Raw genomic sequence first — 144,179 nt, forward strand, 5'->3', positions numbered from 1 at the left:
CCAGAACATGGTGATAATATACACAGGCAGTGTGGCATCACCGATGTACCAGCAAATACCAAATAACTCATCTGTCAGAGGAACCATCTCTGCAATCTACTGGGTGATGGACTGAGGGTGGGAGAATCCTCACAACCTCACCTCTCAGGCTTGCAGGAGACGGGATTACACAAATCCGTAACTTTGGCACGTTAAGTAAATCACACACAGAACAAGCATTTGTAGTTTTTTTGTTTGTTTGTTTTTTTAAGGCCATTTTAATTTAGGCTTTGGAATTAGAAAAAAAATACCATCTCTGCTGCATCTTTTCACATGCAGAAAGTGATGTGTGCACACCAGGATGTCAGGATAACTTATAGGCATTAATAATCCAGCCATAAAGAGATCTCTTAGTCAGGGCAACGGACACCAGAAGCAGACGTGACGGGATCTTCCCCCCATGTCACAGAAACATTATATTAGGGGTCTTGTCTGAAACAAGCATTTTATGTACAATCCCTTCTGTATCTTCTGCCATTCATCAGACACAGACCCTAACCACACTGCAGGACACTCCGAGCGTCCACGCTATAGCATAAGGCAGCAGTTATATCCGGTCATAGTCAATATCTTTAGTATCAGACCACAGATGATAATCTGACCCATTTGTGGGACGTAAACATGAATCGCAGTATCTCACAAACCAGCAAATCTACCAGCTAACCTGCAGATCAGACACAGAAGAGCTGGCAGCTGAAGATCAGGAGCTAGTTTCCTGCTGTCCTGTGTTATCACTGTGGCTTCCCATCTCCAAAAAACGGAGATGATATTCCCTTGTTGCGTGGCTTCCTGATCACTACTAACAGGTACTGCACAGCTATAGGACTCCCCTCTGTTCTTCATGGGAGCGGTGGTGAAATGTAAACGTAACGGCAGCATCCCATGCCGCCATCAGCACCTGGTCCTGTAGGCCGCGCTTATCGGCACAGTGGTTCCACTGAGACAGATCAGAGGTGCAGTCAGTGCCATCCGGCGGGAGGCGGACCTGGCGCCCATTCACACAGCGACGACATCTGAACCTAAATGGAAGAGAACGAAGAGTGATCAGATTCCAGAAATCATACCGCCACGTGAACGTGCTGCCCATAGCAAATTCTAGCCTTCATTTATCTAGTACATTTCAGAAGATATCGCTAAAATCTGACAGGGTGCTATGGGCATTACCTCCACTCTGGACTTGGCAAGAGTCCAAAAATATAGCAACCACCCTAATTTTGGTAGTGATGCCTGTGAAACGCAGTCATATAGTGATATTCTAAAATGAGTTATTTTACTGACAAAGTATGAGACATTCGCTACTGTATAATGCAAGTTTTGGAGCCCTGACTGGTTAACCAATCTGCTAGGGGGCATTTAAAGAATAGTGATAACAACATGGTAACATTCCCCTAAATGGTTGCATGAATGGTAGACGGGGCAGTTTGATAATCTCAGAGATCATTGTATCTTATAGAATAAGAAACAGTCATCTTAGTAAAATGACAAAATTAAGTAAAATCCTAATGTAGTCTGGAATCCTGGGTGTAAAGGTGGCTGTGGGAACAATTAATCGGAGCTCCTTAAGAAGGAAAGGTGGGAATGTTGTTTGCCTATCAGTCTGGGAAGGTGAGGAGTCGTCTAAGGTGTAAAGAGTGTCTGGGGGGATTTATCTTGATGACCATTGCTGGAAAAGCTGGCTGGTAACTAGGAAGAAGGTTTCAGTTACTGATAGGGTTGTTTGGGAGCTTCTGTGAGGACCTGGGACCTTTGTCAGTGCCTTGTATGAACATTAACTATATGATGGAAACTGGTCTGTGGTCAATCTGACAAAATAACCCGTAGTGCATAAGTCCAGAGTCAGTGTGTGCTTCCACTACAAAGCTTCGTTGTCACACCAAATAGTACCGTATTGTTGGCAAGAATTGCCTGAAATACCTTCCCTTTTTTTCTATTTAAAAAAAATCTTGCCAGCTGCTACAGGAGGGAATGCGTAAACCAGTTGTAAATTCCAAAGGAGGGTGCATACCAACACTGTGGCACTACTGAATCTTCATCAGCTTTCCTGTTAGAAAAGACTTAATTTTTTACAAAAAAGTTTTAACTGTTTTTAAATCCAGAACATGGATTGTGTCTTTGATTCTGTCTTGAACTATGACCTCTAAAGTGAACAGACTACTTCCACTGAGGTTGTTGACCATCAGCCAACAAAGGACCGACAATTACATTTTTGGAGATAACCAGATGAACTAGTCTGGATAAGCTATATTGTGATTTGTTTCATTTCCATAGGAGTTCTATCTGGAACTTTCTTGAGTGGCAATGAAAACAACTGTGAAGTCGGATGCCATCTTTCCTAGACCTGTCATGCCTAGACGAGCAGAGGTCTATCTGCAAGACATCAAAGACATTTTTAGTCTCTGTAATTGAAGAATGTTGTCTTCCGGTAAGAAAACACTAAGCTAAATGGTGTCAGAAGACTACCTGCACAGGAATAAGACTCCATTTTTTGTAATTATAACTGATAAGGCAACTGTGGAACTGTAAAATCTGGGACATCAACTACATATGGACCCAGGGAACAGTTGGAGATAAGGGACCACTAACACCTCTGGCTCTCAGAGCCACAATTATCTTTCTTAAAGGCTCTTGATGCCATTGCTAGCCTAAAACGAAGTGCCACAAAAATAAGAATTTACTTACCGATAATTCTATTTCTCGGAGTCCGTAGTGGATGCTGGGGTTCCTGAAAGGACCATGGGGAATAGCGGCTCCGCAGGAGACAGGGCACAAAAAGTAAAGCTTTAGGATCAGGTGGTGTGCACTGGCTCCTCCCCCCATGACCCTCCTCCAAGCCTCAGTTAGGATACTGTGCCCGGACGAGCGTACACAATAAGGAAGGATTTTGAATCCCGGGTAAGACTCATACCAGCCACACCAATCACACTGTACAACCTGTGATCTGAACCCAGTTAACAGTATGATAACAGCGGAGCCTCTGAAAAGATGGCTCACAACAATAATAACCCGATTTTTGTAACTATGTACAAGTAATGCAGATAATCCGCACTTGGGACGGGCGCCCAGCATCCACTACGGACTCCGAGAAATAGAATTATCGGTAAGTAAATTCTTATTTTCTCTATCGTCCTAGTGGATGCTGGGGTTCCTGAAAGGACCATGGGGATTATACCAAAGCTCCCAAACGGGCGGGAGAGTGCGGATGACTCTGCAGCACCGAATGAGAGAACTCCAGGTCCTCCTTAGCCAGGGTATCAAATTTGTAGGATTTTACAAACGTGTTTGCCCCTGACTAAATAGCCGCTCGGCAAAGTTGTAAAGCCGAGACCCCTCGGGCAGCCGCCCAAGATGAGCCCACCTTCCTTGTGGAATGGGCATTTACATATTTTGGCTGTGGCAGGCCTGCCACAGAATGTGCAAGCTGAATTGTATTACACATCCAACTAGCAATAGTCTGCTTAGAAGCAAGAGCACCCAGTTTGTTGGGTGCATACAGGATAACAGCAAGTCAGTTTTCCTGACTCCAGCCGTCCTGGAACCTATACTTTCAGGGCCCTGACAACATCCAGCAACTTGGAGTCCTCCAAGTCCCCAGTAGGCGCAAGGCACCACAATAAGCTGGTTCAGGTGAAACACTGACACCACCTTAGGGAGAGAACTGGGGACGAGTCCGCAGCTCTGCCCTGTCCGAATGGACAAACAGATATGGGCTTTTTTGAGAAAAAAACCCACCAATTTGACACTCGCCTGGCCCAGGCCAGGGCCAAGAGCATGGTCACTTTTCATGTGAGATGCTTCAAATCCACAGATTTGACTGGTTTTAAACCAATGTGATTTGAGGAATCCCAGAACTACGTTGAGATCCCACAGTGCCACTGGAGGCACAAAAGGGGGTTGTATATGCAATACTCCCTTGACAAACTTCTGGACTTCAGGAACTGAAGCCAATTCTTTCTGGAAGAAAATCGACAGGGCCGAAATTTGAACCTTAATGGGTCCCAATTTGAGGCCCATAGACACTCCTGTTTGCAGGAAATGCAGGAATCGACCGAGTTGAAATTTCTTCGTGGGGCCTTCCTGGCCTCGCACCACGCAACATATTTTCGCCACATGTGGTGATAATGTTGTGCGGTCACCTCCTTCCTGGCTTTGACCAGGGTAGGAATGACCTCTTCCGGAATGCCTTTTTCCCTTAGGATCCGGCGTTCCACCGCCATGCCGTCAAACGCAGCTGCGGTAAGTCTTGGAACAGACATGGTACTTGCTGAAGCAAGTCCCTTCTTAGCGGCAGAGGCCATAAGTCCTCTGTGAGCATCTCTTGAAGTTCCGGGTACCAAGTCCTTCTTGGCCAATCCGGAGCCATGAGTATAGTTCTTACTCCTCTACGTCTTATAATTCTCAGTACCTTAGGTATGAGAAGCAGAGGAGGGAACACATACACCGACTGGTACACCCACGGTGTTACCAGAACGTCCACAGCTATTGCCTGAGGGTCTCTTGACCTGGCGCAATACCTGTCCCGTTTTTTGTTCAGACGGGACGCCATCATGTCCACCTTTGGTATTTCCCAACGGTTCACAATCATGTGGAAAAACTTCCCGATGAAGTTTCCACTCTCCCGGGTGGAGGTCGTGCCTGCTGAGGAAGTCTGCTTCCCAGTTTCCACTCCCGGAATGAAACACTGCTGACAGTGCTATCACATGATTTTCCGCCCAGCGAAAAGTCCTTGCAGTTTTTGCCATTGCCCTCCTGCTTCTTGTGCCGCCCTGTCTGTTTACGTGGGCGACTGCCGTGATGTTTTTCCCACTGGATCAATACCGGCTGACCTTGAAGCAGAGGTCTTGCTAAGCTTAGAGCATTATAAATTTACCCTTAGCTCCAGTATATTTATGTGGAGAAAAGTCTCCAGACTTGATCACACTCCCTGGAAATTTTTTCCTTGTGTGACTGCTCCCCAGCCTCTCGGGCTGGCCTCCGTGGTCACCAGCATCCAATCCTGAATGCCGAATCTGCGGCCCTCTAGAAGATGAGCACTCTGTAACCACCACAGGAGAGACACCCTTGTCCTTGGATATAGGGTTATCCGCTGATGCATCTGAAGATGCGATCCGGACCATTTGTCCAGCAGATCCCACTGAAAAGTTCTTGCGTGAAATCTGCCGAATGGAATTGCTTCGTAGGAAGCCACCATTTTTACCAGGACCCTTGTGCAATGATGCACTGACACTTTTCCTGGTTTTAGGAGGTTCTTGACTAGCTCGGATAACTCCCTGGCTTTCTCTTCCGGGAGAAACACCTTTTTCTGGACTGTGTCCAGAATCATCCCTAGGCACAGCAGACGTGTCGTCAGGATCAGCTGCGATTTTGGAATATTTAGAATCCATCCGTGCTGTTGTAGCAGTATCCGAGATAGTGCTACTCCGACCTCCAACTGTTCCCTGGACTTTGCCCTTATCAGGAGATCGTCCAAGTAAGGGGTAATTAAGATGCCTTTTCTTCGAAGAAGAATCATCATTTCGGCCATTACCTTGGTAAAGACCCGGGGTGCCGTGGACAATCCAAACGGCAGCGTCTGAAACTGACAGTGACAGTTCTATACCACGAACCTGAGGTACCCTTAGTGAGAAGGGCAAATTTGGGACATGGAGGTAAGCATCCCTGATGTCCCGGGACACTATATAGTCCCCTTCTTCCTGGTTCGTTATCACTGCTCTGAGTGACTCCATCTTGATTTGAACCTTTGTAAGTGTTCAAATTTTTTTAGATTTAGAATAGGTCTCACCTAGCCTTCTGGCTTCAGTACCACAATATAGTGTGGAATAATACCCCTTTCCTTGTTGTAGGAGGGGTAATTTGATTATCACCTGCTGGGAATACAGCTTGTGAATTTTTTCCCATACTGCCTCCTTGTCGGAGGGATACCTTGGTAAAGCAGACTTCAGGAGCCTGCGAGGGGGAAACGTTTCGACATTCCAATCTGTACCCCTGGGATACTACTTGTAGGATCCAGGGGTCCTGTACGGTCCCAGCGTCATGCTGAGAGCTTGGCAGAAGCGGTGGAAGGCTTCTGTTCCTGGGAATGGGCTGCCTGCTGCAGTTTTCTTCCCTTTCCTCTATCCCTGGGCAAATATGACTCTTATAGGGACGAAAGGACTGAGGCTGAAAAGACGGTGTCTTTTTCTGCAGAGATGTGACTTAGGGTAAAAACGGTGGATTTTCCAGCAGTTGCCGTGGCCACCAGGTCCGATGGACCGACCCCAAATAACTCCTCTTCCTTTATACGGCAATACACCTTTGTGCCGTTTGGAATCTGCATCACCTGACCACTGTCGGGTCCATAAACATCTTCTGGCAGATATGGACATCGCACTTACTCTTGATGCCAGAGTGCAAATATCCCTCTGTGCATCTCGCATATATAGAAATGCATCCTTTAAATGCTCTATAGTCAATAAAATACTGTCCCTGTCAAGGGTATCAATATTTTTAGTCAGGGAATCCGACCAAGCCACCCCAGCTCTGCACATCCAGGCTGAGGCGATCGCTGGTCGCAGTATAACACCAGTATGTGTGTATATACTTTTATATGATATTTTCCAGCCTCCTGTCAGCTGGCTCCTTGAGGACGGCCCTATCTATAGACGGTACCGCCACTTGTTTTGATAAGCGTGTGAGCGCCTTATCCACCCTAAGGGGTGTTTCCCAACGCATCATCACACACTTCATTTAATTTATCTGATTCAGGAAAAACTACAGGTAGTTTTTTCACATCCCACATAATACCCTTTTGTGGTACTTGTAGTATCAGAAATATGTAACACCTCCTTCATTGCCCTTAACGTGTGGCCCTAATAAGGAATACGTTTGTTTATTCACCGTCGACACTGGATTCAGTGTCCGTGTCTGTGTCGACCGACTAAGGTAAACGGGCGTTTTAAAACCCCTGACGGTGTTTTTGAGACGTCTGGACCGGTACTAATTGTTTGTCGGCCGTCTCATGTCGTCAACCGACCTTGCAGCGTGTTGACATTATCACGTAATTCCCTAAATAAGCCATCCATTCCGGTGTCGACTCCCTAGAGAGTGACATCACCATTACAGGCAATTGCTCCGCCTCCTCACCAACATCGTCCTCATACATGTCGACACACACGTACCGACACACAGCACACACACAGGGAATGCTCTGATAGAGGACAGGACCCACTAGCCCTTTGGAGAGACAGAGGGAGAGTTTGCCAGCACACACCAAAAACGCTATAATTATATAGGGACAACCTTATATAAGTGTTTTCCCTTATAGCATCTTTTTATATATTTCTAACGCCAAATTAGTGCCCCCCCTCTCTGTTTTAACCCTGTTTCTGTAGTGCAGTGCAGGGGAGAGCCTGGGAGCCTTCCCTCCAGCCTTTCTGTGAGGGAAAATGGCGCTGTGTGCTGAGGAGATAGGCCCCGCCACTTTTTCGGCGGGCTCGTCTCCCGCTCTTCAACGGATTCTGGCAGGAGTTAAATATCTCCATATAGCCCCCGGAGGCTATATGTGAGGTATTTTTTGCCAAAAAATAGGTTTACATTGCCTCCCAGGGCGCCCCCCTCCCAGCGCCCTGCACCCTCAGTGACTGCCGTGTGAAGTGTGCTGAGAGCAATGGCGCACAGCTGCAGTGCTGTGCGCTACCTTTAGAAGACTGAGGAGTCTTCTGCCGCCGATTCTGGACCTTCTTCTCTTTTCAGCATCTGCAAGGGGGCCGGCGGCGAGGCTCCGGTGACCATCCAGGCTGTACCTGTGATCGTCCCTCTGGAGCTAATGTCCAGTAGCCAAAGAAGCCAATCCATCCTGCACGCAGGTGAGTTAACTTCTTCTCCCCTAAGTCCCTCGTTGCAGTGATCCTGTTGCCAGCAGGACTCACTGTAAAATAAAAAACCTAAGCTAAACTTTTCTAAGCAGCTCTTTAGGAGAGCCACCTAGATTGCACCCTTCTCGGCCGGGCACAAAAATCTAACTGAGGCTTGGAGGAGGGTCATGGGGGGAGGAGCCAGTGCACACCACCTGATCCTAAAGCTTTACTTTTTGTGCCCTGTCTCCTGCGGAGCCGCTATTCCCCATGGTCCTTTCAGGAACCCCAGCATCCACTAGGACGATAGAGAAATAGATAATGCAGAGATTGGACAACAAATCTGAGAAAGCCCTATTAGTCTATGTGAATATACATCCCTGATGTCCATGAACACCAGAAATACATTCACCTCCATAATGTTTATTAATAACCTCAGGGACTCAATCTTCAAATGTCTCGAAGATGAAGGTTCAGGACTTCCAGGTTAAAAACTGTCCAGAAAAAAATGTCTTCAGAAATAAGAAATGGTTCAAATAGATGCCGGTCAGGTCAAGTGTTTTTCTAAAGATTTGGCCAGTCTCTTATCTGAACAAACCTGTCATCCCTTTTGAGGTCCTCTTCAGAAGTGGAGAATTGGTTAAGGATGGCACCAGACAGAAAATGTGAAGCCATCTTGAAATCTATTTTTTTGGTGGCTGCGGAGTCTTCCTAATACCAATTCTGTCTTCGCCCTGGGCTAATAAAGTTGTTACTAAAAGGTCAGAACAGCTTTCTGAATGCTTTCTCTCAGACCCAATCTGGGTCCACTGGAAGTATGAAAATATAAAAACTTAGGGTCTTTCAATTTAGGATCATAGCATACTCAGGGTTATAGCATTCTTTAGGTTAGGATACCTCTTTATTGAGAGCAGCTGAGGTTGCACGTTGTCAAACTCTTGAGTGCTGTACTATTTATAATACCCTCTTAGGGGCGGATTGAGCCACCGGGGCAGCGGGCTAGTCCTCGTTGGGCCAGTCCCACGCCATCTCTCTGCTGGGTCAATTCACAATATGTGCCAGGCCGGGGATGGTCGCAGCTCTCCGATCAGGCAGTAGCCACTGGTTAGACTGTCACTAGAAACGGATTCTGCTCCTTTAATTACAGACTAAAGGAGCAAAAGCAGATACCAGCTTATGTTAAAATCAGTGGGGTGGGGTTTACATTTAAGATAGTGGACTCCAGCGGTGCAACTACCCGCCCGGCCCAGTCGAGAGTGGGATATGCGAGAGGACAAACAAAGTCGCAGCAATTGGAGGTGTAATGGGGGTGGAGCAGGAGCTCTGGACTACCTCCAATGCTAGATGCGGGCCGTTCTCAAATCTGTGGGCCACCAGAACTTGTGCTGCACGCTGCCTTTTGAAATAGTGAGGCAGCGCACAGCCTTTGCTTACACAGCAGCCAGCATCTGTCGTGCACTCGTGTGGCTCCACCCCTGCCTCTAAACTTGCCTCTCTCGTCCCTGGTTTCGCCTGCTTCAAGGATTGAAGCTGCAGCACGACCATGGACTCTGCTAGCACCACCCTGCAAATGTGTTATGTGAAGTCTTGTGGACTGCACTGGAAATAGCCAGTGGCAGTAGAAGAGGGGGTAAGTGATCAGAGACCAGTCTGTCTGCCCTATTTCTCCAGCTCAGCCCTCACTTCTTCCTTTGCCCCATGTTTGTTTATGTCTGTCTCTCGGACACCTCCTTTCCCTCACCATGGGCCTAATTCAGACCTGATTGATGTTGTGCGAAATCGCACAGCGTTCGATTATCGAATGACTGCGCATGCACCCCAATGCACAGGCGCGACACCAAACAGCGATAGGATGGTACAAAAATTTCAATCGCAAGGCGCTCGCAAGGTGATTGACAAGAAGAGGACAGGGTGATAACTGCCCGTTTTCTGGGAGTGTCAGGAAAAACGCAGGCGTTCCCAAGCGTTTTCTGGGAGGGTGTGTGACGTCAGCTCTGGCTCGATCAGCCTGTTTGTATCGCACTGGAGGAGTAGGTCCTGGGCTACGCACAGGTTGCACAGACTGGAAAAAACATTCAATGGTGAGTTGCGAACGGATTTGCAGATGTCCGATGCCTGGCGAAGTTTTTGCATGGCGTACACATGCATTCGCACACTTGCACTGGGCGGGTTTTCACTCTCTATGGGCGGCGACTATCTGATCGCAGACATCTGCAAATTTGCAGCGCAGCGATCAGGTCTGAATCAGGCTCCATGTCTCTATGCATATGCAGCACGTGGCCAAACTGCCGGAAACTGCATTTTCTGAGGTTAGGCCGCATTTTTCCATTTGCTGCATCACGCCCCTAGTAATGCGTTTCTGCTGGCTATATGTAGGTATTGGAGGTTTCAGGGTACTCTGTCTGCGGGGGTACATGCATTTATGTACCATATTGTGTTTCTGATGGATATATGTATGTATTGGAGGTTATAGTACGATCTGGGAAGGTTGCAGTGGGGTTGGCTAATCAGATGAAGATGTAATGTAGTATGGGAATGTTTCTGGGAGTGAAACAGACCGATAGTGGTTGTGTACCGCTGAATTGCTCATAATGGAGGCCATACAGATGATCTGCACCTTGCATAGGGCTGGTGCTAGTTTCAATGGTGCAACTAATGGTCGCGTCCTACTACGCACAAAGCACGACTGCTGCAGCATCTGTAGACATTGAGAGTGGGCGTCTCAGTCCTTGCATATTCAGATGCACAGATGTACACCAGGGAAAGGTATTGTTGCAGCGCAGCATTATAATAAAATCGCTGATGCAACTGTAGCAAAAGGCGCAAGAAAGGGTGCAAATCGGTCCAACTCAGAATCAGGCCCCCCCTTCAGCAGACCTTACATAAGTGCACATAGCGAGGGTACTGGTAAAACAGCCCATCACCTGGCCATTACCACCGGAGCTGAAGGCTCTTCCCTGCCAGCCCTGAAGCCAGTATAGAGCGCAGGACAAGACTTCTCTCAGGCTACACTGAAGGTGGAGAGGAGTCTGTCCAAACATAGCCGCAGGTCTAGATGTAAATTCTAGATGTTTATATTTTATATGGGAAATGCTGCTTTTATCAATGACAAACATGCTGCAAATGTTCTGTGTACCCTGTACAGCCTTACTGCCAGGATGTATGGCGCTGCGGACCACTAGTGGTGCCCTATAAATAAAGTGTAATCATAAACCATATATCCACTCAAAGTGCTACATCTGCCCTTAGTGTGATGCCACTGGGGAAACGGAGGTGTGAAGGAGAAGGCACATCAGATCCTGGATGCACTTAGTAGTGCCAGTGCAGGCATAGGATTACCACTGTGTAAGTTACTAGTTATAGCTATGGAGTACAGCTTACGAGAACTTGAGAAGAAGCTACACGAATAAAGGTAATGGAAGGAATACAGTATAAAAGAGGGTAGAAAACTAGAATTGCTGACTTAGGAGGTGACCTAATGATTACTTAGAATTATTTATGGAGATCAATACAAAGATTTGTACGAGTAACTTTATCTGCCAAGACGCAGACAGAGAATAACTATAAGCAGAAGACAGGCAGTGTCACCATCACCATAGGAAGGGTTCCTTGTGCTAAAGGTGTCCCAGGTGTGGAATTCCTGACCATGAGTGGGTGAGCGGCTGCATGGACTTAAACATAAATCGGTACAGAACGTTATAGTGTAATTGATTAGGGGAACTGATCAGATTTGTGTGGCCAGGAAAGAACTGGTTCTCCCTGTGAGGTGAAACTGACAGCAGTGTTACTATGAACATTTCTTTTCCATCCCCTGGATCAATGGAACAAGAATTTATGAACGTGATGCACTGGCAAAGAGCTGTCTATATCCTAATGGCCTGCGCACTCACTTGTCGTGCGTGTCACTCGTTGTGTCCTCGTTGAGCGTGAAGAGTTCCTTGAGTTCCCCAACAGAGAAATGTCTCTCCACGTCCTGCTCCTCATCCACCACACAGCTGCTTAGTGCCTTCTTGTGTGTCTGACGCTGGAAGATCTTTTCCTCAATGGTCCCAGTCTGGAAAAGGAAAACAACGAATGTACAAACAAAACCCCATGTACACTACAACTCACCCCCCACTCACTAGTACTTGCCACCACCACCATGTTATACCCCTTTCAGACCACCTCAGGTGGGTCACACACGGGAGCTGCCAGTGTGCGACCCGCCTCAGGCGCCCCGCTACTGCTGACTGCAACCAGGCATATTGCCGGGTTGGTGACGTCGCTTAGAGATCACATGATCTCCAAGCGCCGCCCGTACAGAGAGTGTGAGCGAGAAAAACGGGTCGCATCGACCCGGCTCCCGTTCACACCGCACAGTGAGCCGGGTTGAACAAGTGTTCAACCCTGCTCACGACCAGGGTTGAAATACCGTGTCACTTGACTCGAAATTTCAACCCTTGCACCTTTCAGACCGCACATGAACACGGGTTATGCACGTTCATGTGCCAATAACCAGTGTTCGGAGGTGGCGGTCTGAAAAGGGTATATCAGCGATTGTAGATGGGCCTGCCCTACAGGATGGGCTCCCCTTACACACTGGCTGCGTATGACCATCTCTGACGTTATCCAGGGACTGCGCAATTTATAGTCTAAACTCCGTTATATATTCACATCAGTCAGTCATCGACCACATATTTTCTCAGCCATTGTTCTATAACCAGTAATATCTCCGAAAGGAAGATGATGCCAAAACATGCCGACTGTCTAACACCATTGCGTCAAGTTTTATTATACAGATGCTGTGCTACCACTGTCTTATTCATCCATGATGTCTCATTTGCACAGATATATATATTGCACAGCCACCATCTATGATGAACCCCTTCCATCTTCCAGATCTGCGTCCCAGAATGCAGTGCAAATAGCATTCTGGAGCGCATGCGTCAGGGACTAAAAAGTGCGAGGAGGGGAAGATCTCTGCAAGTGGAGAGATCATCTGCAGCAGGGGGGATGGATCATCAGTCCACGCTGACACACACACTCTGATGCGTTCTGCATGTGGGAGAGGGAGGATAAGTGCGCCAGGTGGGTGGGGACTCTATCTGTACCGTAGGTAGGAGTGTAATGCCACAATTTTTTTAAAAATAGGATTTTAAATACCTACCGCCAAATCCTTTTCAAGTAGTCCATAAGGGATATTGGGGACAGAATTATAGGTATAGACGGGTCCAAGGAGCCAGTGCACTTTAAATTTCTTCAATTGGGTGTGCTGGCTCCTTCCCTCTATGCCTCCCCCTACATGTCAATTATAGGTAAACAGTGCCCGAAGGAGAATGACATACTTGAGAGAAAGAACATAACAATAATGGTGGTGAGATTTACACACCAGCACACAAAAACATAACCGGGCCAGCAACGTCTGGCAACAGTAACAGCAACAGCTGAACAGGCAACACAAAACAGAGAATCTGCAGAAAGTCTCCACACAGAGGTGGGCACCCAATATCCCTTATGGACTACGAGAAAAGGATTTACCGGTAGGCATTTAAAATCATATTTTCCCTAGCATCCATAAGGGATATTGGGGACAGAATTAGTACAATGGGGAAGTCCCAAACGGGCGGGAACGGGCGCAGACCGCTGCAACACCGCAGGCCCAAACTGGGTATCCTCTTTGGCCAGCGTATGAAATTTGTAGAATTTCACAAAAGTGTTCTTCCCCGACCAGGTAGCAGCTCAGCACAGTTGCAAGGCCGAGACTCCACGGGCATGCGCCCAAGGAAGACCCCACTGATCTTGTAGAGTGCGCCTTCAGAGACTTAGGAACAGGTAAGGCTGCCGACACATAGGCCTGTTGAACAGTAAGCCTAATCCAACGAGCAATGGACTGCTTTGAAGCAGGACAACCCTTCTTCTGCACATCATAGAGCACGAACAAGGAATCCGTCTTCCTGACCCGAGCTGTGCGGTTGACACAGATCTTCAAAGCGCGCACCACTTCCAAAGACTCCGTTGGAGCCGAAGCGTCAGAACAAGACCGAACCACAATAGGTTGATTCAGATGGAAAGCGGAGACAACCTTCGGCAGGAACTGCTGTCTAGTTCGAAGCTCGTAAAAGACCAAGTAGGGACTTTTACATGAGAAGGCCCCCCAATTCTGAGACGCGTCTAGCAGAAGACAGGGCCAACAACATCACTGTCTTCCATGTGAAGTACTTGTCTTCTACTGTCATCAGAGGCTCAAACCAGGAGGACTGTAGAAATTGCATCACTACATCCAAAGCCCAGGGTGCCGTAGGTGGCACAAAGGGAGGTTGTATGTGGAGCACCCCTTGAAAAAAGGTCTGAACTTCTGGCAACACAGCCAATTTCTTCTGAAAGAAAATTGAAAGAGCTGAAATCTGGACCTTAACGGAACCCAGACGTTAGCCTTTATCCACACCAGCCTGCAGGAAACGTCCCAAGTGAAACTCCGCAGGCGGATACGTGCGTTCCTCACACCAAGATACGCATCTCCTCTGATGTTTTGACGTCACAGGTTTTCTGGCTTGCACCATAGTGGCAATGACCTTTTTGGAAAACCCTTTGTGAGCTAGGATATTCCGCTCAACTTCCATGCCGTCAAACGAAGCCTGCCGTAAGTCCAGGTAGACAAATGGTCCTTGCTGAAGAAGATCCTTTCTTAGCGGCAGAGGCCAAGGGTCTTCCATGGACATGTCCAGAAGAGTTGCATACCACGCCCTTTAGGGCCAATCCGGCGCAATCAGGTTTGCTTGGACTCTGATGTCTGATCCGTTGGAGCACCCTTGGGATCAACGGGATCGAAGGAAATACGTAGACCAGTCGGTAAGGCCAAGGTGACGTCAGTGCATCCACTGCACTCGCCTGAGGGTCCCTGGTTCACGAGCAGTAGCAGCGAAGCTTCTTGTTGAGGTGAAACGCCATCATGTCGTTCTGCGGGTATCCCCACCTGTCGACATTCTGTTGAAACACCTGAGGGTGTAATCCCCACTCCCCCGGGTGGAGGTTGTGGCGACTCAGGAAGTCCGCTTCACAGTTGTCCACTCCTGGAATGAAGATTGCAGACAGTGCTCTTGCATTTCTTTCCGCCCAGAGAAGTATTTTTGACACTTCTCGCATGCATGCCTTGCTTTTTGTCCCTCCTTGTCGATTGATGTACGCCACTGACGTGGCGTTGTCCGACTGAACCTGGATCACCCGATCCCTGAGCAGAGGGGAGGCCTGAAGCAGAGCACTGTATACCGCCCGAAGTTCCAGAATGTTGATCGGAAGTAGGGCCTCTTGGGCAGACCACCTGCCCTGGAACTGCGCCCCTTGGGTGACAGCTCCCCATCCTCTCAGACTCGCATCAGTTGTGAGGAGGGTCCAATCCTGAATCCCGAAACGTCGACCTTCCAGCAGGTTGGAAGACTGTAACCAGCACAGAAGCAAAATCCTGGCCTGGGGTGACAGATGAATCATTCAGTGCACCTGGAGATGTGAACCGGACCACTTGTTCAGGATGTCCAATTGGAAAGGTCTGGTATGGAACCTGCCAAACTGTATCGCCTCGTACAAGGCCACTATTTTTCCCAACAACTTTATGCAAAGATGAATGGAAACTCGAGCAGGACGGAGAACCATGCGAACCATCTCTTAAAGTGTTCTCACCTTGTTCTCTGGGAGAAACACTCTTTGAGCCACAGTATCCAGTATCATACCCAGAAACAGGAGCCGTTGAGATGGTTCCAGTTGAGATTTCTGCAGATTGAGGATCCACCAGTGGTGAGACAAAAGTTGGATAGTGCGACCTATATGAAGCAATAGAAGCTTCCTGGAACTTGCTTTTATCAGGAGATCGTCCAGGTAAGGGACAATGTTAACCCCCTGGACTTGGAGCTGGAACATAATTTCCGCCATCACCTTCGTGAACATCCTCGAAGCTGTAGACAGGCCGTAGGGCAACGCCTGAAACTGGTAGTGATCGTTCAGTAAGGGAGAACCGTAGATAGGCCTGATGAGGAGGCCAAATCGGATATACAGGTAGGAGTCCTTCATATCCAAGGAAACAAGGAATTCTTGATGTTCCAGGCCCATGATCACCGCTCTCAAACATACCATCTTTAATTTGAAAACCTTCAGGTAAGGATTCAAGGACTTCAGATTCAAAGTGGGTCTCACAGACCCGTCTGGTTTTGGCACTACAAACAGACTGGAGTAGTAACCTTGTCCTTGTTGTAGCAGAGGTACTGGAACAATGACCTGGGATTGGACCAACTTGTCAATGGCCAGTAGTAGCGTAACACGCATATTTTCCAAAGCTGGTAAGCCTGATTTAAAAAATCGTTGGGGAGGAGCACCGTCGAACTCCAGCTTGTAACCCTGAGAGATAAGGTCCCTTACCCAGGCATCTTGGTAGGAACCGTCCCAGATGTGGCTGTAGTGACGTAATCGAGCTCCCACCACAACATCCCCTCGGGGTGGGTGGGCACCGTCATGCTGCAGTCTTAATGGAAGGTGAACTGGTGCTTTGGTCCTGAGAGCTGGCAACGGCTGGTTTCTTAGGCTTACCTCTGGAGCCTCTAGCTGCATTGGAGGCACCCCGAGCCCTGGAGGACCGAAAGGACTGAGTAGACGGTCCCGGGTATGTACATCTAGCAGGCGGAGCCCCTGAAGGTAGAAAAGTGGATTTTCCAGCAGTAGCTTTGGAGATCCATGCGTCCAATTCCCCTCCGAAGAGCCATTCGTCTGTGAAGGGAAGAGATTCCACATTACGTTTGGAGTCAGCAATCCACTGACGCAACCATATGACTCTGCGTGCGGACACAGCCATAGCAGAGGTCCTAGCATTAATATTGCCAATCTCTTTAAGGGAGTCACAGAGGACTCTTGCCATGTCCTGAATGTGTTTTAGAAAAGTTACAGTACGAACGGAGGTCATATCACCCGAAAGACCTTCCTGAATTTGAGTAGCCCAGGAATAAGTTGCATGCGACATCCAGCAACCTGCAATGACCGGTCTTTGAGCTACACCTGCAGCAGTGTAGATAGATTTCAGAGTGGCCTCAATTTTCCTATCTGCCGAGTCCTTACCGTAAAGGAGCCCGGAGCAGGAAGTACCGCCTTTTTAGAAAGGCGAGAGACTGAGACATTCACTGCTGGAGATTCTTCCCAGAATTTTCTGCCTTCGGGGGCAAAGGGGAATGTATGCAGAAACCGTTTGGACACCTGATATTTTTTTAGCATCCTCCAGGAGGAGCTTTAACAGCATCCGGAATAGCCAATATGAGGGGTTCAATACCCTAAGTAGGATGGAATCCCCCACTTATGGGGTCCACATCATCCCCATCATCATCAGTAACGGATAGGTTGAGCACTTTTTTGTGCCCCTGTAGCAGGCAGGGGAGAATGATTAGCAGTTAGACTTGCCACTGTTTGTTGCAGTTCCTGAGCCTTATTGGCATTTGCAGTGAGTTGAGATGACATATCAGACATCATAGTTTTGATAGCCCCCAACCATGAGGGCTCTGGACTATCCCCCACATTGTTATCAGCATTCTGAGATGACTGACTACACTGCTCATATGACATTGAGCCAGGTGAACTAGGAGAGAATCTAGCATTACAAACACTGCATAAGAAAAACAGGTACAATACACATACAACACAGCCTGAAATACAACACACGCTTGTCCTATTGCATGTGAGAGGAGACACAGGAGAGAGAATACCAGCGCACCCAACGCTGCACAGCCCCAGTTAGGCTTTCAACGTTTTATATATGTAAACAACAGTGAGACTGTATTATGAAAAATCCCTCAGAGGGATGTTACTTGTGCACACTATAGTGGTTCTCCCCCTCTACACCCGGTACCAGTGATACAGGGACTGTTATGGAGGAGATCTTGAGGCTACTGCTGCTATGCAGAGGAAGGTGCCAAAATGCAGCTGAGCCCGCTCACATGTAGCTCCGCCCCCCATGTCGCCAGAGCTACTGTTTTATATTTATACTGGCCATGTCTCCCTATGTTTGTAGCCTCACATAAATGCTTGGTACGCAGGAGCTACAGCGGTTCCCCCCCAGGAGGGACCTATAACACCTCACCTGCACAGTGAATCGAGGGACCCCCCTAGTATGGGTCCCCGGCGTGTACTCACCACCAATGATCACCTTCAGGCAGCGTTAGGGGTGTGCGGCTGCGACAGCCAAGGCGCCAAGCCCCGCTGAACAAACAGCCCCTCAGGACGGTGGTCTTGCAGCAAGGAAGCAGCTCTGCACCTCAAGAGGCCGGTGACCATCCCCCCTTAACTCCCATGGTGCAGGTATGCGGTTTTCCTAACAGCATACCGAAAGAAATAAAACTTTAAAAGAAACTGAAGAAAACTCTCTGGAGCTTGCAGAGTGTGCATCCGCTCCTGAGGGCACTTTTTTCTAATCTGACCTGTAGGAGGAGGAGGCATAGAGGGGAGGAGACAGCACACCCAGGTGAAGAAATTTCTTCAAATGCACTGACTCCTTTGGACCCATTTATACCCATCGTACTAATTCTGTCCCCAATATCCCTTATGGATGCTGCAGAAATATGGGAAATTGAGGAAGGACACCGATTGGGGTCTATTGCCAATGGTGGCGAGAGGTAATTTTACAATGGGGGGATATGGACATTGGGTGATGTGGGACACCCGCTAGACATATTTTGTATCAATAAAATATTTGAAATTATTTTTAAGCATAGGTTTTTAACTTCCTTAAATAACTTAAAAGCAAACACAATTTGAGGCCCATTTGGAAAAACAAAAATTGTCAGTTTAGTGGTTAAATCAGATATAGGAGACTGTGTGATGTTACCGAGAGCAGCCGGTAGATGTAACAGGTTTTCTTCTGCCCATCTCGCCACACCCGCGCCATTGCCTGCTCATCATTAGCCGGGTTCCAGTCAGGGTCAAACATCACCAGTCTGTTGGCTCCAATCAGATTGAGACCGCAGCCCCCGGCCTTACTGCTCAGCATGAAGACAAACTCCGGACTCTGGGAAACAACAATTATATAAAGTTATAGGATCAGTCCGTGACTCATTCTCATTTACAGGGTACATGCACCCTGGCAGGACCAGCTGGATTACAATAAATGCCAGTGTGTAAACAGGCTACAGTATAGGACGTATTCACCCCACTGGTTTATTTTCTTCTATTCAGGAATTCTCACCACTGATCAACATAATATTCTGTCATGTCAAAAATAAAAACCGACAACTGTATACAGGTTGAGTATCCCATATCCAAATATTCCGAAATACGGAATATTCCGAAATACGGACTTTGTTGAGTGAGAGTGAGATAGTGAAACCTTTGTTTTCTGATGGCTCAATGTACACAAACTTTGTTTAATACACAAAGTTATTAAAAATATTGTATTAATTGTCCTTCAGGCTGTGTGTATAAGGTGTACATGAAACATAAATGAATTGTGTGAATGTACACACACTTTGTTTAATGCACAAAGTTATAAAAAATATTAGCTAAAATTACCATCAGGCTGTGTGTATAAAGTGTATATGAAACATAAATGCATTCTGTGCTCAGACTTAGGTCCCATCGCCATGATATCTCATTATGGTATGCAATTATTCCAAAATACGGAAAAATCCCATATCCAAAATACCTCTGGTCCCAAGCATTTTGGATAAGGGATACTCAACCTGTATATAAAAAATAAGATTTTAAACCTACCGGTAAATCTTTTTCTCCTAGTCCGTAGAGGATGCTGGGGACTCCGTAAGGACCATGGGGTATAGATGGGCTCCGCAGGAGACATGGGCACTCTAAGACTTTAGATGGATGTGAACTGGCTCCTCCCTCTATGCCCCTATTCCAGACCTCAGTTATAGAACTGTGCCCAGAGGAGACGGACAGTATGAGGAAAGGATTTTTGTTAATCTAAGGGCGAGATACACACCAGCCCACACCAAACACAGCGTACAACATGGTATATACTAAACCAGTTAACAGTATGAACAAAACAGCATCAGCCAGAGACTGATCTCAACTGTAACATAACCCTTATGTAAGCAACAACTATATACAAGCCTTGCAGAATTTGTCCGCCCAGCATCCTCTACGGACTAGGAGAAAAAGATTTACCGGTAGGTTTAAAATCTTATTTTCTCTTACGTCCTAGAGGATGCTGGGGACTCCGTAAGGACCATGGGGTTTATACCAAAGCTCCAGACCGGACGGGAGAGTGCGGATGACTCTGCAGCACCGATTGAGCAAACATGAGGTCCTCATCAGCCAGGGTATCAAACTTGTAGAATTTTGCAAAAGTGTTTGAACCCGACCAAGTAGCTGCTCGGCAAAGCTGTAATGCCGAGACGCCTCGGGCAGCCGCCCAAGAAGAGCCCACCTTCCTAGTGGAATGGGCCTTTACCGAATTTGGTAACGGCAATCCAGTTGTGGAATGAGCCTGCTGAATCGTGTTACAGATCCAGCGAGCAATAGTTTGCTTAGAAGCAGGAGCGCCAACCCTGTTGGATGCATACAGGACAAATAGTGCCTCAGTTTTCCTAACCCGAGCCGTCCTGGCTACATAATTTTTTAAGGCCCCGACTACATCAAGGGATTTGGAATCCTCCAAGTCACCCGTAGCCACAGGCACCACAATAGGCTGGTTCATATGAAACGACGAAACCACTTTAGGCAGAAATTGAGGACGAGTCCTCAAATCTGCTCGATCCACATGGAAAATCAGATAGGGGCTCTTGTGAGACAAAGCCGCCAATTCGGACACCCGCCTCGCAGATGCCAAGGCCAACAACATGACCACTTTCCACGTGAGAAATTTTAATTCAACTGTTTGAAGAGGCTCAAACCAGTGTGATTTAAGGAACTGTAACACCACGTTAAGGTCCCATGGTGCCACTGGGGGCACAAAAGGAGGTTGGATGTGCAGCACTCCCTTTACAAAAGTCTGGACTTCTGGGAGAGAAGCCAATTCCTTCTGAAAGAATATAGATAAGGCCGAAATCTGCACCTTAATGGAGCCTAACTTTAGGCCCATATCCACTCCTGTCTGTAGAAAGTGGAGAAAACGACCCAGCTGAAAATCTTCCGTAGGAGCATTCTAGGCTTCACACCAAGATACATATTTCCTCCAGATACGGTGATAGTGTTTCGCCGTTACCTCCTTCCTAGCTTTGATTAGAGTAGAGATGACTTCCCCCGGAATACCTTTCCTAGCTAGGATTTGGTGTTCAACCGCATGCCATCAAACGTAACCGCGGTAAGTCTTGGAACACACAGGGCCCCTGTTGCAACAGGTCCTACCTGGGAGGAAGAGGCCACGGATCTTCTGTGATCAATTCCTGAAGATCTGAATACCAGGCCCTTCGAGGCCAATCTGGAACAATGAGTATTGTCTGCACTCTTGTTCGTCTTATGATTCTCAATATTTTTGAGATAAGTGGAAGCGGAGGGAACACATAGACCGACTGAATCACCCACGGTGTCACCAGGGTGTCCACCGCCACTGCCTGAGGGTCCCTCGGCCTGGAACAATACGTCCGAAGCTTTCTGTTGAGGCGTGACGCCATCATGTCTATTTGAGGAAGACCCCAACGATTTGTTACCTCTGCAAAGACCTTTTGATGAAGTCCCCACTCTCCTGGATGGAGATCGTGCCTGCTGAGGAAGTCTGCCTCCCAGTTGTCTACCCCCGGAATGAAGACCGCTGACAGAGCGCTTACATGATTTTCCGCCCATCGAAGAATCCTGGTGGCTTCTGCCATTGCAGCTCTGCTCCTTGTCCCGCCCTGGCTGTTTACATGCGCCACGGCTGTGACGTTGTCAGACTGGATCAGAACGGGTAAGTTGCGAAGAAGATCCTCCGCCTGTTGCAGGCCGTTTTATATGGCCCTTAATTCCAGCACATTGATGTGTAGACAAGCCTCCTGGCTTGACCATATTACCTGAAAAAAAAATTCTTGTGTGACTGCTCCTGATCCTCGGAGGCTCGCGTCCGTGGTCACAAGAACCCAATCTTGAATGCCGAACCTGCGACCCTCTAGAACAGAGGTTCTCAAACTCGGTCCTCGTGGGCCCACACAGTGCATGTTTTGCAGGTAACCCAGCAGGTGCACAGGTGTATTAATTACTCACTGACACATTTTAAAAGGTCCACAGGTGGAGCTAATTATTTCACTTGCGATTCTGTGAGGAGACCTGCAAAACATGCACTGTGTGGGCCCACGAGGACCAAGTTTGAGAACCTCTGCTCTAGAAGGTGAGCACTCTGGAGCCACCACAGGAGAGAGACCCTGGCCCTGGGGGACAGGCTTATCCTCCGATGCATCTGTAGATGGGACCCTGACCACTTGTCCAGAAGGTCCCACTGAAAAGTTCTCGCATAGAACCTGCCGAACGGAATGGCCTCGTAGGCCGCCACCATCTTTCCCAATACTCGAGTGCATTGATGAACTGACACTCTTTTTGGTTTCAGCAGGTCCTTGACAATGTTCTGGAGTTCCTGGGCTTTTTCCATCGGGAGAAAAACCCTCTTTTTTTTTTTTGTGTCCAGAATCATACCCAAAAATGACAGCCGAGTTGTCGGAACCAACTGCGACTTTGGTAGATTTAGAATCCAGCCGTGTTGTTGTAGTACTCTCAGGGAGAGAGACACGCTTTTTAGTAACTGATCTCTTGATCTTGCCTTTATCAGGAGATCGTCCAAGTATGGGATAATTGTGACACCCCTGCTTGCGCAGGAGCACCATGATTTCCGCCATTACCTTGGTGAAAATTCTCGGGGCCGTGGAAAGCCCAAACGGCAACTTCTGAAACTGGTAATGACAATCCTGTACAGCGAATCTCAGGTACGCCTGATGCGGAGGATATATGGGGACAAGAAGGTATGGATCCTTTATGTCTAGAGACACCATAAAATCCTCCCCTTCCAGGCTGGAGATCACTGCCCGGAGAGATTCCATCTTGAATTTGAACCTTTTCAAATATAGGTTTAGGGATTTTAGATTCAGAATTGGTCTGACCAAGCCATCCGGCTTCGGGACCACAAATAGGGTTGAATAAAACCCTTTCCCCTGTTGCACTAGGGGAACCCTGATAATCACTTGCTGTTGACACAGCTTTTGTATGGCCGCTGAAACTATTTCCCTCTCTGGGGGAGAAGCTGGCAAGGCCGATTTGAAAAATCAGTGTGGAGGCACATCTTCGAACTCCAGCTTGTAGCCTTGGGATACAATTTCGACCACCCAAGGATCCAAATCAGACTGAACCCAGACCTGGCTGAAGAGTCGAAGACGTGCCCCCACCGGTACGGACTCCCGCAGCGGAGCCCCAGCGTCATGCAGTGGATTTTGTAGAGGCCGGGGAGGATTTTTGTTCCTGGGAACTAGCCATAGCTGGTGTTCTTTTCCATCTACCTCTGATGAGGAAGGAAGAGCCACGCCCCTTTCTGAACTTATAGACCGAAAGGACTGCATCTGGTATTGAGGTGTTTTCTTCTGCTGTGGGGGAACGCAAGGCAAAAAAGAAGACTTACCTGCGTTAGCTGTGGAAACCAGGTCCGCGAGGCCCTCCCCAAATAAAACTTCACTCTTGTAAGGCAAAGCCTTCATATGTCTCTTTGAGTGAGCATCACCTGTCCATTGACGGGTCCACAGGGCCCTTCTAGCAGAAACTGCCCTGGCATTGGCTCTTGAACCCAAAAATAAGAATTTACTTACCGATAATTCTATTTCTCGTAGTCCGTAGTGGATGCTGGGGACTCCGTAAGGACCATGGGGATTAGCGGCTCCGCAGGAGACAGGGCACAAAAGTAAAAGCTTTAGGATCAGGTGGTGTGCACTGGCTCCTCCCCCTATGACCCTCCTCCAAGCCTCAGTTAGGATACTGTGCCTGGACGAGCGTACACAATAAGGAAGGATTTTGAATCCCGGGTAAGACTCATACCAGCCACACCAATCACACTGTACAACCTGTGATCTGAACCCAGTTAACAGCATGATAACAGCGGAGCCTCTGAAAAGATGGCTCACAACAATAATAACCCGTTTTAGTTAACAATAACTATGTACAAGTATTGCAGACAATCCGCACTTGGGATGGGCGCCCAGCATCCACTACGGACTACGAGAAATAGAATTATCGGTAAGTAAATTCTTATTTTCTCTGACGTCCTAAGTGGATGCTGGGGACTCCGTAAGGACCATGGGGATTATACCAAAGCTCCCAAACGGGCGGGAGAGTGCGGATGACTCTGCAGCACCGAATAAGAGAACTCCAGGTCCTCCTCAGCCAGGGTATCAAATTTGTAGAATTTTGCAAACGTGTTTGCCCCTGACCAAGTAGCAGCTCGGCAAAGTTGTAAAGCCGAGACCCCTCGGGCAGCCGCCCAAGATGAGCCCACCTTCCTTGTGGAATGGGCATTTACATATTTTGGCTGTGGCAGGCCTGCCACAGAATGTGCAAGCTGAATTGTACTATACATCCAACTAGCAATCGTCTGCTTAGAAGCAAGAGCACCCAGTTTGTTGGGTGCATACAGGATAACAGCAAGTCAGTTTTCCTGACTCCAGCCGTCCTGGAAACATATATTTTCAGGGCCCTGACAACATCTAGCAACTTGGAGTCCTCCAAGTCCCTAGTAGCCGCAGGTACCACAATAAGCTGGTTCAGGTGAAACGCTGACACCACCTTAGGGAGAAACTGGGGACGAGTCCGCAGCTCTGCCCTGTCCGAATGGACAATCAGATATGGGCTTTTGTGAGACAAAGCCGCCAATTCTGACACTCGCCTGGCCGAGGCCAGGGCCAACAGCATGGTCACTTTCCATGTGAGATATTTCAAATCCACAGATTTGAGCGGTTTAAACCAATGTGATTTGAGGAATCCCAGAACTACGTTGAGATCCCACAGTGCCACTGGAGGCACAAAAGGGGGTTGTATATGCAGTACTCCCTTGACAAACTTCTGGACTTCAGGAACTGAAGCCAATTTTTTCTGGAAGAAAATCGACAGGGCCGAAATTTGAACCTTAATGGACCCCAATTTGAGGCCCATAGACACTCCTGTTTGCAGGAAATGCAGGAATCGACCGAGTTGAAATTCCTCCGTGGGGCCTTCCTGGCCTCACACCATGCAACATATTTTCGCCAAATGTGGTGATAATGTTGTGCGGTCACCTCCTTCCTGGCTCTGACCAGGGTAGGGATGACCTCTTCCGGAATGCCTTTTTCCCTTAGGATCCGGCGTTCAACCGCCATGCCGTCAAACGCAGCCGCGGTAAGACTTGGAACAGACATGATCCTTGCTGAAGCAAGTCCCTTCTTAGTATCTCTTGAAGTTCCGGGTACCAAGTCCTTCTTGGCCAATCCGGAGCCACGAGTATAGTTCTTACTCCTCTCCGTCTTATAATTCTCAGTACCTTGGGTATGAGAGGCAGAGGAGGGAACACATACACCGACTGGTACACCCACGGTGTTACCAGAGCGTCCCTGCTATTGCCTGAGGGTCTCTTGACCTGGCGCAATACCTGTCCAGTTTTTTGTTCAGACGGGACGCCATCATGTCCACCTTTGGTCTTTCCCAACGGTTCACAATCATGTGGAAGACTTCCAGATGAAGTCCCCACTCTCCCGGGTGGAGGTCGTGCCTGCTGAGGAAGTCTGCTTCCCAGTTGTCCACTCCCGGAATGAACACCGCTGACAGTGTTATCACATGATTTTTCGCCCAGCGAAGAATCCTTGCTGCCATTGCCCTCCTGCTTCTTGTGCCGCCCTGTCTGTTTACGTGGGCGACTGCCGTGATGTTGTCCGACTGGATCAGCACCGGTTGACTTTGAAGCAGAGGTCTTCCTAGGCTCAGAGCATTGTAAATTGCCCTTAGCTCCAGTATATTTATGTGGAGAGAAGTCTCCAGACTTGACCACACTCCTTGGAAATTTCTTCCCTGTGTGACTGCTCCCCAGCCTCTCAGGCTGGCATCCGTGGTCACCAGGACCCAGTCCTGAATGCCGAATCTGCTGCCCTCTAGTAGATGAGCACTCTGCAGCCACCACAGAAGAGACACCCTTGTCCTTGGAGACAGGATTATCCGCTGATGCATCTGAAGATGCGATCCGGACCATTCGTCCAGCAGATCCCACTGAAAAATTCTTGCGTGAAATCTGCCGAATGGAATCGCTTCGTAAGAAGCCACCATTTTTCCCAGGACTCTTGTGCATTGATGCACTGACACTTGGCCTGGTTCTAGGAGGTTCCTAACTAGCTCGGATAACTCCCTGGCTTTCTCCTGCGGGAGAAACACCTTTTTCTGGACTGTGTCCAGAATCATCCCTAGGAACAGCAGACGTGTCGTCGGAATCAGCTGCGATTTTGGAATATTTAGAATCCACCCGTGCTGTCGTAGAACTACTTGAGATAGTGCTACTCCGACCTCCAACTGTTCTCTGGACCTTGCCCTTATCAGGAGATCGTCCAAGTAAGGGATAATTAAGACGCCTTTTCTTTGAAGAAGAATCATCATTTCGGCCATTACCTTGGTAAAGACCCGGGGTGCCGTGGACAATCCAAACGGCAGCGTCTGAAACTGATAGTGACAGTTCTGTACCACGAACCTGAGGTACCCTTGGTGAGAAGGGCAAATTGTGACATGGAGGTAAGCATCCTTGATGTCCAGGGACACCATATAGTCCCCTTCTTCCTGGTACGCTATCACTGCTCTGAGTGACTCCATCTTGATTTGAACCTTTGTATGTAAGTGTTCAAAGATTTCAGATTTAGAATAGGTCTCACCGAGCCGTCTGGCTTCAGTACCACAAATAGTGTGGAATAATACCCCTTTCCTTGTTGTAGGAGGGGTACTTTGATTATCACCTGCTGGGAATACAGCTTGTGAATTGTTTCCAATACTGCCTCCCTGTCGGAGGGAGACGTTGGTAAAGCAGACTTCAGGAACCTGCGAGGGGGAGACGTCTCGAACTTCCAATCTGTACCCCTGGGATACTACTTGTAGGATCCAGGGGTCCACTTGCGAGTGAGCCCACTGCGCGCTGAAACTCTTGAGACGACCCCCCACCGCACCTGAGTCTGTTCCTGGGAAGGAGCTGCCTGCTGCAGTCTTCTTCCCTTTCCTCTACCCCTGGGCAGATATGACTGGCCTTTTGCCCGCTTGCCCTTATGGGGACGAAAGGACTGAGGCTGAAAAGACGGTGTCTTTTTCTGCTGAGATGTGACTTGGGGTAAAAAAGGTGGATTTTCCAGCTGTTGCCGTGGCCACCAGGTCCGATGGACCGACCCCAAATAACTCCTCCCCTTTATACGGCAATACTTCCATGTGCCGTTTGGAATCTGCATCACCTGACCACTGTCGTGTCCATAAACATCTTCTGGCAGACATGGACATCGCACTTACTCTTGATGCCAGAGTGCAAATATCCCTCTGTGCATCTCGCATATATAGAAATGCATCTTTTAAATGCTCTATAGTCCATAAAATACTGTCCCTGTCAAGGGTATCAATATTTTCAGTCAGGGAATCCGACCAAGCCACCCCAGCGCTGCACATCCAGGCTGAGGCGATCGCTGGTCGCAGTATAACACCAGTATGTGTGTATATACTTTTTAGGATATTTTCCAGCCTCCTATCAGCTGGCTCCTTGAGGGCGGCCGTATCTGGAGACGGTAACGCCACTTGTTTTGATAAGCGTGTGAGCGCCTTATCCACCCTAGGGGGTGTTTCCCAACGCGCCCTAACTTCTGGCGGGAAAGGGTATAACGCCAATAATTTTCTATCGGGGGAAACCCACGCATCATCACACACTTCATTTAATTTATCTGATTCAGGAAAAACTACAGGTAGTTTTTTCACACCCCACATAATACCCTTTTTTGTGGTACTTGTAGTATCAGAAATATGTAACACCTCCTTCATTGCCCTTAACATGTAACGTGTGGCCCTAATGGAAAATACGTTTGTTTCTTCACCGTCGACACTGGAGTCAGTGTCCGTGTCTGTGTCGACCGACTGAGGTAATGGGCGTTTTAAAGCCCCTGACGGTGTTTGAGACGCCTGGACAGGTACTAATTGGTTTGCCGGCCGTCTCATGTCGTCAACCGACCTTGCAGCGTGTTGACATTATCACGTAATTCCCTAAATAAGCCATCCATTCCGGTGTCGACTCCCTAGAGAGTGACATCACCATTACAGGCAATTGCTCCGCCTCCTCACCAACATCGTCCTCATACATGTCGACACACACGTACCGACACACAGCACACACACAGGGAATGCTCTGATAGAGGACAGGACCCCACTAGCCCTTTGGGGAGACAGAGGGAGAGTTTGCCAGCACACACCAAAACGCTATAATTATACAGGGACAACCTTATATAAGTGTTTTCCCTTATAGCATCTTAATATATTATAATATCGCCACACAAAATGCCCCCCCTCTCTGTTTTAACCCTGTTTCTGTAGTGCAGTGCAGGGGAGAGCCTGGGAGCCTTCCTAGCAGCGGAGCTGTGTAGGAAAATGGCGCTGTGTGCTGAGGAGAATAGGCCCCGCCCCCTTTTCGGCGGGCTTCTTCTCCCGTTTTTCTGACAACCTGGCAGGGGTTAAATACATCCATATAGCCCCAGAGGCTATATGTGATGTATTTTTAGCCAGCATAGGTACTTTCATTGCTGCCCAGGGCGCCCCCCCCCAGCGCCCTGCACCCTCAGTGACCGTTGGTGTGAAGTGTGCTGAGAGCAATGGCGCACAGCTGCCGTGCTGTGCGCTACCTTAAGAAGACTGGGAAGTCTTCAGCCGCCGATTTCTGGACCTCTTCTCTCTTCAGCATCTGCAAGGGGGTCGGCGGCGCGGCTCCGGTGACCCATCCAGGCTGTACCTGTGATCGTCCCTCTGGAGCTAGTGTCCAGTAGCCTAAGAAGCCAATCCATCCTGCACGCAGGTGAGTTCACTTCTTCTCCCCTAAGTCCCTCGTTGCAGTGAGCCTGTTGCCAGCAGGACTCACTGAAAATAAAAAACCTAACAAAACTTTTACTCTAAGCAGCTCTTTAGGAGAGCCACCTAGATTGCACCCTTCTCGGCCGGGCACAAAAACCTAACTGAGGCTTGGAGGAGGGTCATAGGGGGAGGAGCCAGTGCACACCACCTGATCCTAAAGCTTTTACTTTTGTGCCCTGTCTCCTGCGGAGCCGCTAATCCCCATGGTCCTTACGGAGTCCCCAGCATCCACTTAGGACGTCAGAGAAAGCCCAATATCTCTCGCAGCCTCTCTCATATATAACGCTGCGTCCTTGATGTGACCTAAGGTCAACAAAATACTATCTTTATCTATGGTGTCAATGTCAGATGACAAGTTATCAGCCCAAGCTGCAATTGCGCTACCCACCCATGCCGACGCTACTGCAGGTCTGAGTAGGGCTCCCGTAGTCGCATAAATTGATTTTAAGGTAGTTTCCTGCCTGCGATCCGCAGGATCCTTTAGGGCCGCCGTGTCCGGGCACGGTAGTGCCACCTTTTTGGACAATCGCGTTAAGGCCTTGTCCACCGTGGGTGAGGATTCCCACCGTAACCTGTCCTTTGAGGGGAAAGGATACGCCATAACAATTCTCTTGGGAACCTGCAGTCTCTTGTCTGGAGTTTCCCAAGCCTTTTCAAATAAAGCGTTCAGCTCATGAGATGGGGGAAACGTTACCTTAAGCTTCTTTTCCTTAAACATGCAGACCCTCGTGTCAGGGACAGAGGGGTCCTCTGTGATATGCAAAACATCTTTTATTGCAATAATCATATATTGAATACTCTTGGCCACTCTTGGGTGCAACCTTGCATCATCACAGTCGACACTGGAGTCGGAATCCGTGTCGGTATCAGTGTCTGCTATCTGGGAAAAGGGACGTTTATGGGACCCTGAAGGGTCTTGTGACACAGTAACAGCCATGGATTGCCTCCCTGCTTTGTCCTTGGACTCTGCTTTGTCCAATATCTTATGTAATAAAGCCACATTAGCATTTAAAACATTCCACATGTCCAACCAATCAGGTGTCGGCTGTGCTGCTCTGCTTCCTCCCTAGACGAGCCTTCCGCTTCAGACATGTCGACACACATGTACTAAAACCCCCACACACACTGGGATATATGAAAATGGGGACAGACCCACAATAAGGCCCTTTGGAGAGACAGAGAGAGAGAGAGAGTATGCCAGCAAACACCCAGCGCCAGTAGATACTGAAACCAAGTCCCAGCCTGTACAGCGCTTTATATATAGAATTAGCACCAAATAAATGTGCACCCCCCTCGTTTTTGCCCCGTTACTTGTCCAGCAGGGGAGAGTCTGGGAGCAGCTTCTCTGCAGCATGCTGTGGAGAAAATGGCGCTGGTTAGTGCTGGAAGATCAAGCTCCGCCCCCTCAACGGCAGGCTTCGGTCCCGCTATTTTTATTATGCTGGCAGGGGATTTATTATATACTGCCTCCGCAGTATCTATATACGTGTGCCAGTCTTATGCGAGGTAAAAATTGCTGCCCAGGGCGCCCACCCTGCGCCCTGCACCCTTGCTGTGCCTGTGTATGTTGTGTGAACAATGGCGCGCAGCGCGACTGCTGCGCGGTACTTCATGAAGATCTGAAGTCTTCTGCCGCCTCTGAAGTCTTCTTGCTTCCTATACTTACCCGGCTTCAATCTTCCGGCTCTGTGACGAACAGCAAGGACGACACCTGTGTTCCGACCCTCTGGAGCTAATGGTGTCCAGTAGCCTAAGAAGCAGAGCCCATCAGTCCAGGAAAGTGGGTCTGCTTCTCTCCCTCAGTCACATGACGCAGGGAGCCTGTAGCCAGCAGTGCTCCCTGAAAATAAAAAACCTAACAAAAGTCTTTTCAGAGAAACTCAGTAGAGCTCCCCGGTAGTGCATCCAGTCTCCTCTGGGCACAGGATCTAACTGAGGTCTGGAGGAGGGGCATAGAGGTAGGAGCCAGTTCACACCCATCTAAAGTGCCCATGTCTCCTGCGGAGCCCATCTATACCCCATGGTCCTTACGGAGTCCCCAGCATCCTCTAGGACGTAAGAGAAATACAGAAGTAATCAACATGCAACTGCAAGCCGCATAACGCCCTTCCAAACAAAGAGGTGGTGAATGGAGTACATTGCTGGGCTTCTGCACGGCACTATAGACAAGTTCCTCTCATGCCTTCCTCTTACTGACTGGTTAAGTTCCCCCTCCATTCTTTTTCTCACCTTGCCCTGGTCCTCTTATCCCTCCCTCCTCTACTACTACTCCACTCCCTTCTCACTGTCCTTTGTCCCTCCCACTCTGTAGCATGCCTGTCGTTAACGAGGACCTCCCTCGTCTGTACTTGGTCAGACGAGGGAGGGGGCCGTTAACGATGCACAAGAGCGCGCATCGCTAACGACATGGAGTGTACACACTGGACGAGATTTTCGCTGAGATCGGCCCTTCTGAGCGAGATCTTTCACTTTCTCGTCTGGTGTGTATGGGGCTTTACTCTCATTCTAAACACCTTAAGATTCTCACAACACAACTTCTAACAAAGGAGACGGGCCACTGCTGACCAATAACTCACAGAACGTAGTCAGTGCCAAATCCATTCTACAGTAATCGATACAAATCAGACAAAGACCTGGAGTTCTCTCTAGAGGTGAAGCAATGATATTAAGACGCAAGACATACCGAGGGGTTGTTAAATTTCTCCACTATTTTTGCTCGCTTCTTAATGGACATTGTTCCATCCAGACGTACATACAAATACCTGGAACAGAAAAGACAAAGGTTTGTTCGCTGAAGGATAACGACAAATATCCTAAAACCGGTTTCTGGTATTCACCTATTCAACAAGAATCTTCAGACATCTTGACCGTGCCCACTATTCCAAGTGATCCCACTACTACAGGCAACACACAGTGGACAACATGCTGCCTTCAATGACAAATGAACTGAGGGTCCGGCAAAGTCACCGGCACTCTCTGTACATCTGCCCAACCAGTAGACAAGCATCCTGTTCTCCACCACCTATGTGCTGCCTTTGGGAGTGGGCTAAGCAGCCAGATCAAGTAGAACATTAAGGGATTAGATGTGAAGAAAACCTTTGAGCACCAGGATGTACATTTAGGAGATTTCACATACAAGTGACTTTCCATTAAATCTGTATAACTGTTCCTTGCTGTCACCCACCCCACCGCAGTTTTGGGTCAAAGCTGTGAGATGAACCAGAGGATTCACATGCGACAGACTGCAGGGACCTAACCAGGGAGAGGTGCTCACTGACGACGATTTTCAGATGGTAGCGCAGCTTTAAGTACTTCTCATGGGGCAGTACGGATGGTGTAATGATTAGCATTACTGCCTCACAGCACTGAGGTCATGGGTTCGATTCCCACCATGGCTCTACCTGTGCAGAGATTGTATATTCTCCCCGTACTTGCGTGGGTTTCCTCCGGGTACTCCGGTTTTCTCCCACAATCCAAAAATATACTGGTAGGTTAATTGGATCCCCCCAAAAAATTAACCCTACTGTGAATGCGTGCGCGTGTACATGTGGTAGGGAATATAGATTGGAAGCTCCACACGGGCAGGGACCGATGTGAATGGCCAAATATTCTCTGTAAAGCGCTGCGGAATATGTGTGCGCGCTATATAAATAACTGGTAATAAATAAATAATATGTACTTTACTCTTATTAGGAAAAAATAAGAATTTACTTACCGATAATTCTATTTCTCGTAGTCCGTAGTGGATGCTGGGGACTCCGTAAGGACCATGGGGATTAGCGGCTCCGCAGGAGACTGGGCACAAAAGTAAAAGCTTTAAGACTACCTGGTGTGCACTGGCTCCTCCCCCCATGACCCTCCTCCAAGCCACAGTTAGGATACTGTGCCCGGACGAGCGTACACAATAAGGAAGGATTTTGAGTAAGACTCATACCAGCCACACCAATCACACCATATAACTTGTGATCTAAACCCAGTTAACAGCATGATAACAGAGGAGCCTCTAGAAAAGATGGCTCACTACAGCAATAACCCGATTTTTTGGTAACAATAACTATGTACCAGACAATCCGCACTTGGGATGGGCGCCCAGCATCCACTACGGACTACGAGAAATAGAATTATCGGTAAGTAAATTCTTATTTTCTCTGACGTCCTAGTGGATGCTGGGGACTCCGTAAGGACCATGGGGATTATACCAAAGCTCCCAAACGGGCGGGAGAGTGCGGATGACTCTGCAGCACCAAATGAGAGAACTCCAGGTCCTCCTCAGCCAGGGTATCAAATTTGTAGAATTTTACAAACGTATTTGCTCCTGACCAAGTAGCTGCTCGGCAAAGTTGTAAAGCCGAGACCCCTCGGGCAGCCGCCCAAGATGAGCCCACCTTCCTTGTGGAATGGGCTTTTACAGATTTTGGCTGTGGCAGGCCTGCCACAGAATGAGCAAGCTGAATTGTACTACAAATCCAACGAGCAATAGTCTGCTTAGAAGCAGGAGCACCCAGCTTGTTGGGTGCATACAGAATAAACAACGAGTCAGATTTTCTGACTCCAGCCGTCCTGGAAACCTATATTTCCAGGGCCCTGACAACGTCTAGCAACTTGGAGTCCTCCAAGTCCCTAGTAGCCGCAGGCACCACAATAGGTTGATTCAGGTGAAACGCTGAAAACCACCTTAGGGAGAAACTGAGGACGAGTCCTCAATTCCGCCCTGTCCGAATGGAAAATCAGATGAGGGCTTTTACAGGATAAAGCCGCCAATTCTGACACGCACCTGGCCCAGGCCAGGGCCAACAGCATGACCACTTTCCATGTGAGATATTTTAACTCCACATATTTAAGTGGTTCAAACCTTGACAGGGCCGAAATTTGAACCTTAATGGACCCCAATTTCAGGCCCATAGACACTCCTGTTTGCAGGAAATGTAGGAATCGACCTAGTTGAAAATTCCTCCGTCGGGGCCTTACTGGCCTCGCACCACGCAACATATTTTCACCAAATGCGGTGATAATGTTTTGCGGTTATATCCTTCCTGGCTTTGATCAGGATAGGAATGACTTCATCCGGAATGCCTTTCTCCTTCAGGATCCGGCGTTCAACCACCATGCCGTCAAACGCAGCCGCGGTAAGTCTTGGAACAGACAGGGTCCTTGCTGGAGCAGGTCCCTTCTTAGAGGTAGAAGCCACGGATCCTCCGTGAGCATCTCTTGAAGTTCCGGTTACCAAGTCCTTCTTGGCCAATCCGGAGCCACGAATATAGTGCTTACTCCTCTCCATCTTATGATTCTCAGTACCTTGGGTATGAGAGGCAGAGGAGGGAACACATACACTGACTGGTACACCCACTGTGTTACCAGAGCGTCTACAGCTATTGCCTGAGGGTCTCTTGACCTGGCGCAATGCTTGTCGAATTTTATAAACATGTGGAAGACTTCTGGGTGAAGTCCCCACTCTCCCGGGTGGAGGTCGTGTCTGCTGAGGAAGTCTGCTTCCCAGTTGTCCACTCCCGGAATGAATACTGCTGACAGTGCTATCACATGATTTTCCGCTCAGCGAAGAATCCTTCGGGCTTCTGCCATTGCCCTCCTGCTTCTTGTGTCACCCTGTCTGTTTACGTGGGTGACTGCCGTGATGTTGTCCGACTGGATCAACTCCGGGTGACCTTGAAGCAGAGGTCTTGCTGAGCTTAGAGCATTGTAAATGGCCCTTAGCTTCAGGATATTTATGTGAAGTGATGTCTCCAGGCTTGACCATAAGCTCTGGAAATCCCTACCCTGTGTGACTGCTCCCCAGCCTCGCAGGCTGGCATCCGTGGTCACCAGGACCCAGTCCTGAATGTCGAATCTGCGGCCCTCTAGAAGATGAGCACTCTGCAACCACCACAGGAGAGACACCCTTGTGCTTGGTGACAGGGTTATCCGCTGATGCATCTGAAGATGCGACCCGGACCATTTGTCCAGCAGGTCCCACTGGAAAGTTCTTGCGTGGAATCTGCCGAATGGGATTGCTTCGTAGGAAGCCACCATTTTTCCCAGAACCCTTTCATTGATGTACTGAGACTTGGCTCGGTTATAGGAGGTTCCCGACTAGCTCGGATAACTCCCTGACTTTCTCCTCCGGGAGAAACACCTTTTTCTGGACTGTGTCCAGGATCATCCCTAGGAACATAAGACGAGTCGTCGGAATCAGCTGCGATTTTGGAATATTGAGAATCCAATCGTGCTGCCGCAACACTACCTGAGATAGTGCTACACCAACCTCCAACTGTTCCCTGGATCTTACCCTTATCAGGGAATCGTCCAAGTAAGGGATAACTAAAATTCCCTTCCTTCGAAGGAGTATCATCATTTCGGCCATTACCTTGGTAAAGACCCGGGGTGCCGTGGACCATCCATACGGCAGCGTCTGAAACTGATAGTGACAGTTCTGTACCACAAACCTGAGGTACCCTTGGTGAGAAGGGTAAATTGGGACATGAAGGTAAGCATCCTTGATGTCCCGAGACATCATGTAGTCCCCTTCTTCCAGGTTCGCAATCACTGCTCTGAGTGACTCAATCTTGAATTTGAACCTCCGTATGTAAGTGTTCAAGATTTTAGATTTAGAATCGGTCTCACCGAGCCGTCCGGCTTCGGTACCACAACAGTGTGGAATAATACCCCGTTCCCTGTTGCAGGAGGGGTACCTTGATTATCACCTGCTGGGAATACAGCTTGTGAATGGCTTCCAAAACTGCCTCCCTGTCAGAGGGAGACATCGGTAAAGCCGACTTTAGGAAACGGCGAGGGGGAGACGTCTCGAATTCCAATTTCTACCCCTGAGATATCACCTGAAGGATCCAGGGGTCTACTTGCGAGTGAGCCCACTGCGCGCTGAAATTCATTGAGACGGGCCCCCACCGTGCCTGATTCTGCTTGTAAAGCCCCAGCGTCATACTGAGGGCTTGACAGAGGCGGGAGAGGGCTTCTGTTCCTGGGAACTGGCTGATTTCTGCAGCCTTTTTCCTCTCCCTCTGTCACAGGGCAGAAATGAGGAACCTTTTGTCCGCTTGCCCACGAAAGGACTGCGCCTGATAATACGGCGTCTTCTCATGTTGAGAGGCGACCTGGGGTACAAACGTGGATTTCCCAGCTGTTGCCGTGGCCACCAGGTCTGAAAGACCGACCCCAAATAACTCCTCCCCTTAATAAGGCAATACTTCCAAATGCCGTTTGGAATCCGCATCACCTGACCACTGTCGTGTCCATAACCCTCTACTGGCAGAAAAGGACAACGCACTTAGACTTGATGCCAGTCGGCAAATATTCCGCTGTGCATCACGCATATATAGAAATGCATCTTTTAAATGCTCTATAGGCAATAATATACTGTCCCTATCTAGGGTATCAATATTTTCAGTCAGGGAATCCGACCACGCCAACCCAGCACTGCACATCCAGGCTGAGGCGATTGCTGGTCGCAGTAGAACACCAGTATGTGTGTAAATACATTTTAGGATACCCTCCTGCTTTCTATCAGCAGGATCCTTAAGGGCGGCCATCTCAGGAGAGGGTAGAGCCCTTGTTCTTACAAGCGTGTGAGCGCTTTATCCACCCTAGGGGGTGTTTCCCAACGCACCCTAACCTCTGGCGGGAAAGGATATAATGCCAATAACATTTTAGAAATTATCAGTTGTTATCGGGGGAAACCCACGCATCATCACACACCTCATTTAATTTCTCAGATTCAGGAAAACTACAGGTAGTTTTTCCTCACCGAACATAATACCCCTTTTTGGTGGTACTCGTATTATCAGAAATGTGTAAAACATTTTTCATTGCCTCAAACATGTAACGTGTGGCCCTACTGGAAGTCACATTTGTCTCTTCACCGTCGACACTGGAGTCAGTATCCGTGTCGGCGTCTATATCTGCCATCTGAGGTAACGGGCGCTTTAGAGCCCCTGACGGCCTATGAGACGTCTGGACAGGCACAAGCTGAGTAGCCGGCTGTCTCATGTCAACCACTGTCTTTTATACAGAGCTGACACTGTCACGTAATTCCTTCCAACAGTTCATCCACTCAGGTGTCGACCCCCTAGGGGGTGACATCACTATTACAGGCAATCTGCTCCGTCTCCACATCATTTTTCTCCTCATACATGTCGACACAAACGTACCGACACACAGCACACACACAGGGAATGCTCTGATAGAGGACAGGACCCCACTAGCCCTTTGGGGAGACAGAGGGAGAGTTTGCCAGCACACACCAGAGCGCTATATATATACAGGGATAACCTTATATAAGTGTTTTTCCCCTTATAGCTGCTGTATTATTTAATACTAGGTGCTTCATCGCGCCCTACGGGCGCTCTTCACACTGTCGCAAGGGACTACGCCCCTTTAACCCTTGCATGCTTATATGGGGTTCAATATTTGTATTATATGGAGTATTACCTGCATTCCTTTGTTAGTGGTTAAATATTGCACAATGAAAGGGCGTGCGATGGTGAAGGAGGCGCAGCCCCTTGCGACGGCATGAACAGCACCTGCAGGGCATGATGTACAGAATGACCGGGTGCGGGGGGGACTGCGGATAGGGGAGGGTGTCTGTAGATGCTGCAGGTGGAGGGGGGGGGGGGGCAGATGCAAGGGGGCCCGGATGGGGAAGGGTTGGGAGGTGCTGCGGGTGGGGGAGAGACAGAAGAGTGGGGGCTGTAGATGGGGGAGGGGTCCGGAGGCACTGCAGGTGGGGGAGGGGCAGGGGTGCCACGGGGGAGGGGCAGGTGCAGGGATGTTGCGGATGGGTGAAGGGTTCCGGAGGTGCTGTGGGATGGGAAGAGGCGGGGGTGCCAGGGGTGGGGTAGGGGGTCCGGAGGCACCGCGGTGGGGGAGAGGCAGGTGCGGCGGACGGGGAAGGGGGTCCGGAGGCTCTGCAGGTGGTGGAGGGGCAAGTGCGGTGGGTGGGTGAGGGGGGGACCGCGAATGGAGGAGGGTGTCTGCAGATGCTGTGGGTGGAGGGGGGCAGGTGTGGGGGCACTGGGGGGAGACATATATGGGGGGTGGATGGTGGAGGGGGTCTGGAGGTGCTGTGTGTGGTGGAGGGGTGGGGGAGTGGGAGCCGCTGATGGTGTAGGGGGTCTGGAGGCACAGCGTGTGGGGGAGGGGTGGAGTGTCGCATGTGGTGGAGGAGAAGGTGCGGAGGTGTGGTGCATTGGGGAGGGGTCTGGAGGCGCTGCGGGTACTGTACCTGCCAAAAAGGTAGTTGGAGGGTATGCAGTAACAGGGCCAGGACAGGGGTGACAGGGTCAGAACAGGGGTGACGGGGCCAGGACAGGGGTGACGGGGCCAGGACAGGGGTGACAGGGCAAGGACAGGGGTGACGGGGCAAGGACAGAAATGACAGGGACAGGATAGGGGTGACAGGGCAAGGGTAGGGGCGGCAGGACCAGGATTTGGTTGACAGGGCCAGGATAGGGGTGACAGGGCCAGGATAAGGGTGACAGGGCCAGGATAAGGGTGAAAGGGCCAGGATAAGGGTGACAGGGCAAGGCCAGGGGTGACAGGGACATGACAGAACACAGGGCACGGGAGAGATTGGTATTAGGGACAAAACAGTGGTGACAGACAGATGTGTCTTACCGGAGTCACTGCTGCTGGCTGCTGCTGTTCCACTCCAACCTGTTTGGATCTGCTGCTGGTAGAGACTTGGCATGGTTGACTCTCTCAGGCTGGAGTCCTGCTTCCTCTGCCCGTCCGCATCCCCCCCCCCCCCCCCCCACTCCTCAGTCACACACCGCGGACCTCGCGCGGCTTCCGGGCACCGTGGTAAGGGGAGACTTGGAGTGACTGGTTAGCCCCCAGGAGACGCTGCGGCTGGAGGGAGGAGTTGGTCATAGCATGCACGCGGCGCGGACCTCGCAGCTGCCGGGCACTGTGGTAAGGGGAGACTGGGAGTGACTGGTTAGCCCCCAGGAGACGCTGCGGCTGGAGGGAGGAGGGGGTCGGAGCCTGCAAGCAGCGCGGACTTCTGCAGCGCTGCCCGCCGGCTAAAGTGTGTGAAGGAGCTGGGCGCACCTCACTGCGGGCGGAAGCGCTGCAGCTAGCGGTGGGGTTGCCGGGGCTGGAGATAACAGAGGCAGTACGTAACCTGCACAGCGGCAGGTGCCCCACAAAACTGCAGCTAAGAAGTGTGGAATGTGCCAGAAAGTGACCCTGCTGAGTATGCTGATGTGGGTGGTCAAGTACACAGTGAGCCGGTGCCCGTCTGTTTGTATGGCATAGCCCCTCACACACCTCCATACCTCCCAACTGTCCAGATTTTCGCGGGACAGTCCCATTTTTTGGGGTCTGCCCCACTGTCCCACCCGCGGGCCGCAGTGTCCCGCGGTTGGGGGGGGGGCAGTTGGGAAGCTCCTGTACTCGCTGTTCTGCTTAGCATGCACACAGCGTCTATTTAGTGGAGACAGAGGGAGAGGGGGCATCAGGGGGTACGGATTAAGGGTGGGCCCAGGGGGTACGTACCCCGGGCCTCACAGTTTTAAGGGGGCCCCCAGCTGGAGTAGCTCTGTCCCAGCTCTGAAGCTCCCCCGTCCTGCCAGTAACAGCAGCAGCATTGTCCTACAGTCAGCACATGCTGCTGCGTGTTTGCAGGTCTGTGGTGTAGCAGGGAGGCAGCAGCCTCCCTGCTTTCTTCTGCCTGTGCGGGTGTGTAGGGGGGAGCAACCACCCCCTCTGGATTTACCCCTAGCTGAGGGGCTAAAATCCCATAAAAAAAAAAATCCCGGAATTTGCATAAGGGGGCGTGGCCACGAGGGCCGCAATTATGCCATGCCCCTAAACCCACAGCAGGCACAGCAATGAGATAGGGTTCCGGTCTAAAGTGCCCTGGGCCCCCCGGACTCATAATCCGCCGCTGGGGGCATGCCAGCAGCTCACAGAGCGCTGGGCATGCCCCCTCACTGACGAAAACAGGGCGTGGCTCGCGATCGCGAGTCCACCCGTGAAGCCACGCCCCCTTTCCCGTTGGCCATGCCCCCTTTTTGCTGTGCGTGTGTCCCTCCTGCCTGAAGAAAGTTGGGAGGTATGCACCCCTGCTTGTGCCATGCCCATACCATCTGCTCCTGCTCCAAGTCTCCTATAGATTTGCCCAGATCTGTGACTCATTTGACTAACTCCGCCCAGTGTTTTGACTCCGCCCAGCGTTAGCAAATGAAGCACAAAGTCACAGATCTGGGCTATTATATAGGAGACTGCGCCTAATTAGTGCCCCCCTCTCTTTTTTAACCCTTTCTGTAGTGTAGTGACTGCAGCGGAGAGCCAGGGAGCTTCCCTCCAACGGAGCTGTGAGGGAAAATGGCGCCAGTGTGCTGAGGAGATAAGGCCGCCGAGAAGGGGGCGGAGCCTATCTCCCGTTTTTCTGTGTATTCTGGCAGGGGTTAAATTCATCCATATAGTCCAGGAGCTATATGTGATGCATTTTTTGCCATCCAAGGTGTTTTTATTGCGTCTCAGGGCGCCCCCCCCCCCAGCGCCCTGCACCCTCAGTGACCAGAGTGTGAAGTGTGCTGAGAGCAATGGCGCACAGCTGCAGTGCTGTGCGCTACCTTGTTGAAGACAGGACGTCTTCTGCCGCCGATTTTCCGGACCTCTTCTGTCTTCTGGCTCTGTAAGGGGGCCGGCGGCGCGGCTCTGGGACCTATCCATGGCTGGGCCTGTGATCGGTCCCTCTGGAGCTAATGTCCAGTAGCCTAAGAAGCCCAATTCACTCTGCACGCAGTTGAGTTCGCTTCTTCTCCCCTTAGTCCCTCGATGCAGTGAGCCTGTTGCCAGCAGGACTCACTGAAAATAAAAAACCTAAACTTAAACTTTTCACTAAGCAGCTCAGGAGAGCCACCTAGTGTGCACCCTTCTCGTTCGGGCACAAAAATCTAACTGAGGCTTGGCGGAAGGTCATGGGGGGAGGAGCCAGTGCACACCAGGTAGTCTTAAAGCTTTTACTTTTGTGCCCAGTCTCCTGCAGAGCCGCTAATCCCCATGGTCCTTACGGAGTCCCCAGCATCCACTAGGACGTCAGAGAAAGTAGGAAATATTTCCAAAACAGAAAAAAATAAGATTTTAAACCTACCGGTAAATCTTTTTCTCCTAGTCCGTAGAGGATGCTGGGGACTCCATAAGGACCATGGGGATAGACGGGCTCCGCAGGAGACATGGGCACTAAAAAGAACTTTAGATATGTGCACTGGCTCCTCCCTCTATGCCCCTCCTCCAGACCTCAGTTAGAGAAACTGTGCCCAGAGGAGACGGACAGTACGAGGAAAGGATTTTGGTAATCCAAGAGCAAGATTCATACCAGCCCACACCATCCACACCGTATAACCTGGAATATACGAACCAGTCAACAGTATGAAATAACCAGCATCAGTCAAAGACTGATCAAAACTGTAACATAACCCTTTATGCAAGCAATAACTATATACAAGTCTTGCAGAATGTTGTCCGCACTGGGACGGGCGCCCAGCATCCTCTACGGACTAGGAGAAAAAGATTTACCGGTAGGTGTAAAATCTTATTTTCTCTTACGTCCTAGAGGATGCTGGGGACTCCGTAAGGACCATGGGGATTATACCAAAGCTCCAAAACGGGCGAGAGAGTGCGGATGACTCTGCAGCACCGATTGAGCAAACATGAGGTCCTCATCAGCCAGGGTATCAAACTTGTAGAATTTAGCAAAAGTGTTTGAACCCGACCAAGTCGCCTCTCGGCAAAGCTGTAATGCCGAGATGCCCCGGTCAGCCGCCCAAGAAGAGCCCACCTTCCTAGTGGAATGGGCCTTTACCGAATTTGGTAACGGCAATCCATCCGTAGAATGAGCTGCTGAATCATGTTACAGATCCAGCGAGCAATAGTCTGCTTAGAAGCAGGAGCGCCAACCTTGTTAGCTGCATACAGGACAAACAGTGCCTCTGTTTTCCTAACCCGAGCCGTTCTGGCTACATATATTTTCAATGCCCTGACCACATCAAGGGACTCAGAATCCTCCAAGTCCCACGTAGCCACAGGCACCACAATAGGTTGGTTCATATGAAAAGAGGAAACCACCTTAGGCAAAAATTGAGGACGAGTCCGCAACTCAGCTCTATCCACATGGAAAATCAGATAGGGGCTTTTGTGAGACAAAGCCGCCAATTCGGACACCCGCCTTGCAGATGCCAAGGCCAACAACATGACCACCTTCCAAGTGAGATACTTTAATTCCACCGTTTGAAGCGGCTCAAACCAGTGAGACTTAAGGAACCGTAACACCACATTAAGGTCCCAGGGTGCGACTGGAGGCACAAAAGGAGGCTGGATATGCAGCACTCCCTTCACAAAAGTCTGGATTTCTGGGAGAGAAGCCAATTCCTTCTGAAAGAAAATGGATAGGGCCGAAAGCTGGACTTTAATGGAGCCTAATTTTAGGCCCAAATTCACTCCAGTCTGGAGGAAGTGAAGAAAACGGCCCAGATGGAATTCTTCCGGAGGAGCATTCTTGGACTCATACCAAGACACATACTTCCTCCATATACGGTGATGATGTTTCGCCGTCACCTCCTTCCTAGCCTTTATCAGGGTAGGAATGACCTCATCCGGAATGCCCTTTTCAGCTAGGATCCGGCGTTCAACCGCCAAGCCGTCAAACGCAGCCGCGGTAAGTCTTGGAATAGACAGGGCCCCTGTGGCAACAGGTCCTCTCTGAGAGGAAGAGGCCACGGATCTTCTGTGAGCATTTGCTGCAGATCCGGATACCAGGCCCTTTGAGGACAATCTGGAACAATGAGAATTGTCTGTACTCCTCTTCGTCTTATGATTCTCAATATCTTTGAGATGAGAGGAAGAGGAGGGAACACATAGACCGACTGGAACACCCACGGTGTCACCAGGGCGTCCACTGCTACCACCTGAGGGTCCCTTGACCTGGCGCAATACCTTGGAAGCTTCTTGTTGAGGTGTGACGCCATCATGTCTATTTGAGGCAGTCCCCACTGACTTGTAATCTCTGCAGAGACTTCCTGATGAAGTCCCCACTCTCTGGGATGTAGATCGTGTCTGCTGAGGAAGTCTGCTTCCCAGTTGTCCACTCCCGGAATGAAGACTGCTGTCAGAGCGCTTACATGATTTTCCGCCCAGCGAAGAATCCTGGTGGCTTCTGCCATTGCCACACTGCTCTTTGTTCCGCCTTGGCGGTTTACATGAGCCACTGCGGTGATGTTGTCTGACTGAAACAGAACCGGTAGGTTGCGAAGCAAATTCTCCGCTTGACGAAGGCCGTTGTATACGGCCCTTAATTCCAGTACGTTGATGTGTAGACAAGCCTCCTGGCTTGACCACAGACCTTGGAAGTTTCTTTCCAGTGTGACTGCTCCCCATCCTCGGAGGCTCGCGTCTGTGGTTACCAGAACCCAGTCCTGAATGGCGAACCTGCGATCCTCTAGAAGGTGAGCACTCTGCAGCCACCACAGGAGAGATATCCTGGCCCTGGGGGACAGGCTGATCATCTGATGAATATGTAGATGTGACCCGGACCACTTGTCCAGAAGGTCCCACTGAAAAGTCCTCGCATGGAACCTGCCGAATGGAATGGCCTCGTTAGACGCCACCATCTTTCCCAGAACTCGAGTGCATTGATGCACTGACACCCTTTTCGACTTCAACAGGTCCCTGACCAAGTTCTGGAGTTCCTGGGCCTTTTCCATCGGGAGAAAAACCCTTTTCTGTTCTGTATCCAGAATCATGCCTAAGAAAGGGAAACGGGTCGTTGGAACCAACTGTGACATTGGGAGATCGAGAATCCAGCCGTGCTGCTGCAACACCCTCAGGGAGAGTGATACGCTGTTCAGCAACTGCTCTCTCGATCTCGCTTTTCTTAGGAGATCGTCCAAGTACGGGATAATTGTGACTCCCTGCATGCGCAGGAGCACCATACTTTCCGCCATTACCTTGGTGAAAACCCTTGGGGCCGTGGAAAGCCCAAACGGCAACGTCTGAAATTGGTAATGACAATCCTGTACAGCAAATCTCAGGAACGCCTGATGAGGAGGATATATGGGGACATGAAGGTATGCATCCTTTATGTCCAGGGACACCATATAATCCCCCCCCCCCCTCCAGGCTGGCGATGACCGCTCTGAGCGATTCCATCTTGAACTTGAACCTTTTTAAGTATAGGTTTAAGGATTTTAAATTCAGAATGGGTCTGACCGAACCGTCCAGTTTCGGGACCACAAACAGGGTTGAGTAATACCCCATCCCCTGCTGAAGCAGGGGAACTTTGACCACCACTTGTTGAAGACACAATTTTTGAATTGCACTTAAAACTACCTCCCTCTCTGGGGAAGAAGCCGGAAGGGCCGATTAGAAAAACCGGCAAGAAGGCACCTCTTCGAATTCCAGCTTGTAACCCTGGGAAACAATGTCAATTGCCCAGGGATCCACCTGTGATTGAACCCAGACATGGCTGAAAAGTCGAAGACGTGCCCCCACTGGGGCGGACTCCCTCAGCGGAGCCCCAGCGTCATGCGGTGGATTTTGTAGAAGCCGGGGAGGACTTCTGCTCCTGCGAACTAGCTGTAGTTGGCAGCTTTTTCCCATTGCCCTTACCTCTGGCTAAAAAAAGGAAGATCCCCGTACTCTCTTGGATTTATGCGACCGAAAGGACTGCATCTGATAATGTGGCGTTTTCTTAGGCTGTGAAGAAACATAAGGCAAAAAAGTTGATTTACCTGCAGTAGCTGTGGAAACCAGGTCCGTGAGACCTTCCCCAAATAAGTCCTCACCCTTGTAAGGCAAAACCTCCATATGCCTCTTCGAGTCGGCATCACCCGTACATTGTCAGGTCCATAGGGCTCGCCTAGCAGAAATCGCCATAGCGTTGGCTCTGGAACCCAGTAGGCCAACGTCTCTCTGAGCATCTCTTATATAGGACAGCATCCTTAATATGACCCAGGGTCAATAAAATGGTTTCCTTATCCAGCGTATCAATAGCAGCAGATAAGGTATCTGTCCACGCTGCTACAGCGCTACAAACCCAAGCCAACGCTATCGCCGGTCTGAGTAATGTACCAGTATGTGCGTAAATTGACTTCAAGGTAGTCTCCTACCTGCGATCAGCAGGATCCTTGAGGGTTGCGGTATCTTGAGATGGCAGCGCTACCTTTTTGGATAAGCGCGTCAACGCTTTGTCCACCCTTGGGGAGGATTCCCACCGTATCCTGTCCTTAGCCGGGAAAGGATACGCCATAAGAATCCTTTTGGGAATCTGCAGTTTCTTGTCTGGAGTTTCCCAAGCCCTTTCAAACAACTCATTTAGCTCATGTGAAGGGGGAAAAGTAACCTCAGGCTTCTTTTCTTTAACCATGTGGACCCTCGTGTCAGGTACAGAAAGGTCATCTGTTATATGCAACACATCTTTTATTGCAATAATCATATAATGAATACTTTTAGCCAATTTTGGCTGCAACTTAGCATCATCGTAGTCGACACTGGAGTCAGAATCCGTGTCGGTATCAGTGTCTACTACTTGGGATAGTGGGCGCTTTTGAGACCCAGAAGGTCCCTGCGACATAGTGAAAGGCAGGGCTTGACTCCCTGTACATTCCCTGGACTCTGCTTTGTCCAACCTTTTGTGTAATAAATTCACATTTGCATTTAAAACATTCCACATATCCAACCAGTCAGGTGTCGGCGTTGCCGACGGAGACACCACACTCATTTGCTCCACCTCCTCCCTAGAAGAGCCTTCCGCTTCAGACATGCCGACACACACGTACCGACACCCCACATACTCAGGGAAATCTCTAATCTGGAGACAGTTCCCCAACAAGGCCCTTTGGAGAGACAGAGAGAGAGTATGCCAGCACACACCCAGCGCCAATGACCCTGGAAAAAATTCCCAGATATATATAGCGCTTTTATATATATATATATATATATATATATATATATATATATATATATATATATATTTACCGCGCCAAAGTATGTGCCCCCCCCCCCCCCCCCCCCCTTCTTTAGAAACCCTCTGTCACCGTGTTCAGCAGGGGAGAGTCCGGGGAGCCAGCTTCTCAGCGGTGTGCTGTGGAGAAAATGGCGCTGGTTAGTGCTGAGGGATCAAGCTCCGCCCCCTCTGAGGCGGGCTTCGGTCCCGCTCGATTTCTTTAAAAACTGGCGGGGGATTTCCTATATACAGCCCTCAGAGCCTATATATATTGTTTGGCCAGTCCTAGAGGTTTAAAATTGCTGCCCAGGGCGCCCACCCTGCGCCCTGCACCCACCAGTGCCTGCCGTGTGTGTTGTGTGTGGGAGCAATGGCGCACAACGGTAACGCTGCGCGTTACCTCAGAGAAGATCTGAAGTCTTCTGCCGCCTCTGAAGTCTTCTATCTTCTTATACTCACCCGGCTTCTATCTTCCGGTTCTGTGAGGACGGCGGTGCGGCTCCGGGACGAACGGCAAGGGAAGACCTGCGTTCCGACTCCCTCTGGAGCTAATGGTGTCCAGTAGCCTAAGAAGCAGAGCCTAGCATTTAAGTAGGTCTGCTTCTCTCTCATCAGTCCCACGATGCAGGGAGCCTGTTGCCAGCAGGGTTCCCTGAAAATAAAAAACCTAACAAAATTCTTTCTTCCAGAGAAACTCAGGAGAGCTCTCTGTAGTGCACCCAGTCTCCTCTGGGCACAGTATCAAACTGAGGTCTGGAGGAGGGGCATAGAGGGAGGAGCCAGTGCACACCCATATCTAAAGTTCTTTTTAGTGTCCATGTCTCCAGCGGAGCCCGTCTATCCCCATGGTCCTTACGGAGTCCCCAGCATCCTCTAGGACGTAAGAGAAAATAAGAATTTACTTACCGATAATTCTATTTCTCGGAGTCCGTAGTGGATGCTGGGGTTCCTGAAAGGACCATGGGGAATAGCGGCTCCGCAGGAGACAGGGCACAAAAAAGTAAAGCTTTACTAGGTCAGGTGGTGTGCACTGGCTCCTCCCCCTATGACCCTCCTCCAGACTCCAGTTAGGTACTGTGCCCGGACGAGCATACACAATAAGGGAGGCATTTTGAATCCCGGGTAAGACTCATACCAGCCACACCAATCACACCGTACAACTTGTGATCTAAACCCAGTTAACAGTATGACAACAGAAAGGGCCTCTTAAAGATGGCTCCTTAACAATAACCCGAATTAGTTAACAATAACTATGTACAAGTATTGCAGATAATCCGCACTTGGGATGGGCGCCCAGCATCCACTACGGACTCCGAGAAATAGAATTATCGGTAAGTAAATTCTTATTTTCTCTATCGTCCTAAGTGGATGCTGGGGTTCCTGAAAGGACCATGGGGATTATACCAAAGCTCCCAAACGGGCGGGAGAGTGCGGATGACTCTGCAGCACCGAATGAGAGAACTCCAGGTCCTCCTTTGCCAGGGTATCAAATTTGTAAAATTTTACAAACGTGTTCTCCCCCGACCACGTAGCTGCTCGGCAGAGTTGTAATGCCGAGACCCCTCGGGCAGCCGCCCAAGATGAGCCCACCTTCCTTGTGGAGTGGGCTTTTACAGTTTTAGGCTGTGGCAGGCCTGCCACAGAATGTGCAAGTTGAATTGTGTTACAAATCCAACGAGCAATCGACTGCTTAGAAGCAGGTGCGCCCAACTTGTTGGGTGCATACAATATAAACAGCGAGTCAGATTTTCTGACTCCAGCCGTCCTTGCAATGTATATTTTTAAGGCTCTGACAACGTCCAACAACTTGGAGTCCTCCAAGTCGCTAGTGGCCGCAGGCACCACAATAGGTTGGTTCAGATGAAATGCTGATACCACTTTAGGGAGAAAATGCGGACGAGTCCGCAGTTCTGCCCTATCCGAATGGAAGATTAGATAAGGACTTTTATAAGATAAAGCCGCCAATTCAGATACTCTCCTGGCAGAGGCCAGGGCTAGTAACATAGTCACTTTCAATGTGAGATATTTCAAATCCACCTTTTTCAATGGTTCAAACCAATGGGATTTGAGGAAATCTAAAACTACATTTAGATCCCATGGTGCCACCGGAGGCACCACAGGAGGCTGTATATGCAGTACTCCCTTGACAAAAGTCTGGACCTCAGGGACAGAGGCCAATTCTTTTTGGAAGAATATTGACAGGGCCGAAATTTGAACCTTAATGGATCCCAATTTGAGACCCATAGATAATCCTGATTGCAGGAAATGTAGGAAACGACCCAGTTGGAATTCCTCCGTCGGAACCCTCCGATCCTCGCACCACGCTACATATTTTCGCCAAATGCGGTGATAATGTTTCACGGTGACTTCCTTCCGTGCCTTAATCAAGGTAGGAATGACTTCTTCTGGAATGCCTTTCCCTTTTAGGATCTGGCGTTCAACCGCCATGCCGTCAAACGCAGCCGCGGTAAGTCTTGAAAAAGACAGGGACCCTGCTGTAGCAGGTCCCTTCTCAGAGGTAGAGGCCACGGTTCGTCCGTGAGCATCTCTTGAAGTTCCGGATACCAAGTCCTTCTCGGCCAATCCGGAACCACTAGTATTGTTCTTACTCTTCTTTGCCGTATGATCTTCAATACCTTTGGTATGAGCGGCAGAGGAGGAAACACATACACTGACTGGTACACCCAAGGAGTTACCAGTGCGTCCACAGCTATTGCCTGTGGATCTCTTGACCTGGCGCAATATTTGTCCAGTTTCTTGTTGAGGCGAGACGCCATCATGTCTACAATTGGTCTTTCCCAACGGTCTATTAACATGTTGAAGACTTCTGGATGTAGACCCCACTCTCCCGGATGAAGATCGTGTCTGCTGAGGAAGTCTGCTTCCCAGTTGTCCACGCCCGGGATGAACACTGCTGACAGTGCTATCACGTGATTCTCCGCCCAGCGAAGAATCTTGGCAGCTTCTGCCATTGCACTCCTGCTTCTTGTGCCGCCCTGCCTGTTTACATGGGCGACCGCCGTGATGTTGTCCGACTGAATCAACACCGGCTTTCCTTGCAGGAGAAGTTCCGCCTGGCTTAGAGCATTGTAGATTGCTCTTAGTTCCAGAATGTTTATGTGAAGAGACTTTTCCAGACTCGTCCATACTCCCTGGAAGTTTCTTCCTTGTGTGACTGCTCCCCAGCCTCTCAGGCTGGCGTCCGTGGTCACCAGGATCCAATCCTGAATGCCGAATCTGCGGCCTTCTAATAGGTGAGCCTTCTGCAACCACCACAGAAGTGACACCCTTGTCTTTGGTGACAGGGTTATTCGCAGGTGCATCTGCAGATGCGACCCTGACCATTTGTCCAACAGATCCCTTTGGAATATTCTTGCATGGAATCTGCCGAATGGAATTGCTTCGTAAGAAGCCACCATTTTTCCCAGGACTCTTGTGCATTGATGTACTGACACTTTTCCTGGTTTTAGGAGGTTCCTGACCAGATCGGATAACTCCTTGGCTTTTTCCTCTGGAAGGAAAACCTTTTTCTGAACCGTGTCCAGAATCATTCCTAGGAACAGCAGACGAGTTGTCGGGATTAAATGGGATTTTGGAATATTCAGAATCCACCCGTGTTGTCTTAGCACCTCTTGAGATAGTGCTAAAGCTGTCTCCAGCTGTTCTCTGGACCTTGCCCTTATTAGGAGATCGTCCAAGTATGGGATAACTAATACGCCTTTTCTTCGAAGAAGAATCATCATCTCGGCCATTACCTTGGTAAAGACCCGAGGCGCCGTGGACAATCCGAACGGCAGCGTCTGAAACGGATAGTGACAGTTTTGAACAATGAACCTGAGGTACCCCTGGTGTGCGGGGTAAATCGGAACGTGTAGATACGCATCCTTGATGTCCAAGGATACCATAAAGTCCCCTTCTTCCAGGTTCGCTATCACTGCTCTGAGTGACTCCATCTTGAACTTGAACTTTTTTATGTAGAGGTTCAAGGACTTCAGATTTAGAATAGGCCTTACCGAGCCATCCGGCTTCGGTACCACAAATAGAGTGGAATAATACCCCTTTCCTTGTTGTAATAGGGGTACTTTGACTATCACCTGCTGAGCGTACAGCTTGTGAATGGCTTCCAACACCCTCTCCCTTTCGGAAGAGACGGTTGGTAAGGCAGACTTCAGGAAACGATGAGGAGGATCCGTCTCTAATTCCAACCTGTACCCCTGAGATATTATCTGCAGGATCCAGGGGTCTACCTGCGAGTGAGCCCACTGCGCGCTGTAATTTTTGAGACGGCCCCCCACTGTCCCCGAGTCCGCTTGAGAGGCCCCAGCGTCATGCTGAGGTTTTTGCAGGAGCCGGGGAGGGCTTCTGTTCCTGGGAAGGAGCTGCCTGTTGGTGTCTCTTCCCTCTTCCTCTGCCTCGTGGCAGGTACGACAAGCCCTTTGCTCTCTTATTTTTGTAGGAGCGAAAAGGCTGCGGTTGAAAGGTCGGTGCCTTTCTCTGTTGGGGAGTGACTTGAGGTAAAAAAGTGGATTTCCCGGCAGTAGCCGTGGCCACCAAGTCTGATAGACCAACTCCAAATAACTCCTCCCCTTTATACGGCAAAACCTCCATGTGACGTTTTGAATCCGCATCGCCTGTCCACTGTCGTGTCCATAAGGCTCTTCTGGCTGAAATGGACATAGCACTCACCCGAGATGCCAGTGTGCAAATATCCCTCTGTGCATCACGCATATAGATAAATGCATCCTTTATTTGTTCTAACGACAGTAAAACATTGTCCCTATCTAGGGTATCAATATTTTCAATCAGGGATTCTGACCAAACTACTCCAGTACTGCACATCCAGGCAGTTGCTATAGCTGGTCGTAGTATAACACCTGCATGTGTGTATATATTCTTTTGAATAACTTCCATCTTTCTATCTGATGGATCCTTAAGTGCGGCCGTCTCAGGAGAGGGTAACGCCACTTGTTTGGATAAGCGTGTGAGCGCCTTGTCCACCTTAGGGGGTGTTTCCCAGCGCGCCCTAACCTCTGGCGGGAAAGGGTATAATGCCAATAACTTTTTTGAAATTATCAACTTTTTATCAGGAGCAACCCACGCTTCATCACACACGTCATTTAATTCTTCTGATTCAGGAAAAACTGTTTGTAGTTTTTTCACACCATACATAATACCCTGTTTTACGGTATCTGTAGTATCAGCTAAATGTAACGTCTCCTTCATTGCCAAAATCATATAACGTGTGGCCCTACTGGAAAATACGTTTGAATTTCTACCGTCGTCACTGGAATCAGTGCCCGTGTCTGGGTCTGTGTCGACCGACTGAGGCAAAGGGCGTTTTACAGCCCCTGACGGTGTTTGAGGCGCCTGGACAGGCATTAATTGATTGTCCGGCCGCCTCATGTCCTCAACTGACTGTTTAAGGGAAGATAAACCATCACGTAATTCCACAAATAAAGGCATCCATTCTGGTGTCGACCCCCTGGGGGGTGACATCTGCATATTTGGCAATTGCTCCGCCTCCACACCAATATCGTCCTCATACATGTCGACACCACGTACCGACACACACCGCAAACTCACAGGGAATGCTCTAATGAAGACAGGACCCACTAGCCCTTTTGGGGAGACAGAGGGAGAGTCTGCCAGCACACACCACAAAGCGCTATATATACAAGGGATATCCTTATATTAAGTGCTCCCTTATAGCTGCTTTAATATATATATATATAGCCATTAATGTGCCCCCCCTCTCTGTTTTACCCTGTTTCTGTAGTGCAGTGCAGGGGAGAGACCTGGGAGCCGTTCTGACCAGCGGAGCTGTGACAGAAAATGGCGCCGTGTGCTGAGGAGATAGGCCCCGCCCCTTTTTCGGCGGGTTCTTCTCCCGCTATTTTTCCAGTCAGGCAGGGGTTAAATATCTCCATATAGCCCCTATGGGCTATATGTGAGGTATTTTTAGCCTTGTATAAGGTTTATATTTGCCTCTCAGAGCGCCCCCCCCCAGCGCTCTGCACCCTCAGTGACTGCCCAGTGAAGTGTGCTGAGAGGAAAATGGCGCACAGCTGCAGTGCTGTGCGCTACCTTATGAAGACTGAGGAGTCTTCAGCCGCCGTTTTCCGGACCTCTTCACGCTTCAGCATCTGCAAGGGGGTCGGCGGCGCGGCTCCGGGACCGGACTCCACGGCTGGGCCTGTGTTCGATCCCTCTGGAGCTAATGGTGTCCAGTAGCCAAGCAGCAAATCCACTCTGCATGCAGGTGAGTTTACTACTTTCCCCCTAAGTCCCACGTTGCAGTGATCCTGTTGCCAGCAGGACTCACTGTAAAGAAAAAAAAACCTAAACTAAACTTTCTCTAAGCAGCTCTTTAGGAGAGCCACCTAGATTGCACCCTTCTCGTTCGGGCACAAAATCTAACTGGAGTCTGGAGGAGGGTCATAGGGGGAGGAGCCAGTGCACACCACCTGACCTAGTAAAGCTTTACTTTTTTGTGCCCTGTCTCCTGCGGAGCCGCTATTCCCCATGGTCCTTTCAGGAACCCCAGCATCCACTTAGGACGATAGAGAAATAGGGATTTTTGTTGCTTACCGTAAAATCTCTCTTTCTTGGATTCCATCTGGGGGACACTGCGCACTTACTGATGGGTTAGAGTGTGTGGGAAAGGAGTTTGGCACAGAACCTACAAAAACGAACTCCTCCCCCCTCTAACCCCTCCCATCTCCAGCCTGACCAACAATTACCAGTTTTAGTTTTGTGCCTGGAGAGTGCAGGCACAGTTCTCCTTGCTATAGTTTTTAGTTTTCATACTTTTGGTTTGGAGATTGCCTCTGTTGGGCATCTAAACCCATCAGTAAGTACGCATCAGCCCCCAGATGGATGAAAGAGAAATAAGTTCAAGACTAAAATCATTGTCCAATCATATACCTGCCAAAGTCAGAACGAAAAATAATGAAAGGAGAGAATTGGAGGAAGTGAACGGATATAAAACCAACCGGAACAGGCCGGCTGTGCACGCACGCGGAACAGGCAGCGTGGTGTACTGTAGGAAGAGTTTATGAGAGAGAAGGAGGGAGAAGGAGGGAGAGGCAAGGAGTGGTCTTTTGGTACCTTCTCGACCTGCAGAGTTTCTCAAACAAGTCAAGTGTCTGCGTGTAGTTCGAGACCAGGACAACCTTGTCGCTGCTTGTGCTCCGGGTTACAGCCAGGATATAATCCAGCACCAGCATTTTACCTGGAAACAAAACCTACTTTAATGACAATAAGAATATAATGAGATTTACTACTTCCAGGAAGACTGCAGAGCCCCTGAGCGGTGCTGCTCCCATGTAAGATGATGGACACATCTGTTCCTCTCACCTGACAGCTGAGGTTCCACAGCCTTTGTGCTGTATCCAGGGGGAAAGAAGCTCAGAGCTCCCTGAAAACCGTCCTCTTCCTCCACACACTTATCATAGATCAGAGCGGGGTCTGCAGAGTAAAGAGATATGATCTTGTAGGACAGATCTCCGCTGAATATTCTGCCCCTGCAGAGAGAGGTAGACAGTTCCTGCACACAGCACCAGACACCAAGGGGCTGAAGCAGAGTGAGTACTACACCTCTTACATGAAATCGCTCTGCACATGCCCATAATGATGTGTGAATGCAAATGCTCCCATCCCTCATTCTACCGTATGTGCCTGCTTCTAGCATTCTGCACCTGGATGGGTGGGATGGGGCGTTCTAACAAGTACAGTAAGGGTGTGATCACACAATTCTCAACATAAGCAGCCCTGGTCAAAGATGAATATACGCCTGGTAAAGACGACTCATTTGTGCAGGAGTCACGGGCAGACAGTGGATGAGGACAACGGACACTGGTGCAGATGTATTAACCTGGAGAAGGCATAAGGAAGTGATAAACCAGTGATATGTGCAAGGTGATAAAGGCACCAGCAAATCAGCTCCAATATGTAAATTAACAGTTAGGATCTGATTGGCTGGTGCCTTTATCACCTTGCACATATCACTGGTTTATCACTTCCTTATGCCTTCTCCAGGTTAATACATCTACCCCACTGCGCTAGATAAATGCTGCCTTATAACTACGGGTGCTTGGTTTGTCACTAGTGTGTGGAATATGCATCTGAGAGCGCCTAAGCATCCGTATGTATTCATTTTACTAGACAGGGGCTGGTTTCTAGTGTATTAGAGAGATTTTAACCGTTTCATTGATGACTGAGACCGTGTATTCTTTATGTTTAGTACTTACGATTACAAAGCTTTTTCAGAGAGGTGATGGAGGACAGGGAGGAGACGCTCATCTTGCCCGATGCCATCTCCTCTGCGGGTTTCGCTTGTTTTAAAAATAATTTGTAAAGTTCGGATTGCAGAGGCGTCAACCTGGAACGCAACATACGACATTGTCAAACCTGCATGTAATAAGGATTACTCCAGGCAGCAGAGGTGTATAGCGCAAGGAGGAGCCTGCCCCGTGTGCAGGAATAGCCCCCACTATAGATTTATACATGAAAGTACTTACCTGCAGCAAACCACTTGTTCTATCTTGACGGGCAGATACTTGGAGAGGATATCAGATGTTCTTCTAATGAGACACCTAGAACATGCAATTATCTATGTTCAGAACATACAGGATACAACAGATATAACATAGATAGCAAATAGCCCAGCATGTATGATATAGGCTCAGACAGACTAGATAGTGGAGCCAAGAGCCTGCCCGTTATGAAACACCTCCCCTGGAATGCAAGTATCTCTATAGCTTCCTGCTTCCATGGACCCGCCATCATCCTCTCTGCAGAGGAAGCGGCACACAGGCTGGAGGCCCTGGCACAAGAGACTGCAGCCTAGTAACTAAATAATTCACAGTAATACCCTTTTCAGACAGAAAGTGAAATTACCGGGTGAAGCAGTTCTACCAGGTAATTTGCAGCTTAACACGGGTCCTTTTTCTGTGTGAAAGTCAACCCGGGTTGAAATTCCCAGGACTTCGACCCAGGAATTTACCAGGGTTGGAGACTCGGGTTGACCCTTTCAAACAGACAAAATACCCGTTTTGATCCGCAAATTACCGGGTAGAAATTCTTGACCTGGTAATTTGCTATCCTGTGTGAAAGGGGTTTAGACAGGGACCGGCAAAACTACCCAGCACTCAATGTCGGGATTTTCACCCATTTCTGTCTGAAAAGGGTATTAATGGTTATTTGCATAGTTACTGTACTGTTCAGCTGGTCAATAAGCCATAAACAGCAGAATTATCCCTTTCAGTTGTAATCTACACTAAAGCCCCATATACACTAGACGAGAAAGTTAAAGATATCGCTCAAAAGGGCCATTGTGAGCGATATCTTTTACTATGTCGTCTAGTGTGTACACTCAATATCGTTAACGATGCACGCTCATGTGCATCGTTAACGATACCCTCACTCATCTGAACAGTCCAGCCGAGGGAGGACCTCGTTAACAAGGGCCATGCTGCAGCCCCCGCTGTCACTCCCTTCACGCCGGCATCGGCAAGTATTTATGCACTTGCAGATGGTCCCCGCCGCAGCCAATATCGCCAGGTACACACATCGCCTATTGTGTACCCGGCTGTACTCTGCTTACATTTTACAGTTACAATGCACTGTCATATTTCAGCAACCATTATGTGCGCCAGAAACTATATAGATCTCTCTCTCTATATATATTATATATATATATATATATATATATATATATATATATATATACATACATACACACACACACACACACATACACACACACATATATATATATATATAAAATAAGAATTTACTCACCGGTAATTCTATTTCTCGTAGTCCGTAGTGGATGCTGGGACTCCGTAAGGACCATGGGGAATAGCGGCTCCGCAGGAGACTGGGCACAACTAAAAGAAAGCTTTAGACTACTGGTGTGCACTGGCTCCTCCCACTATGACCTTCCTCCAGACCTCAGTTAGGATACTGTGCCCGGAAGAGCTGACACAATAAGGAAGGATTTTGAATCCCGGGTAAGACTCATACCAGCCACACCAATCACACCGTATAACTCGTGATACAATACCCAGTTAACAGCATGATAACAACTGAGCCTCTTAACAGATGGCTCAACAATAACCCTTTAGTTAAACAATAACTATATACAAGTATTGCAGACAATCCGCACTTGGGATGGGCGCCCAGCATCCACTAAGGACTACGAGAAATAGAATTACCGGTGAGTAAATTCTTATTTTCTCTGACGTCCTAAGTGGATGCTGGGACTCCGTAAGGACCATGGGGATTATACCAAAGCTCCCAAACGGGCGGGAGAGTGCGGATGACTCTGCAGCACCGAATGGGCAAACTCTAGGTCCTCCACTGCCAGGGTGTCAAACTTATAGAATTTTGCAAACGTGTTTGACCCTGACCAAGTAGCTGCTCGGCAAAGTTGAAGAGCCAAGACCCCTCGGGCAGCCGCCCAAGAAGAGCCCACCTTCCTCGCGGAATGGGTTTTCACTGATTTAGGATGCGGCAGTCCAGCCGCAGAATGTGCAAGCTGAATCGTACTATAGATCCAGCGAGCAATAGTCTGCTTTGAAGCAGGTGCACCCAACTTGTTGGGCGCATACAGGATAAATAGCGAGTCAGTTTTTCTGACTCCAGCTGTCCTGGAAACATACATTTTCAGGGCCCTGACTACGTCCAACAACTTGGAAGCCTCCAAGTCTTTAGTAGCCGCAGGCACCACGATAGGTTGGTTCAGATGAAAGGCTGATACCACCTTAGGGAGAAATTGGGGACGAGTCCTCAATTCTGCCCTATCCATATGGAAAATCAGATAAGGGCTTTTACATGACAAAGCCGCCAATTCTGATACACGCCTGGCCGAAGCCAAGACCAACAACATGACCACTTTCCACGTGAGATATTTCAATTCCACGGTCTTAAGTGGCTCAAACCAATGTGACTTTAGGAAATCCAACACCACGTTGAGATCCCAAGGTGCCACTGGAGGCACAAAAGGGGGCTGAATATGCAGCACTCCCTTAACAAAAGTTTGAACTTCAGGTAGTGAAGCCAGTTCTCTCTGGAAGAAAATCGATAGAGCCGAAATCTGGACCTTAATGGAACCCAATTTTAGGCCCATAGTCACCCCTGACTATAGGAAGTGCAGGAAACGGCCCAGCTGAAATTCTTCCGTTGGGGCCTTCCTGGCCTCACACCACGCAACATATGCGGTGATAATGATTTGCGGTTACGTCTTTCCTAGCTTTAATCAGCGTAGGAATGACTTCCTCCGGAATGCCCTTTCCCTTCAGGATCCGGTGTTCAACCGCCATGCCATCAAACGCAGCCGCGGTAAGTCTTGGAACAGAAAGGGCCCCTGCTGCAGCAGGTCCTGTCTGAGCGGCAGAGGCCATGGGTCCTCTGAGATAATTTCTTGAAGTTCCGGGTACCAAGCTCTTCTTGGCCAATCCGGAACAATGAGTATAGTTCTTACTCCTCTTCTCCTTATTATCCTCGGTACCTTTGGTATGAGAGGAAGAGGAGGGAACACATAAACCGACCGGTACACCCACGGTGTCACTAGAGCGTCCACAGCTATCGCCTGCGGGTCTCTTGACCTGGCGCAATACTTTTCTAGCTTTTTGTTTAGGCGGGACGCCATCATGTCCACCTGTGGCCTTTCCCAACGGTTTACAATCAGTTGGAAGACTTCTGGATGAAGTCCCCACTCTCCCGGGTGGAGGTCGTGCCTGCTGAGGAAGTCTGCTTCCCAGTTGTCCACTCCCGGAATGAACACCGCTGACAGTGCTAACACGTGATTTTCCGCCCATCTGAGAATCCTTGTGGCTTCTGCCATCGCCGTCCTGCTTCTCGTGCCGCCCTGTCGGTTTACATGGGCGACCGCCGTGATGTTGTCTGACTGGATCAGTACCGGCTGGTTTTGAAGCAGGGGTTTTGCCTGAGTTAGGGCATTGTAAATGGCCCTCAGTTCCAGAATATTTATGTGCAGGGAAGTCTCCTGACTTGACCATAGTCCTTGGAAGTTTCTTCCCTGTGTGACTGCCCCCCAGCCTCGAAGGCTGGCATCCGTGGTCACCAGGACCCAGTCCTGTATGCCGAATCTGCGGCCCTCTTGAAGATGAGCACTCTGCAGCCACCACAGCAGAGACACCCTGGTCCTTGGAGACAGGGTTATCAGCCGATGCATCTGAAGATGCGATCCGGACCACTTGTCCAACAGGTCCCACTGAAAGGTTCTTGCATGGAACCTGCCGAATGGAATTGCTTTGTAGGAAGCTACCATCTTTCCTAGGATCCGCGTGCAGTGATGCACCGACACCTGTTTTGGTTTTAGGAAGCCTCTGACTAGAGATGACAGCTCCTTGGCCTTCTCCTCCGGGAGAAACACTTTTTTCTGTTCTGTGTCCAGAACCATCCCCAGGAACAGTAGACGTGTCATAGGGACCAGCTGTGACTTTGGAATATTTAGAATCCAGCCGTGCTGTTGTACCACCTCCCGAGATAGTGCTACCCCGACCAACAACTGTTCCCTGGACCTCGCCTTTATCAGGAGATCGTCCAAATACGGGATAATTAAAACTCCCTTCTTTCGAAGGAGTATCATCATTTCGGCCATTACCTTGGTAAAGACCCTCGGAGCCGTGGATAGACCGAACGGCAACGTCTGGAATTGGTAATGACAATCCTGTACCACAAATCTGAGGTACTCCTGGTGAGGATGGTAAATGGGGACATGCAGGTAAGCATCCTTGATGTCCAGTGATACCATGTAATCCCCCTCGTCCAGGCTTGCAATAACCGCCCTGAGCGATTCCATCTTGAACTTGAATTTTTTTATATATGTGTTCAAGGATTTCAAATTTAAAATGGGTCTCACCGAACCGTCCGGTTTCGGTACCACAAACATTGTGGAATAGTAACCCCGTCCTTGTTGAAGTAGGGGCACCTTTACTATCACCTGTTGTGAATACAGCTTGTGAATGGCCTATAACACTGCCTCCCTGCCTGAGGGAGTGGTTGGTAAGGCAGATTTGAGGAAACGGCGGGGGGGGGGGGGGGGGGGGGGGGGGAGACGTCTCGAATTCCAGCTTGTACCCCTGAGATACTACTTGAAAGATCCAGGGATCCACCCGTGAGCGAGCCCACTGATTGCTGAAATATTTGAGACGGGCCCGCACCGTACCTGGCTCCGCCTGTGGAGCCCCAGCGTCATGCTGTGGACTTAGAGGAAGCGGGGGAGGACTTTTGCTCCTGGGAACTGGCTGTATGCTGCAGCTTTTTCCCTCTACCTCTGCCTCTGGGCAGAAAGGACGCGCCCCTAACCCGCTTGCCCCTATTGGGCCGAAAGGACTGTACCTGATAATACGGTGCTTTCTTTGGCTGTGAGGGAACATGGGGTAAAAATGTAGACTTCCCAGCTGTTGCTGTGGAAACTAGGTCCGAGAGACCATCCCCGAACAACTCCTCACCCTTATAAGGCAGAACTTCCATGTGCCTTTTAGAATCTGCATCTCCTGTCCACTGCCGAGTCCATAACCCTCTCCTGTCAGAAATGGACATTGCACTTATTTTAGATGCCAGCCGGCAAATATCCCTCTGTGCATCCCTCATGTATAAAAGTGCGTCTTTAATATGCTCTACGGTTAGCAATATAGTGTCCCTGTCTAGGGTATCAATACTTTCAGACAGGGAATCTGACCATGCAGCTGCAGCACTGCACATCCATGCTGAAGCTATAGCCGGTCTCAGTATAACACCTGTGTGTGTATATATAGACTTCAGGATAGCCTCCTGCTTTCTATCAGCAGATTCCTTCAGGGCGGCCGTATCCGGAGACGGTAGTGCCACCTTCTTTGACAAGCGTGTGAGCGCTTTATCCACCCTGGGGGATGTTTCCCAACGTGACCTATCCTCTGGCGGGAAAGGGTACGCCATTAGTAACCTCTTAGAAATTACCAGTTTCTTATCAGGGGAAGCCCACGCTTCTTCACACACTTCATTTAACTCTTCAGATGGAGGAAAAGCTACTGGTAGTTTTTCTCTTTCATCCATCTGGGGGACGCTGCGCACTTACTAATGGGTTAGAGGTGTGTGGTTGTGGAGTTTGGCACAGAACTATTAAAAACCTGACTTCTCCCCCCTCTAACCCCTCCCATCTCCTTCCTGTCTAGCCAGCACCTCAGTTTTAGTTTTGTGCCTGAGGAGTACAGGCACAGATTTCTTCAGTGTAGATTTTAGTTAGTTTTCTGTTGTTTTATTTTGATTTTACTTATGTGTGCTTAGTCCCTGTTTACGGGAGACAAGTATACTAGGAGTGGGGTTAGTTAGTTATGTGTCTCCCACTCTCCAGAGCCTCTAAGAAGCCACTATACTTTTAGTCACTGGGGCTTACTTGATGCAGGATGGATTTCCTAGGAGGCACTGTACTGGTAAGACAGCCACAACCTGCCTGTGCAGCGTTGGGCTGTTATTGCAAGTATTGTATTTATAAATTGTATTTATTATTGTGCAGCGCTGGTGTATGCTGACTCTCCCCCTGCTCAGGTCGGACGGAGCGGTTCAGTCCCGCCTCCGCCGCTCGTTTCACTGAAGCCGCGTCTTGTCAGACAGCTGCTGTAGTCATTTCACTGGGGACTTTTACGGAGGTCAGTTGCGCGGGAGGGGGGGGGGGGGGGGGGGGGAGGTGGTAACCGCGGCGGGACGCAAGAGGATGATGTGTACGCGCCCTGTTCTCTCGCCCAGCAGCATCTTCCCGCCGCCGTCCTCACTATGTGGGGGCGGGACTCAGCTATAGGCGCCATCTTCTATCCCTGCAAGAGGCCAACCGTCAGATCAGCGGGGGATGCTGCGCTGCACATAAGACAGTACACGAGGGAGCCCAGCGTCTCACCCTGTTAGTACAGGCGGGGAGCAGCAAAAACAGCAAGTATAACACAGCCCTTTCATATGCTCTGAAGCTCGTTTATTCTAAGGGATTCTTTAGTGCTCACACTATTTTCTACAGGGGGGTATACAACAATACAAGACATATTAGAGGGAATTCTTGTATACGTTTACCTCTCTATTGGACTGTTGTAATTTTTCTTTGATATTCATTACTTGCTGATAGATTTAACAATGGCAGTAAGCCAGACAGATCTGCTAAAGGGAAAGCAGACTCAACTGTGTATGTTGCTTGTTATCATTGTGGCTCCAGGCTTTCAAAGGGTAGCACGTATCCGGGTTCTCTCTGCACGGCGTGCTCCATTACACCTGACATAGAAGGTGTTTATAGTATTTGTTACAGCCTAATGTGTCTACAGATCAGTCTGTCCCTCTATGGGCCAGGAACATGGCCGAGGCTATTGCTGATTTACGCCAATCACAGTCAAGTACTGATTCTGGTCAATCTAATGTGGAACCTCCATGGACAAGAAATATGGACAAAAAGTCTTTCAGACTTAGCACAGTCTATTAACAAGTTTGTCGCTTCTTCAGGTTCAGTGGCTAGTAAACAACAGCATCAGCTTCCCGCTATCACATTCCCAGGAGAGGAATTAGATTCGGTAGCCACCCCCCTGGAAGATGGCGAATTGGACTCTGAGTGGGAGGGTGCTTCCGCTTGGGAAGAAGAGGAATTGTCTTCCTCTTCAGGTGTCAGGTTATTGATAGAGGCCATCCGTCAGACTTTTAATCTTCAGGATACGGTGGAGGCGGAGACTTCGTCGGGCTTCTTCAAACGCCAGAAAAGACATGTAATGGTCTTTCCTTCATATACACATTTTGCAAAAATTTTAAAAGAGCCTTGGCTTAAGCCGGACTCTCGCTTTCAGGCTCCTAAATAAAAATAAAAAATTACGAATTTTGTAAACATTTGCAGAGGAAGATACAAAGTTCTGGGAAACTGCCCCAAAGGTGGATGCTCCTATCTCTCATTGGGTGAGATCAAGTGAATTCTGGTATGCAGTCGGATGACCCATTAGAGGCTATTCAACTGGCTGAACACATTTCTGAGGCTCTCGTTTATGTTGGGGAGGCCTTGTTGGACTCGGTCTAGCTACAATCACGTATATTTGTTCTAACGATTACGGCGAGGCGTTCACTATGGCTTCGTGTTTGGAACGCTGATTCTGTTTCAAAACAGACTTTGACAGCCATTCCGTTTAAAGGTGAATTTCTTTTTGGTCCAGAACTTATCCAGAACTTAAAAAGATTATTTCCGACACTACGGGTGACAAGAGCTTGTTTCTGCCAGTTGCCTCTCAAAAATCAAAGGCAACAAAATTTCGGTCTTTTCGTACTCAAAGCAGGGTTGGTGTTCAGTCCTTTCGAGCCTTTTCACGATTTCCACGCAGAGGTGCATACCGTGGTAGAGGCGCACAGGCACCTCGTAGACCGGCAGCCAAGCCTACCGACAAGCCTGCCGTATGACGCGGGGAGCAATCAGGAGGGATCCTTGGTGGTGAGAGGATTACTACAGTTCAAAGACAGGTGGCTCCTGTCACATCCAGATCGGTGGGTGACAGGGGTCATAACCCGAGGTTACATTTTGGACCTCAAAGAACCTATTCCACACCGTTTTTTTCGTCACTCCTCTCCCAAGCGATGCCTCCAGGCGACAAGCACCCATTCGGGCAACTTACACACTTTTACAGCAAGGAGTCATTTCTTCAGTTCCCAAATTTCAAGAGGATCGGGATTTTACTCAAGTCTTTTTCTGGTAAACAAAACCGGACGGTTAATTTCGACCCATTTTAAACCTAAAATGCCTAAATCCGTGTCTTTCCACCCACAAATTCAAGATGGAATAGATATGTTCGATCATCTCGGCCATGGAACCGGAGGAGTATTTGGCATCTATCGACATAAAAGACGCATACCTTCATATTCCAATTGGGTCAAGTCATCACCAACTGTTGAGGTTCGCACTAGGCCCTTGGCATTTCCAGTTTCGGGCTCTTCATTTCGGTCTTTCCACAGCCCCTCGGGTATTTACAAAAATATTGGGTCACGTGGTGGCGATCCTCAGATGTCAGGATTACTCCTTACCTGGACGATTTATTGATAAAGGCTCCGTCACCGGACCTTCTTCAACATCTACAACGCACCATGGACACTCTCCAATCCTTCGGATGGATTGTGAATTTCCGGAAATCTTCCTTGATTCCCTCTCAGGAGATGATTTTCCTAGGTCTCCTGTTCGACACAAGACGTCAGAAGGGTTTTCTTCCTCAGGGCAGTCTTCAGGATATGCAATCCAGAGTCCGCTCCCTGTTAAAATTGCAGAGGGTCTCGGTCCCCCGATGTATGCAGGTGTTGGGCAAGAGGGTGGCGACGTTCGAGGCAGTACCATATGCCAGATTCCATGCTCGAGCCCTTCAGGCTCAGATTCTGGGCTCTTGGAATCAAACGAGTCCACATCTGGACTTGCAATTGTGCCGGCTGTCGGTTTGGACTCGACAGTCTCTCCATTGGTGGCTTCACAGTCCCAATCTATCCAAGGGTGCACCATTCGCTGTTTGGTCTTGGATGATGGTCACCACAGATGCCAGCCTAGTCGGTTGAGGGCGGTGTTTCAACCTCAGCACTTCCAAGGTTTCTGGAACGGTCAAGCATCGATGTTTACCGATCAACATTCTCGAGTTAAGAGCAATTCGATATGCTCTACATCAGGTACAAAACGGAGTCCAAGGTCATCCAGTGCGCATTCAATCGGACAACGCCACGGCGGTGGCTTACATAAACAAACAGGGCAGAACTTGCAGTTGGAGAGCCATGCAGGTGGTCGCCCATATCCTACAGTGGGCAGAAAGGTGGGTTCCGACCATCTCCGCAGTTCATATTCCAGGAGTGGACAACTGGGAAGCGGATTTCTTAAGAATTCACACCATTCATCCGGGAGAATGGGAACTTCATCAGGAGGTCTTTCTGGCCCTGGTGTCTCTGTGGGGAACACCCGACATCGATCTCATGGCATCCTGTCTAAACCGAAAGCTCCCTCGGTATGGTTCGCGAACTCAGGACCCTCAAATAACACTAATCGATGCATTAACCGCTCAGTGGCAATTTCGACTGGTATATGTGTTTCCACCAATTACCTTGATACTGTGTCTACTTCAACGCATCCGGAGAGAGGGTTTTCCGGTCATTCTTGTAGCACCAAACTGGCCTCGTCGTCAGTGGTACACTCTTCTCCGCAGCATGGTGACCAAGGAACCGTTCCATCTGCCCTTGCGACCCGATCTCCTGTCCTTGTCACCATCGCGATTTAAATCGTCTGGCTTTGACGGCTTGGTTCTTGCATCCAGCATTTTAAGAGCAAAAGGGTTATCTCGACTGGTGGTGAAGACTATGCTTCAGGCTAGAAAACCAGTCACTTCTCGTGTTTATAACCGAGTATGGCGTATTTACATTGCTTGGTGTGAAAGACGTGGGTTGTCACCGCACCTCTTTCGTTTACCTCGCCTGTTATCTTTCCTTCAGGATGGTCTGACTAAAGGACTTCGTTTGTCTTCCCTTAAGGAACAGATTTCGGCATTGTCGATTCCTTTTCAGAAAAGATTGTCTCTCACTCCGGAGGTTCAAATATTCCTTCAGGGTGTAGTCAGGATTCAGCCTCTTTTTGTTCCTCCGGTTCCACTGTGGGATTTAAATCTGGTTCTTCAGGCGCTCCAGAAGCCTCCATTTGAGCCGCTGGACTCTGTTGAGCTTAGCTATCTTACTCTAAAGGTGGTTTTTCTCTTGGCCATTGCTTCGGCCAGCAGTGTTTCCGAGTTAGCTGTGCTTTCTTGCAAACTGCCTTTGTTGGTCTTTCATGGAAATCGAGTGATCTTACGTACGAAGTCTTCCTTATTGCCAAAGGTTGTCGGCTTTCCATATGAATCAGGACATAGTCCTTCCAGCGTTTGTTCCGGACTCTTCTGGACAGGATTGTCATTTAGAATTTAGATGTTAGAGCTTTACGAATATATTTGTCCCGTACTAAGGATATTCGTCGTACGGATACCTTGTTGGTTTTGATCGACGCAACCAAGCGTGGCTAGCCGGCCTCTTAGAACACGGTGACACGCTGGGTTGCTTCTGCTATTTATATTTCTTCGGCGTTGCCTGTTCCTGACTCCATTGAGGACTCATTCGACTAGGGCTGTTGGAGCTTCCTGGGCTGTTCGCGGTGGTGTTTCCGTCGAGCAGCTGTGTAGGGCGGCGACCTGGTCGTCCGTGCATACCTTCACTAAGTTTTACCGTTTTTCATACTTTTGGTTTGGAGACTGCCTCTGTTGAGCGTCGTATTTTTTACAGACGGCTATGCCGTCAATGTCTCCCTCCTCTCATTAGCTTGCTTTGGGAAATCCCATTAGTAAGTGCGCAGCGTCCCCCAGATGGATGAAAGAGAAAAGGTGATTTTTGTTACTTACCGTAAAATCTCTTTCTCTGATTCCATCTGGGGGACGCTGCGATCCCTCCCATATGTTTGTCTGGTTTAACCAGTTAATTTTTTTCGGTCTATCTCCTTTGGCTTGGCTAAACGTTAACTGAGGTGCTCGCTAGACAGGAAGGAGATGGGAGGGGTTAGAGGGGGGAGGAGTCAGGTTTTTAATAGTTCTGTGCCAAACTCCACAACCACACACCTCTAACCCATTAGTAAGTGCGCAGCGTCCCCCAGATGGAATCAGAGAAAGAGATTTTACGGTAAGTAACAAAAATCACCTTTTTCTCTCCAAACATAATACCCTTTTTTGTGGTACCGGGGGTAACATCAGAAATGTGCAACACATTTTTCATTGCCTCAATCATGTAACGTGTGGCCCTACTGGAAGTTACATTAGTCTCATCGTCGTCGACACTGCAGTCAGTATCCGTGTCAACATCTGTGTCTGCCATCTGAGGTAGCGGGCGTTTTAGAGCCCCTGATGGCTTTTGAGACGCCTGGGCAGGCACAGGCTGAGAAGCCGGCTGTCCCACATTTGGTATGTCGTCAAACCTTTTATGCAAGGAGTCGACACTGTCGCGTAATTCCTTCCACAGCACCATCCACTCAGGTGTCGACCCCGCAGGGGGTGACATCACATTTATCGGCATCTGCTCCGCCTCCACATAAGCCTCCTCATCAAACATGTCGACACAGTCGTACCGACACACCGCATACACACAGGGAATGCTCTGACAGAGGACAGGACCCCACAAAGCCCTTTGGGGAGACAGAGAGAGAGTATGCCAGCACACACCAGAGCGCTATATAACACAGGGATCCCACTATAAATGAGTGTTTTTCCCTTATAGCTGCTTATATTATATATACTGCGCCTAAATTTAGTGCCCCCCCTCTCTTTTTTACCCTTATGTAGCTTGACACTGCAGGGGGGAGCCAGGGAGCGTCCTTCCAGCGGAGCTGTGAGGGAAAAATGGCGCCAGTGTGCTGAGGGACTTCTCCCGCTTTTTCTGGAATTCTGGCAGGGGTATTTTTACACCTATATAGCCTTCCTGACTATATATGGTGTAGATTTGCCAGCCAAGGTGTCTTATATTGCCCTCAGGGCGCCCCCCCCCAGCGCCCTGCACCCATCAGTGACCGGAGTGTGAGGTGTGCATGAGGAGCAATGGCGTACAGCTGCAGTGCTGTGCGCTACCTTGTTGAAGACAGAAGTCTTCTGCCGCCGATTTTCCGGAACACTTCTTGCTTCTGGCTCTGTAAGGGGGCCGGCGGTGCGGCTCCGGGAACGAACACCAAGGTCGGGTCCTGCGGTCGATCCCTCTGGAGCTAATGGTGTCCAGTAGCCTAAGAAGCCCAAACTACCACCAGTTAGGTAGGTTCGCTTCTTCTCCCCTTAGTCCCTCGCTGCAGTGAGTCTGTTGCCAGCAGATCTCACTGTAAAATAAAAAACCTAAAATATACTTTCTTTCTAGGAGCTCAGGAGAGCCCCTAGTGTGCATCCAGCTCAGCCGGGCACAAGATTCTAACTGGAGACTGGAGGAGGGTCATAGTGGGAGGAGCCAGTGCACACCAGTAGTCTAAAGCTTTCTTTTAGTTGTGCCCAGTCTCCTGCGGAGCCGCTATTCCCCATGGTCCTTACGGAGTCCCAACATCCACTTAGGACGTCAGAGAAATATATATATACACACACACACACACACACACACACACACACATATATATACATACATACATATACAAACTCGGCGGCGCGGCACTCAGCTTTTCTATATGAATGAACGATGCGGACCACAGTCTGCTGATCAACGTTTCAATATATTTTCGTCGATCCTGACGAAAATATATTGAAACGTTGATCAGCAGACTGTGGTCCGCATCGTTCATTCATATAGAAAAGCTGAGTGCCACGCCGCCGAATTTGTATTTACATTGTAAGCGAAGGCACCGGCGCACGTTGCTATTCTTAACTACGGAGTGCCAGACCCCCGAGATTGAGATAGATATATAGATATATATATATATATATATATTAGTGATGAGCGAGGTTCGGTTTTACTCGGTTTTACTCGGTTCTCAAAACGGCATCTTATTGGCTATCCAAAACACGTGACATCCGAGAGCCAATAAGATGCTGTTTTGAGAACCGAGTAAAACCGAGTAAAACCGAATCCGCTCATCACTAATATATATATATATATATATATATATATATATATATATATATATTTACTTACATACATACGCTTTGCTTTATGATTTGCATGAAGCTATATATAGAATGATGATCTTGACTTCACACTGCGTTTTCCACCCATGTTTCATTTGTACCAAGAACCATCATCTCTGGTAGGAGCTCTGAACCCTCCCCTTCAATTCCAGAACAGAACCTTCCGGATACAACCTGGCCGACCTCAGACTATAGACAAAAACTAACCTGTTTACAACACTGATCAGCTCTTTCAGCTTCTCCTCGCCTTTTTCCCGGTCCGCATCGCTGGCGTCGGCATCTCTGCCTTTCAAAATAGGGACTTCAAAACGTTTCTTAAACTCCGGGGCTGTCCCTGTGAGCAGGGTATAAATAAGGATGAGGCCTCCTGTCCATTCATTCCCATTATAAACTAAACAGTATCTGTAAAGTGCGACATCTGATCGGAGATGAATGACAGATTGCTTATATATAATTAAATTCCACATGATCTTTATGTGTTTTCATTACTCTCATTTATTAGTTGTTACACGTATTGATGACTCGGCTTGTAATGCGCTCGACAGACACAGATCACTGTACTGGGGAGAAGCACCAACATCACTGTCCTATAGTGTACTGCCATGCAGCAATACAGGGAGCGTGCAGGCTCATTCACTAGTATACAGCTAGGCCAAATCAAATCGATCAAGAGCAGACAGAGTCATATAATGTGATATCAGCAGATTGCCACCATTATAACAGACATTATATATAATGAACAACGCGGTTCGGCCACAGCAAAGCGCATGTATCATTTCAGTCCAGTGTGCTTAGCATTAGGATTCGGACACAAGGAAAATGTTGTAGTAAGACGGCAGAACTCTCTTACCAAGAATCCCGGCATTGACAAAGTGCACTAAGCTGAAATATTCCAGTAGGTCGTTCTGAATAGGGGTCCCGGAGATGAGGACTCGCCGGGAGGTCTTGAGGCTGTTTAGGGCTTGATATGTTTGGTTCTCGGAGTTCTTTAGTCGGTGACCCTGCAACAAAGCCATATCCGGTAATTAATTAATTAATACAAGTGCGCATAGGCAGCAATGATGAAACAAGGGCTTCAACATGCACAAGGACTTTATAAGTCTTGGCGTTAGAATCCAGGATTCATTTAAATCTTTATCCATTTTTGCAAGTATGTTATAATTGGCAGACATTCTACAATTGCCCACTGAGTGAATGCATATCTTTTTGTAACATGGGGCCTGATTCAGATGTGGTTGGAGTTGTTATCACTTGCTTGGAAGCAGCTGTGATATCGCTGTATGGTGCTGCTGCAGCAGGAGGCGTCTATTACAAGCAGGTGCCTCCTGCTGCAGTAGTGATCCCACCTGGGCCCTAGGATGCAGCATCGAACCACTCACTTACCATCGGGTGACTTGCAGCACCCATGGGGATGCACAAGCCGCATGATGCAGAGGCCAGGAAATCTCTGTGCAACCACAGAGATCCCTGTCCTCTTCCATCCCCCTAAATGGTGGAGACACGCCTCTGTGCGCAGCCCCCTCCCCATACACAAATGGCATCAGATTGTATCACTGACAGTCTGATGCCGTCTCCGTGTCCTGTGTTTGTTATTTTTAGCTTCCTAGGAGATTTCTTTGGTGTCGAAAAGCCTGCAGCCATAATATGCTCAAATAATTGGCACCACAGGCAATATTCACCTTTTCTTTTTCTCTAGTCAGAGGTATGTAACCTGATGTACTTCAGGGGTCATCTAGCCTTAAACAGGACTGCACCGTATAATCTCAGTAATAAAACAATGGGGGATATTCAATTTGGTCCGAAGAGACATCGGGAGTAAAAACCCCCTATGTTTCTTCGGGTGCTGCGGTCGGGCTATTTAATTTGCTCGGCCGGTAACAAGTCCTCTTACACCCGAAAACACACAGGTTCAGTGAAACCTGTGTGTTTTCGGGTGAAACAGCCCCGTTTTCGGTTGAAAACGGGGCTGTTATCGGGCATTTTGCTTCGCCTGCCGGAGGCAAGTGAAGCAAAACCCCCGATAAGCCGCGGCACGCGCCGGCTTATCTGGGCCAATTAAATAGCCCCCACCGGCCGATACTTATCACCCGGCCCCCCGGGCCAAATTTAATATCCCCCAATATATTTAATCAAAGAAAGAGACAACAATCTGTAATATCATATCAGGCATTTTAAACAGGCATTACTAGCAGCAAACAAACAAATATGACACCTCAGAAAATAGCCTAGGCCGCAAGTAAAGACTCAAAAGTCCCCCTACAGCCCTAGGGTTGACGGCTGCCCAGCACTGTTTACTGCAACATACGGCCTTTATTCAGAGCACTTGTTTATATACAGTGTAGGAACCTTCCAGGTCCCTTTTTTTTTTGTCAGATGCACATGGGAGGATGACGGAGAGGCGGCACCAATCTTTGTAATAGATCAATATTTTTCCCACTCTGTTGCCCCCCCCACCCCTTATCACTCGTTGTAGGGAAAATTAGGACCTTTATGAGAACTGAAACAACGATAGACGGCTATACATGCATGTGCTCACCTCATCACATATGACCAATCCCACGCTACCCTTATGTAGAACCTCCATGTGGAGGCGGAAGGTCTCATAGGAGATTATGAGGATCGGTGAGGAAACTCTGGTACCGTGCTGGTTCATAAAGCCAGCTATAAGGGATAGAAAGAACAATAGATATTACACGTTAGAATTCCTATTCATGGAAATCAGGTTCTGAAGTCTCAGAGGAGGAAACAATGACTATTGTGTTTGTAAAGGTCCCATGCTCACAGAGACACCCACTCACATGACATCATTCTGGGGTGAATGCACAGCACATATGGTGTTAAAGACAGTGTGCACTCTATCTGGTGGGGGCATATACAGTAACTATTTTGGGAAAGGCAGACTTCACACATACCTAGTTTCTGGTCAATCTCCTCCTTGGAACCCCCATCGATGGCCAAGGGCTGAATCCTCCCATCCAGCCATTTGCCCACTTCATTATACCAGTTTCTGACCAGGCTGGAGGGACACACCACTACGGCCTTGTCAATTTCAGGTTTGAAGTCTGGACTCTGCCTGAGAAGGGTCCACATGAGAGTAATACACTGCAGGGTCTTCCCCAATCCCATCTCATCTGCCATGATACAGCCGTGACTGCCGGTAATGCGTCGGCCGGTCACACACTCCCACAGGAATTTCACTCCCTACATGTTGGGAATCACATAGAAACAACAACATGATGTGTCAGAGCATCTCTGCAAGTCATATGAATGGTTGGTCAGTAAATTTACTAACAGCAAGTAGTAACATTTTGCCAGTCTGTAGGTTAGAGTAGTAAAAGGACATCACACTGATACCAGGAATTTATGAATAATAGCTTATTGGCTGCTATGGGCAACATCACCAATTCCCTGTCTTAGAGGCATTAGTAAATTTACCCCTGGAGGTCGTTGATACCAAACAATGAACCAACCAACCCCGACCAGCAGGCCCGACATAGCCAAATTATTACTGATTGCCTTTTCTCCAAATACTCCATGTATGAATGTGTTAATACTGCACATTAAGTCAACTGCATAAAACCAGAGGAAAAAAATATAGGATTTTAATACCTACCGGTAAATCCTTTTCTCTTAGTCCGTAGAGGATGCTGGGGACTCCAAAAGGACCATGGGGTATAGACAGGATCCGCAGGAGACATGGGCACACTATAAGACTTTGAATGGGTGTGACCTGGCTCCTCCCTCTATGCCCCTCCTCCAGACCTCAGTTATAGGAAAATAGTGCTCAGAGAAGAACACTCTGCCTCTTGAAGAAGCCGCCTGAGGTGCGGAGAAACGCGTTGAGGGTACAGAAGAAAGGGCCACATTTGACCATTAAGTGTCCCATGGAGCGCAACATTCATTGCTATCAGCCGTCTGTTACAAGCTGCTGGTGAATGATTCAGCCTGCGATCTAATCATCCCACTCAAATTTCCCCTGCATTTGGAACACTGCTACACCTTGCCCGGCCGGGCGTTGCTCAGTAAGCTGGGGGATCTGCACGGTGGTTTGACACACTCACTTGGTGCCGCACTGAAGGGAACGGTTCTCACCTGAATACACCGCTGACGGATGTCTCACCCATGCACAAGGTGATAACAAGCGGCTTCTCAACTACCTATCCCGTGCAGTAAGAGATCACTACGTCTCAGTGAGTAACAGCAATCGGTTGGTTTATTATTCACATTTTGCTCCAAGGAAACAGTATTTAAATCTGGACACCTCTATGGTCATAGACGCTTATACATCATTTTGCAGGATTTCATTTCCATTTGAACTGTTTGATATGGAATTAATGTGAGAGATTAACCCTATCCTACAGAGACGGGCTCTCCCGTATTTCAGCGTCCCTTTCACATATTAATACATCTTATGTGTGTATTAGAGGCTTATAATACCTCAGTTATATGCTCTGTGTATTGTTGTGGTCTTTTAATGAGTCTGTTATTGTTTTTATGTCAATAAATTGTTTTTTATCAACATCATTGGTACTGTGCGCCTACTTGGTGGTTTGCTCTAAGTTGTTTAACTCAGTTATAGGAACTGTGCCCAGAGGAGACGGACATTTAGAGGAAAAGGATTTTGTTAAACTAAGGGTGAGATACATACCAGCTCACACCACACCACACCACACCACACCGTACAACATAGCATTCAACTAAACCCAGTTAACAGTGTGAACCAAAACAGATCAGCAACAGCCTGACCTTTACCAAACACAACCCTTGTGTAACTTAAACAATAACTATGAACAATTACTGCAGATAGAGTCCGCACTGGGACGGGCGCCCAGCATCCTCTACAGACTAAGAGAAAAGGATTTACCGGTAGGTATTAAAATCCTATTTTCTCCTTCTTCCTAGAGGATGCTGGGGACTCCAAAAGGACCATGGGGTTTATACCAAAGCTCCAAACCGGGTGGGAGAGTGCGGATGACTCTGCAGCACCGATTGAGTAAAACATGAGGTCCTCATTAGCCAGGGTTTCAAACTTGTAGAACTTTGCAAAAGTGTTTGACCCCGACCAAGTAGCTGCTCGGCAAAGCTGTAATGCCGAGACGCCCCGGGCAGCCGCCCAGGATGAGCCCACATTCCTATTGGAATGGGCCATCACCGATTTCGGTAACGGCAATCCAGCCGTAGAATGCTGAATCGTATTACAGATCCAGCGTGCAATAGTCTGCTTAGAAGCAGGAGCGCCAACCTTGTTGGCCACATACAGTACAAACAGAGCCTCTGTTTTCCTCACCCGAGCCGTTCTGGCTACATAAATTTTCAAAGCTCTGACCACATCAAGGGACTTTGAATCAGCCAAGGCTTCAGTAGCCACAGGCACCACAATAGGTTGGTTCATGTGAAACAAAGAAACTGCCTTCGTAGAAATTGTTGACGAGTTCTCAACTCCGCTCTATCCTCATGAAAAATCAGATAGGGGCTTTTGTGAGACAAAGCCGCCAATTCGGACACCCGCCTTGCGGATGCCAAGGCCAATAGCAGACCACTTTCCAAGTGAGAAATTTCAACTCAACCTTTTGTAAAGGTTCAAACCAATGTGACTTAAGGAACTGTAACACCACGTTAAGGTCCCACGGTGCCACTGGGGGCACAAATGGAGGTTGGATGTGCAGCACACCTTTCACGAAGGTCTGTACTTCTGGAAGCGAAGCCAACTCCCTTTGAAAGAAAATTGATAATGCCGAAACCTTCACTTTAATGGAGCCTAACTTCAGGCCCGCATCCACACCCGCTTGCAAAAAATGGAGGAACCAACCCAGCTGAAATTCTTCCGTAGGAGCCTTCTTGGATTCACACCAAGACACATATTTTCTCCAAATACGGTGATAATGCTTCGCCGTTACCTCCTTTCTAGCCTTAAGTAGAGTGGGGATGACTTCCCCGGGAATACCCTTTCTGGCTAGGATTTGGCGTTCAACCGCCATGCCGTCAAACGCAACCGCGGTAAGTCCTGGAACACGCACGGCCCCTGCTGTAACAGATCCTCTTTTAGAAAGAGACCAGGGATCTCCTGTGAGTAATTCCTGAAGATCCGGATACCAGGCCCTCCGTGGCCAATCTGGAACAACGAGTATCGCCTGGACCCTTGTTCTTCTTATGATCTTTATCACCTTTGGGATGAGTGGAAGTGGAGTGAACACATAGACCGACTGAAACACCCACGGTGTCACCAGAGCGTCTACCGCTACTGCTTGAGGGTCCCTCGACCTGGAACAATATGTCGGCAGCTTCTTGTTGAGGCGCGACGCCATCATGTCTATTTGAGGAAGTCCCCAACAACTTGTCACTTCTGCCAAGACCTCTTGATGAAGAACCCACTCTCCTGGATGGATATCATGTCTGCTGAGGAAGTCTGCTTCCCAGTTGTCCACGCCTGGAATGAAGACCGCTGACAAAGCACTTGCATGCTTTTCCGCCCAGCGAAGGATCCTGGTGGCCTCCGCCATCGCCGCTCTGCTCTTCGGCCCGCCCTGGCGGTTTATGTGCGCCACGGCTATTATGTTGTCCGACTGAATCAGGACGGGCAGGTCGCGAAGAAGATGTTCCGCTTGTAGCAGGCTGTTGTAGATGGCCCTTAATTCCAGAATGTTTATGTGCTGACAAGCTTCCTGGCTTGACCATTTTCCCTGGAAATTTTTTCCCTGTGTGACTGCTCCCCAACCTAGGAGACTCGCGTCCGTGGTCGCCAGAATCCAATCTTGGATGCCGAACCTGCGACCTTCTAGAAGGTGAGAACTTTGGAGCCACCACAGGAGAGAAACCCTGGTCCTAGGGGACAGAGTTATTTTCCGGTGCATCTGTAGATGGGACCTTGACCACTTGTCCAGTAGGTCCCACTGAAACATTCTTGCATGGAACCTGCCAACGGAATGGCCCCGTAGGCTGCCACCATTTTCCCCAGCACTCGAGTGCATTGATGAATCAACACTCTTGGCGGTTTCAGAAGTTCCTTGACTATGTTCTGGATTTCCTGAGCTTTTTCCAACGGGAGAAAAATCCTCTGCCGTTCAGTGTCCAGGATCATGCCCAAAAACGACAGCCGAGTTGTCGGAATCAACTGAGACTTTGGCAATTTTAGTAGCCAGCCATGCTGTTGCAGCACCTGCAGGGAGAGCGCAAGGTTTCTTAGCAACTGCTCCTGTGACCTCGCCTTTATCAGGAGTTCGTCCAAGTACGGGATAATTGTGACCCCTTGCTTGCGCAGGAGTACCATCATTTCTGCCATTACCTTGGTGAAAATCCTCGGGGCCGTGGAAAGACCAAACGGCAACGTCTGAAATTGGTAGTGACAATCCTGAACAGCGAACCTCAGGTACGCCTGATGAGGAGGATAAATGGGGACATGTAGATAAGCATCCTTTATATCGACTGACACCATAAAATCCCCCCCCCCCCCCCCCAGACTGGAGATCACCGCTCGGAGAGACTCCATCTTGAATTTGAAACTTTTCAAATACACATTGAGTGATTTTAAATTCAGAATTGGTCTGACCGCAAACAGGCTTGAATAAAACCCTTCTCCCCGCTGTGACGGGGGAACCTCGACAATGACCCGCTGCTGACACAGCTTTTGTATTTCCGCACACACTACCTCTCTTTCCGGAAGAGAAGCTGGCAAGGCCGATTTGAAAAATTGGCATGGGGCACGTCTTGAAACTCCAGCTTGTAACCTTGGGTCACAATTTCCAGTACCCAAGGCTCCAGTCCCGAGAGAACCCAGACCTGACTGAAGAGTTGAAGACGCGCTCCCACCGGTGCGGACTCCCGCAGGGGAGCCCCAGCGTCATGCGGTGGATTTGGCAGAAGCCGGGGAGGACGTCTGTTCCTGGGAGCTTGCCACAGCCGGCGATCTTTTCCCCTTCCCTTACCTCTTGCCGCAAGGATGGATGACCCACGTACTTTCCGGAATTTCTGCGACCGAAAGGACTGCATTTGATATGGAGGCGTTTTCTTTTGCTGTGGAAGAACAAAATGCAGAAAAGAGGACTTACCCGCGGTAGCTGTAGAAACCAGGTCCGCGAGGCCTTCACCAAACAAAACCCCACCCTTGTAAGGCAGAGCCTCCAAAGCCTTCTTAGAATCAGCATCACCATTCCATTGATGAGTCCACAACGTCCTTCTAGCCGAGACTGCCATGGCATTGGCCCTTGATCCCAAGAGGCCAATATCCCTCGCGGTCTCTTTTAAATAGACTGCAGCGTCCCTGATATGACCCAGAGTCAACAGCACGCTATCCCGATCCAAGGTGTCTAAGTCCGACGACAAGTTATCCGCCCACTTTTCAATCGCGTTACTCACCCACGCCGAAGCGACAGCCGGTCTGAGCAGTGTACCTGTCGTGACATAAATAGATTTCAAGGTAGCTTCCTGCCTCCGATCAGCAGGATCTTTAAGGGACGCCATTTCAGGAGATGGCAGCGCCACTTTCTTGGATAAGCGCGCTAGAACTTTGTCTACCGTGGGTGTTGCCTCCCACCCAACCTTATCCTGAGAAGGAAACGGGTATGCCATAGCAATTCTCCTGGGAATAGTGCCACCGCTTGTCTGGTGTTTCCCAGGCTTTTTCAAAAAGGGCATTCAGTACATGAGAGGGAGGGAACGTAACCTCCGGTTTCTTCCCTTTATACATACAGACCCTTGTCTCAGGAACAGCGGGGTCTTCCGTAATATGTAACACGTCTTTTATAGCCACACTCATGTACTGAATACTCTTAGCCACTTTAGGATGTAACTTCGCATCATTATAGTCGACACTGGAATCAGAATCCGTGTCGGTATCAGTGTCTGCTATCTGGGTAAATGAACGTTTTTGGGACCCCGAGGGGGCCTGAGTGTGTGGTACCACGTCTCCCATGGATTGCCTCCATGCTTGGTTCTGAGACTCAGATTTGTTCAACCTCTTGTGCAACAAAGCCACACTGCTATTCAACACATTCCACATATCAACCTAATCAGCAGTCGGCGGTGCCGACAGAGTCACTCCTTCATTTTGTTCAGCTCTCACACTAACCTCCTCCTGGGAAGAGCATTCAGTTTCTGCCATGTCGACACACACGTACCGACACCCCCACACACACTGGGCTAAAGGGGACAGACCCACAATAAGGCCTTTCAGAGGGACAGAGAAGGAGTTTGACAGCTCACACCCAGCGCCACACCAGTCTGAAAACAAAATGCCCCAGACCTATAAGCGCTTGTAATATAATACAACCAATCACCAAATTATGTGCCCCCTCCCTTGGTTTTTAGCACCCTGTTACTTGTGACAGCAGTGGAAGGGCCAGGAGCAGCATCTCTGCAGCAAGCTGTGGAGAGAAAATGGCGCTGGTCAGAGCTGAGGAGGAAGCCCCGTCCCCTACAAGGCGCGCTTCGGTTCCGCTATAATTATACTGGCGGGGGTCTCAAAACAGTGCCTATGCACTTCATTTTAGCCAGATATTGCCCAAAAGAGGTTTATATTGCAGCCCAGGGCGCCCCCCGTGCGCACATGCAGTGCCTGTGTCAGCGGGAGCAATGGCGCGCTGCGCGGTACCTCAGGAAGACTGAAGTCTTCTGCCGCCTTCCGATGTCTTCTTTGCTTCGGTTACTCACCTGTCTTCAATCTTCTGGCTCTGTGAGGGGGACGGCGGCGCGGCTCCGGGAACGAGCAGCTAGGCGACCCAAGTGATCGGGCCCTCTGGAGCTAATGGTGTCCAGTAGCCTAAGAAGCAGAGCCCATCAGTCTCACAGAAGTAGGTCTGCTTCTCTTCCCTCAGTCCCACGATGCAGGGAGCCTGTTGCCAGTAGTGCTCCCTGAAAAAAATAAACCTAACAAAAGTCTTTTAGAGAAACTCAGTAGAGCTCCCCTATAGTGTGACCAGTCTCCTCTGGGCACAGAATCTAACTGAGGTCTGGAGGAGGGGCATAGAGGGAGGAGCCAGTTCACACCCATTCAAAGTCTTATAGTGTGCCCATGTCTCCTGCGGATCCAGTCTATACCCCATGGTCCTTTTGGAGTCCCCAGCATCCTCTAGGACAAAGGAGAAAAAGTATTTAGTGAGATGCCTCCTACACCGCTGGAAGGTGTATAGTGCGACTCCTCCTACACCCCCGGAAGGTGTATAGTGAGACTCCTCCTACACCCCCAGAAGGTGTAGTGTGTACTGCTACTCCTCCTACACCCCCAGAAGGTTATATACTGCGACTCCTTCTACACCCCTGGCAGGTATATAGTGTGACTCCTCCTACATCCCTGGATGGTGTATAGTGTGACTCCTCCTACACCCCCGGAAGGTGTATAGTGAGACTCCTCCTACACCCCCGGAAGGTGTAGTGTGTACATTCAAAGTCTTATAGTGTGCCCATGTCTCCTGCGGATCCAGTCTATACCCCATGGTCCTTTTGGAGTCCCCAGCATCCTCTAGGACGAAGGAGAAAAAGTATTTAGTGAGATGCCTCCTACACCGCTGGAAGGTGTATAGTGTGACTCCTCCTACACCCCCGGAAGGTGTATAGTGAGACTCCTCCTACACCCCCCGAAGGTGTAGTGTGTACTGCTACTCCTCCTACACCCCCAGAAGGTATATACTGCGACTCCTCCTACACCCCTGGCAGGTATATAGTGTGACTCCTCCTACATCCCTGGATGGTGTATAGTGTGACTCCTCCTACACCCCCGGAAGGTGTATAGTGAGACTCCTCCTACACCCCCAGAAGGTGTAGTGTGTACTGCTACTCCTCCTGCACCCCCAGAAGGTATATACTGCGACTCCTCCTACACCCCTGGCAGGTATATAGTGTGACTCCTCCTACATCCCTGGATGGTGTATAGTGTGACTCCTCCTACACCCCCGGAAGGTGTATAGTGAGACTCCTCCTACACCCCCAGAAGGTGTAGTGTGTACTGCTACTCCTCCTACAACCCCAGAAGGTATATACTGCAACTCCTCCTACACCCCTGGCAGGTATATAGTGTGACTCCTCCTACATCCCTGGATGGTGTATAGTGTGACTCCTCCTACACCCTTGGAAGGCGTATAGTTCGACTCCTCCTACATTCCTGGATGGTGTATAGTGTGACCCCTCCTACACCCTTGGAAGGCGTATAGTGTGGTTCCTCCTACACCCCGGGATGGTGTATAGTGCGACTCCTCCTACACCCTTGGAAGGCGTATAGTGTGGTTCCTCCTACACCCCGGGATGGTGTATAGTGCGACTCCTCCTACACTCCTGGAAGGTGAATAGTGTGACTCCTCCTACACTCCTGAAAGGTCTATAGTGCGATTCCTCCTACACCCCTGGAAGGTATATAGTGTGACTCCTCCTACATCCCTGGATGGGGTAGCGTATAGTGTGACTCCTCCTACACCCCTGGAAGGTGTAGTGTATAGTGTGACTCCTCCTACACCCCCGGAAGGTGTATAGTGCGACTCCTCCTACACCCCCAGAAGGTGTAGTGTGTACTGCTACTCCTCCTAACACCCCTGGAAGGACGGTATATACTGCGACTCCTCCTACACCCCTGGCAGGTATATAGTGTGACTCCTCCTACACCCCTGGAAGGTGTAGTGTATAGTGCGACTCCTCCTATACCACCGAAAGGTGTATAGTGCGACTCCTCCTACAACCCTGGAAGGTGTATAGTGTGATTCCTCCTACACCCCTGGAAGGTATATAGTGTGACTCCTCCTACATCCCTGGATGGTGTAGTGTATAGTGCGACTCATCCTACACCCCCGGAAGGTGTGTAGTGCGACTCCTCCAACATCCCTGGATGGTGTATAGTATGACTCCTTCTACACCCCTTGAAGGCGTATAGTGTGGTTGCTCCTACACCCCTGGATGGTGTATAAGGTTATTCCTCCTACACTCCTGGATGGTGTATAGTGTGAGTCCTTCTACACTACTGGAAGGTGTAGTGTATAGTGCGACTCCTCCTACACATCTGGCAGGTATATAGTGTGACTCAGGAGGAAGGTGTAGTGTAGCAGTGTGACTCCTACAGCCCTGAGAGTTATATGGCGGGACTCCTATAAAAGTCTCATTTTTATATTACATGTAGACTGTACTGATGCCATGTGGAAACGTCTTGCATAAATGAATTGATTGAGCCACTTGACACTGAGAAATATTCTAATCTCCCCGACACTATCTAGTAGGAGGATATTGGAGGAAAGCCTGTGCCCCTTTGTGTCACAAGAACAGGATAAGTTACTATGTAATAGAGTCTGTAGACTGTCCTGCAATTCCTTTAACTCTACTGAAGAGGGATGGAATCTAGGATTTAACTAAGAGATTCCAGTAATGGTACAGAGTGGAATCCTCTGCTGTACCCCTGATCAAGGACTTTGCACTGGTCTTGAGTGGTGAGCATCCATGTTTCTGCATACTTTAAAATCTTGTCACCCACTGGATTCTAGGGGGTACATTTACTAAAGCTTCTAAAACAGAGAATTTGTGATGTTGCCCATAGCAACCAGATGCTATCATTTTATATTGCCTTTTAGAAAATGATAGACATCTGATCGGTTGCTATGGCCAACATCACGAATTCTCTGTTTTACAAGCTTTAGTAAAATTTACCCCTAGAGTTTGTTGTAAACAATAGTCTAAAGCAGTGGTTCACAATCTTTTTTGAATCAAGGCGCCCTAGAGGATCAGAATTTTTTGCACGGCACCAAAAGTTTCTTATTGAGAAATTTAAAAAGAAATATTAAATAAAGTAAATTGTGTTTCTATGTCATCCTCAGGTTCAATTCTGTGGTGAGGGACAGGAATTGCTTCTGTTTGTCCACATACTTTATGACTGACAGTCACAAGCACTGGTTTTGCCTGTTACATTGACCATAAATCATCTGAATTGGTGCTGGACTACAAACCTGAGGCAGCCCTGCAAGTGTCCTGAGAAACCCCAGGGTGCCGCGGCACACAGTTTGAGAGCGTGAATCATTCGATATCCCGGCTGTCGGGATCCTGGCGCTCAGCATACCGGCGCCGGGATCCCAACAACTATTCTCCCTCTTGGGGTGTCCACGACACCCCTGGGGAAAGAATAAATAGCATAGCACGCCACCGTGCCCGTAGCGTGACACGCGCAGCGCGCCCGCAAGTGGCGCTTTTGCACTCGCCCCACTGCCGGCATTCGGGATCCCGGCGCCGGGATATCGTACTAGACCTTTTGAGAACCACTGGTCTAAAGCCTTTGGTCCGGCTTGTTATCCTTGTTCCAGAATAGACAAAAAATAAGAATTTACTTACCGATAATTCTATTTCTCATAGTCCGTAGTGGATGCTGGGAACTCCGAAAGGACCATGGGGAATAGCGGCTTCGCAGGAGACTGGGCACAAAAGTAAAAGCTTTAGGACTAGCTGGTGTGCACTGGCTCCTCCCCCTATGACCCTCCTCCAAGCCTCAGTTAGGATACTGTGCCCGGACGAGCGTACACAATAAGGAAGGATTTTGAATCCCGGGTAAGACTCATACCAGCCACACCAATCACACCGTATAACCTGTGATCTGAACCCAGTTAACAGCATGATAACAGAGGAGCCTCTGAAAAGATGGCTCACAACAATAATAACCCGATTTTTGTAACTATGTACAAGTATTGCAGACAATCCGCACTTGGGATGGGCGCCCAGCATCCACTACGGACTATGAGAAATAGAATTATCGGTAAGTAAATTCTTATTTTCTCTGACGTCCTAGTGGATGCTGGGAACTCCGAAAGGACCATGGGGATTATACCAAAGCTCCCAAACGGGCGGGAGAGTGCGGATGACTCTGCAGCACCGAATGAGAGAACTCCAGGTCCTCCTCAGCCAGGGTATCAAATTTGTAGAATTTAGCAAACGTGTTTGCCCCTGACCAAGTAGCTGCTCGGCAAAGTTGTAAAGCCGAGACCCCTCGGGCAGCCGCCCAAGATGAGCCCACTTTCCTTGTGGAATGGGCTTTTACAGATTTTGGCTGTGGCAGGCCTGCCACAGAATGTGCAAGCTGAATTGTACTACAAATCCAACGAGCAATAGTCTGCTTAGAAGCAGGAGCACCCAGCTTGTTGGGTGCATACAGGATAAACAGCGAGTCAGATTTTCTGACTCCAGCCGTCCTGGAAACATATATTTTCAGGGCCCTGACTACGTCCAGCAACTTGGAATCCTCCAAGTCCCTAGTAGCCGCAGGTACCACAATAGGCTGGTTTAAGTGAAACGCTGAAACCACCTTAGGGAGAAATTGAGGACGAGTCCTCAATTCTGCCCTGTCCGTATGAAAAATTAGGTAAGGGCTTTTATAGGATAAAGCCGCCAATTCTGAGACACGCCTGGCTGAAGCCAGGGCTAACAGCATTACCACTTTCCATGTGAGATATTTTAAGTCCACAGTGGTGAGTGGTTCAAACCAATGTGATTTTAGGAACCCCAAAACTACATTGAGATCCCAAGGTGCCACTGGAGGCACAAAAGGAGGCTGTATATGCAGTACCCCCTTGACAAACGTCTGAACTTCAGGGACTGAAGCTAGTTCTTTCTGGAAGAAAATCGACAGGGCCGAAATTTGAACCTTAATGGACCCTAATTTTAGGCCCATAGACAGTCCTGTTTGCAGGAAATGCAGGAAACGACCCAGTTGAAATTCCTCTGTAGGGGCCTTCCTGGCCTCACACCACGCAACATATTTACGCCAAATACGGTGATAATGTTGCACAGTTACATCCTTCCTGGCTTTGATCAGGGTAGGGATGACTTCATCCGGAATGCCTTTTTCCTTCAGGATCCGGCGTTCAACCGCCATGCCGTCAAACGCAGCCGCGGTAAGTCTTGGAACAGACAGGGTCCCTGCTGGAGCAGGTCCTTTCTTAGAGGTAGAGGCCACGGGTCCTCCTTGAGCATCTCTTGAAGTTCCGGGTACCAAGTCCTTCTTGGCCAATCCGGAGCCACGAGTATAGATCTTACTCCTCTCCTTCTTATGATTCTCAGTACCTTGGGTATGAGAGGCAGAGGAGGGAACACATACACTGACTGGTACACCCACGGTGTTACCAGAGCGTCCACAGCTATTGCCTGAGGGTCCCTTGACCTGGCGCAATATCTGTCTAGTTTTTTGTTGAGGCGGGACGCCATCATGTCCACCTTTGGTTTTTCCCAACGGTTCACAATCATGTGGAAGACTTCTGGGTGAAGTCCCCACTCCCCCGTGTGGAGGTCGTGTCTGCTGAGGAAGTCTGCTTCCCAGTTGTCCACTCCCGGAATGAACACTGCTGACAGTGCTATCACATGATTTTCCGCCCAGCGAAGAATCCTTGCAACTTCCGTCATTGCCCTCCTGCTTCTTGTGCCGCCCTGTCTGTTTACGTGGGCGACTGCCGTGATGTTGTCCGAATGGATCAACACCGGCTGACCCTGAAGCAGAGGCCTTGCTTGACTTAGGGCATTGTAAATGGCCCTTAGTTCCAGGATATTTATGTGAAATGACGTTTCCATGCTTGACCACAAGCCCTGGAAATTTCTTCCCTGTGTGACTGCTCCCCAGCCTCTCAGGCTGGCATCCGTGGTCACCAGGACCCAGTCCTGAATGCCGAATCTGCGGCCCTCTAGAAGATGAGCACTCTGCAACCACCACAGGAGAGACACCCTTGTCCTTGGAGACAGGGTTATCCGCTGATGCATCTGAAGATGCGATCCGGACCATTTGTCCAGCAGATCCCACTGAAAAGTTCTTGCGTGGAATCTGCCGAATGGAATCGCTTCGTAAGAAGCCACCATTTTTCCCAGGACCCTTGTGCATTGATGCACTGACACTTGGCCTGGTTTTAGGAGGTTCCTGACTAGCTCGGATAACTCCCTGGCTTTCTCCTCCGGGAGAAACACCTTTTTCTGGACTGTGTCCAGAATCATCCCTCGGAACTGCAGACGTGTCGTCGGATTCAGCTGCGATTTTGGAATATTTAGAATCCACCCGTGCTGTCGTAGTACTACTTGAGATAGTGCTACTCCGACCTCTAACTGTTCCCTGGACCTTGCCCTTATCAGGAGATCGTCCAAGTAAGGGATAATTAAGACGCCTTTTCTTCGAAAAAGAATCATCATTTCGGCCATTACCTTGGTAAAGACCCGGGGTGCCGTGGACAATCCAAACGGCAGCGTCTGAAACTGATAATGACAGTTCTGTACCACGAACCTGAGGTACCCTTGGTGAGAAGGGCAAATTGGGACATGGAGGTAAGCATCCTTGATGTCCAGAGACACCATATAGTCCCCTTCTTCCAGGTTCGCTATCACTGCTCTGAGTGACTCCATCTTGAATTTGAACCTTTGTATGTAAGTGTTCAAGAATTTCAGATTTAAAATAGGTCTCACCGAGCCGTCCGGCTTCGGTACCACAAACAGCGTGGAATAATACCCCTTTCCCTGTTGTAGGAGGGGTACCTTGATTATCACCTGCTGGGAATACAGCTTGTGAATGGCTTCCAATACCGCCTCCCTGTCGGAGGGAGACGTTGGTAAAGCAGACTTCAGGAACCGGCGAGGGGGAGACGTCTCGAATTCCAATTTGTACCCCTGAGATACTACCTGCAGGATCCAGGGGTCCACTTGCGAGTGAGCCCACTGCGCGCTGAAATTCTTGAGACGGGCCCCCACCGTGCCTGAGTCCGCTTGTAAGGCCCCAGCGTCATGCTGAGGACTTGGCAGAAACGGGGGAGGGCTTCTGTTCCTGGGAAGAGGCTGCCTGCTGCAGTCTTTTTCCCCTTCCTCTGCCCCGGGGCAGATATGAGTGGCCTTTTGCCCGCTTGCCCTTATGGGGACGAAAGGACTGAGCATGAAAAGACGGTGTCTTTTTCTGCTGAGAGGTGACCTGGGGTAAAAAGGTGGATTTCCCAGCCGTTGCCGTGGCCACCAGGTCCGATAGACCAACCCCAAATAACTCCTCCCCTTTATACGGCAATACTTCCATATGCCGTTTGGAATCCGCATCACCTGACCACTGTCGCGTCCATAACCCTCTTCTGGCAGAAATGGACAGCGCACTTACTCTTGATGCCAGAGTGCAAATATCTCTCTGTGCATCTCGCATATATAGAAATGCATCCTTTAAATGCTCTATAGTCAATAATATACTGTCCCTGTCCAGGGTATCAATATTTTCAGTCAGGGAATCCGACCAAGCCACCCCAGCACTGCACATCCAGGCTGAGGCGATTGCTGGTCGCAGTATAATACCAGTATGTGTGTATATACTTTTAAGGATATTTTCCAGCTTCCTATCAGCTGGTTCCTTGAGGGCGGCCGTATCAGGAGACGGTAACGCCACTTGTTTTGATAAGCGTGTGAGCGCCTTATTTAATTCATCTGATTCAGGAAAAACTACGGGTAGTTTTTTCACACCCCACATAATACCCTTTTTTGTGGTACTTGTAGTATCAGAAATGTTCAAAACCTCCTTCATTGCCGTGATCATGTAACGTGTGGCCCTACTGGAAAATACGTTTGTTTCCTCACCGTCGACACTGGAGTCAGTGTCCGTGTCTGGGTCTGTGTCGACCATCTGAGGTAACGGGCGCTTTAGAGCCCCCGACGGTGTTTGAGACGCCTGTACAGGTAATAACTGATTTGCCGGCTGTCTCATGTCGTCAACAGTCTTTTGTAAAGTGCTGACGCTATCACGTAATTCCTTCCATAAGACCATCCAGTCAGGTGTCGACTCCCTAGGGGGTGACATCACTATTACAGGCAATTGCTCCGCCTCCATACCATTTTCCTCCTCATACATGTCGACACAACGTACCGACACACAGCACACACACAGGGAATGCTCTGATAGAGGACAGGACCCCACTAGCCCTGGGGAGACGCTGGGTGAAATGAGCGGCCCCCCCGTCTCCCCCCGCACGCTCACCACAGATCGCGCTGTGCTGAGCGGCAGGAGAGATGTGTGCTGAGCGGTTCGCTCAGCACACATCTCTCCTGCATAGGCCCGTGGGTACTGGGCTTTAAACAACTAGAAGAGTAATTAAATGATTCTTTCATTGTGAGAGAGTAACTAATGGTGGGAACCACAGGGCTCTCCTGGTGGCTAGACCTACTTTTGAGAGAGAAAATCCTGAGCATCTTCACATAGAAAGCAAATTCATTTTTTGCTCACTTATCAAATTTTTTTATTTATAGATTGTTTCTTTTTTTTCTTGCAAACCTTTATGAAGAGCCCAAAATGCACTGGTTACTGGGGACTAGTCATACTGACTTAAGTACTAAGATTTCTTAAAGAAGAGTTTTTTTGATTCTTTAGATCTCTATATTCTAAGGCATGGGTCTATAACGGAGGCAGGGCATGCTGGGATATGTAGTTCCACAGCATCTGGAGGGCTGCAGGTTGAAGACCCATGTACTAATGCATTGGATATCCTTGCAGACAAGTTATAGCTGCATTATAAGCCCTGAGCAACACTTAGAAGCTTCTTCATCTAGAAAGGGAAACATACGGCTAATTCTCGTGAGAGATCATGGTTGTCCATGTGTCCCGATTTTTCATTCATTTGATAACGAGCTTGTCATACTATAAACAGTCTGCGTATTCTCTACGGATCACTAACGAGTGGATGTTTCAGATAACCTGGGGATGGGGCATCATGTATCCCTGTGGTTTTGTTCATGTGTTTAGGAAAACCGTTTACCACTTCATGAATAAATTCATTTATTGATCTGGGTCTCTTCTGCCTTTGTATGTTACAGTATATTAATCCTCCTTAGTTACAAATGTATTCCACGTTGATGTCACTACCCAGAAAATAAGGTTTCTTTTGCTAAGGAGGGTTACTTGGGGATTTTTTTTTTTTTATGGGGGGGGGGGGGGGGGGTCGGGGGAGGAAGCTAAAGATACATTTTAGACATAATGACTGGACACCTAAAGGTTTATGACATGCTGCTGAAAACCCTACAATGAGATTTCCTCCATTCAGCATTCTCTACTAGAGTACAGAGAAGAAGTGAGATGTTACTAACTAATCAATGTCTAAAATTATTCCAAAATCCCAAATAATGAAACACCCCTAAGAAGGATCTTATGTAGGGAAGCTTCTCTTTGCTTTCTGAGGGTGGGCTCAGGATCCATGGTACAAGAATCCTTTTGGTGCTGTGTTCCTTGGCTAAGAGTAATGCGTGTACACAAGGTTTCCTGAGGGGCAATGGGGGTCATTCTGACCCGATCGCACGCTGCAGTTTATCGCAGCGGTGCGATCCGGTCAGAACTGCGCATGCCAGACAGGCAGAGGCTGTCGCTGGGTAGGGGGGGCGGAACGGCGGCGTTCAGCCACCATTTCGTGGGCGTGGTCCGGCCAACGCAGGCGTGGCCGGACCGAACGGGGGGCGGGCTGCAGTGGCTGCATGACGTCACACACAGCCGCTGCGGGCCGGGGAGCGATGAGTAGCTCCCGGCCAGCACGCTAAAGCTGCGCTGGTCGGGAGCTACTTTTGAAGTGCAAAGGCTTCGCCGCTGTGCGATGCCTTTGCACTTCTGTGGGGGGGGGGGGGGGCGGATATGCGGGGCGGGATAGCCCTGTGCTGGGCGTCCCCCTGTATGTCAGGGAAGAAGATCGTAGCTGGGCTAAATTTAGCACAGCTACGATCTTCTCGGAATGGCCCCCAATGTCATATAGGAACCACACTCAACAAGAAGAGGGTGAATCCCCAGAGCAGTGTTTGCTACTGGAAGTGCCAGCTGCCGCAGCAGAGCACTGCATGTTCCCTGCTTGTATTCCTGATGCTGCTCCACCAGGACTCACTGAGAATAGGGTGGATTGCACTTGGAGCACAAGAAACAGTACACTTTATACACACCTTACTCAGCTGAGAGAGGGAAGAAGACAGAGGCGAAGGAGGACTCGCACTAGATACATTCAGAACTGGGTTTTTTTCTCTCTCTAATCAGTTGACCAAGGTGATCACCCATTCATGAATGGCTGCCACCGAGTTGAAAATTAAATCAATGTTATGAGCTTGAAAACACCTCAGAAGGACTCTTAGGGACACAATTTGGTCACCATGAAAGGTTTTTTTTTTTTTAATACTTTTAGCACTACTAAAGCTTCCATTTCTGATAGATCAATCATTTGGTCAAATGTCACAATATAAAGACAGCACATCTACTATCAATAATGTATACAAATGCGCCCTACACACTTGCCAATTTCTGATTTGTATGATGTACGTTTTCAACGATTAACGACCATCGTCCAAATTGGGTTGCTATGCTAAACGAGGGAAAACCAACGATGAACGACCGCGGGAACGAGCATCGTTCATCGTTGGTGCATACACACTGAGCGATATGAAAGCTGTATCGTTCATTAGTGAACAAGATCGTTCGTATCGCTCATACACACTGGCAAGTGTGTAGGGCCAATCACATTTTAAGAATCTGGGGTATGGGATGGTGGACATGTGACACTGACTGTTGGGCTCAATGGATCCAGCAGCTGAAGAGACGGCAGTACAGCAGATATTAGAAACAGCCTTGTTCTTGGTGTGGAATAAGTGTGTGATATATATTTATTAGTAATGACGTTTAGAATGCCAAGTGATGGTATCACACGAATCTCAGAACAGGAGCTGCTGCAGTCTCACAGTGCAGGACTAGATATTTAACGGCTGTAAGCTGTCACAAGCAGAGCAGGGACCTCTTTACCCTCGGCCTCACGCCTGGCAGCTCCTTCATCAACCTCATGCCCGGCAGTGCCTTCATCAACCTCTTATGTACTTGTTTTTTTATGTATGTTTGCATTCAGACTGTCCGACTGAGTTTTCTACTAACGTACAAATAAATGCTGATTTCTAGGAAGAATAGTGATTATTACCTCTCTCTGATGAGGCCTGAGAACATTTCCCAGGACAGGATCCACCACAACATGGACGGGCAACTTCTCTCTACATAAACACAGAGTTACTGACAGTAGAACACCTGAACGATACTGCATATACATATAATACATAATATAATACATAACATAATATAATACATATAGCAGCACTGGTAGCAACAGGCGAATAACACAATGTTATGCAGACGGACAGAGGAAGAGACAAAGGCTTGTTTAAATCAGATAAGACACACATTGAAAATATCACTAAGTAAGGTTGAAACTGAGCAGGACAGATTGAGCTCTATGGCTGGCCCCATATGTGCCAGTCCAGCCGCTCACTGCTCCTCTGAATATAGGGCCTAATTCAGATTTGTAAGCAAAACAGATGCTTTACATCCAAATCCGAGCGTCAGATGCAGACTTCCTAGACCGGGCTGACTAGTTACAAAGGCCAGTCTGAGTAAGCTTCGGCTTATGCAAAAGTAGACGAGGGCTGCTACCATCATAGCGGATGGTCATGATGGTGATGCAATGTTGCATCCTTGGACGCAGCACTCATACGGTAGACGCCTCCTGCAGAATCAGCATATTAGTTGTACGATATTGCACAGTGGCTTCCCTGCGGCTGTGCAATACCGTACAATTCTGAGTCAGGCCCGTAGTCAGATGATGGGCTAATCAGGTACCCATCTTGCACTTCGGTGCAGCATAATTACATGGCTAATCTTGAATGGATGTTCACCATGTTTTTTCAAGGCATTAACTCCGGTTATGTCAGGTACAATATTACAAGGTGTGTGGTTGACAGGACACAGGACCTTACTTGTCTAGTTTAAGTTGGTCATGCGCACTCAGGATCGGGGGTTCGTAGAGTACTAGTGCTCCATCTTCATAGGGATCATGGAGCGCTCTGCGTACCCCTGCTTTCTTAATACCCAGCATCCGCAGGCCCATTCCTCCTGAAACAAAAACACAAGAGAACAGAACGCTCTGTAAGAAATAATGAAATTATAATGTACCACAAAATACCGCAACACCCATCATCAGGGAACATATAACAGCACATAAATCGATGCGATCCAACAACAAAACATAGAACATTCGAGGAGCTTCAAACCACGAATACTGAAAAATTAACAGAGCAAGCACAGCCAAGTACAGGACTGATAAAAACCTACGGGTGTACAACTGGACCTGGTGACAACAAGCAAAAGGACAGGAGATGCGAGGTCCCTGCTCCCGAGATCTCATTAAATCATCTAGGAATTAGTGATAACCTTGAATGGGTGGTAAACACCCATTCAAGATAAGCCATGTTATTACGCAGCACCAAATGTTAGGAGACCTGGATCCTCACCTAGGCCGTACACAGTGCATGGCATTGAAGGGAAGTGCTCTCAAATATAGGGAATGTATTTTCTAGAAGGGGGTTGAGTCAACCTGTGCCGCATTAGTGCCAACCAATGTTAAGCCTCAACTGCTGCATGGTAAACAAAATAACGCATGTAGTTGTCATTTTACTCAATCTAGTCTGCAGTCATTCTCCTCCCATGTACTGTTGGCATATTAGCCTATGGCAGCCTGAAAACGAAGTTTTCTCCCTGGTCTAAACTCTGGCAACTAATCAGCAAAGAGAGGAGGGAGTAAACTAAGTGATATCTGCCAATAATAAGTCTAACTCTATGTCGCTGCCTATCTTATTCAAGAACATGTGGGATCAATATAAGACTTGTACATTTGCATTGTCACCTTTGTAGTTAGGAATCGGCACCTTGAACGGCCTTGATAATATACTACGGATAAACGCCTCCTAAACAAGACATTTAAGAAATTTAGTGACATAAGATAAGGTGCATAAATATAACATAAATTGTACCAAATGGTCACAAATGAGCCAAAAAAAGGACATAACTATTTCAAATTGATCATAAAACAATTAAATTTTTATTACATGTAGCATCTGACTAGTTGAGATTATATATAACGCCTAGGAGGAGCCACACTATATCCCTTCCAGGGGTGTAATAGGAGCTACATTATATACCTTGCGAGCCACACTATACACCTTCCGGGAGTGCATGAGCAGTCACACTATGGGGGTCATTCCGAGTTGATCGCTCGCTAGCTACTTTTAGCAGCCGTGCAAACGCATAGTCGCCGCCCACGGGGGAGTGTATTTTCGCTCTGCAAGTGTGCGAACGCCTGTGCAGCCGAGCGGGACGAAAAAGTTTTTTGCAGTTTCTGAGTAGCTCTGGACTTACTCAGCCCTTGCGATCACTTCAGTCTTTTTGGTCCCGGAATTGACGTCAGACACCCGCCCAGCAAACGCTTGGACGCGCCTGCATTTTTCCAAACACTCCCTGAAAACGGTCAGTTGATACCCATAAACGCCCTCTTCCTGTCAATCTCCTTGCGATCGGCTGTGCGAATGGATTCTTCGTTAAATCCATCGCCCAGCAACGAACCGCATTGTACCTGTACGACGCACCTGCCATTGCGGTGCATACGCATGCACAGCAGTAACCTGTTCGCTGCGCTGCAAAAAACGTCAGTGAGCGATCAACTTGGAATGACCGCCAATATGTCTTCTGGAGCCAATTATACACCTCCCAGGGGTGTAGGATGAGCCACACTATATATATTCTGGGAGGTGTTTCTTTTTTCGGTCTTTACTCGGCAGACTAAGGTGTCATAGAGTTTGAATAGGAAATAACTGTACAAAGCAAATATTTTCTTCTGTGCTTAAACAACTGTTAGGGGAAATGTAATGGCCTGCAAGATTCAGAACTGCGAGACTTTGTGTGTGTTCTCTCGTTTTGTTAAAGCGCCAATCATTTACACGGCAAAAACAAATGATTATTGCTTAAAAAATAAAAAAGAGAGAGAGAGAACTCACAAAGTCGCACTTCCTGCTTCAGGCCGTTACATTTCCCACTTAGAAATGATAATGCAAGCTGTTAGCTGTTGCCCATGAACCCATCTCACTGCTGGAAGAACGAAAGATGTTGAGTGCACTCCCTTTATTTCGCCTGACCGAGTTCCTTGAACATGGTAACTCACATAACTGACAGTGATGTCGGTAAATACTGCTGTCAGCTCTGCTTGTAAATGAAAGAAAAAAAAAAGAAAAAGAAAAAAAAAGAGAGAACGTTTTGCCCATCTATTTTTTCCCATATAAGAGGGACTGCAGACGCCCAAACAAGTGTCAGCATTTAATTGTTTTTGGGAGTCCATGCATATTGCGCCCAAACAGACTGTTTAGCCATGTAAAGCAGCTAAACTCATCTAAAGGTCTGGTTTGGGCGTCCAAACACCAAAGTGCAGACTTAACGTACATTTCTTTTCGCTCCTTAGGAGGCTGCGAGAACAAATGTCACCACCTTGGCTAATGGGCATCTAAACGGTACAACAATTTAATTGCTCCTTCTTGTACGCCCTAGTGGTAGCTGCAGGGGAAAACAATTCAATTGCCCCCTTAAAGGGGAGTGTACTGTAACCAGCATCTCTCTTATTACCGGTGAAATGTATAGATGACTGCAAGGAACTTTGTGATGCTTCATTATGACCTACGGCAAAATTGTGAAGTGCAGTGATACCCCAGTTTCAAGCGGTCCATTCATTCAATTTATCCCAAAGCTTGAGAATTGCGATACTTGAATCCACTGTTATTATATCACACCAGGCGGCTGTGTGGAGATCTGATCAGCACCATCAAAGGGTAATAAATACTTGCATAGGAACATTTACACCGGTACTGGGTGTAAATAGCACATTACAAATGGGCAGGTACCCCCCAACTACCCAGATGGTGTTAATCTGCAGACTGTACCCAGAAAAACACTGGCACCTCAAAAGCAATCATTAGATAATGTGCATATGTCCTAGCACCGAGACACAGCATCACGTAGCAGTACTGAGTAATACACCGAACTTCTGTGATATAACTTAGCACGGGATGACCACACAAACATACATGTTGTCTGCTGTCAAGGCACACCGGTCTGTTCGTCAGCTGAACGAGAGGCTTCCGAAATGGTGACATCCAGCTGTCCCTACTCTCCTTATCGATGCTGCATCGCTTTCTTTTCCGATTCTAGAAAAGATTTCAAATGGTTATCAAACTGTAGATTATATTTATACCTTCAATATATATTAATTCACATGACCACCAGTGAGGAAATTAACAGGTCCTACACACTGGGCGATATTACTGAAAGATATGAACGATCTCTTTCATTAATGAACGAGATACCGTTCATATCTTTCAGTGTGGAGGCACCAGCGATGAACGATGCACGGCCCCGCGCTCGTTCATCACTGGTGCCCCGTCGCCTGTGCATGCAGGCCAATATGGACGATCTCGTCCATATTTGCCTGCACTGCTATGGAGCCGGGTGACAGGGGAGTGAAGAAACCTGTCACCCGTTGGCCGTATCCGCCGTCTGGCGGATCGCATAGTGTGTAAGGCCCTTAAGTTTAGTACATAATAAATCTCCATTATACACAGCAGTCAATTACTCACGGTATCTTCATGCCAGTCCTCATCTTCAGACGAGCTGCCCTGCTTCTTCTTCGCCAGCTGACTGGGAGCTAAACTCCTCCTCTGAAAAGACAGAAAAGCTATTGGAACTACTTGAACAATGTCTCGCTGCAGCGTGGCGAGCTATGTACTAATGAGTACTCCATGATGCGTTAGTAACACTGGTGTTCTAGCTGCACAAAGGTGGTCATTCAGAGTTGTTCGCTCGCTAGCTGCTTTTAGCAGCCGTGCAAACGCTAAGCCGCCGCCCTCTGGGAGTGTATTTTAGCTTAGCAGAAGTGCGAACGAAAGGATTGCAGAGCGGCTACAAAATAATTTGTGCAGTTTCAGAGTAGCTCCAGACCTCAGCGCTTGCGATCACTTCAGACTATTCTGTTCCTGTGTTGACGTAATGAACACGTCCTGCGTTCGGCCAGCCACGCCAGCGTTTTTCCGCTCACTCCCTGAAAACGGTCAGTTGGCACCCAGAAACGCCCTCTTCCTGTCAGTCACTCTGCGGCCAGCAGTGCGACTAAAAAGCTTCGCTAGACCTTGTGTGAAACCACATCGTTTGCTGTAATAGTACGCCACGCGTGCGCATTGCGCTGCATGAGCAGAAGTTAAAAATTTAATTTGACTGATCGCTGTGCTGCGACCGAAATCTGCTAGCGAACCACTCGGAATGACCCCCAAAGAGAGATGGCTTCTGTCACGGTGGGCTAAACAAATGTTCTTAGCAGCACAAGTCCACCTTAACTTCCACTCACACATCCCTCAGTCCCAACTGGAAATCCGACGCGCAAACACCCACCCCCCAACAAATTGACAAAACTCTGTGGCACACAAGCACCCCCCAAACTGACACCTCTGGGGCACACACATCCACCCCCAATCTGACAACGCAGCCGCTCCCCCCCCCCCCCCCCCGACAAACCTCTGCGGCACACACACACACCCAAACGGATAATCTGACGCACACATGCCTCTCACCCCCCAAACTGACATCTCTGACACACACACGCCTCCCCCCAAACTGACAACTCTGACCCACACACACACGCCTCCCCCCAAACTGACAACTCTGACCCACACACACACGCCTCCCCCCAAACTGACAACTCTGACCCACACACACACGCCTCCCCCCAAAACTGACAACTCTGACGCGCACACGTCCCCCAAACTGACAACTCTTGCACCCACCATGGCGCTCAGCGGGTGACGGTCTTCATCTCCAACTATCGGCAGCTAAATTCAACTCTCCCGGGCTCGCCCGGACAATACATATGGCAGTCACCCTCCGGCCGCGGTGCTCGCCGGGAATTGTAGTTCGGTCTTCAGAACACTGCCGGATTGCTCATCATGATCTAGACTACAACTCCAAGAGACGCAGTGCGCCGGCCGCAGCTAGTGACGTCATCTTCACCGCGCTCCCGTTACCATGGGGACTGTCTGGCAGCCGCTTAGGTAGATGCTAAATCCTAGGAATCTAACATCTACCTAAATTCCTAGCGGGCTAAGGGACATGTGACGTCAGGGGGCGGAGCAAGGACGGCAGGATACTACTTTCATCATCCACGCCACCAACTATTACCTTAATGCCCCTTTCTCATACGTCCTAGAGGATGCTGGGGTCCATTTCATGACCATGGGGAATAGACGTTTCAAGGGTGTGAACTGGCTCCTCCCTCTATGCCCCTCCTCTAGACCTCAGTTTTAGAAATGTGCCCAGGCAGACTGGATGCACTCCAGGGGAGCTCTACTAAGTTTCTCTGAAAAGACTTATGTTAGGTTTTTTATTTTCAGGGAGAACTGCTGGCTACAGTTTCCCTGCTTCTTGGGACTGAGGGGGCAGAAGTAGGAACCAACTTCCTAAAGAGTTTCATGGCTCTGCTTCTGGCTGATAGGACACCATTAGCTCCTGAAGGGAACTGAACGCTAGCCGTGCCTAGATGCTCACTCCCACAGCACGCCGTCACCCCCCTCACAGAGCCAGAAGTCAGAAGACAGGTGAGTGTTAGAAGACAGATCTTCAATCAAGAAAGTGACGGCTAAAGGTACCGCGCAGCTGGCGGGAGCGCAGCGCGCCATGTTGCCCACACATACACAGGCACTGCAGGGTGCAGTGCACGGCGGCGGCGCGCGCGGGGGGGTTTGATCCTCAGCACTAACCAGCGCCATTTTCTCCACAGAAGCTGCATGAGGAAAACGCTAGCTCCCTGGTCTCTCCCCTGCTGAACTTCACAGGCTGGAAAAAAGAGAGGGGGGCACATTAGCGACGCAGTGAGTGGGAATTGGTATATTATATATAGAAAAGCGCTATCTGGTCATAATTTTTCCAGTGTTTTTAAGCGCTGGTGTGTGCTGGCATACTCTCTCCCTGTCCCTCCTTTGGGCCTGGTTGGGGTTTTGTCCCCTTATAGGTTAATCCCTGTGTGTGTGGGGTGTCACTGTCGGTACGTGTGTGTCGACATGTCTGAGGCGGAAGGCTTCTCCAAGGAGGAGGTGGAGCAAATGAGTGGTGTGTCCCCATCGGTTGTGCCGACTCCGGATTGGATGGACATGTGGCATATGTTGAATGCAAGTGTGGCATCTTTACATAAAAGGCTTGATAAGGCTGAATTAGGGGGGACATCAGGGGGTCAATCCGAGGATTGGACCGACTCACAGGGCCCGTCGGGGTCTCAAAAGCGTCCCTTAACACAATACACTACTACCGACACGGATTCTGATTCCAGTGTCGACTATGACGAAGTAAAATTGCACCCTAGGGTGACTAAAACCATTCAGTGTATGATTGTGGCAATAAGGGATGTGTTGCATATTGTGGATGAACCCTCGGTCCCCGACACAAGGGTACACATGTTTAAGGAAAAGAAACAGATTATTAATTTTCCCACATCTCATGAATTAAATGAATTCTTTGGAAAGGCTTGGGAGACTCCGTATAAGAGACCGCAGATCCCCAAAAGAATTTATATGGCATACCCTTTCCCTAAACAGGACAGGGAGATTTGGGAATCATCCCCCACTGTGGACAAGGCCCTGACGCGCTTGTCAAAGAAAGTGGCGCTACCGTCACCTGACACAGCGGCCCTTAAGGACCCTGCAGATCGCAGGCAAGAAACTACATTAAAGTGTATTTCTCTATCGTCCTAAGTGGATGCTGGGGTTCCTGAAAGGACCATGGGGAATAGCGGCTCCGCAGGAGACAGGGCACAAAAAAGTAAAGCTTTTACCAGATCAGGTGGTGTGCACTGGCTCCTCCCCCTATGACCCTCCTCCAGACTCCAGTTAGATTTTGTGCCCGAACGAGAAGGGTGCAATCTAGGTGGCTCTCCTAAAGAGCTGCTTAGAGAAAGTTTAGCTTAGGTTTTTTACTTTACAGTGAGTCCTGCTGGCAACAGGATCACTGCAACGAGGGACTTAGGGGAGAAGTAGTGAACTCACCTGCGTGCAGAGTGGATTTGCTGCTTGGCTACTGGACACTAGCTCCAGAGGGACGATCACAGGTACAGCCTGGATGGTCACCGGAGCCGCGCCGCCGGCCCCCTTGCAGACGCTGAAGAGAGAAGAGGTCCAAAATCGGCGGCTGAAGACTCCTGAGTCTTCATAAAGGTAGCGCACAGCACTGCAGCTGTGCGCCATTTTCCTCTCAGCACACTTCACACAACAGTCACTGAGGGTGCAGAGCGCTGGGGGGGGCGCTCTGAGAGGCAAATAAAAACCTTATTAGAGGCAAAAAATACCTCACATATAGCCCACAGAGGCTATATGGAGATATTTAACCCCTGCCTAACTTCAAAAATAGCGGGAGACGAGGCCGCCGAAAAAGGGGCGGGGCCTATCTCCTCAGCACACAGCGCCATTTTCTCTCACAGAAAAGCTGGAGAGAAGGCTCCCAGGCTCTCCCCTGCACTGCACTACAGAAACAGGGTTAAAACAGAGAGGGGGGGCACTGATTTTGGCGATATTGTATATATATAAAAGATGCTATAAGGGAGAAACACTTATATAAGGTTGTCCCTATATAATTATAGCGTTTTTGGTGTGTGCTGGCAGACTCTCCCTCTGTCTCCCCAAAGGGCTAGTGGGTCCTGTCCTCTGTCAGAGCATTCCCGGTGTGTGTGCTGTGTGTCGGTACGTGTGTGTCGACATGTATGAGGACGATGTTGGTGAGGAGGCGGAGAAATTGCCTGTAATGGTGATGTCACTCTCTAGGGAGTCGACACCGGAATGGATGGCTTATTTAGAGAATTACGTGAGAATGTCAACACGCTGCAAGGTCGGTTGACGACATGAGACGGCCGACAATCTATTAGGACCGGTCCAGGCGTCTCAGAAACACCGTCAGGGGTTTTAAAAACGCCCATTTACCTCAGTCGGTCGACACAGACACAGACACGGACACTGAATACAGTGTCGACGGTGAATAAACAAACGTATTTCTCATTAGGGCCACACGTTAAGGGCAATGAAGGAGGTGTTACGTGTGTCTGATACTACAAGTACCACAAGAAAGGGTATTATGTGGGAGTGAAAAAACTACCTGTAGTTTTTCCTGAATCAGATAAAATAAAATGAACACCCCTTAGGGTGATAAGGCGCTCACACGCTTATCAAGTGGCGTTACCGTCTCCAGATACGGCCGCCCTCAAGGAGCCAGCTGATAGGAAGCTGGAAAAATATCCTAAAAAGTATATACACACATACGGTGGTTATACTGCGACCAGCGATCGCCATCAGCCTGGAGATGCAGTGCTGGGTTGGCTTGGTCGGATTCCCTGACTGAAAATATTTTATTCATGTAGAGCATTTAATAGGATGCATTCTATATATATGTATGTGAGATGCACAGAGGGATATTTGCTCTCTGGCATCAAGATAAGTGCGTTGTCCATATCTCCCAGAAGATGTCAGGGACACGACAGTGGTCAGGTGATACAGATCCCATACGGCAGATGGAAGTATTGCTGTATAAAGGGAAGGAGTTATTTGGGGGTCGGTCCATCGGACCTGGGGACCACAGCAACAGCTGGGAAATCCAACCTTTTTTACCCCAAGTTACATCTCAGCTAAAAAAGACACCGTCTTTTCAGCCTCAATCTTTCCTTTCCCATGAGGGCATGCAGGCAAAAGGCCAGTCATATCTGCCCAGACATAGAGGTAAGGGAAGTAGACTGCAGCAGGCAGCCCTTTCCCAGGAAAAGAAGCCCTCCACCGCGTCTGCCAAGTCCTCAGCATGACGCTGGGGCCGTGCAAGCGGACTCAAGGTGGGGGGGTAGTCTCAAGAGTCTCAGGGCGCAGTGGGATCACTCGCAAGTTGACCCCTAGATCGTACGAGTATTATCCCAGGGGTAAAGATTGGAGAGTCGAGACATCTTCTCCTCGCAGCTTCCTGAAGTCTGCTTTACCAACGGCTCCCTCCGACAGGGAGGCAGCATTGGAAACAATTCACAAGCTGTATATCCAGCAGGTGATAATCAAAGTACCCCTCCTACGACAAGGAAAAGGGTATTATTTTTCCACACTATATTGTGGTACTGAAGCCAGACGGCTTGGTGACACATAGTCTAAATCTAAAATGTTTTGAACACTTACATAAAAGGTTCAAATCGAGATAAAGTCACTCAGAGCAGTGATAGCGAACCGGAAAAAAGGGGACTATATGGTGTCCCTGGACATCAAGGATTACCTCCATGTCCAAAATTTGTCCTTCTCATCAAGGGTACCTCTGGTTCGTGGTACAGAACTGTCAATATCAGTTTCAGACGATGCCGTTTGAATTATCCACGGCACCCCGGGCCTTTTTACCAAGGTAATGGCCGAAAAGATGTTTCTTCAAAGAAAAAAGGCATCTAAATTATCCCTTACTTGCACGACCTAAAAAGGGCAAGTTCCAGAGAACAGTTGGAGGTCGGAAGAGCACTATCTAAAGTAGTTCTTCGACGGCACGACTGGATTCTAAATATTCCAAGAATCGCAGCTGTTTTCCGACGATACGTCTGCTGTTCCTAGGGATGATTCTGGACACGGTTCAGAAAAAGGTTTTTCTTCCCGAGGAAAAAGCCAAGGAGTTATCCGACCTGTCAGGAACCTCCTAAAACCAGGAAAGGTGTCTGTACATCAATGCACAAGAGTCCTGGGAAAAATGGTGGCTTTTTACGAAGCAATTCCATTCGGCAGATTCCATGCAAGAATTTTCCAAAGGGATCTGTTGGACAAATGGTCAGGGTCGCATCCTCAGATGCACCTGCGAATAACCCTGTCGCCAAGGACAAGGGTATATCTTCTGTGGTGGTTGCAAAAGGCTCATCTATTGGAGGGCCGCAGATTCGGCATACAGGATTTGATCCTGGTGACCACGGACGCCAGCCTGAGAGGTTGGGGAGCAGTCACACAAGGAAGAAACTTCCAGGGGGTATGGACGAACCTGGAAAAGTCTATTCACATAAACATTCTGGTACTAAGAGCAATCTAAAATGCTCTAAGCCAGGCGGAACCACTCCTGCAAGGAAAACCGGTGTTGATTCAGTCGGACAACATCACGGCGGTCGCCCATGTAAACAGACAGGGCGGCACAAGAAGCAGGAGTGCAATGGCAGAAGCTGCCAAGATTCTTCGCTGGGCGGAGAATCACGTAATAGCACTGTCAGCAGTGTTCTTCCCGGGCGTGGACAACTGGGAAGCAGACTTCCTCAGCAGACACGATATACACCCGGGAGAGGGGGGTCTTCATCCAGAAGTCTTCCACATGCTAATAAACTGTTGGGAAAGACCAATGGTAGACATGATGGCGTCTCGCCTCAACAAGAAACTGGACAAGTATTGCGCCAGGTCAAGAGATCCACAGGCAATAGCTGTGGACGCACTGGTAACACCTTGGGTGTACAAATCAGTATATGTGTTTCCTCCTCTGCCTCTCATACCAAAGGTATTGAAGATTATACGGTGAGGAGGAGTAAGAAATACTAGTGGCTCCGGATTGGCCAAGAAGGACTTGGTACCCGGAACTTCAAGAGTTGGTCACGGACGACCCGTGCCCTCTACTTCTGAGAAGGGACCTGCTACAACAGGGTCCCTGTCTCTTTCAAGACTTACCGCGGCTGCGTTTGACGGCATGGCGGTTGAACGCCAGATCCTAAAAGGGAAAGGCATTCCAGAAGAAGTCATTCCTACCTTGATTAAGGCAAGGAAGGAAGTCACCGCGAAACATTATCACCGCATTTGGCGAAAATATGTCGCGTGGTGCGAGGATCGGAGTGTTCCGACGGAGGAATTTCAACTGGGTCGTTTCCTACATTTCCTACAATCAGGATTGTCTAGGGGTCTCAAATTGAGATCTATTAAGGTTCAAATTTCGGCCCTGTCAATATTCTTCCAAAAAGAATTGGCCTCAGTTCCTGAGGTACAGACTTTTGTTAAAGGAGTACTGCATATACAGCCTCCTGTGGTGCCTCCGGTGGCACCGTGGGATCTAAATGTAGTTTTAGATTTCCTCAAATCCCATTGGTTTGAACCATTGAAAAAGGTGGATTTTAAATATCTCACATGGAAAGTGACTATGTTACTGGCCCTGGCTTCCGCCAGGAGAGTATCTGAATTGGCGGCTTTATCTTATAAAAGCCCTTATCTAATCTTCCATTCGGATAGGGCAGAACTGAGGACTCGTCCGCATTTTCTCCCTAAGGTGGTATCAGCGTTTCACCTGAACCAACCTATTGTGGTGCCTGCGGCCACTGGCGACTTGGAGGACTCCAAGTTGTTGGACGTTGTCAGAGCCTTAAAAATATACATTTCAAGGACGGCTGAAGTCAGAAAATCTGACTCGCTGTTGATACTATATGCACCCAACAAGTTGGGTGCCCCTGCTTCTAAGCAGACGATTGCTCGTTGGATTTGTAACACAATTCAACTTGCTCATTCTGTGGCAGGCCTGCCACAGCCTAAATCTGTTAAGGCCCATTCCACAAGGAAGGTGGGCTCATCTTGGGCGGCTGCCCGAGGGGTCTCGGCATTACAATTCTGCCGAGCAGCTACGTGGTCGGGGGAAAACACGTTTGTAAAATTCTACAAATTTGATACCCTGGCAAAAGAGGACTTGGAATTCTCTCATTCGGTGCTGCAGAGTCATCCGCACTCTCCCGCCCGTTTGGGAGCTTTGGTATAATCCCCATGGTCCTTTCAGGAACCCCAGCATCCACTTAGGACGATAGAGAAAATAAGAATTTACTTACCGATAATTCTATTTCTCGGAGTCCGTAGTGGATGCTGGGCGCCCATCCCAAGTGCGGATTATCTGCAATACTGTACATAGTTATTGTTAACAAATTCGGGTTATATTGTTAAGGAGCCATCTTTAAGAGGCTCTTTCTGTTATCATACTGTTAACTGGGTTTAGATCACAAGTTGTACGGTGTGATTGGTGTGGCTGGTATGAGTCTTACCCGGGATTCAAATTGCCTCCCTTATTGTGTACGCTCGTCCGGGCACAGTACCTAACTGGAGTCTGGAGGAGGGTCATAGGGGGAGGAGCCAGTGCACACCACCTGATCTGGTAAAAGCTTTACTTTTTTGTGCCCTGTCTCCTGCGGAGCCGCTATTCCCCATGGTCCTTTCAGGAACCCCAGCATCCACTACGGACTCCGAGAAATAGAATTATCGGTAAGTAAATTCTTATTTTATTCTCATACGGGTGCTGTGCTAAGACCGACAATTGCGTCGGCATGGGTGTGTAGCGCAATTGCAGCTTGGACAGATGAGCTGACAGATCAAATTGATAATATGGATAAGGATACTATATTCCTAACTCGAGCTCATATTAAAGACGCAGTCTTATTTATGAGGGATGCTCAAAGGGACATTGGATTGCTAGCTTCTAGGGCCAATGTCATGTCTGTCTCAGCGAGAAGATCCTTATGAATTCGCCAATGGACGGGTGATGCGGATTCCAAGAAACATATGGAAGTACTACCCTATAAGGGTGATGTATTGTTTGGGGATGGGCTGACGGACCTGGTTTCCACAGCTACAGCAGGTAAATCAAATTTTTTACCATATATTCCCCAACAGCAAAAGAAAGTAACACCCTATCAGATGCAGTCCTTTTGGTCGCACAAGTCAAAAGAGGTCGGGGATCCTCTTTCCTCGCCAGAGGAAAGGGCAGAGGCAAGAGAGCACCTGCTTCGGCAGGTGCCCAGGAACAAAAGTCCTCTCCGGCTGCTCCAAAAACCATAGCATGACGCTGGGGCTCCCCTGAGGGAGTCCGCACTGGTGGGGGCACGTCTTCGACTTTTCAGTCAGGCTGGGTCAGTTTGGACCTGAATCCCTGGGTGTTGGAAATAGTTTCCCAGGGTTACAAATTGGAATTCAAGGAGGTGCCCCCAAGCCGATTTTTCAAATCGGCCCTACCAGCTGCCACATCGGAAAGGGATGTAGTGTTAGCTGCAATTCAAACGCTGTGTATACAGCAAGTGATAATCAAGGTTCCCCTGAACCAGCAGGGAAGAGGTTACTATTCAACCCTATTTGTGGTCCCGAAACTGGACGGTTCGGTCAGACCTATTTTGAATCTGAAATCCCTAAACCTGTACATAAAAAGACTCAAATTCAAAATGGAATCTCTCAGAGCGATAATAGCCAACATGGAGGAGGGGGAGTTTATGGTGTCTCTGGACATAAAGGATGCGTACCTTCATGTCCCCATATATGCCCCCCATCAGGAATACCTGAGATTCGCTGTACAGGATTGTCATTACCAATTTCAGACGTTGCCGTTTGGACTTTCCACGGCCCCGAGGATTTTCACCAAGATAATGGCGGAAATGATGGTGGTCCTGCGCAAGCATGGAGTCACAATTATCCCATACTTGGACGATCTCCTAATAAAGGCGAGATCAAGGGAGAAATTGCTGAGCAGTGTGGCGCTCTCTCTGAGAGTGCTCCAGCAACACGGTTGGATTCTAAATCTACCGAAGTCACAGTTGATTCCAACAACTCAATTACCGTTCCTAGGTATGATACTGGATACGGAACAAATGAAGGTCTTCCTCCCAGTAGAGAAAGCCCAAGACATCCAGAACATGGTCAGAGACCTGCTAAAACTGAAAAGGGTGTCAGTTCCCCAATGCACTCGAGTTCTGGGGAAAATGGTGGCGGCCTACAAGGCCATTCCCTTTGGAAGGTTCCATGCAAGGACTTTTCAATGGGACCTTCTGGACAAGTGGTCTGGGTCTCATCTGCACTTACATCGGAAAATAACTCTGTCCCCAGGGACCAGAGTGTCCATCCTGTGATGGTTGCAAAGTGCTCACCTCCTGGGGGGTCGCAGGTTCGGAGTTCAGGATTGGATCCTGGTTACCACGGACGCGAGCCTCCGAGGATGGGGAGTGGTCACACAGGGAAAAAATTGTCAGGGTCTTTGATCAGACCAGGAGTCCAGTCTACACATCAATGTGTTGGAACTCAGGGCCATTTACAACGGCCTTCGACAAGCGGAGAGTTTTCTTCGAAACCTACCGGTTCTGATTCAATCAGACAATGTCACAGCAGTGGCGCATGTGAACCGCCAAGGCTGGACAAGAAGCAGAGTCGAGATGGCGGAAGCCACCAGGATTCTTCGCTGGGCGGAAAATCACGTAAGCGCTCTGTCGGCTGTCTTCATTCCGGGAGTGGACAACTGGGAAGCAGACTTTCTCAGCAGACACGATCTCCATCCAGGAGAGTGGGGTCTTCATCAAGAAGTCTTTGCAGACGTAACACGTCTTTGGGGAACTCCTCAAATAGACATGATGGCGTCACGCCTCAACAAAAAACTTCGGAGGTATTGCGCCAGGTCTCGGGACCCTCAGGCAGTAGCAGTAGACGCTCTGGTAACACCGTGGGTGTTCAAATCGGTCTACGTGTTTCCTCCTCTTCCTCTCATCACAAAAGTGTTGAGGATCATAAGACGAAGAAAAGTACAGATGATACTCGTTGTCCCAGACTGGCCTCGAAGGGCCTGGTACTCGGATCTGCTCACAGGAGATCCCTGGCCTCTTCCTCTGAGGGAAGACCTGTTGCAGCAGGGGCCTTGTGTATTTCAAGACTTACCGCGGTTACGTTTGACGGCATGGCGGTTGAACGCCGAATCCTAGCGGAAAAGGGGATTCCGGAAGAGGTCATCCCTACCTTAATAAAGGCTAGGAAGGAGGTGACGGTAAAACATTATCACCGTATCTGGCGAAAGTATGTGTCTTGGTGGGAGACCAAGAATGCACCTACGGAAGATTTTCATCTGGGTCGTCTTCTCCACTTCCTACAGACAGGAGTGGATATGGGCCTGAAATTAGGCTCTGTTAAGGTACAGATTTCGGCCCTCTCGATTTTCTTTCAGAAGGAATTGGCTTCTCTTCCAGAAGTCCAGACGTTTATAAAGGGAGTGCTGCACATCCAGCCCCCTTTTGTGCCTCCAGTGGCACCATGGGACCTGAACATGGTGTTGCAGTTCCTGAAATCACACTGGTTTGAACCGCTTAACAAGGTTGAGTTGAAATTTCTTACCTGGAAGGTGGTCATGTTGGTGGCCTTAGCATCAGCAAGGCGAGTGTCAGAATTGGCGGCTTTGTCACACAAGAGCTCCTACTTGATTTTTCATGTGGATCGAGCTGAATTGAGGACACGTCCGCAATTTTTGCCAAAAGTGGTTCCTTCGTTCCATATGAATCAACCTATTGTGCCTGTGGCTACAAGTGACCTGGAGGATTCCAGATCCCTGGACGTAGTCAGGGCCTTAAAGATTTATGTAGCCAGGACGGCTAGAATTAGGAAAACAGAGGCTCTGTTTGTCCTGTATGCGGCCAATAAGATTGGCGCACCTGCTTCGAAGCAGACTATTGCTCGCTGGATCTGTAATACGATTCAGCAGGCTCACTCTACGGCTGAAGAGATCACGGCACCAAAATATTCAATAATCAATGTCAGCTTCGATCTTTTCTGGAATAGACTCCCTTACTCACCGTTAAACAGTGAGATGCGTGCGCATAAAGGTATCTTTTTACTCAATATTCCACTTGTTCATAATAAACTGTACTCTTATGGAACAACACTCACCTGGGTCAAAAGACCCTATATGCACCAAAAGGTTTCTTTTTCCTCAGGATAACCGTTAAAACAGTGAGATGCGTGCGAAATAAAGAAATCTTTTTACTCGATATTCCACTTGTTCATAATAAACTGTACTCTTATGGAACAACACTCACCTGGGTCAAAAGACCCTATATGCACCAAAAGGTTTCTTTTTCCTCAGGATAACCTTCACGACACATCCAAGTCTCAAAAATACACAGGGTAAAATCCAAAATAGTAAAAAAGGATTTTTATTTACTTAAAACCAAGTTCATGAAAAATAGTTAAAAAGATTCTTTAATATTTTGTAGGTAAAATACAAAAATTATATAAGAACGACAGAAAAACCTGGAGGGCATACAATTTTGTATCACTCTATATCCATTGGCACTAGGAATGCAAAAAAATATAAGGAGCCAGACTAATTCACCTCGATGTTCCCGGGAAAAACAAAAAGGGAACCTTACAGTCTTCCTTAAATTTAGATGGTATGCAGACCAAGATGGAATAAAGCCAATAGATAAAATAAGAGGGAATGCCGGTCTCCAGGAATACCTCAACACCAACGCGTTTCGGAAATCCTTTTCCTTCCTCAGGGTGTAGAGTCATACAAACTGACCTGGGGTTTTATACCCTACAGTACAGGTCACATGGAAATTCCCACCAATCCTATCCTTAGTATTGTGTATACACATATATATCTGTAATTACCATATCTTGACATATCATATAAAATCCTTACATAAAAAGACATTAATCAAACTAAAAATATCCCCAATTTCATAATTATAAATGCCCCTTTATATATAAAAACAGTTAATTGGTCAAAGTTAAACTATGATCCGGATTCGTGGAATGTTACACTTTAAACTGCAAATATAGTGAATCATCCGTTCCATATAGTTGATAAAGTCCATATATTCCCAATGTTCATCTACCCATAAATCGCTGCTTCCAAACGAAACACGGCATTTCCCGTCAGGGATTCCCGCCAAAGTAATCCAGTTTCTTGTTGTCATAGAGACGTTCATTCTATATCCGGATTACGTCATCAAGACACGTCGCGGCGCTGTCCATAAGCGGAGGTAATCAACGTCCTCACGCTCGCGATGGTTACCATGGCGACCTTCATAAGCCGGAATCATGCGTTATCACTTCCTGTCTGTGAAACGCAACCAGGAAATAGTGCCGTGCTCGTTGGAACGCAAACATTGACACGGCGGTTATATAGATAAACATACAGGGAATAAGGGAAAAAGTAAAACAAATTTAATAAATTATACCTAATACATCCTCCATAATACCATTAAGATACCATATTAAAAAAAAAACACTTTATAAAAACCATTTGGTTTCGAACTCCACATTCAAGCCCCTTGGGACCAATGTTTTAAGTTCGTATATGCTCCTCATCTCTTCTCTGGCTAAGATTTCTTCCTTATTATCCACTCTCCAATTGGATTTAACTGCCTTTATACCACAGAAACTAACCATATTTTTAATGTCACAATATGAGCATTTTTAAAGTGCAAAGATACATTATGTGTCTCCAGACCTTTCTTCACATTACGTATATGTTCAGACATTCTTATTTTTAACATACGTGATGTGCGGCCCACATATTGAGCTTTACATTTACACTCAAGAAGGTACACTACATCTTTTGTATTACACGTAATGAAATCTTTTATTGGGTAAACATTGCCTGTATGTGTAGATCTATACTCTGTAATTTTATTTTCTTTGCTTCCGCATGTGCGGCACATCTGGCACATCCCACACCTGTAGAAGCCCTTTGATTTGTTCCTAGTAGTTATCTTAGGAACAGTTAAAGCACTTTTAACCATATTATTTTTTAGGTTACGTGCTTTTCTGTATACAAATCTCGGACATTCCGAGACATAAGGTTTTAACAATGGATCTCGATTGAGCCCTCCCCAATGTTTTCTTATAATGCCCTCTATCTGTCTGTGCTGACTGTTGAAGCCTGTGATAAACGGAATGGTCCCACTTGTAACTTTTCTATCCTTCCCTTTATTATTTTTTAAACTCAGCGTTCTATCCTGAAGAGATACTTCCTCTCTTATTTTCTCCACTGCGTCTTTATTGTATCCTTTCTCCACAAATTGATTACTCAAAATAACTGCTTGTTCTTGATAAGTATCCATATCTGTGCAGTTCCTCCTTATCCTCTGGAACTGACTGATAGGAATGCTTTTGAGCCAGTTTATGTGGTGATTGCTGTTATATTCAATAAAAGAATTACAATCAGTAGGCTTGATGAAGTTTTTTGTTTTTAAATTACTATTATCCACATATATACTCAAATCTAGAAAGTCAACCTGAATTTCACTAATATTGAAGGTCAAAACAATATTATCCTGATTATTATTTAAATATTGACAAAACTGATTTAAGGATGATCTATCGCCCTTCCAAACGAACAAGATATCATCTATATAGCGATACCATGTCACCAGACTGGCACCGAAACCATGCCCACTCCACACTGATTTCTCCTCCCAGTGGGCCATAAAGAGGTTGGCATAACTCGGTGCCAGTCTGGTGCCCATGGCAGTTCCAGTTAACTGTAAATAAAAATTGTCATCAAACCAGAAAAAATTATTCTGTAAAATAAGAGAAATCCCCTCCAATACAAATTGGATCTTATCTTCTGACATATCACTGCGTCTCAAAAATACTTCAGTGGCTTCCAAACCTTTTTCATGACAAATAATAGTATATAGTGAAGCCACGTCAGCGGTCACTAGGATGTAATCCTCCATCCAATGAATTTCATCAACTTTATTGATCGTATCAATCGTATCCTTAAGATAAGAGGGTACCGATTTAACCAGTGGTTGTAATAGAGAATCTATATATAGGGACAAATTTGACAAACATGAATTTGTCCCTGCAACAATTGGGCGACCGAGTGGCTTCGTCTTACATTTATGAATCTTAGGCAATATATATATTACGGGGATAGATGGTTTTTCAATAGTCATAAACAACCTCTCTTCCTCTGTCAAAACTCCCTTACCAGTATATAGTGCCAAGAATGTCTCAATTTTTTTGGATATAGTAATCCCTGGATTATTCCTCAATTTTTTGTATGTATCTTTATCTAATAGATGTCTCATAACCTCTTCATTATAGTCTTCTATATTCATCACAACAACACTCCCCCCTTTATCCGCAGGTTTCACTACAATATTTTTATTTGTGCTGAGTGACTTTACCGCTTCTTGTTCTTCTCTACTTAGATTCTTTTTCCTATTTGGCTTGAATTGTAAAGACTCCAGGTCTTCCTTTACAGATTTTTCAAAGGCTTCCACAAAACACCCCTTTTTATGTTGCGGGAAAAAGGTTGATTTCCTTTTAAACCTAAGTTTCCCAAGATCCTCACTATTATTTCCTTTTTCTGGGGCTTCCTCAGAAAAACGTTTTAATGTTAACCTTCTGATAAATTTTTCTATATCAACAAAAACATCAAATTTATCACATTTATTTGAAGGGGCAAACTTAAGGCCTTTTTCAAGTACCTTTATCTCATGTTCGGTTAATTGATAGTTACTTAAATTATAGATCTTAGTTTTAGATTCCATATCTATTTCTATGATCCCTATTATCTCTTTCTCTTCTTGTATTGGGGTATCCGTATTGACCTTCAGTTTTAACCTTCGTCTTTTATTGAGACAATTTTTCTTACCTCCCCTATTCCCTCTTCTTCTATTTTTATAATGGGTTACTACGTTTGTTGGCGGGACATATTCATTCGTTTCCCTAAAAAATGATCCTCTGTATCTAATGCCTCATACCTATTGTGTCTTTGGAAATCTCCCTGATCCTCCCTCCTATTTTTCCATCTCCAGTTATCATTATCCTGCTCTGATCTCTGATATCTATTTGGGTTCCTCACAAAATTAGTATCCCTGTATCGTCTTCTTTGAGGGAGTGGTAACGGAGAGAAATGATTGGATGGAAACCTTCTTTCTATTACTTTTTTTCTATTTGGTGATCTTCTTAATGTCCTTTCGGGAGTTTTTCTTCCTTGCATTTTTCTATCCAGTTGTATTCTGTTATTTCTTTCTCTTATTCCCATATTATCTTTCTCCTCTCTATCTAAGGGATCTTTAGTTAGTTTAGATGGATAAATATTACCTTTTTCATAATCGTTTTTATCCCTATGATACTTTTTATATTTTTTCATTCTGATCTCCTTTTCATTTCTCTCCACCTTTCTTCTTATTGTATCTTCCATTCCCCTATATTCGTCCATATTGGAGAAGGGATCTATAAGGGATTTTAATGTTTCAATCTCACTTTCCAAATCACGTAGATCTTTGCTCTTTTCTCTAATAATCAAACCCATAAGGGAGAAAGAGCAAGTATCCAAGACTTTATGCCAATTGCCCCTAAATTCCTCAGATACATTGTCAAAAGAGGGGACTTTCGTAATACGTAGCCCCCTTGGAATCATATTTTCTGAACAATACTTCTCAAGGGATGTCACTTCCCACCATATTTTGCTCTCTTTGGTTAATAACTTTTCCATTTTATACATTGCATTCTCCAAATTATAATCTGTAAGACTAACATCACATTTTCCTTTGAAAACTTCAGTTACTTGGGCCTTTCTCTCAGCCCTATGATTAAACATTTTTATGGCGGCAAGACACACACAACGGTGCAACAGATACTATAACAAAAAACAGAGTAATGCAACTTGCGCCTTCCTAGCTGCAGCTCAGTCCTGCTCAAAAGAACACCACTTCTTTAGTCGACATATATTCTAAAACACAGAAGAGCGGTCCTCAAGCGCTGCTAGATTTTCTCAAATTAATTTCGTGAACACAGTTCTGTTGGTATATATGAGAAGAGATCACGGCACCAAAATATTCAATAATCAATGTCAGCTTCGATCTTTTCTGGAATAGACTCCCTTACTCACCGTTAAACAGTGAGATGCGTGCGCATAAAGGTATCTTTTTACTCAATATTCCACTTGTTCATAATAAACTGTACTCTTATGGAACAACACTCACCTGGGTCAAAAGACCCTATATGCACCAAAAGGTTTCTTTTTCCTCAGGATAACCGTTAAAACAGTGAGATGCGTGCGAAATAAAGAAATCTTTTTACTCGATATTCCACTTGTTCATAATAAACTGTACTCTTATGGAACAACACTCACCTGGGTCAAAAGACCCTATATGCACCAAAAGGTTTCTTTTTCCTCAGGATAACCTTCACGACACATCCAAGTCTCAAAAATACACAGGGTAAAATCCAAAATAGTAAAAAAGGATTTTTATTTACTTAAAACCAAGTTCATGAAAAATAGTTAAAAAGATTCTAAGTAGAGAAGAACAAGAAGCGGTAAAGTCACTCAGCACAAATAAAAATATTGTAGTGAAACCTGCGGATAAAGGGGGGAGTGTTGTTGTGATGAATATAGAAGACTATAATGAAGAGGTTATGAGACATCTATTAGATAAAGATACATACAAAAAATTGAGGAATAATCCAGGGATTACTATATCCAAAAAATTTGAGACATTCTTGGCACTATATACTGGTAAGGGAGTTTTGACAGAGGAAGAGAGGTTGTTTATGACTATTGAAAAACCATCTATCCCCGTAATATATATATTGCCTAAGATTCATAAATGTAAGACTAAGCCACCCGGTCGCCCAATTGTTGCAGGGACAAATTCATGTTTGTCAAATTTGTCCCTATATATAGATTCTCTATTACAACCACTGGTTAAATCGGTACCCTCTTATCTTAAGGATACGATTGATACGATCAATAAAGTTGATGAAATTCATTGGATGGAGGATTACATCCTAGTGACCGCTGACGTGGCTTCACTATATACTATTATTTGTCATGAAAAAGGTTTGGAAGCCACTGAAGTATTTTTGAGACGCAGTGATATGTCAGAAGATAAGATCCAATTTGTATTGGAGGGGATTTCTCTTATTTTACAGAATAATTTTTTCTGGTTTGATGACAATTTTTATTTACAGTTAACTGGAACTGCCATGGGCACCAGACTGGCACCGAGTTATGCCAACCTCTTTATGGCCCACTGGGAGGAGAAATCAGTGTGGAGTGGGCATGGTTTCGGTGCCAGTCTGGTGACATGGTATCGCTATATAGATGATATCTTGTTCGTTTGGAAGGGCGATAGATCATCCTTAAATCAGTTTTGTCAATATTTAAATAATAATCAGGATAATATTGTTTTGACCTTCAATATTAGTGAAATTCAGGTTGACTTTCTAGATTTGAGTATATATATGGATAATAGTAATTTAAAAACAAAAAACTTCATCAAGCCTACTGATTGTAATTCTTTTATTGAATATAACAGCAATCACCACATAAACTGGCTCAAAAGCATTCCTATCAGTCAGTTCCAGAGGATAAGGAGGAACTGCACAGATATGGATACTTATCAAGAACAAGCAGTTATTTTGAGTAATCAATTTGTGGAGAAAGGATACAATAAAGACGCAGTGGAGAAAATAAGAGAGGAAGTATCTCTTCAGGATAGAACGCTGAGTTTAAAAAATAATAGAGGGAAGGATAGAAAAGTTACAAGTGGGACCATTCCGTTTATCACAGGCTTCAACAGTCAGCACAGACAGATAGAGGGCATTATAAGAAAACATTGGGGAGGGCTCAATCGAGATCCATTGTTAAAACCTTATGTCTCGGAATGTCCGAGATTTGTATACAGAAAAGCACGTAACCTAAAAAATAATATGGTTAAAAGTGCTTTAACTGTTCCTAAGATAACTACTAGGAACAAATCAAAGGGCTTCTACAGGTGTGGGATGTGCCAGATGTGCCGCACATGCGGAAGCAAAGAAAATAAAATTACAGAGTATAGATCTACACATACAGGCAATGTTTACCCAATAAAAGATTTCATTACGTGTAATACAAAAGATGTAGTGTACCTTCTTGAGTGTAAATGTAAAGCTCAATATGTGGGCCGCACATCACGTATGTTAAAAATAAGAATGTCTGAACATATACATAATGTGAAGAAAGGTCTGGAGACACATAATGTATCTTTGCACTTTAAAAATGCTCATAATTGTGACATTAAAAATATGGTTAGTTTCTGTGGTATAAAGGCAGTTAAATCCAATTAGAGAGTGGATAATAAGGAAGAAATCTTAGCCAGAGAAGAGATGAGGAGCATATACGAACTTAAAACATTGGTCCCAAGGGGCTTGAATGTGGAGTTCGAAACCAAATGGTTTTTATAAAGTGTTTTTTTTTTTAATATGGTATCTTAATGGTATTATGGAGGATGTATTAGGTATAATTTATTAAATTTGTTTTACTTTTTCCCTTATTCCCTGTATGTTTATCTATATAACCGCCGTGTCAATGTTTGCGTTCCAACGAGCACGGCACTATTTCCTGGTTGCGTTTCACAGACAGGAAGTGATAACGCATGATTCCGGCTTATGAAGGTCGCCATGGTAACCATCGCGAGCGTGAGGACGTTGATTACCTCCGCTTATGGACAGCGCCGCGACGTGTCTTGATGACGTAATCCGGATATAGAATGAACGTCTCTATGACAACAAGAAACTGGATTACTTTGGCGGGAATCCCTGACGGGAAATGCCGTGTTTCGTTTGGAAGCAGCGATTTATGGGTAGATGAACATTGGGAATATATGGACTTTATCAACTATATGGAACGGATGATTCACTATATTTGCAGTTTAAAGTGTAACATTCCACGAATCCGGATCATAGTTTAACTTTGACCAATTAACTGTTTTTATATATAAAGGGGCATTTATAATTATGAAATTGGGGATATTTTTAGTTTGATTAATGTCTTTTTATGTAAGGATTTTATATGATATGTCAAGATATGGTAATTACAGATATATATGTGTATACACAATACTAAGGATAGGATTGGTGGGAATTTCCATGTGACCTGTACTGTAGGGTATAAAACCCCAGGTCAGTTTGTATGACTCTACACCCTGAGGAAGGAAAAGGATTTCCGAAACGCGTTGGTGTTGAGGTATTCCTGGAGACCGGCATTCCCTCTTATTTTATCTATTGGCTTTATTCCATCTTGGTCTGCATACCATCTAAATTTAAGGAAGACTGTAAGGTTCCCTTTTCTCTGACGTCCTAAGTGGATGCTGGGGACTCCGTCAGGACCATGGGGAATAGCGGCTCCGCAGGAGACAGGGCACAAAAGTAAAAGCTTTAGGATCAGGTGGTGTGCACTGGCTCCTCCCCCTATGACCCTCCTCCAAGCCTCAGTTAGGTTTTTGTGCCCGGCCGAGAAGGGTGCAATCTAGGTGGCTCTCCTAAAGAGCTGCTTAGAGTAAAAGTTTTGTTAGGTTTTTTATTTTCAGTGAGTCCTGCTGGCAACAGGCTCACTGCAACGAGGGACTTAGGGGAGAAGAAGTGAACTCACCTGCGTGCAGGATGGATTGGCTTCTTAGGCTACTGGACACTAGCTCCAGAGGGACGATCACAGGTACAGCCTGGATGGGTCACCGGAGCCACGCCGCCGACCCCCTTGCAGATGCTGAAGAGAGAAGAGGTCCAGAAATCGGCGGCTGAAGACTTCTCAGTCTTCATGAGGTAGCGCACAGCACTGCAGCTGTGCGCCATTGCTCTCAGCACACTTCACACCAACGGTCACTGAGGGTGCAGGGCGCTTGGGGGGGCGCCCTGGGCAGCAATGAAAGTACCTATGCTGGCTAAAAATACATCACATATAGCCCCTGGGGCTATATGGATGTATTTAACCCCTGCCAGGTTGTCAGAAAAACGGGAGAAGAAGCCCGCCGAAAAGGGGGCGGGGCCTATTCTCCTCAGCACACAGCGCCATTTTCCTACACAGCTCCGCTGCTAGGAAGGCTCCCAGGCTCTCCCCTGCACTGCACTACAGAAACAGGGTTAAAACAGAGAGGGGGGGCACTTATTTGGCGATATTATTATATATTAAGATGCTATAAGGGAAAACACTTATATAAGGTTGTCCCTGTATAATATAGCGTTTTGGTGTGTGCTGGCAAACTCTCCCTCTGTCTCCCCAAAGGGCTAGTGGGGTCCTGTCCTCTATCAGAGCATTCCCTGTGTGTGTGCTGTGTGTCGGTACGTGTGTGTCGACATGTATGAGGACGATGTTGGTGAGGAGGCGGAGCAATTGCCTGTAATGGTGATGTCACTCTCTAGGGAGTCGACACCGGAATGGATGGCTTATTTAGGGAATTACGTGATAATGTCAACACGCTGCAAGGTCGGTTGACGACATGAGACGGCCGGCAAACCAATTAGTACCTGTCCAGGCGTCTCAAACACCGTCAGGGGCTTTAAAACGCCCATTTACCTCAGTCGGTCGACACAGACACGGACACTGACTCCAGTGTCGACGGTGAAGAAACAAACGTATTTTCCATTTGGGCCACACGTTACATGTTAAGGGCAATGAAGGAGGTGTTACATATTTCTGATACTACAAGTACCACAAAAGAGGGTATTATGTGGGGTGTGAAAAAACTACCTGTAGTTTTTCCTGAATCAGATAAATTAAATGAAGTGTGTGATGATGCGTGGGTTTCCCCCGATAGAAAATTATTGGCGTTATACCCTTTCCCGCCAGAAGTTAGGGCGCGTTGGGAAACACCCCTTAAGGTGGATAAGGCGCTCACACGCTTATCAAAACAAGTGGCGTTACCGTCTCCAGATACGGCCGCCCTCAAGGAGCCAGCTGATAGGAGGCTGGAAAATATCCTAAAAAGTATATACACACATACTGGTGTTATACTGCGACCAGCGATCGCCTCAGCCTGGATGTGCAGCGCTGGGGTGGCTTGGTCGGATTCCCTGACTGAAAATATTGATACCCTTGACAGGGACAGTATTTTATTGACTATAGAGCATTTAAAGGATGCATTTCTATATATGCGAGATGCACAGAGGGATATTTGCACTCTGGCATCAAGAGTAAGTGCGATGTCCATATCTGCCAGAAGATGTTTATGGACACGACAGTGGTCAGGTGATGCAGATTCCAAACGGCACATGGAAGTATTGCCGTATAAAGGGGAGGAGTTATTTGGGGTCGGTCCATCGGACCTGGTGGCCACGGCAACAGCTGGAAAATCCACCTTTTTTACCCCAAGTCACATCTCAGCAGAAAAAGACACCGTCTTTTCAGCCTCAGTCCTTTCGTTCCCATAAGGGCAAGCAGGCAAAAGGCCAGTCATATCTGCCCAGGGATAGAGGAAAGGGAAGAAGACTGCAGCAGGCAGCCCATTCCCAGGAACAGAAGCCCTCCACCGCTTTTGCCAAGTCCTCAGCATGACGCTGGGGCCGTACAAGCGGACTCAGGTGCGGTGGGGGGTCGCCTCAAGAGTTTCAGCGCGCAGTGGGCTCACTCGCAAGTGGACCCCTGGATCCTACAAGTAGTATCCCAGGGGTACAGATTGGAAATTCGAGACGTCTCCCCCTCGCAGGTTCCTGAAGTCTGCTTTACCAACGTCTCCCTCCGACAGGGAGGCAGTATTGGAAACAATTCACAAGCTGTATTCCCAGCAGGTGATAATCAAAGTACCCCTCCTACAACAAGGAAAGGGGTATTATTCCACACTATATTGTGGTACTGAAGCCAGACGGCTCGGTGAGACCTATTCTAAATCTGAAATATTTGAACACTTACATACAAAGGTTCAAATCAAGATGGAGTCACTCAGAGCAGTGATAGCGAACCAGGAAGAAGGGGACTATATGGTGTCCCTGGACATCAAGGATGCTTACCTCCATGTCCCAATTTGCCCTTCTCACCAAGGGTACCTCAGGTTCGTGGTACAAAACTGTCACTATCAGTTTCAGACGCTGCCGTTTGGATTGTCCACGGCACCCCGGGTCTTTACCAAGGTAATGGCCGAAATGATGATTCTTCTTCGAAGAAAAGGCGTCTTAATTATCCCTTACTTGGACGATCTCCTGATAAGGGCAAGGTCCAGAGAACAGTTGGAGGTCGGAGTAGCACTATCTCAAGTAGTTCTACGACAGCACGGGTGGATTCTAAATATTCCAAAATCGCAGCTGTCTCTGACGACACGTCTGCTGTTCCTAGGGATGATTCTGGACACAGTCCAGAAAAAGGTGTTTCTCCCGGAGGAGAAAGCCAGGGAGTTATCCGAGCTAGTCAGGAACCTCCTAAAACCAGGAAAAGTGTCAGTGCATCATTGCACAAGGGTCCTGGGAAAAATGGTGGCTTCTTACGAAGCGATTCCATTCGGCAGATTTCACGCAAGAACTTTTCAGTGGGATCTGCTGGAAAAATGGTCCGGATCGCATCTTCAGATGCATCAGCGGATAACCCTGTATCCAAGGACAAGGGTGTCTCTTCTGTGGTGGCTGCAGAGTGCTCATCTACTAAAGGGCCACAGATTCGGCATTCAGGACTGGGTCCTGGTGACCACGGATGCCAGCCTGAAAGGCTGGGGAGCAGTCACACAAGGAAAAAATTTCCAGGGAGTGTGATCAAGTCTGGAGACTTCTCTCCACATAAATATACTGGAGCTAAGAGCAATTTACAATGCTCTAAGCTTAGCAAGACCTCTGCTTCAAGGTCAGCCGGTATTGATCCAGTGGGACAACATCACGGCAGTCGCCCACGTAAACAGACAGGGCGGCACAAGAAGCAGGAGGGCAATGGCAGAAACTGCAAGGATTCTTCGCTGGGCGGAAAATCATGTGATAGCACTGTCAGCAGTGTTCATTCCGGGAGTGGACAACTGGGAAGCAGACATCCTCAACACGACCTCCACCCGGGAGAGTGGGGACTTCATCGGGAAGTCTTCCACATGATTGTGAACCGTTGGGAAAGACCAAAGGTGGACATGATGGCGTCCCGCCTGAACAAAAAACTGGACAGGTATTGCGCCAGGTCAAGAGACCCTCAGGCAATAGCTGTGGACGTTCTGGTAACACCGTGGGTGTACCAGTCGGTGTATGTGTTCCCTCCTCTGCTTCTCATACCTAAGGTACTGAGAATTATAAGACGTAGAGGAGTAAGAACTATACTCGTGGCTCCGGATTGGCCAAGAAGGACTTGGTACCCGGAACTTCAAGAGATGCTCACAGAGGACTCATGGCCTCTGCCGCTAAGAAGGGACTTGCTTCAGCAAGTACCATGTCTGTTCCAAGACTTACCGCGGCTGCGTTTGACGGCATGGCGGTTGAACGCCGGATCCTAAGAGAAAAAGGCATTCCGGAAGAGGTCATTCCTACCCTGGTCAAAGCCAGGAAGGAGGTGACCGCACAACATTATCACCACATGTGGCGAAAATATGTTGCGTGGTGTGAGGCCAGGAAGGCCCCATGAAGAAATTTCAACTCGGTCGATTCCTGCATTTCCTGCAAACAGGAGTGTCTATGGGCCTCAAATTGGGGTCCATTAAGGTTCAAATTTCGGCCCTGTCGATTTTCTTCCAGAAAGAATTGGCTTCAGTTCCTGAAGTCCAGAAGTTTGTCAAGGGAGTATTGCATATACAACCCCCTTTTGTGCCTCCAGTGGCACTGTGGGATCTCAACGTAGTTCTGGGATTCCTCAAATCACATTGGTTTAAACCGCTCAAATCTGTGGATTTGAAATATCTCACATGGAAAGTGACCATGATGTTGGCCCTGGCCTCGGCCAGGCGAGTGTCAGAATTGGCGGCTTTGTCTCACAAAAGCCCATATCTGATTGTCCATTCGGACAGGGCAGAGCTGCGGACTCGTCCCCAGTTTCTCCCTAAGGTGGTGTCAGCGTTTCACCTGAACCAGCTTATTGTGGTACCTGCGGCTACTAGGGACTTGGAGGACTCCAAGTTGCTAGATGTTGTCAGGGCCCTGAAAATATAGGTTTCCAGGACGGCTGGAGTCAGGAAAACTGACTTACTGTTATCCTGTATGCACCCAACAAACTGGGTGCCCTTGCTTCTAAGCAGACGATTGCTAGTTGGATGTGTAGTACAATTCAGCTTGCACATTCTGTGGCAGGCCTGCCACAGCCAAAATATGTAAATGCCCATTCCACAAGGAAGGTGGGCTCATCTTGGGCGGCTGCCCGAGGGGTCTCGGCTTTACAACTTTGCCGAGCTGCTACTTGGTCAGGGGCACACCCTGGCTGAGGAGGACCTGGAGTTCTCTCACTCGGTGCTGCAGAGTCATCCGCACTCTCCCGCCCGTTTGGGAGCTTTGGTATAATCCCCATGGTCCTGACGGAGTCCCCAGCATCCACTTAGGACGTCAGAGAAAATAAGAATTTACGTACCGATAATTCTATTTCTCGTAGTCCGTAGTGGATGCTGGGCGCCCATCCCAAGTGCGGATTGTCTGCAATACTTGTACATAGTTATTGTTACAAAAATCGGGTTATTATTGTTGTGAGCCATCTTTTCAGAGGCTCCGCTGTTATCATGCTGTTAACTGGGTTCAGATCACAGGTTGTACAGTGTGATTGGTGTGGCTGGTATGAGTCTTACCCGGGATTCAAAATCCTTCCTTATTGTGTACGCTCGTCCGGGCACAGTATCCTAACTGAGGCTTGGAGGAGGGTCATAGGGGGAGGAGCCAGTGCACACCACCTGATCCTAAAGCTTTTACTTTTGTGCCCTGTCTCCTGCGGAGCCGCTATTCCCCATGGTCCTGACGGAGTCCCCAGCATCCACTACGGACTACGAGAAATAGAATTATCGGTACGTAAATTCTTATTTTTGTTTTTCCCGGGAACATCGAGGTGAATTAGTCTGGCTCCTTATATTTTTTTGCATTCCTAGTGCCAATGGATATAGAGTGATACAAAATTGTATGCCCTCCAGGTTTTTCTGTCGTTCTTATATAATTTTTGTATTTTACCTACAAAATATTAAAGAATCTTTTTAACTATTTTTCATGAACTTGGTTTTAAGTAAATAAAAATCCTTTTCTCTGACGTCCTAAGTGGATGCTGGGGACTCCGTAAGGACCATGGGGAATAGCGGCTCCGCAGGAGACAGGGCACAAAAGTAAAAGCTTTAGGATCAGGTGGTGTGCACTGGCTCCTCCCCCTATGACCCTCCTCCAAGCCTCAGTTAGGTTTTTGTGCCCGGCCGAGAAGGGTGCAATCTAGGTGGCTCTCCTAAAGAGCTGCTTAGAGTAAAAGTTTTCTTAGGTTTTTTATTTTCAGTGAGTCCTGCTGGCAACAGGCTCACTGCAACGAGGGACTTAGGGGAGAAGAAGTGAACTCACCTGCGTGCAGGATGGATTGGCTTCTTAGGCTACTGGACACTAGCTCCAGAGGGACGATCACAGGTACAGCCTGGATGGGTCACCGGAGCCGCGCCGCCGACCCCCTTGCAGATGCTGAAGAGAGAAGAGGTCCAGAAATCGGCGGCTGAAGACTTCCCAGTCTTCTTAAGGTAGCGCACAGCACGGCAGCTGTGCGCCATTGCTCTCAGCACACTTCACACCAACGGTCACTGAGGGTGCAGGGCGCTGGGGGGGGCGCCCTGGGCAGCAATGAAAGTACCTATGCTGGCTAAAAATACATCACATATAGCCTCTGGGGCTATATGGATGTATTTAACCCCTGCCAGGTTGTCAGAAAAACGGGAGAAGAAGCCCGCCGAAAAGGGGGTGGGGCCTATTCTCCTCAGTACACAGCGCCATTTTCCTACACAGCTCCGCTGCTAGGAAGGCTCCCAGGCTCTCCCCTGCACTGCACTACAGAAACAGGGTTAAAACAGAGAGGGGGGGCATTTTATGTGGCGATATTATAATATATTAAGATGCTATAAGGGAAAACACTTATATAAGGTTGTCCCTGTATAATTATAGCGTTTTGGTGTGTGCTGGCAAACTCTCCCTCTGTCTCCCCAAAGGGCTAGTGGGGTCCTGTCCTCTATCAGAGCATTCCCTGTGTGTGTGCTGTGTGTCGGTACGTGTGTGTCGACATGTATGAGGACGATGTTGGTGAGGAGGCGGAGCAATTGCCTGTAATGGTGATGTCACTCTCTAGGGAGTCGACACCGGAATGGATGGCTTATTTAGGGAATTACGTGATAATGTCAACACGCTGCAAGGTCGGTTGACGACATGAGACGGCCGGCAAACCAATTAGTACCTGTCCAGGCGTCTCAAACACCGTCAGGGGCTTTAAAACGCCCATTTACCTCAGTCGGTCGACACAGACACGGACACTGACTCCAGTGTCGACAGTGAAGAAACAAACGTATTTTCCATTAGGGCCACACGTTACATGTTAAGGGCAATGAAGGAGGTGTTACATATTTCTGATACTACAAGTACCACAAAAAAGGGTATTATGTGGGGTGTGAAAAAACTACCTGTAGTTTTTCCTGAATCAGATAAATTAAATGAAGTGTGTGATGATGCGTGGGTTTCCCCCGATAGAAAATTATTGGCGTTATACCCTTTCCCGCCAGAAGTTAGGGCGCGTTGGGAAACACCCCCTAGGGTGGATAAGGCGCTCACACGCTTATCAAAACAAGTGGCGTTACCGTCTCCAGATACGGCCGCCCTCAAGGAGCCAGCTGATAGGAGGCTGGAAAATATCCTAAAAAGTATATACACACATACTGGTGTTATACTGCGACCAGCGATCGCCTCAGCCTGGATGTGCAGCGCTGGGGTGGCTTGGTCGGATTCCCTGACTGAAAATATTGATACCCTTGACAGGGACAGTATTTTATTGACTATAGAGCATTTAAAGGATGCATTTCTATATATGCGAGATGCACAGAGGGATATTTGCACTCTGGCATCAAGAGTAAGTGCGATGTCCATATCTGCCAGATGTTTATGGACACGACAGTGGTCAGGTGATGCAGATTCCAAACGGCACATGGAAGTATTGCCATATAAAGGGGAGGAGTTATTTGGGGTCGGTCCATCGGACCTGGTGGCCACGGCAACAGCTGGAAAATCCACCTTTTTTACCCCAAGTCACATCTCAGCAGAAAAAGACACCGTCTTTTCAGCCTCAGTCCTTTCGTCCCCATAAGGGCAAGCGGGCAAAAGGCCAGTCATATCTGCCCAGGGGTAGAGGAAAGGGAAGAAGACTGCAGCAGGCAGCCCCTTCCCAGGAACAGAAGCCCTCCACCGCTTCTGCCAAGTCCTCAGCATGACGCTGGGGCCGTACAAGCGGACTCAGGTGCGGTGGGGGGTCGTCTCAAGAGTTTCAGCGCGCAGTGGGCTCACTCGCAAGTGGACCCCTGGATCCTACAAGTAGTATCCCAGGGGTACAGATTGGAAATTCGAGACGTCTCCCCCTCGCAGGTTCCTGAAGTCTGCTTTACCAACGTCTCCCTCCGACAGGGAGGCAGTATTGGAAACAATTCACAAGCTGTATTCCCAGCAGGTGATAATCAAAGTACCCCTCCTACAACAAGGAAAGGGGTATTATTCCACACTATTTGTGGTACTGAAGCCAGACGGCTCGGTGAGACCTATTCTAAATCTGAAATCTTTGAACACTTACCTACAAAGGTTCAAATCAAGATGGAGTCACTCAGAGCAGTGATAGCGAACCAGGAAGAAGGGGACTATATGGTGTCCCTGGACATCAAGGATGCTTACCTCCATGTCCCAATTTGCCCTTCTCACCAAGGGTACCTCAGGTTCGTGGTACAGAACTGTCACTATCAGTTTCAGACGCTGCCGTTTGGATTGTCCACGGCACCCCGGGTCTTTACCAAGGTAATGGCCGAAATGATGATTCTTCTTCAAAGAAAAGGCGTCTTAATTATCCCTTACTTGGACGATCTCCTGATAAGGGCAAGGTCCAGAGAACAGTTGGAGGTCGGAGTAGCACTATCTCAAGTAGTTCTACGACAGCACGGGTGGATTCTAAATATTCCAAAATCGCAGCTGATTCCGACGACACGTCTGCTGTTCCTAGGGATGATTCTGGACACAGTCCAGAAAAAGGTGTTTCTCCCGGAGGAGAAAGCCAGGGAGTTATCCGAGCTAGTCAGAAACCTCCTAAAACCAGGCCAAGTGTCAGTGCATCAATGCACAAGAGTCCTGGGAAAAATGGTGGCTTCTTACGAAGCGATTCCATTCGGCAGATTTCACGCAAGAATTTTTCAGTGGGATCTGCTGGACGAATGGTCCGGATCGCATCTTCAGATGCATCAGCGGATAATCCTGTCTCCAAGGACAAGGGTGTCTCTTCTGTGGTGGCTGCAGAGTGCTCATCTACTAGAGGGCAGCAGATTCGGCATTCAGGACTGGGTCCTGGTGACCACGGATGCCAGCCTGAGAGGCTGGGGAGCAGTCACACAGGGAAGAAATTTCCAAGGAGTGTGGTCAAGTCTGGAGACTTCTCTCCTCATAAATATACTGGAGCTAAGGGCAATTTACAATGCTCTGAGCCTAGGAAGACCTCTGCTTCAAAGTCAACCGGTGCTGATCCAGTCGGACAACATCATGGCAGTCGCCCACGTAAACAGACAGGGCGGCACAAGAAGCAGGAGGGCAATGGCAGCAAGGATTCTTCGCTGGGCGAAAAATCATGTGATAACACTGTCAGCGGTGTTCATTCCGGGAGTGGACAACTGGGAAGCAGACTTCCTCAGCAGGCACGACCTCCACCCGGGAGAGTGGGGACTTCATCTGGAAGTCTTCCACATGATTGTGAACCGTTGGGAAAGACCAAAGGTGGACATGATGGCGTCCCGTCTGAACAAAAAACTGGACAGGTATTGCGCCAGGTCAAGAGACCCTCAGGCAATAGCTGGGACGCTCTGGTAACACCGTGGGTGTACCAGTCGGTGTATGTGTTCCCTCCTCTGCCTCTCATACCCAAGGTACTGAGAATTATAAGACGGAGAGGAGTAAGAACTATACTCGTGGCTCCGGATTGGCCAAGAAGGACTTGGTACCCGGAACTTCAAGAGATACTAAGAAGGGACTTGCTTCAGCAAGGATCATGTCTGTTCCAAGACTTACCGCGGCTGCGTTTGACGGCATGGCGGTTGAACGCCGGATCCTAAGGGGAAAAGGCATTCCGGAAGAGGTCATCCCTACCCTGGTCAGAGCCAGGAAGGAGGTGACCGCACAACATTATCACCGCATTTGGCGAAAATATGTTGCATGGTGTGAGGCCAGGAAGGCCCCCACGGAGGAATTTCAACTCGGTCGATTCCTGCATTTCCTACAAACAGGAGTGTCTATGGGCCTCAAATTGGGGTCCATTAAGGTTCAAATTTCGGCCCTGTAGATTTTCTTCCAGAAAGAATTGGCTTCAGTTCCTGAAGTCCAGAAGTTTGTCAAGGGAGTACTGCATATACAACCCCCTTTTGTGCCTCCAGTGGCACTGTGGGATCTCAACGTAGTTCTGGGATTCCTCAAATCACATTGGTTTAAACCGCTCAAATCTGTGGATTTGAAATATCTCACATGGAAAGTGACCATGCTGTTGGCCCTGGCCTCGGCCAGGCGAGTGTCAGAATTGGCGGCTTTGTCTCACAAAAGCCCATATCTGATTGTCCATTCGGACAGGGCAGAGCTGCGGACTCGTCCCCAGTTTCTCCCTAAGGTGGTGTCAGCGTTTCACCTGAACCAGCTTATTGTGGTACCTGCGGCTACTAGGGACTTGGAGGACTCCAAGTTGCTAGATGTTGTCAGGGCCCTGAAAATATAGGTTTCCAGGACGGCTGGAGTCAGGAAAACTGACTTGCGGTTATCCTGTATGCACCCAACAAACTGGGTGCTCTTGCTTCTAAGCAGACGATTGCTAGTTGGATGTGTAGTACAATTCAGCTTGCACATTCTGTGGCAGGCCTGCCACAGCCAAAATATGTAAATGCCCATTCCACAAGGAAGGTGGGCTCATCTTGGGCGGCTGCCCGAGGGGTCTCGGCTTTACAACTTTGCCGAGCTGCTACTTGGTCAGGGGCAAACACGTTTGCAAAATTCTACAAATTTGATACCCTGGCTGAGGAGGACCTGGAGTTCTCTCATTCGGTGCTGCAGAGTCATCCGCACTCTCCCGCCCGTTTGGGAGCTTTGGTATAATCCCCATGGTCCTTACGGAGTCCCCAGCATCCACTTAGGACGTCAGAGAAAATAAGAATTTACTTACCGATTTTTCTATTTCTCGTAGTCCGTAGTGGATGCTGGGCGCCCATCCCAAGTGCGGATTGTCTGCAATACTTGTACATAGTTATTGTTACAAAAATCGGGTTATTATTGTTGTGAGCCATCTTTTCAGAGGCTCCGCTGTTATCATGCTGTTAACTGGGTTCAGATCACAGGTTGTACAGTGTGATTGGTGTGGCTGGTATGAGTCTTACCCGAGATTCAAAATCCTTCCTTATTGTGTACGCTCGTCCGGGCACAGTATCCTAACTGAGGCTTGGAGGAGGGTCATAGGGGGAGGAGCCAGTGCACACCACCTGATCCTAAAGCTTTTACTTTTGTGCCCTGTCTCCTGCGGAGCCGCTATTCCCCATGGTCCTTACGGAGTCCCCAGCATCCACTACGGACTACGAGAAATAGAATTATCGGTAAGTAAATTCTTATTTTTTACTATTTTGGATTTTACCCTGTGTATTTTTGAGACTTGGATGTGTCGTGAAGGTTATCCTGAGGAAAAAGAAACCTTTTGGTGCATATAGGGTCTTTTGACCCAGTGAGTGTTGTTCCATAAGAGTACAGTTTATTATGAACAAGTGGAATATCGAGTAAAAAGATTTCTTTATTTCGCACGCATCTCACTGTTTTAACGGTTATCCTGAGGAAAAAGAAACCTTTTGGTGCATATAGGGTCTTTTGACCCAGGTGAGTGTTGTTCCATAAGAGTACAGTTTATTATGAACAAGTGGAATATTGAGTAAAAAGATACCTTTATGCGCACGCATCTCACTGTTTAACGGTGAGTAAGGGAGTCTATTCCAGAAAAGATCGAAGCTGACATTGATTATTGAATATTTTGGTGCCGTGATCTCTTCTCATATATACCAACAGAACTGTGTTCACGAAATTAATTTGAGAAAATCTAGCAGCGCTTGAGGACCGCTCTTCTGTGTTTTAGAATATATGTCGACTAAAGAAGTGGTGTTCTTTTGAGCAGGACTGAGCTGCAGCTAGGAAGGCGCAAGTTGCATTACTCTGTTTTTTGTTATAGTATCACTCTACGGCTGGTTTGCCGGTACCAAATTCGGTTAAGGCCCATTCCACTAGGAAGGTGGGCACTTCTTGGGCGGCTGCCAGAGGCGTCTCGGCATTACAACTTTGCCGAGTGGCGACTTGGTCGGGGTCAAACACTTTTTTGCTAAATTCTACAAGTTTGATACCCTGGCTGATGAGGACCTAGCGTTTGCTCAGTCGGTGCTGCAGAGTCATACGCACTCTACCGCCCGATTGGATGCTTTAGTATAAACCCCATGGTCCTTACGGAGTCCACAGCATCCTCTAGGACGTAAGAGAAAATAAGATTTTAAACCTTCCGGTAAATCTATTTCTCCTAGTCCGTAGAGGATGCTGGGCGCCCGTCCCAGTGCGGAAACTCTGCAAGACTTGTACATAGTTGTTGCTTACATAAGGGTTATGTTACAGTTGACATCGGTCTTGGACCGTTACTGTCATTTTTGTTCATACTGTTAACTGGTTATGTATGTTCCAGGTTACATGGTATGATTGGTGTGGGCTGGTATGAATCTTGCCCTTGGATTGCTAAATCCTGCCTTGTAGTGTCCATCTCCTCTGGGTACAGTTCTCTAACTGAGGTCTGGAGGAGGGGCATAGAGGGAGGAGCCAGTGCACACCCATAGTCAAAGTTCTTTTTAGGTGCCCTATCTCCTGCGGAGCCCGTCTATACCCCACGGTCCTTAAGGAGTCCCCAGCATCCTCTACGGACTAGGAGAAATAGATTTACCGGTAGGTTTAAAATCTTATTATTAACCTTAGGCCACTTTAAAGAAGCAGTCTTATATATGAGGGACGCTCAAAGAGACTTTGGGCTGCTGGGTTCGAGAGCCAATGCCATGGCGATTTCTGCAAGGCGCGCCCTGTGGACCCACCAATGGACGGGTGTTGCCGACTCAAAGAAACATATGGAGGTTTTGCCATACAAAGGTGAGGTTTTATTTGGGGAAGGTCTCGTGGACCTGGTTGCCACAGCTACCGCAGGTAAATCTACCTTTTTGCCTTTTGTTCCCCCACAGCAAAAGAAAACTCCACAGTATCAGATGCAGTCCTTTCGGTCGCGTAAGTCCAGAAGAGGTCGGGGCTCATCTTTCCTTGCCAGAGGTAAGGGTAGAGGAAAGAGAGCGCCTGCTCCGGCTAATTCCCAGGAGCAGAAGTCCTCCCCGGCTTCTACTAAATCCACCGCATGACGCTGGGGCTCCACTGAGGGAGTCCACACCGGTGGGGGCACGTCTTAGACTCTTCAGCCAGGTCTGGGTTCTGTCAGACGTGGATCCTTGGGCGATGGATATTGTATCCCAAGGCTACAAACTGGAATTCGAAGAGGTGCTCCCTCGCCGATTTTTCAAGTTGGCCTTGCCAGCTTCTTCCCCAGAGAGGGAAGTAGTGTTAGCTGCAATTCAAAAGCTGTATCAACAGCAAGTGATTGTTAAGGTTCCCCTAGTTCAACAGGGGAAAGGGTACTATTCGACCCTGTTTGTGGTCCCGAAGCCGGAGGGTTCGGTCAGATCTATTTTAAATCTAAAATCCCTAAACCTGTACTTAAAAAAGCTAAAATTCAAGATGGAATCGCTCCGGGCTGTGATCTCCAGTCTGGAAGGGGAGGATTTTATGGTGTCGCTCGACATAAAGGATGCATACCTTCATGTCCCCATATATCTTCCTCATCAGGTGTACCTGAGATTCGCTGTACGGGACTGTCATTACCAGTTTCAGATGTTGCCGTTTGGGCTTTCCACGGCCCCGAGGATTTTCACCAAGGTGGTGGCGGAGATGATGGTGGTCCTGCGCAGGCAGGGAGTCACAATTATCCCATACTTGGACGATCTGATAAAAGCAAGATCGAGAGATCAATTGCAGAAGAGCGTGTCGCTCTCCCTGAGAGTGCTACAACAACATGGTTGGATTCTCAATCTGCCAAAGTCACAATTGATTCCAACGACTCGACTATCATTCCTAGGCATGATTCTGGACACGGAACAGAAGAGGGTTTTTCTCCCGGTGGAAAAAGCCCAGGACCTCCAGAACATGGTCAGAGACTTGCTAAAACCAAAAAGAGTGTCTGTTCATCAATGCACTCGAGTTCTGGGGAAAATGGTGGCAGCCTATGAGGCCATCCCCTTCGGCAGGTTTCATGCAAGGACTTTTCAGTGGGACCTTCTGGACAAGTGGCCAGGGTCCCATCTACTAATACATCAGAAAATAAGCCTGTCCCCCCGGGCCAGGGTCTCTCTCCTGTGGTGGCTGCAAAGTGCTCACCTTCTAGAGGGTCGCAGGTTCGGCATTCAAGACTGGGTTCTGGTGACCACGGACGTGAGCCTCCGAGGATGGGGAGCAGTCACACAAGGAAGAAGTTTTCAGGGCCTATGGTCAAGCCAGGAGGCTTGTCTACACATCAACGTACTGGAATTGAGGGCCATATTCAACGGCCTATGACAAGCGGAGAATCTTCTTCGCGACCTACCGGTTCTGATCCAATCAGACAACGTCACAGCCATGGCTCATGTAAACCGCCAAGGCGTGACAAGGAGCAGAGTGGCAATGGCGGAAGCCACCAGGATTCTTCGCTGGGCGGAAAATCACGTAAGCGCTCTGTCAGCAGTCTTCATTCCGGGAGTGGACAACAGGGAAGCAGACTTCCTCAGCAGACACGATCTCCATCCAGGAGAGTGGGGACTTCATCAAGACGTTTTTGCAGAGATAACAAGTCTTTGGGGAATTCCTCACATAGACATGATGGCGTCACGCCTCAACAAGAAGCTTCGGAGGTATTGTACCAGGTCAAGGGACCCTGAGGCAGTAGCGGTGGAAGCCCTGGTGACACCATGGGTGTTTCAGTCGGTCTATGTGTTCCCCCCTCTTCCTCTCATCTCAAAAATATTGAGAATCATAAGACAAAAAAGAGTGAGAACAATCCTCATTGTTCCAGATTGGCCTCGAAGGGCCTGGTATTCAGATCTTCAGGAGATGCTCACAGAAGATCCATGGCCTCTTCCTCTCAGGGAGGATCTGTTACAACAGGGGCCCTGCGTGTTCCAAGACTTACCGCAGTTACGTTTGACGGCATGGCGGTTAAACGCTGCATCCTAGCTGGGAAAGGTATTCCGGAGGAGGTCATCCCTACTCTGATAAAAGCTAGGAAGGAGGTGACGGCAAAACATTATCACCGTATCTGGAGGAAATATGTTTCTTGGTGTGAAGCCAAGAATGCTCCTACGGAAGATTTCCATCTTGGCCGTTTTCTCCACTTTCTACAGACAGGAGAGGATATGGGCCTAAAATTGGGCTCCATTAAGGTACAGATTTCGGCCCTATCTATTTTCTTTCAGAAGGAATTGGCTTCTCTCCCAGAAGTCCAGACTTTTGTAAAGGGAGTGCTGCACATCCAGCCTCCTTTTGTGCCCCCAGTGGCACCCTGGGACCTTAACGTGGTGTTACGGTTCCTGAAGTCTCACTGGTTTGAACCTCTTCAAACGGTTTATTGAAATTTCTCACTTGGAAGGTGGTCATGTTGTTGGCCTTGGCATCTGCAAGGCGGGTGTCCGAATTGGTGGCCTTGTCTCACAAGAACCCCTATTTGACCTTCCACGTGGATAGAGCAGAGTTGAGGACTCGTCCTCAATTTTTGCCTAAGGTGGTTTCTTCATTTCATATGAACCAACCTATTGTGGTGCCTGTGGCTACGGGTGACTTGGAGGATTCCAAGTCCCTGGATGTAGTCAGGGCCTTAAAAATCTATGTAACCAGGACGGCTCAAATTAGGAAAACAGAAGCACTGTTTGTCCTGTATGCAGCCAACAAAGTTGGCGCTCCTGCTTCGAAGCAGACTATTGCTCGCTGGATCTGTAACACGATTCAACAGGCTCATTCTACAGCGGGATTGCCGTTAACAAATTCAGTAAAGGCCCATTCCACTAGGAAAGTGGCCTCATCTTGGGCGGCTGCCCGAGGTGTCTCGGCTTTACAGCTTTGCCGAGCGGCTACCTGGTCAGGTTCAAACACTTTTGCAAAGTTCTATAAGTTTGACACCCTGGCTGAGGAGGACCTTGCGTTTGCTCAGTCGGTGCTGCAGAGTCGTCCGCACTCTCCCGCCCGGTCTGGAGGTTTGGTATAAACCCCATGGTCCTTACGGGGTCCCCAGCATCCTCTAGGACATAAGAGAAAATACGATTTTAAACCTACCGGTAAATATTTTTCTCCTAGTCCGTAGAGGATGCTGGGCGCCTGTCCCAGTGCGGACAAAATCTGCAAGGCTTGTATATAGTTGTTGCTACATAAGGGTTATGTTACAGTTGAGATCAGCCTTTCGCTGATACTGGTTTTTGTTCATACTGTTAACTGGTTGCGTATAGTCCAGGTTATACGGTGTGGATGGTGTGGGCTGGTATGAATCTTGCCCTTAGATTAACAAAATCCTTTCCTCATATTGTCCATCTATGGGCACAGTTTCTCTAACTGAGGTCTGGAGGAGGGGCATAGCGGGAGGAGCCAGTGCACACCCATTCTAAAGTTCTTTATAGTGCCCATGTCTCCTGCGGAGCACGTCTATACCCCATGGTCCTTACGGAGTCCCCAGCATCCTCTAGGACGTAAGAGAAATATTGTATTAAATGACAAATTTGATTGATACTCATCAGTGGTGATACAGCATTATGTGTTAATATAAAGAGATCAATTAGTATCAAAAAGGATAGTGGTATAGCGAATATTATGGGAACATCGGATGATGTAGTCACAATTTTGACAGGCAAGGAGCTAATTGGGACATATTGAGTTTATTCGGTCTACCCTATCAGATCTAACGTCTAATAACATACATGTTACAGTACACTTAAGGAGCCCATATCATATTAAATTGATTGACAGAATTGTGGTTCACTTAGGTGGAACTTTTGTTTCTCTGATAAGCACGCATATTCATAATCGAGGTCATTGTACACAATAATTGAAGTATTTTATATAGAGACATTGCACAGCATAGTGGGTGTAGTGTGTGGTTTTTTTAATAATCACAGGTTGCACTTTGTCTTTCACTTGTCCTTTAATTCATTTTAATATTTCACAGTTACAGGCTTTTTAAGTATATGAAATAAAAGTTATATTTTAAATTTAAAATCATTTGTATTAGTGCGCCACCTAAGACCAATCTTTTCTTCCTTGTTCCAAAACCTTCTTCGTGTGTCAATGCTGGATTTATCTCGGTGGGATCTCCAAAATGTTACAGCCGCGATAAGTAATTGGAGAACAATGAAGTCTCTTTGGTAGATTTACTGCAGTTGAAGTTCACATGGTCTTACGATAAAAGAATATCATGAACTGCCCATTGACACATTGGTTTCATCTTATATACTTTTATTACAGCATTACATGCACCAATCAACTTAACAGGCCAATCATATACATACACCAATCATATTTAAATTATTAGAATATATAATTAATTCATGTCCTCTCCTTTATGGGGAATTTCCAATTACTTAGCTTAACATCTTGTGATTAATATCAAAATACATTTTCTCACCTACTTCTAATTCTCTTTATTCTGCAAAATACAAATCCCTATTCTGCAGGACTCTAGCTAACCGCAGTCTCATGACATACTGCGCAGCTGGCTTTTACTTCTTTGTTTTGACTAAAATTCACAGTTTCTGCAAACCTATAAAAATCCCATTTAAAGCAACAGTGTATTATCTGAACAACAGACAAACTGACATCCAGCTTCCATTGTGTGTATTCACTTATCTATATCGGTAGTGGTCGTCTTTTATGGGCTGAGCAGCTGTAGTTACACTACACGAGTTTACAGGGTCCGGTCACCATACCAGAAGTCGTTATCCGGACACTGATTAGAAGACCGGCCCCGCTACGCCAACATAGATCAAAATGACAGCGCCGGAATTCCAACTGCTGGCATACCGTTCGTAAGTAGGCCGGGCTAGCGTCAGGCTGTGTTGGTGAGGGGGGAGTTTAGGTTTAGACTGCTTGGGGTAGGTTTAGGCTATGGGAAAGGTAAGTATAGTTACCTATATCTGGATTCTCACAATTGGGATGCCACAGTCGGTAGTTTGACCTCCGACATTCCGAACCCACCCTGTCACATTGCTATTCTGTTTTATGTTATATACTGTAGAACTTGTTGGAGAACGGCATTTTATGCGTTATACAGGGCCATGCATATCGTATGTTCTACATCTTTGCTGTATCAGAAGAATTCATGTGTGAGGAGGGGACAATATATATTAGAGATGAGCGCCTGAAATTTTTCGGGTTTTGTGTTTTGGTTTTGGGTTCGGTTCCGCGGCCGTGTTTTGGGTTCGAACGCGTTTTGGCAAAACCTCACCGAATTTTTTTTGTCGGATTCGGGTGTGTTTTGGATTCGGGTGTTTTTTTCAAAAAACACTAAAAAACAGCTTAAATCATAGAATTTGGGGGTCATTTTGATCCCAAAGTATTATTAACCTCAAAAACCATAATTTACACTCATTTTCAGTCTATTCTGAATACCTCACACCTCACAATATTATTTTTAGTCCTAAAATTTGCACCGAGGTCGCTGTGTGAGTAAGATAAGCGACCCTAGTGGCCGACACAAACACCGGGCCCATCTAGGAGTGGCACTGCAGTGTCACGCAGGATGTCCCTTCCAAAAAACCCTCCCCAAACAGCACATGACGCAAAGAAAAAAAGAGGCGCAATGAGGTAGCTGTGTGAGTAAGATTAGCGACCCTAGTGGCCGACACAAACACCGGGCCCATCTAGGAGTGGCACTGCAGTGTCACGCAGGATGTCCCTTCCAAAAAACCCTCCCCAAACAGCACATGACGCAAAGAAAAAAAGAGGCGCAATGAGGTAGCTGACTGTGTGAGTAAGATTAGCGACCCTAGTGGCCGACACAAACACCGGGCCCATTTAGGAGTGGCACTGCAGTGTCACGCAGGATGTCCCTTCCAAAAAACCCTCCCCAATCAGCACATGATGCAAAGAGAAAGAAAAGAAAAAAGAGGTGCAAGATGGAATTGTCCTTGGGCCCTCCCACCCACCCTTATGTTGTATAAACAAAACAGGACATGCACACTTTAACCAACCCATCATTTCAGTGACAGGGTCTGCCACACGACTGTGACTGATATGACGGGTTGGTTTGGACCCCCCCCAAAAAAGAAGCAATTAATCTCTCCTTGCACAAACTGGCTCTACAGAGGCAAGATGTCCACCTCATCTTCACCCTCCGATATATCACCGTGTACATCCCCCTCCTCACAGATTATCAATTCGTCCCCACTGGAATCCACCATCTTAGCTCCCTGTGTACTTTGTGGAGGCAATTGCTGCTGGTCAATGTCTCCGCGGAGGAATTGATTATAATTCATTTTAATGAACATCATCTTCTCCACATTTTCTGGATGTAACCTCGTACGCCGATTGCTGACAAGGTGAGCGGCGGCACTAAACACTCTTTCGGAGTACACACTTGTGGGAGGGCAACTTAGGTAGAATAAAGCCAGTTTGTGCAAGGGCCTCCAAATTGCCTCTTTTTCCTGCCAGTATAAGTACGGACTGTGTGACGTGCCTACTTGGATGCGGTCACTCATATAATCCTCCACCATTCTATCAATGTTGAGAGAATCATATGCAGTGACAGTAGACGACATGTCCGTAATCGTTGTCAGGTCCTTCAGTCCGGACCAGATGTCAGCATCAGCAGTCGCTCCAGACTGCCCTGCATCACCGCCAGCGGGTGGGCTCGGAATTCTGAGCCTTTTCCTCGCACCCCCAGTTGCGGGAGAATGTGAAGGAGGAGATGTTGACAGGTCGCGTTCCGCTTGACTTGACAATTTTGTCACCAGCAGGTCTTTCAACCCCAGCAGACTTGTGTCTGCCGGAAAGAGAGATCCAAGGTAGGCTTTAAATCTAGGATCGAGCACGGTGGCCAAAATGTAGTGCTCTGATTTCAACAGATTGACCACCCGTGAATCCTTGTTAAGCGAATTAAGGGCTCCATCCACAAGTCCCACATGCCTAGCGGAATCGCTCCGTGTTAGCTCCTCCTTCAATGTCTCCAGCTTCTTCTGCAAAAGCCTGATGAGGGGAATGACCTGACTCAGGCTGGCAGTGTCTGAACTGACTTCACGTGTGGCAAGTTCAAAGGGCATCAGAACCTTGCACAACGTTGAAATCATTCTCCACTGCGCTTGAGACAGGTGCATTCCACCTACTATATCGTGCTCAATTGTATAGGCTTGAATGGCCTTTTGCTGCTCCTCCAACCTCTGAAGCATATAGAGGGTTGAATTCCACCTCGTTACCACTTCTTGCTTCAGATGATGGCAGGGCAGGTTCAGTAGTTTTTGGTGGTGCTCCAGTCTTCTGTACGTGGTGCCTGTACGCCGAAAGTGTCCCGCAATTCTTCTGGCCACCGACAGCATCTCTTGCACGCCCCTGTCGTAAATAAAAAAATTCTGCACCACCAAATTCAAGGTATGTGCAAAACATGGGACGTGCTGGAATTTGCCCATATTTAATGCACACACAATATTGCTGGCGTTGTCCGATGCCACAAATCCACAGGAGAGTCCAATTGGGGTAAGCCATTCCGCGATGATCTTCCTCAGTTGCCGTAAGAGGTTTTCAGCTGTGTGCGTATTCTGGAAACCGGTGATACAAAGCGTAGCCTGCCTAGGAAAGAGTTGGCGTTTGCGAGATGCTGCTACTGGTGCCGCCGCTGCTGTTCTTGCGGCGGGAGTCCATACATCTACCCAGTGGGCTGTCACAGTCATATAGTCCTGACCCTGCCCTGCTCCACTTGTCCACATGTCCGTGGTTAAGTGGACATTGGGTACAGCTGCATTTTTTAGGACACTGGTGACTCTTTTTCTGAGGTCTGTGTACATTTTCGGTATCGCCTGCCTAGAGAAATGGAACCTAGATGGTATTTGGTACCGGGGACACAGTACCTCCAACAAGTCTCTAGTTGGCTCTGCAGTAATGATGGATACCGGAACCACGTTTCTCACCACCCAGGATGCCAAGGCCTCAGTTATCCGCTTTGCAGTAGGATGACTGCTGTGATATTTCATCTTCCTCGCAAAGGACTGTTGAACAGTCAATTGCTTACTGGAAGTAGTACAAGTGGGCTTACGACTTCCCCTCTGGGATGACCATCGACTCCCAGCGGCAACAACAGCAGCGCCAGCAGCAGTAGGCGTTACACGCAAGGATGCATCGGAGGAATCCCAGGCAGGAGAGGACTCGTCAGAATTGCCAGTGACATGGCCTGCAGGACTATTGGCATTCCTGGGGAAGGAGGAAATTGACACTGAGGGAGTTGGTGGGGTGGTTTGCGTGAGCTTGGTTACAAGAGGAAGGGATTTACTGGTCAGTGGACTGCTTCCGCTGTCACCCAAAGTTTTTGAACTTGTCACTGACTTATTATGAATGCGCTGCAGGTGACGTATAAGGGAGGATGTTCCGAGGTGGTTAACGTCCTTACCCCTACTTATTACAGCTTGACAAAGGGAACACACGGCTTGACACCTGTTGTCCGCATTTCTGGTGAAATACCTCCACACCGAAGAGCTGATTTTTTTGGTATTTTCACCTGGCATGTCAACGGCCATATTCCTCCCACGGACAACAGGTGTCTCCCCGGGTGCCTGACTTAAACAAACCACCTCACCATCAGAATCCTCCTGGTCAATTTCCTCCCCAGCGCCAGCAACACCCATATCCTCCTCATCCTGGTGTACTTCAACACTGACATCTTCAATCTGACTATCAGAAACTGGACTGCGGGTGCTCCTTCCAGCACTTGCAGGGGGCGTGCAAATGGTGGAAGGCGCATGCTCTTCACGTCCAGTGTTGGGAAGGTCAGGCATCGCAACCGACACAATTGGACTCTCCTTGTGGATTTGGGATTTCGAAGAATGCACAGTTCTTTGCTGTGCTGCTTTTGCCAGCTTGAGTCTTTTCATTTTTCTAGCGAGAGGCTGAGTGCTTCCATCCTCATGTGAAGCTGAACCACTAGCCATGAACATAGGCCAGGGCCTCAGCCGTTCCTTGCCACTCCGTGTCGTAAATGGCATATTGGCAAGTTTACGCTTCTCCTCCGACAATTTTATTTTAGGTTTTGGAGTCCTTTTTTTTCTGATATTTGGTGTTTTGGATTTGACATGCTCTGTACTATGACATTGGGCATCGGCCTTGGCAGACGACGTTGCTGGCATTTCATCGTCTCGGCCATGACTAGTGGCAGCAGCTTCAGCACGAGGTGGAAGTGGATCTTGATCTTTCCCTAATTTTGGAACCTCAACATTTTTGTTCTCCATATTTTAATAGGCACAACTAAAAGGCACCTCAGGTAAACAATGGAGATGGATACTAGTATACAATTATGGACTGCCTGCCGAGTGCAGACACAGAGGTAGCCACAGCCGTGAACTACCGTACTGTACTGTGTCTGCTGCTAATATAGACTGGTTGATAAAGAGATGTCTATGTAACTATGTATGTATAAAGAAGAAAGAAAAAAAAACCACGGTTAGGTGGTATACAATTATGGACGGACTGCCTGCCGAGTGCAGACACAGAGGTAGCCACAGCCATGAACTACCGTACTGTACTGTGTCTGCTGCTAATATAGACTGGTTGATAAAGAGATGTCTATGTAACTATGTATGTATAAAGAAGAAAGAAAAAAAAACCACGGTTAGGTGGTATACAATTATGGACGGACTGCCTGCCGAGTGCAGACACAGAGGTAGCCACAGCCGTGAACTACCGTACTGTACTGTGTCTGCTGCTAATATAGACTGGTTGATAAAGAGATGTCGTAGTAGTATGTATGTATAAAGAAGAAAAAAAAACCACGGTTAGGTGGTATACAATTATGGACGGACTGCCTGCCGAGTGCAGACACAGAGGTAGCCACAGCCGTGAACTACCGTACTGTGTCTGCTGCGACTGGATGATAAATGATATAAAAAATATATATATATCACTACTGCAGCCGGACAGGTATATATTATATATTATATAATGACGGACCTGCTGGACACTGTCTGTCAGCAGAATGAGTTTTATTTTTATAGAATAAAAAAAAAAACAACACACAAGTGAAGTCACACGACGAGTGTTTAACTTTTTCAGGCAATCACAATATAAGTATACTACTAACTATACTGGTGGTCAGTGTGGTCAGGTCACTGGTCAGTCACACTGGCAGTGGCACTCCTGCAGCAAAAGTGTGCACTGTTTAATTTTAATATAATATTATGTACTCCTGGCTCCTGCTATAACCTATAACTGGCACTGCAGTGCTCCCCAGTCTCCCCCACAATTATAAGCTGTGTGAGCTGAGCAGTCAGACAGATATATAATATATATAGATGATGCAGCACACTGGGCTGAGCCTGAGCAGTGCACACAGATATGGTATGTGACTGAGTCACTGTGTGTATCGCTTTTTTCAGGCAGAGAACGGATATATTAAATAAACTGCACTGTCTGGTGGTCACTCACTATATAATATTATGTACTCCTGGCTCCTGCTATAACCTATAACTGGCACTGCAGTGCTCCCCAGTCTCCCCCACAATTATAAGCTGTGTGAGCTGAGCAGTCAGACAGATATATAATATATATAGATGATGCAGCACACTGGGCTGAGCCTGAGCAGTGCACACAGATATGGTATGTGACTGAGTCACTGTGTGTATCGCTTTTTTCAGGCAGAGAACGGATATATTAAATAAACTGCACTGTCTGGTGGTCACTCACTATATAATATTATGTACTCCTGGCTCCTGCTATAACCTATAACTGGCACTGCAGTGCTCCCCAGTCTCCCCCACAATTATAAGCTGTGTGAGCTGAGCAGTCAGACAGATATATAATATATATAGATGATGCAGCACACTGGGCTGAGCCTGAGCAGTGCACACAGATATGGTATGTGACTGAGTCACTGTGTGTATCGCTTTTTTCAGGCAGAGAACGGATATATTAAATAAACTGCACTGTCTGGTGGTCACTCACTATATAATATTATGTACTCCTGGCTCCTGCTATAACCTATAACTGGCACTGCAGTGCTCCCCAGTCTCCCCCACAATTATAAGCTGTGTGAGCTGAGCAGTCAGACAGATATATAATATATATAGATGATGCAGCACACTGGGCTGAGCCTGAGCAGTGCACACAGATATGGTATGTGACTGAGTCACTGTGTGTATCGCTTTTTTCAGGCAGAGAACGGATATATTAAATAAACTGCACTGTCTGGTGGTCACTCACTAGTAAACTCTCTGCACTCTCTACACTTCTACAGTACTCCTCCTAGTCCTAAGCTCCAGTAAATCTCTCTCTCTTATAATCTAAATGGAGAGGACGCCAGCCACGTCCTCTCCCTATCAATCTCAATGCACGTGTGAAAATGGCGGCGACGCGCGGCTCCTTATATAGAATCCGAGTCTCGCGATAGAATCCGAGCCTCGCGAGAATCCGACAGCGTCATGATGACGTTCGGGCGCGCTCGGGTTAACCGAGCAAGGCGGGAAGATCCGAGTCGCTCGGACCCGTGAAAAAAAACATGAAGTTCGTGCGGGTTCGGATTCAGAGAAACCGAACCCGCTCATCTCTAATATATATATATAAATAATGTATGTGTATGCATATAATATACCACAAACACAAACCACAAACATTGTCTGAGCACTATTCGATATAAGATCATTGATTGTGTTGTGGATAATTTACGAGGGGGCGACGGGGCTAAACGTCTATTGCAGAAAGAAGCCTGGTGGATTTATAATCTTAACACGATCCAACCACATGGGCTCAATGAGCAGCTGAATCTGAATGTATTTATTTAGCAAATGTATATTGTACACCTCTTTATATTATGTGTTCAGCTACCATTGTGATATACGTGTTCTGTCAGTTTGAGGTAGTGCATGATTGCATCTGTTTATTTGTCACTTAGCAAACTGGCCGCGGCCCCGTCTGACATCAGAGTGGGCGCGACGGAGCGCAGCACGGACACCGGGGACCGCGAGCAGGAAGTGCTCACACGCACTGTGGTGTCGGGTTATAAGGTAAGCTTTTTTGTTTTTCATTTGTATCTCCTGATGAAAATTCAAGTATGTGAATTGAAACGTTGAGACCAGTTTTGAGCGTCTTTGCCTTCTTTTATATCAAGCTGTGAGTGCTGCATACTTTGTTTTTGCTATATATATAAATAGTGTATGTGTATGCATATAATATAGTTATATGTATATAATAAATACATACATACTGTACAGGGCCGGTTCAAGCCCTCACTGCGCCCCGGGCAGGGAATGGGGGCGTGACTTAATACATGGGGCGTGGTCAGTTACGCCCCCTGTACAGTAGTAGTGCCGCTTAAATGCTGAGCGGTGCGCGATGACGTCATCGTGCACTGCACAGCAAAAAGGTCCTCTCCACGAAGGGAAACTAGACGCGTAGCGTCTAGTTCCCTTCACAGGGGACCCAGCCCGGGGACACAGCGGGCAACGGAGGGCATAGCAGTGGCGGATCTTGCCATGGTGCGGCGCCCTCCGGATGGCGCCAGCGCCCTCCGGAAGGCGGCGCCCCGGGCAAAAGTCGTGCTTGCCCGTGGCAAGATCCGCTACTGATACTGTATATGTTTAATTAAAGATATGCATTTGCAATGAGGATACTTTAAAAAAACAAGTGGGGTAAGTAAAACAAAACAAATTTATTGTTATTTTTTTCTATTATTAGTTCTTGCCACATTATTGTATCATGTGTGTCAGGCAATAATGAATTAGAAGCTAGCTATATTGGAGGTTTGCCTACAGTGTGCCATGGTTTTGTCATTGATGGCAGCGAAAAGGTGGTTTGCTGTGATTGGGTGCAGAAGCAAGGGTTTTTTTGCCAAGGCAGAGGGCTCAGAGCTTACCCCCACCCTTCCATGATTGGCCAATTTCCCAATGTGTAGCCCAATAAGGGATGTATATTGATGGGTAAATCCATTACTGGTTTGCTGACGATGGTTCCGTGCTATTGATGCTGAGCAGCGATTGCACCGTATCTAGAGACCATCGATGCTTAGTATTGCAATTCCATCACCAGGTACAGTATGTTACAAATTAAAGTTATGGAAACACTGCAGTACAGTCAGGTTCAGTGGAATACAAAGTGATATTTTGTAGGCATATACATATACATATACATAGATATTCCCCACCTGTCCCAATTCCATCTGGACAGTCCCTATTCACAGAACTGGCACGGTGAGTCCCTTAGCCAGGAGCAAATCCAGGATGGCGGCATGCGATCAGTGTGATTACTACCCCCACCCATACAGGCAAAGGAGGCTGCTGCTGTTTCTTAAATAAGGGGTTGGATTGCCATAGAGGTATACAGAGAGAAAGGACTGTGATAGAGGTCAGGACTAAAGAATATTGCACTGATATCTGTCCCTTGTGTGGTTACCACAATGCTGTTTTGGGATCACATGAAAAGCAATAAGGCATGGGGAAGAATGCTCAGCTTGTCCTGAGGAGGCCTAATCATCCTTGTGCTCAGAACAGTGTATAGCAGCACAAATTGTTTTGTCTTTCTATAGGCAGAACTGACTGAGCATGACAGCATGGAAAACAGGTACCTTTCTCTTCTAGAGATTGCATATGCAGCAACCTGCACTGCCCCCTTTATGCAGCCTACACTGTTCCCTGCTGGATGCATATGCAGCAGCCTACACTGCCCCCTGCTGGATGCATATGCAGCAGCCTACACTGCCTTCTGTTGGACGAATGCCCATATGACCGGACGCCTTCCTCTCCCTCCCTGGCTGCGTCCAGTGGTCATGGAATGGGTTTGGGTCACACGGGACCTGTCCAATTAGGGGATTTCCGCTTACCGTCAGTAACAGTAAGTATAGGGAACAATCTATGTTATGTTACATAAACACAGGGGACTGGGGGCAGATTTATCAACAAGTGATATTCTTGTTATCACTCGTTACTAATTATAAATGGTGCTCCTGCCGATCAGCTCCTGTCATGTGTTTTAAAAGTGACGGCTGATTGGCTGAGCACCATTTATCATTCGTAATGAGTGATAACAAGAATATCACTTGTTGATAAATCTGCTCCTGATGCAAAAGCAGTTCCAATATTCACACATTTAGTCTGTTTTTCTACTGCGCCATTCATCAAACATGCCAACAAGTCTCACAGCGCATGTGTCCCATGGGGTGTACGCTCAGGGGCACAGCTGCACGTGAGACACGCGGTAATCGAGGAGTCTTGGAAAAGTGCAGGGCGGTGACTGGGATGTGGCTATATGGCGTACTAGAATGGGCGTGTTTAGGCAGTGTCGCCGACATGTTCTGGAACTGGTTGCAAACTCACACGCCTAATTCCTCACATTGGATGATACTCTGACAGAGACTCTGCACCTACAGTAGCATGGAGCTAGTGCAAGTTTCAATGGTGCGACTGATGGTTGCTTCTAAAGATGGACCAAGTGGGCACGGATGTATACCAGAGAAGGACTTGTAGTGGTATTAGCACACACACATAGGGAGCCCCTCGGTGGTGTTCATGTTATAGCTGAGCATGTTTCTGTATCAATGCACCCTCGCCTGTCTCATGACCATTACATCTTTACCCCCTGCACCCACCAGCCAGGCTTAGCAAGAGCAGCGATGGCTATTCAGCGTTGGTGCAGTGTCCCAATCACTTTATATGCCCGTCAGCTGGAGGTCTGAGACTGAGACCAGTGCTGATTAGTGTTGGTTTTCTAATAAAACAAAGAGTGGGACGTACTTTACACACTGACAGGCATGGTAGGTCACACGGCATATGATTTGAGCCATTTTGACCATCAGTTTATTTAAAACACTTGCAGGGGAACATTGGGGTTGTAGGTGGTGGGATCAGGTCCTGGGCACCAAACAGTTGAGCATTTCAGATTTCCCAGGATGCCTCTGTCCTACCTATAACCCTGCCTCCATGCTCAGGTAGGTCAGTTTTGAGTTGGTGCCAGCAAGAAGCTGGATGCACCTTTTACAGGTGGCTGCTCTTTTGCAGCCCCAGGTTATTCTTTTTTCGCTGGTGCCGAAACTCCCGCACGGCCACTGCCAAGATGGGTATTTACGGCAGGGTCCACACGGCGTGACTAGCACCGCTGATGTTGTGGTGACCCCAGGACTGCGTGGCCGGCAACGGGGAGCAGGCGAGAGGGTCCCAGTTTTCTGGGAACCACACTGAAACCACGGCCCGCCGCGCGTCCTGGGAGACGGATGGTGGTGCTGGTGTGGACACTGGTGCCGAACAGGGACTCCACTAGACCACCAGGGCATTAAGAGGCACAGGTTACTATATTACATGGGGCCTGTCAGTATCGGTGGTTGAGTACCAGCACAGTGGAGGGTGCTCTTAACCTGTAGCGCCCCCCCACACACCTTTGGGCGCTAGTCCACTGCAGACTTCCCACCGTTTAGCTGCCTTTCCGCACCCTCATCCCCTCAGGCAGCCATCTCAGTGCAAACAAGCCATGTCTCTGGGAACACTTGGTTCAGTCTCTCTGTAAAATCATCTCCAAGGAACCAGGTTTTCTCTAACGTCCTAGTGGATGCTGGGGACTCCGTCAGGACCATGGGGAATAGCGGCTCCGCAGGAGACAGGGCACAAAAGCAAGCTTTTAGGATCACATGGTGTGTACTGGCTCCTCCCCCTATGACCCTCCTCCAAGCCTCAGTTAGGTTTTTGTGCCCGGCCGAGAAGGGTGCAATCTAGGTGGCTCTCTTAAAGAGTTACTTAGAAAAAGTTTTTAGGTTCTTTATTTTCAGTGAGTCCTGCTGGCAACAGGCTCACTGCATCGAGGGACTTAGGGGAGAGATTTTCAACTCACCTGCGTGCAGGATGGATTGGATTCTTAGGCTACTGGACATAGCTCCAGAGGGAGTCGGAACACAGGGCTCGCCCTGGGGTTCGTCCCGGAGCCGCGCCGCCGACCCCCCTTGCAGACGCTGAAGATGAAGAGGTCCGGAACCAGGCGGCAGAAGACTCTCAGTCTTCATCAGGTAGCGCACAGCACTGCAGCTGTGCGCCATTGTTGTCAGCACACTTCACACAGCGGTCACGGAGGGTGCAGGGCGCTGGGGGGGGGGCGCCCTGGGCAGCAATGTATAATACCTGTATGGCGAAAAATACATCACATATAGCCCTTGAGGCTATATGGATGTATTTAACCCCTGCCAGATATCTAAAACTCCGGAGAAGAAGCCCGCCGAAAAGGGGGCGGGGCCTATTCTCAGCACACAGCGCCATTTTCCCTCACAGAAAGGCTGGTGGGAAGGCTCCCATGCTCTCCCCTGCACTGCACTACAGAAACAGGGTTAAAACAGAGAGGGGGGGCACTGATTTGGCGATATGTATATATATTAAAATGCTATAAGGGAGGAACACTTATATAAAGGTTGTCCCTGGATAATTATAGCGTTTTGGTGTGTGCTGGCAAACTCTCCCTCTGTCTCCCCAAAGGGCTAGTGGGTCCTGTCCTCTATCAGAGCATTCCCTATGTGTGTGCTGTATGTCGGTACGTGTGTGTCGACATGTATGAGGAAAATATTGGTGAGGAGGCGGAGCAAATTGCCTGTAATGGTGATGTCACTCTCTAGGGAGTCGACACCGGAATGGATGGCTTATTTATGGAAATTACGTGACAATGTCAACACGCTGCAAGCCGGTTGACGACATGAGAGGGCCGGCGAACAAATTAGTATCTGTCCAGGCGTCTCAAACACCGTCAGGGGCTGTAAAATGCCCATTTACCTCAGTCGGTCGACACAGACCCAGACACGGACACTGATTTCAGTGTCGACGGTGAAGAAACAAACGTATTTTCTTTTAGGGCCACACGTTAAGGGCAATGAAGGAGGTGTTACATATTTCTGATACTCCAAGTACCACAAAAAAGGGTATTATGTGTGAGGTGAAAAAACTACCTGTAGTTTTTCCTGAATCAGATAAATTAAATGAAGTGTGTGATGATGCGTGGGTTTCCCCCGATAGAAAATTATTGGCGGTATACCCTTTCCCGCCAGAAGTTAAGGCGCGGTGGGAAACACCCCTCAGGGTGGATAAGGCGCTCACACGCTTATCAGAACAAGTGGCGGTACCATCTACGGATAGGGCCGTACTTAAGGAGCCAGCTGATAGGAGGCTGAAAAATATCCTAAAAAGTATACACACACATGCTGGTGTTATACTGCGACCAGCGATCGCCTCAGCCTGGATGTGCAGAGCTGAGGTGGCTTGGTCGGATTCCCTGACTAAAAATATTGATACCTTTGACAGGGACAGTATTTTATTGACTATAGAGCATTTAAAGGATGCATTTCTATATATGCGAGATGCGCAGAGGGATATTTGCACTCTGGCATCAAGAGTAAATGCGATGTCCATTTCTGCAAGAAGATGTTTATGGACACGACAGTGGTCAGGTGATGCAGATTCCAAACGGCACAAAGATGTATTGCCGTATAAAGGGGAGGAGTTATTTGGGGTCGGTCCATGGGACCTGGTGGCCAGGGCAACTGCTGGAAAATCCACCGTTTTTTACCCTAAGTCACATCTCTGCAGAAAAAGACACCGTCTTTTCAGCCTCAGTCCTTTCGTCCCTATAAGAGTCATATCTGCCCAGGGATAGAGGAAAGGGAAGAAGACTGCAGCAGGCAGCCCATTCCCAGGAACAGAAGCCCTCCACCGCTTCTACCAAGTTCTCAGCATGACGCTGGGACCGTACAGGACCCCTGGATCCTACAAGTAGTATCCAAGGGGTACAGATTGGAATGTCGAGAGGTTTCCCCCCTCGCAGGTTCCTGTAGTCTGCTGTACCAATGTCTCCCTCCGACAGGGAGGCAGTATTGAAAACAATTCACAAGCTGTATTCCCAGCAGGTGATAATAAAATTACCCCTCCGACAACA

At 48.0% G+C, this 144,179-nt stretch overlaps 1 protein-coding gene across 1 annotated transcript; it reads right to left on the reverse strand.

The window, feature by feature from the left end:
- Window positions 1-218: 218 nt before the first annotated feature.
- RAD54L (RAD54 like) lies at window positions 219-94,344 on the reverse strand. Its single transcript, XM_063939505.1, has 18 exons — window positions 94,086-94,344; window positions 92,886-92,966; window positions 92,337-92,456; window positions 90,113-90,173; window positions 89,187-89,322; window positions 88,358-88,427; window positions 70,391-70,679; window positions 70,015-70,139; window positions 68,329-68,479; window positions 67,686-67,812; window positions 54,348-54,422; window positions 54,078-54,208; window positions 53,185-53,295; window positions 52,936-53,059; window positions 31,555-31,633; window positions 18,700-18,879; window positions 11,759-11,922; window positions 219-1,058 (listed from the first exon to the last, which is right to left on the reverse strand). The coding sequence occupies exons 1-18, from the start codon at window positions 94,086-94,088 to the stop codon at window positions 857-859; spliced, it is 2,229 nt and encodes a 742-aa protein (XP_063795575.1). The 5' UTR covers window positions 94,089-94,344; the 3' UTR covers window positions 219-856.
- Window positions 94,345-144,179: the final 49,835 nt, after the last annotated feature.

Source organism: Pseudophryne corroboree, chromosome 9 (assembly GCF_028390025.1).
Source record: "Pseudophryne corroboree isolate aPseCor3 chromosome 9, aPseCor3.hap2, whole genome shotgun sequence".
Lineage (NCBI taxonomy): Eukaryota > Metazoa > Chordata > Amphibia > Anura > Myobatrachidae > Pseudophryne > Pseudophryne corroboree.

Excerpts from the sequence above, each read along its gene's own strand:
- RAD54L (XM_063939505.1), bottom strand. Across the intron at positions 90,174-92,336 it reads GCCTTGACAGCAGACAACAT|GAGGCGTTTATCCGTAGTAT; the intron begins GTATGTTTGTGT and ends TGTCTTGTTTAG. Across the intron at positions 1,059-11,758 it reads ACGAGTGACACGCACGACAA|GTTCAGATGTCGTCGCTGTG; the intron begins GTGAGTGCGCAG and ends TCTTCCATTTAG.